We start from the raw sequence: 142,022 nt of genomic DNA on the forward strand, positions 1-142,022 counted from the left end.
CCCCAGATACCCCAGACTTATGTTTTAAGTAAAACATAATCTTTATGTTTCTCTTCCCACTAGAAGAGGAATTTTGTCTGTTTACTTTCTTTACTGCTATATCCACAGTGCTTCATACAATGCCAAGCAAATAATAGAAACTAATATTTATTGAACGGATGAGTAAAGAGGGGATATGGGACATTTAACACTGCTCACTCACTTTTATTGCTCCCTTAATATACGCCCCTAACTTTTGCTTTCGAACAAAATACCCTGCTCTATTTTAAGGGCTCCAAATAGAGATCCACTGAAATCCATCCTGTTAGGAGGTCACCAGCAAACACGGGCAGACACAAATCTGTCTCAATTAATTTCATCCAAGTCAGTGTGAGCACATCAGCCTTCCCCATACCTTGTAGAAGTTTTTGGGATTTAGAACACAGTCCAAATTATGGATAGATTTTAGGATTAGTCACAGCTTAGAAAGCTACTCCTGTAAACGAGAACTACATTTTGTTGTTAGTGTTGTTTCTTTCTCAACCAGGGTCATCAAAACAGTGGACATTCAAAATGCTAAATATTGATGATACTGATTACAGCCTGTCGTCAGCCATCTTACTCTGGATTGAGTCATCATGTATTATGATCAGAGCCTAAGCTTTCCTTGTGGTTTTCCAGAAGCAGGTGACAATGCAGACATGTTTGAGTGGTTAAGACCACAGTATTCAGGGTCAGACTCACCTGGGCTTTGCATTTTGGCTTCGATACTTACTAGCTGTGCAAAGTCGGGTGATTTATTTAAACTCTTTGAACTTATTACCTATTGCCAAATGATTTGAGTTGTTGTGGGTTAAATGAGATGTAAGTATTTGGCAATTATGACTGATGTATAGTTAGTACTCAAAAACTGGTAATCATATTTCATTCTGGAAAGCCAAAACAAAGTCATAAGTATCCAAAACAATCAAGTATTTATGAAGCACAGAAATAACAAAATTGTTTTCTGCAGTGACATCCACCATGACTCAGGTCCCAAAGCTTTCCAAAAATAGCTTTCCAAAATTGTTATGTGCCAGGCATAGTGCTAGGCAGTATTGCTGATATATACATAAGACATACTCCTGTCCTCCAGAGACTCAGTCTTGTGGGGTAAACAGCCAAGTAAATAATAACTCACTGGGACTGTGCAGGGCCTTAGTTCAGCCTTTTCTACTATCGCCTACTCATAGGATCCATGTTTAAGCAACACTCTGGGGCCTCAGAAGGGACAGATTGGACTACTGACATCCCTGGGCATCATTTAAAAAAAATTTAAAAAGACTATTTTAGGGAGGAGGGGTAGAGGAAGTGGGGAGAGAATCCTTAGCCTCCCTGATAAGCGGAGAGCTCCACGTGGGGACCCTGAGATCCCAGAACCCTGGGATCATGACCTGAGCCTAAATCAAGAGTCAGATGCTTGAGGCTCCTGGGTGGCTCAGTCAGGTAAGCACAGCCTTCGGCTGAGGTCTTGATCTTGGGGTCCTGGGATCAAGCCCATTATCAGGTTCCCCACTCAGCAGAAAGCCTGCTTCTCCCTCTCCTTCTCCCTCTCCCTGCCACTCCCCCTGCTTGTGCTCACGCTCACTCGCTCTCTCTCTGACAAATGAAAAAATGAAATCTTAAAAAAAAAAGAAGTCAGATGCTTAACTGACTGAGCCACCCAGGCAGCCCGACTATTTTCTTTTTATAAACTATGACACCAAGTAAATAGCTCATTCTATACACGGAACAGAAATATATTAAATATTTAATATACAAATATTTAAATGATGCCCCGCTGGGCACCTGGAGTCTTGGGGTCTGTGAGACTAAGTCCTGAGTCAAGTCAGGCTCCGCACTGGGCATGGAGCCTGCTCAAGATTCTCTCCCTCTCTCTTTGCCCCTCCCCTGCCTCTCTCTGAAAAACAAAAAAGAAAGAAAGAAAAGAAAAAATAGTCAATCCAAACTCAGACTGTTATAAAGTTGGAATATCAGGCCCTCAACATGGAGGTAACACACTAAGACTCCAAGACCTACGAACTCCTTCATTATTGTTCTTGTTAACAGCGTGTCTCTCTGCCTCTTCAAAAGGATACTAGAAAAGATCACTAGAATTTACTATTAAGGAAAGGAAGCAACATATCTAACTATGTATAGCATGCTATCATTTCTGTTAAAAAAAGTAAATGAGGGGGCACCTGGGTGGCTCAGTTGGTTAAGTGTCTGCCTTTGGCTCAAGTCATGATCCCAGGGTCCTGGGATTGAGACACGTATGAGGGAGGTGGGCTAGTGTCCCTGCTCAGCAGAGTCTGCTTCTCTCTCTTGTTCTCTCTCAAATAAATAAAATCTTTTTAAAAATTTTTAAGAAAGAGTGAATGAGGATAAAGATTTTTTATATTCACCTTTGCATTTGCCACAAAAAGCTCCTAACGTTACTTACCTATGTGTGTGCAGAGGGGGAGACTAGGAGCTGGAGAGGGGTTAATAACAGAAGAAAACTTCAAGGTATATATACACTCATCTGTGAGTAGAAATTGCTCCACAGAACTGAGAAGTTGCTATGCTCCAGTGAGCACTTTAAAAATCCCATCTGAGCCCTTCCCTACCTGTAAACATTCACTGAATCCCCATTAGCCTTAAAAGGAAGCCTCAAGGGGGACCTGGGTGGCTCGGTGGATTAAGCTGCTGTCTTCAGCTCAGGTCATGATCTCGGGGTCCTGGGATCGAGTCCCACATCGGGCTCTCTGCTCGGCAGGGAGCCTGCTTCTCTCTCTCTCTCTCTCTGCCTACTTGTGATCTCTCTCTCTGTCAAATAAAATCTTTAAAGAAAAAAAAAAAAGGAAGCCTCAAGCAGCAGCTCCTTCTGCCCATGGGTCCTGTCCCCGTGCTTTAATAAAATCACCTTTTTGCACCAAAAAGAAAAAAAAAAAAAAAAAAGAAGCCTCAGTTCCTTAGTGCTCTATTACTGCTTTTCCACACTCTGGCCCCAAGGCATCTTCCCCATTTTCTCTCCCTCTTGTTAGCCCTTGGCTCTAGCCAACCTGGGCTAACCACACCCAAAACACCTTACATGGGGTCATGCTGCAGATCCTCCAGTCACCACAGATGGCTGTGCAGTCTATGTGTAGGTCTAAGGCAGCCCATGGAGGGGAGGGGCAAGAGGGGATCAAATCTAGGCCAAGTTCTGCTAAACAAGCCAGCATTGATTGAAGTGCATCATGGGTTGGGCTGGGAGAAAGGGGTGCTCTTCTGTGACTGGTCTGCCCAGAAGGAGGTCTTATTGTACACTTGCAAAAAAGCAGCCCCTGGCATTTGCTTCATACCATTCTCCTCTGCCTATAGTGGCCCCCTAACATTCCAAACTCCCATCTGACTTCGTGCTCCTTCATAAAACCTCCCCAAGCCACTACAACTCCATAGTGATTCCCTCTCCCTTTAAATTCATACAATTCACTTGCCATCTAAAACAACAACATAGCTTTGTGTTGCTGGGGATTGTTTTGGTTGTTATAATTTTTATTTTTATGTGAGTATGTTCTAAGCCCCAACTAGCTTGTAAGCTCATTGAAGACAGGACAAACATTTTTTGGATTCCTCCAAATTTCCCAGCAGAGTGTCATTCACTCAGCATGTGACCAGTAAACATTTGTGGAACAAACCATACATACAAATAACATCTCAAGCAAGAGTCAGTCTCAGGGAAGTTTACTGGTATAGCAAGAGGGAGCAGGAAGGAAAGGTAGCTTCAGGAATTGGACCTACACAAGGCCTCTGATGTAAAAAATCTTGAGTATGAAAGGACCACCAAGACAACATCAGTGTCTTGATTTTTAGTTCTTTTCTTTGCTTCTAGTTACCATGAAAACAGGTTTCCTTTCCGAGGAGGGTCTTGAGATCCTAGCAATCGCTGTCAGGGCTAGGGAGCAGCACTGTTAATTTCCTTATCCAGCTCCTAATAACACACGTTTTTTAAGCTTTTGCATTTATTAGAATGGGTAGATAACTAGCTTGGTTATCAGATTGCCTTTATTTCTCTTTGTCATCCAAAGGACAGATTGCTGCATTGTCAATGGATGCTGTAAGTGTCAGAGTAAGATATTTGCCACGAAGTTATTTTGGGAAATATCTTCTGTGCCTTTTTTTTTTTTTTCTTCAGAGCCCTGCGATGGCTAGTTTTTTTCCTATCTGAGCTTTATCTGATCTTAAAAACTGTCAAGGGCAGATGTCATCCACTTCCTGTTCTAGAAGATTTCCACTGGTCAGATCGCTTTTTCTCTGGGTTGCTGCCTGGCTCACCACCTCCCCCTTCACTGCATCTCTACAGGTCTGCCAATCTTGGATTTGCCCTTCAGGTCATTGATTGATTGCTGCTTTAGCAATAATAAGGCTTACAGCTTTGATTGTGGTCATTTCCAGTTTATGTTCCCCTTTCTAAAAGAATTAGGCATATTCAGATATTTTAACCAGGTGTATAGAGAAGACTTTCTATTTCACACTCCAACCAAAAACAACAACAACAAAAAAAAACAAAAAACAAAAATGAACAAAATTCAGTATAAGCTAGATATCTGGTTCAACTAAATTCCCTGCTAAGGACTCCATCTAGGCCCTAAATAAAATTCAATTATGTGTATTTTGTGCCATATTCTCAAATTTTAATACCTCATTTACCGTCCTCCATAACTGCAGCCAGGATGTGATCTCTTGGCTTTTCTTTTTCTCAGTGGCTCAGCTATTTTTTCCTTCAAAATATATCTTCTTTACCTGATAGCCTATTTGGAGGAAAGGACAACCTTAAGACCCAAGATGGACCCCTCTCTGGGAACAGAAACAACCTAAGAATATGAAGCAGGTTCTGCGGCTGCATTGCAATGTGACTGGAATGAGTAATAGTTTTTCATTCTGTATAGCATCTTGCTTCACCTACCAAATAGGAAACAGTGCCATCTCTGCCTCAGGGTGATATTACGACACACCCAGAAAAATGCATAAGGCACCCTGCAGAGTGGGCCTATCCACATTATGGTTTTCACTTTCCATTGGCGTCACAGGCAGAAACGCAACAGACAATAGACATCTGCTCTGGAATTTATGGGAAAGACATACTCCAGGTAGTGGAAGCAAAAGAAACTAATATCGTTAAAACACATAATCCGCCGACCCTAAAACATTCACAAAAGACGTGTAAAGAGACACTAACCTGCAGGGCCCCCTCCCACTTTGGCCGCAGTGGTGGGCGGAACTTGGCACTTGGCCACGCCCCTTGCGTCTGGTTCCCGGAGGGGCGCGGCCCAGCCCGGCCTCTCGCGCGGACGCAGCGTGAGGCCAGTTTTGCCCCTCCTTCCCCGCAGGAGCGCGGAGGGACAGTTCTTGCGCTTGCGCCCTGCGTCGCTGGGCGCCTAGGCGCGACCGCCGCCCGCCCGAGAGCCCTTTGTGCGCCTGCGCGCTCGCGCTCCCGCCCTCTCGCTGCGCTCGGCTGAGTCAGTCAGTCTGTTGGAGTCTGTCCTCGGAGCAGCAGGAGCGAAGGGACTTCTGAGAGCCAGCTGCTTGGTTATTTTCTTTCCCCTCCCTCTCTCCCGCCCCGCATCTCTCTTCATCCCTTTCCTGCCCTTGCTCGCGCAGCCATGGCGGAGCCGTCGGCGGCCACTCAATCCCCGTCCGTCTCCTCGTCGTCCTCCGGGGCCGAACCCTCGGCGCCCGGTGGCGGGAGCCCTGGATCCTGCCCCGCCCTGGGGGCGAAGAGCTGCGGCTCCTCCTGTGCGGGTGAGGCGCGCCGGGGGAACCCCGCCCTCGAGGGGGTTGTTTTTGGGGTCGGGGAAGGTAAATCACCCTCGCCTGCTGGAGGCTTCAGCCCCCGGGAACGAGCGTCTGGAAAATGGGCTGAGGGGGAGGGGAAGGTAAGGTGGTGCAGGCGGTGAGGAAATAACGGGGTGTGAGGCAAACAGGTTGGGGGCGGGGAGCTATTCTAGGGAGTGGGCGTTAAAACCGAGGCAGGGCAGGTGGGGAAAAACACCAGTCCGGGGGAGCCGTCCGCTGAACCGGGGTGATTTAGTGGAGGATTAGAGAGATTGAGAGGATTGGGGCAGGTTGGTTGTGGGAGAAAGCACTAGCTACGATTTTGAAGGGATGATGGTGAAAGGGTTGCATTGCAGGTTTGCAGACAGATGTTGACATAATCGGAAATTCATGGTAGTCTTACAAAAAAAAATTTTTTTTCGTTTTCCGTGGGGAGGATAGGAAGTTTGATGGAAACATTGTAGCCGTTTTCTATACTTTTTTATCTGCTTATACTGTTTTTTTTTTTTTTTTTTTTTTTTTTTTTTGTGGCTAGACTCTAAATGTCCGCTTTTCTGAGGCTACGAGGTAAGAGGAGGCGTGATGAGAATAGCTCAGGGAAGATTTGGGAGGGAGCAGCTGATGGTCCAAGATGGATCCGTGGCTGCATCTGCAACACAGCCTGCTCTTCACTGGCGCGGCGTGGGGGTGGGGACAAGCAATCAGTTGCTTATATTCCCGAAGATAATAGAGTCATGCCACGCCATCAACACATTTTGATTTCATGCTCTCTCTGGGCTGGTATTGATCGCAGTGTAACAAAAGGGGGTGTTTAGCGCAGAGAGGGGGGAGGGGGAGAAAAATTAGACAAAGCAGGAGCTGGTTGAACCCCATTCTCCTATCCGTGTGAAAGACTAGGAGCGAAGCTGCAGGCCGCTTTTAGTTTCCATTGTAAACGCGTTAGCCTTCTGGTGGGAGCTGGCTGGCAGCTCCAACTCCCCTCGTGCAGAGATCTGCAGTGCAGATGCCTTCTTGAGGGGGGAAAAAATGCACCATGAGCAGGTGGTGGTTCTTAAAGGAACTCAATCTTTGAAGAAAAGAAAAAAACCTTTTTGTCAAAGTGGGCCATGAGCCTGGGAGAGTACAGATAATTCTGCCTTGTATTTAGTTACCTTAAAGGATTTTGAGGGATTTTAAAATACTTCACTGTCTCCTTTGCCAGAATCTTAGGTTGATGTAAGGAATGTAGAATTTCTCATCTTTGCTTTAAATACATTCTCTAAGTGTTTGGGTTTGGTTTGGTTTGGTTTTTGTTTGTTTGTTTTTTTAAGTAATCATATCCGAGGTGGGGCTCAGACTCACAACCCCAAGATCAAGAGTTGGATGCTCCACCAACTGAGAGCCAGTCAGGCACCCATTTTTCTCTAGGTGTTTTTGAACAGTGGATTTCTACAAAGAAGCTTTGGTACCCTGCTGGATTTTCCACTGTGGTTTTGGCCATTTCAGTAGAAACAGTATCAAAGGAAGCTTCTGCAAGGTCAAGATTAGCTGCCCAGATAAAGGAATGAGGCAGCAAATTTAGAACTCTTGTTCCCTTTAAACCACCAGCGTTTCTCCTCCAAATTTTCATGTTCTGGGCAAAGGTCCAGATGAACAGCAGCTTCCCTATAACTTAGCAACTTGGTGTTTTGGATTTAATCACTTGTCGTTGCTTACTGTTTGGTTGTTGGCCCTTTGGTACACAGCTTTTGATTCTTCCTGATTATAAGTTTTTGGTTCACCTGCAAAATGGATACTGTGTCTTAAATTCTTACCTATTGCAGATGTGTATTAATATTATTTACAAAGCATTAACACAGTTTTGGTGGGCCTCACTTGTCAGGTCACTACTTGAAAACTTTAGCTTAAGATCCTGCAATGTGTAGATGCCATTCATTGGAGAAGCTCTTCTTCCCTGCAGAATATTTTCTCCATACCTCAGGAAATGTCCTAGGCTTCTGCACTATGAAGATAAGTTGAAATTTGTCACTCCACAGTTTAACCTATTTAAAATGGATATTTGAGAATCTACTTGATTGTTTAAAAAATCTGCTAGTGTTGATTCGACCTTCACCTTCACATTCTTTCACCAAGCTCCTCTTGGTTTTAGAGACTTTGAAAAAGTAAAAGAAGTGGTTGCTTGATGTCCTGTAGGAAAAGCTTTGTCTTGATTAACCTGTCCAGTAAAGCTTTTAGAAATACTAGTTCCTACTAAAGGTCATAGGTTATGTGGCACACTCTGGTCTAGTGCCTCAGGTACTGGCACAGGAGCATTGTAATATGCTTAAGAAGGAAGTTAAGGTCCAGAATTGGCTTTCCAGATTTCTACCTTAGAAGAATATAAAAAAGATCTCAAAGGCAGAAAAATGGAGATTACGGTAAAAGATTTAAATATTTGGTGTACTTTTCAGGAGGAGAATTGCCTTTATTAGACGTCATGTATAGGTACATGTCTGTTGTGTGGACTTTAAAGTTGAATCTTTTTTTTTTTTTTTAAGATTTTATTTATTTATTTGACAGAGATCACAAGGAGGCAGAGAGTCAGGCAGAGAAAGAGGAGGAAGCAGGCTCCCTGCTGGGCAGAGAGCCCGATGTGATGCGGGGCTTGATCCCAGGACCCTGAGACCATGACCTGAGCTAAAGGCAGAGGCTTAACTCACTGAGCCACCCAGGTGCCCCTAAAGTTGAATCTTTATAGCATTCGAAATTCTGTAACTTGCCAGAGACTGTTCTTTATTATTGCTGTGAAAATCATGATGCCAGAATAAAGCTGCATTTCTTTTTTCTATTCATGGAAATTAACTCAAAGCTAGAACAGCTTGGACAATTTTAAGAAAAAAGGTTTTTGTTTTAAATACTTATTTTCCTTACTCATGAAATTTAGTTGTTCTATGTAGTTTTTATGGCACCATTGCACATTTGTCCTATTATGTCAATCAAATATGAGTATGTAATTTGCATTTTCCGTCTTAACCCTTAGACATCTACGTTCAGCACTGACATTAGCTGCATTTTATTCACGTCAGATTTTCAGTGGCAGTATAACATTGGTGATTTGAGCTTCAGAGGCACAAAATTTCAAGCCTAATTCTGTTCTAATAATTGTGCATATTATGAGTCTTTGCAATATGACTTAGGCAAATTTACTTTGTGCCCTAGAATCTGAACTCTTACTAAGTAAAAATACCTAATATTTGATACATCTGTTTGCAGGTTGCAAACTGTTTGCACATACATACAAAATAGCAATTGAATTATAAGCAAGAAATCATAATCTTCATGATGATGTAAGATCTGAGATGAAGTAAGATTTGATAGGACTTCTTTTTAAAACTGAATCTGTTTCGGGTGCCTGGGTGGCTTAGTTGGTTAGGCTACTGCCTTCGGCTCAGGTCATGATCCTGGAGTCCTGGGACGGAGTCCTGCATCACTCTCTCTGCTCCACAGGGAGTCTGCTTCTCCCTCTGACCCTCCCCTTCTCTTGCTCTCTCTCTCATTCTCTCTCTCAAATAATAAAATCTTTAAAAATAAATAAATAAAAGTGAATCTGTTTCAGCTTTTGACCTTTCATATTAATGTCGTAAAGCTACCACCCCTTTCATTCACCTTGTCTGTTAGAAGGGAAGTGGAAGACAGCCGCAGCGTTTTGTAGATAGCTTGACATGACACCAACATGCTTAAGTATTGAAGCGCCTGGCTGGCTCAGTCGAAAAAGCACGTGACTCTTGATCTCAGGGTGGTGAATTCGAGCACTACGTGGGGTGTAGAGATTATTTAATAGCTTTAAAAAATATATGCTTAAGTATTGTTTGCGGCATTCTGACCATAAGTTTAGTTCTGATGCACTATGAACCTATTGTCACTGGAGGCAAGAGTACAGAAGACAGCAAGAATGGTCATGTCGATATGGTTTACATTTGCCTGTTGAGTTGGGTGAGTTTTTATTTGCCAGGAATAAAAGGTTTCTTTTAAAGCTTTTTTCCTCTTACAGTCACATTCACAAATAATTTAACCACTCTGATGAAACAAACCAGTCTCATACATTTGACAGGTGTACCTTAACCCTAAATTGAAATCTCTAGAGGATTGTTCATTAAATTGCTGGTAAGTGTATCATGTTTTTAATTTTTATGATTTTAGAGATGGTCTGAAAACAAAATAAAATAAATATCATTGCTTTTATTTTGTTCTATGGCAAGGAAATTACGTGTTTGTCCTAACACAGGACTCACTATTGTTTTGGTGGGGGAAGGTCGATTCCTGTTCATGTTTCAAGCGCTTGTCAATGAAGTTTGGTAGTGAAGGAATTGGTGACATGTCACTGAAGTTTAGGGAAAGTTAAAGTTTCCAGTTTTGTTTGAGATTGTTTGTTGTGTAGAAAAGCACTTCTCTTTAGTAGTAATCCTGGAATTTATGGTTTTTGTAATTCCAAGTGGAATTATAAAGGCTCCAAATAAATGAATAACTATGCATATTGTATGTACTTAGCTTATAGTTTGTGTTTGACTTTATTGTTAATGATGAATTTATAAGTACCTCCTAAACTGTATAAACTTGTGAAAAATATATAAATTTTGTAATAAAACTTTGCAGATAAAAATTACCAAGTTGGCTTTATGTTCCTATAATTATCTCATTCAGAAGTTGCCCCGGAAACTGATTTAACCTTTTATTCAGTTCACTCATAACAGCTGTTAACTCTAGAATTATTTTTGGTCATTGGGTATGCTAAAGATGTTTTGAAAAATTGTGTATGCTAGGTAATTTTAGCTATAATCAGTTTGGCTTGTTGAAGTCTTCTGCTGCATTTCCATGATGTATATAAGACATGTTACTCTGTGATGCTGCAATTTCTCAGACAGAATCCCTTTAAATAGGATTTGTGTTTTTATTTTGTTAGGAAGGAGTATGGTATAATTGTCAATAGGTAGCCCTCTCATTTTTTTTAAATTTCAAAGAAATATACTTCCCTATTTTCTCCAACTGTTTTATTTCTCCCTGTAACCACGTTGTCATGACCAGGAGAAGTGTGATCTTTCTGACACGTTCCTCATTGGCTACTTGCCCTTAGAATGTATTTAAGGGTATTTGGGGAACATTTTTTAAGCAAAACCGATACGGATCCCCTTTTGTCTTGTTACCTGAAGGCATTTCAACAGTGAGGAAAAGTGTCTTCATTTTATATAGGAAGTAAAATATTTGGTTTTTATGTCTTACATTTATTTGTGTACTGCTTTATGGTTTAAGTTTTGCCCGTACATTAACTTAATAAATGTTTGAACATACAGTAAAGCTTTTTGGAAGATAGGCAAACAAAACAGATCATCTAGATCTCTAGAGGCTGTATTTAATAGGAGAAAGCCTTATGTTATGTTAATCTGTGACATACGCAGTGATATAAGCCTCATTTTACAGATGAGGAATCAGGCTCAGAGAGATTAAGTTACATGTCTAAAGGTTTGTTGCTCTAACATTGAAGGTAGGATAAAACTAAGAGATTGAGGGCCCAATTCAGTTCTCTTTCAAATGATACTCACTGCCTGTCTTTAACATTTGAAACAACATGTGCTAAAAATCATCCAGTCACCCTCTTTACTTCAGTTTCTGGTTGAAGTTAAAATTTTGATTTCTGGTCCCGTGCTTCCTAAGCCAGCTGCCTTTTTGCTCCACTTGTCTACAGAATCTTCTCTTGTCACCTTCACTAGTTATTTTCCACATTGTTAAATCGGAAGGCTCTCAGACCGCAGCCTAAGTGCCCTATCAGCAGCTTTTGGTAAAATTGATCACTTGCTTCCTCATTGAAATACCTTTCTCATTGGTCTTCCATGACACCACATATGCTCATCGGCTGCTCCTGTATCCTTTGATGGTTTTTCTTCTTTTTTTAAATTTAAGATAGAGTTCACATAACCTAAAAAGCACCAGCCACTTTATAAAGTGGCTTTTTGTATATATACAAGGTTGTGCAACGATTGCCGTTGTCTAGTTCCAGAACATTTTCATCCCTCCCAAAAGAAACTCTATACCTGTGGCAATCACTCTCCATTCCTTGGCAACCACTAATCTTTCTGACACTGTGGATTTTCATAATATTGGTCTTTCATATTGCTAATTCTTTTCTTGTCTTGTCTTGTAACATGTATAGTACTCCAGGACTCAATTCTCAGAACTTTTCTCTTTGCACTGATCTCATTTATGATATCCATCTTGTGGTTTGAAATACCATCTGTAAAGTGGTGACTTCTAAATCTTTATCTTCAGTCTTCATGTCTGATGGACATCTCAAACTGACTGTGTCTAGACCTGAACTCCTGATCTTTCCTTGTATAAATCTGTTCTCACAGTCTTCTGCATCTCAGTAAGTGGTCATTCGTCATCCATCTTTTGCCCAAATCAGAAATCTTGAAGTCACCCTTGACTCCACTCTTCCCTTCACACAGTATCAGCAAATCCTACCGATTCTACCTTCAGAATCTATCTAGTGTCTAACCATTTTTCTCCACCTTCATTGTTATCACCCTGGCCCAGGCTGCTATCCTGGCTCTCCTGGATTATTGTGCTTCTTCCCAACTGTTCTTCAGATTTTATCCCTTGCCTCTTTTCAGTCTGCTTTCCGTACAACAGCTGGTGTAAACCTGCGAAAAAATAAGTCCAATCATGTCACTTATAGGCAAATGCTCCAGTAGCTTTCGATCACATCACAGTCAGTGCCACAGCCCTTAGAGGGCTGTTGAAGCCTTATGATATCTGGCCTCAACCTCCCTCTTACTCACCCAGCTTTATATACTGGCTCCCTTGCTCTTTTTCACATCAGGAATACTCCTCTACCTCAGAGTCTTATTTGCTGTTCTCTCTGCTTAGAATGTTCTTCCCCATATATCCTCCTCACAGCTTTTCTCTCCCTCACCTTTCTTAAGTCTTTGACTACCTTATGTAAATTGCACACAAAAAAATACCTTATAGGCCTCCTCTGCTTTATTTTTCTTACCATCTGTCATATTATTCTTCTGTTTACATATATATGGTATATAATCTGACTTACTTTATTGTCTGTCTTCGACATTAGATACAAGTTCCACCAGAGCAGGGGTTTTTGCTGTTTTATTCACTGCTCTATTTCTAGTGTCTGAGCAGGACCAGGCTCTCAGATATCTTTGAATGAGCAACTAGTCATTTTTGTTCAGCTCCTAAAATTACAGGTATTCAGTAAATATGGAATGAATGGAGAAATTCTATACCCAGAAGAACATGCATATAAGCAAAGTATTGCATAGGCTTTCACAAGGTCCATAGTTCATGGACTGCTATGAAATTGTTCGTGGAGCACACGTTAAGAATGTTTGGTTTTTGAAAATTGGAATACGAGTTTTGCAAAAACTTAATCCCTGTGGAAATTGACATATCCATGAGAGTATTTATGTAAGCCCATAAAACTATATCTGTAATAAATATATCTTGTGTTTAAGATTGGTTTCTTTTATTACTCTCTTTACCTCTGGACTCATGGTATTTTTCACTAATGGCTTTAATCCACAGAAGTTTCTTTTCATAACCACTTGAATGCCAAGTTTTGGAATGTTATGAAGAGACTCCATTTCCAATACTCAGTGGTAGGCTAGTCTGATGTGTCAGAATTAGTAAGTTTAGGGACTCCTGGGTAGTTCAGTGGGTTAAGCCTCTGCCTTCGGCTTAGGTCATGATCTCAGGGTCCTGAGATCGTGCCCCACATTAGGCACTCTGCTCAGCAGGGAACCTGCTTCCCCCATTCCTCTGCCTGCTTTTCTGCCTACTTATGATATCTCTCTCTCTCTCAAATAAATAAATCTTTAAAAAAAAGGATTGAATATGTTTAATTTTTTTAATTTTAATTTTTTAATTTTAATTTTTTTTACTCCTTTTTTTTTAAATTGTTGGGTGTCTGGGTTGAGGCACCTCAACATTTGGTTGAGCATCCTACTCTTTTTTTTTTTTTTTTTTTTAAGATTTATTTATTTATTTGACAGAGATCACAAGTAGGCAAAGAGGCAAGCAGAGAGAGAGAGAGGAGGAAGCAGGTTCCCTGCCGAGCAGAGAGCCCAATGCAGATCTCGATCCCAGGACCCTGAGATCATGAACGGAGCCGAAGGCAGAGGCTTAACCCACTGAGCCACCCAGGTGCCCCTAATTTTTGTTTTACTCCTAACAAAATCTGAAGTTTTGATTCAGTGCATTGATCTTGAACATTATTTGGAAAAGGGTAAGACATTTCCAAAAGTACATGTAGTGTTTTAGAAGTTGGGTCATTGAGGGGCTCCTGGGTGGCTCAGTCAGTTGAGCAGTCGGTGGTTGGCTCAGGTCATGATCCCAGGCGGCCTAGGATTGAGCAGCTTCAAGCTTCCTGCTCAGTAGGAAACCTGCTTATCCCTCTCCTCCCCTCTCGTGCTTTCTGTTGCTATCTCTGTCTCTCTCAAATAAATAAATAAAATCTTTAAAAAAAAAAAAAAAGAAAAGAAAGAAAGCCTAACAGAAATAAATAAAATGGACTGTGTAAGTAAGAAATTGGTCACAAGTATTTGAATGACACAGATTCTTTTTTTTTTTTTTTTTTTTTAATTTTATTTATTTGAGAGAGAGCATGAGAGGTCGGGAGGATCAGAGGGAGAAGCAGACTCCCTGCAGAGCAGGGAGCCCCATGCAGGACTTGATCCTGGGACTCCAGGATCATGACCTGAACCGAAAGCAGTCACTTAACCAACTGAGCCACGCAGGTGCCCCTCTGTTAGACTTTCTAATTGTGTTTCTTTTGCACCAAGAATTCTGCTTGTTCTTCCTCTTGGACTGCATACACATTTACTCCATAAATGTACAAAGAAAGCCTTTCAACTTTGAGATGCACAAGAGTTAAAGTGGAAGGTGCTTAGTGACTTGCATCTAGAGAACACAGTGTGGAAGGACAGTGGAGCAGTACTGCCTGGAGAAACCAGGCAAACCTTCTCAGCCAGGGGATCAAGGTTAACATCTTCAGTGATAAGTCATATTGATAGCATGTACCCTTGATCTGTTATGACAAGGATGCCCTTTACCTAAGTGGTAATCTTCTCTAAAACTCCATTCTGACCATGAGACAAACTCAAATTGAGGGACATTCTGACCAGTATTCTCCGTATATCTGACCAATACTCCTCAAAATTACCAAGATCACTAAAAGCAAGGAAAGTCTAAGAAATTGTCATAGTCCAAAAGAGGCTAAGGAGACATAGTGACAAAAACGAGGTATGGTATCCTGAATGGGATTTGGGGGCAGAAAAAAGGCATTAGGAAAAATCAATGAAATAAAAATAAACTGTGGAGTTTACTTATTAGTGATGTGTCAGTGTTGATTAAATATGACAAATGTACTGCCGTATTAGTGTAATTTGTTAACAGTGGGAGAAACTGAGTGCTTTATATAAAGTAATACTCTACTACATCTGGGCCTTTTCCATAAATCTAAAATTATTCTAAAAGTAAAAGCTTCATTATTTTTTAAAGAAAGCCTTAATCATGAAAAAGAACTGCTTTGGACAGGACACCTGGGTGGCTCAGTTCGTTGAGCTGCTGCCTTCGGCTCAGGTCATAATCCCGGCGTCCTGGGATCGAGTCCTATATTGGGCTCCTTGCTCAGTGGGAGCCTGCTTCTCCGTCTGCCTCTGCCTGCCACTCTGTCTGCCTGTGCTCACTCTGACAAATAAATAAATAAAATCTTTTTAAAAAGAAAAAAAAACCTGCTTTGGCTAAGGCAAGGAGGTCCACTTTCATCACTAATATTCAGTAATACAGTGGAGGTCCTAACAATTTAAAGGAAGAAAATATATATAGATAAAGGAAAAAATGGTATAAAGTTTGGGGGTAAGAGTTGGTCTGCCTATCCCTGCAATTCTGGTAGGACAGTGGGTATGAATTGGCTCAGTGAAGCAGCTTCTACGGAAATGATGAGTTGCCATCAGGAATTGTGGTCTTGAGAGAGTGGAAATACCCTTTTCAGAGAGCCTAGGTCTATAGACAGACAAAAACTGTAACCCAAATCTTAGTTTTTTGGGTTGTTTTTGTTTGTTTGTTTGTTTGTTTGTTTGTTTTCTTTTGAGAGTAAGCAAGGGAGAGCACAAGCGGCAGGGTTAAGCAGAGGGAGAGGAAGAAGCAGGCTGCCTGCTGAGCCAGGAGTTAGATGGGGCTCCATCCCAGGACCATGACTTGAGTCAAGGCAGATACTTAACTAACTAAGCCACCCAGCGGCCCCATGACAAAAATCTTTTAAAGGTAGAAAGAAAAGATGTTTGAAAGAGCTAATGAATTTCTAATTTTCATTGTATTAATCTTAGATAAAATTTCAGACACTACTTTTCCTTATGTATTGGAAGATGCTTTAATAATCTGTGGAAACTAACAAAAAGGCAGACATTTTGAGGTTAAATATGGAAGTCATTCATTGAAGTTGTTCCTAAAAGTCACCTTGCTGCTTTTCTAAAAATACAGTTTGTGTTCTGTTGGTGTTAAAGGGCAGTTTTCACCAAAATGAACAGTTCCTTGGAACAATGTTTTTACTGGGGGTTAGAAAACTCAAACAGATTTATTTATTTATTTATTTATTTTTTAAAGATTTTATTTATTTGACAGACAAAGATCACAAGTAGGCAGAGAGGCAGGCAGAGAGAGAGAAGGAAGCCGGCTCTCTGCAGAGCAGAGAGCCCAATGCGGGGCTCGATCCCAGGACCTTGGAACCATGACCCGAGCTGAAGGCAGAGGCTTTAACCCACTGAGCCACCCAGGCGCCCCCAGATTTATTTGGTTTATTTTCCCCCCATCTCAGTCAAAACTGGAGTCTCATGTCCAGTGCAACACTCCTCTCTTTCTCTCCCCCTAACAATATCTAGCACAGGCTTGACCCAAATTTGAAAACCTACACCAGTGTGCCATTTGGTCTTTTTCCTCCTGTTTTCCACTTCTTACCCACTCCATATGCTGCTGGAGAGAAGGGTTAAGAGGTAAGGGGACAAGGTCTTATCTTACTGGTCTGATGGAGTTTTAAAATATAAACTAGTGAATTTTTAGGTCAGTAGCATACGCATGTCAGATCAGCAATATCAGGACAGGTGATGTGACTGGTGGATAGGATCATAGAGAAAGAAAGCCACAGATTTTCAAGAAAAGTGCAGGTTTAAGTACTGATAAAAGCTTCAGGTTTGTGTGTGTGTGTGTGTTTTAAATCTTAAATGAGTTTTGTAAGGATTTCATTTAATATGTATATAAATACTTAGGTTAGTGTCTATCACAGATATTCAGGACTCAGTAAATGGAAGGACCTGTTTTCAAAGAGGCAGGATTTTGGGGGGTAGTTTTGACGGTTTGTTGCAGATTGAAGTCTTAGTACAATTTGAAAATCTAGTGGTGTGAACACTGAAAAGATAATTTACTCAAGTTTTATTGAAAGACCTGGTAAGATATCCCATTTTAGGTGTCCTTTTTCTTCTCTAAGGTTGCTAATATGTTCCTTGAAGAAGGGAATAGATATGTATTAGGGATTTATCTTTTTTTTTTTTTTTTTTTTAAGATTTTGTTTGTTTATTTGACAGCACGAGCACAAGCAGGGGGAGCAGAAGAAGGAGAAGCAGGTTCCCTGCTGAGCAAGGAGCCTGATGTGGGACTCGATCCCAGGATCCTGGGATCATGACCCAAGCTGAAAGCAGAGGCTAACTGACTGAGCCACCCAGGTGTCCCAGGAATTTATAATTTTTAAAAAAAATATCTATTTATTTATTTATTTCACAGATCACAAGTAGACAGAGGCAGGCAGAGAGAGGTGGGGGGAGCAGGGTCCCTGCTGAGTAGAGAGCTCTATGCAGGGCTTGATCCCAGGACTCTGCAATCATGATCTGAGCTGAAGGCAGAGACTTAACCCACTGAACCACCCAGGCACCCCAGAATTTATAATTCTTGAAAAATGTATGTCCATAGCAAAATTCAGGAAAATTAAAAATACAAAGAAAATTAAAAATCAGTGAGTAGTACCACCCAGTTAACATTTTCGTGTCTATTGATAAACTTTTTTGAAATAAGAATATGTGTTCATTCTTTTCAAAATCTCAAACACAGAAGAAAATACACTTTTTAAAATTTTCATAATCACTCTACTCAGTGAATATCATTTACTTTTTTTTCTTACATGAATTTGTATTTTTTACCAAAATGGGGTCATGTTGTTGAAATTTTTCAGTGTTCTTTATTCAGTGTGCTATCAACATCATTTAGTGTCGGTAAATTCCTGTCTACAGCAGTTTTTAATGAATGGTGTACCATTGTATGGATATATTGAAATTTATTTAACCAGTCTCAGACCTTTTACTAAGTCTACTAAACAAAAAACTGATGCCAAGACTATACAGTAGCTTTTCTAAGTCTTTTTTTTTTTTTTTTAAGATTTTATTTATTTATTTGACAGAGAGAGATCACAAGTAGGCAGAGAGTTAGGCAGAGAGAGAAGGGGAAGCAGGCTCCCCGCTGAGCAGAGAGCCCGATGCTGGGCTCGATCCTAGGACACTGAGATCACGACCTGAGCCAAAGGCAGGGGCTATACAGTAGCTTTTCAATTAAGTCTAGGGCTCTACCTGCTGCCGTAGTTCTTTTTAAAACACATGTGATATTATCAGTCCCTTACCTTAAAATTCTCAGTGATTCCTTATCCCATATAGGATATAATCCAGATTTCATAACATGACATTAGAGTCATTTAGAATTTGGCCAGTTATTCCTTCTTTCCAGAATGCCTTCCTCTGCCATGGTCACTTGACCATGAAGACCAAGTTTACCATCTCTTCTGCAGTGTACCCTAGTGACCTGACTTCACAGCAGTCCCACAACTCAGCAGTTTTCCTGGTTTGTATTTCTCTTTCAGTTACTTGTGGGCTTAGCTGTCATCTTGGTATTCCAGTGCGGATACAATGCTTGGACCCGCAAATGGTTACTGTTGTTACTGAATGATAATGTTTGATTTAAGTAATAGCATATGAGAATTAAGATCACCTTTTTTTTTTTTTTTAAGATTTTATTTGACAGAGTGAGACAGGGAGAGAGAGGGAACACAAGCAGTGGGAGGGGGAGAAGCAGGCCTCCTGCTGAGCAGGAAGCCCTATGCGGGGCATGATCCCGGGACCCCAGGACCATGACCCCAGTCAAAGGCAGTCGCTTAATGACTGAGCCACCCAGGCACCCCTAGATTACCATTCTTGAGATTAGTTTCCTATGGCATAAATACGGAATATGAATACAGTATGGTTTTGTAAGTTAGAAGATCTCATGCAATATTGTCAGAAACTGTCACTGGTTATCTGTGTTTTGTATTAGAATAGATGCTATGTATAAGAATTTTTATGTTGAAATTTTCCGTTATGAGGGGGTGTTAGGTGGAGGTGGATAGTCAAGTTTGTAGGATCCTTTTTGGCTGTGGGCTAAACTTACTAGCATTTTTTTTTTAGGTTTATTCAGACTTAAACTCATCATCTGGGAGAGATTTAATGTTGAAGGTAAATATAGGGATGAACCCATCCGGAAACACTGAAGAAACAGAGGAACACTTGCTTTAGAAAAGGAAAGGAGAAAAAGAAAGAAAGAAAGAAAAGGAAAGGAGAATGGGGCACCTGGCTGGTTCAGAGTATGCGACCCTTGATCCCAGGAGGAGAGATTGAGCCCCACGTTGGGTGTAGAGATTACTAAAAGCAAACAAGACAAAAACAACCAAAAAGAACGATTTTTCATTTGTGGTGGTAAATGAGATGCTTCAGCTTAATATAATTAAAAAGCAATGAATTTTAAAATTCTGGTCCTGAGTTATTGAATTGTGCCTGTGCTCCACTAAGCTCTCCATTGCTGTGCCTGTGCTCCGTTATTTCACGAAATAAATTCGTACTTATTGATGCAAGTTATAGCCCAGTCCTTTAAAGTAATCAACCTCCCTATTTTGAATATTTGTGAAAGCATTTATAATTGCAAGGAAAAAGGAGTAAAGGCCAGTATATTTAGGGACACTTTGTAGGGGGGCTGCTTTTCACATTCTATTTTTATTAATTTTTTTCCATTTTTGATGAAAAGGTAATGTATATGCTTTGTAATGTATACAGCCAAAGGTTGTAGTGAAAAGCAGATCTCCCCCACTTCAGACCTCAAAGTCCCTCTTGTTAGCAGCCGGGGTGGGGGAGGCACATGTTGTACACTTCAATGCTTTGCTTTTTAATTTCTTCAACTATATCAACATACATAGCTGTTCTTTACTCTTTCTCGCAGCAGCTTTTCGTAGCGTACTTTTTCAAACAATATTCCTTTGTTTGGATGTAACTGGTCTCCTATTGGTGGTCACTTAGAGTATTCCTAATACTTGTAACCAGTGCTGTTACGAATATTCCCATATACATGTGTTTGAATTCTATGCTAATATTGTAGGTTAAATTCCTTGAGGTGTAACCGGCCAAATTAAAAGGGTGACTATTTTTGGTGGGGACAGTACATGCATTTATAATTTTGATAAATGTTGCCAAATTGAGAGGAGTATAATTTTAGAAGGTGGAGTATTTCTTATGCAGTCCTGTTTTCCTAGTGGATTATTTGTGATTTTTTTTTTTTTTTTAAGTATTCAGAGTCTACTTTGCATATTTGCCAAGTATATACCTTTAAATGCTTGTATTAGTGACTAACTCTTCAAAATGCAGTTGAGAATGATTAAAAGCAAATATCCATTAGTACTCAGGTACCTCTTTTTTCTTTCCCACAAAGAATCAAAGAGTTGCAGGATAGTATCATCTTTCTTGAGGTTATACTTGTTTAAAAATGCTAGAGGTTCCTCTTTTTTCTTTGAAGGTGAGAATATATGACTAAAACATTTGAATTGATTAACTTATAGAAATGCATCTTGAAAATGAAATAAGGTTTTGCTGCCAGGTGAGTGAAAGCAGTAAATGGAAATAAAGATACGAGTTTTCCCCTCTTGTTTAAACCCAATGAAATTATGATGCTTGCCCCCCCGCAAAAAAGTTGGAGAGTTAAAGTTAAAATTCCTGTGTGAGGTTGTCAAATTCTCACGCTCTATATTTTCTTTCAGATTCCTTTGTTTCTTCCTCTTCCTCTCAGCCTGTATCTCTATTTCCGACCTCACAAGGCAAGTCTGTCATTTTTTTGTGTGCATTAATAAAAGAAAAATGTTGAGAAAGAGGCTGTAACTGGGGACATGAGGCACAAGTTTCCTATTGCTCCCAAATCCCTTGAGATACAAACTACAAGGCAGACCTTCATATTTAGTAGTTTGCATTGGATTTCCTATAAAGGTTAATAAAATAGGGTAAGACTAATTAGGTGAACCCTTTAAAGGACATAAACTTTAGGTATAGTTTTCAGCATTTCTTAAAAATTATAAACTCACCCACAGAATTTAGAGCAGACAGAATTGTAGCTCATAAAACAACCCACTGAAGGATGCATTTAACCTCCTGATTTGCAGTTATGTAACTGGTTTGGAGTGGTAGTGGATTTGGGAAAAAAAACAAAACAATATTAAAGTGTGCTTCCACTGAACTACCAATGCACTAACTGAGCTGGAGTACTTAGTGTGAATTTATCTGAGATTTGTCCCAAGAGCTAGGCTGGTTCCAAATTGCCTGGGAACACTGAACAAGTCAGTTGACTTTTTGGCAAGCAAGGCTTGTTTTCCTAGAGATTAAGCTGTAGCTTTGTGGGGTTGTTTGTTTACTCTGCTGGCCAGTGAAAAAGGGAATCAAGTGTGATAGCTATATGTTTGTTGGGGTAGCACTACCAAGAATCTGCAAGAGAGAGCACTGTGCTCTGTTACACTAATAATAAAGCAGTTTCATTTGTGTGGTTGTAGTCAACCTAAAATGTAGGTCAATGGGAAATGCTTATTTTTAAAAAAGGTAATTAAACTCACTAGATAGGTCTGAAAAGCCCTGTGCAAACAGATTATTGTCCCAGCTGGAATTCTCTAGATGTAAGGTCTGGATGTTGGTTTGATAGGAAGGCTTTGGCCTTCTAAGAATGAAAACGAAATGGGTTAAAGTGAATGTAGTATATTTTTTATGAAACATGGTAGATAATTTGTTGCTTTTTTTTTTTTTTAAGATTTTATTTATTTATTTGACAGAGAGAGATCACAGGTAGGCAGAGAGGCAGTCAGAGAGAGAGAGAGAGAGAGAAGCAGGCTCCCCGCTGAGCAGAGAGCCCGATGTGGGACTCGATCCCAGGACCCTGAGATGATGACCTGAGCCGAAGGCAGCGGCTTAACCCACTGAGCCACCCAGGCGCCCCGATTTGTTGCTTTTAAATCAGGCTGATAGTATTAGGTTCCCCGGCCCCTTTGTAATGTATCTCATTGTATGAATTTGGGTAACTTGTGGGTCAAATCATGACCTTTGAAATTAAGTGTTTACATTAAAAGTAGATATTTTGTGAATATTAGAAAAATAACTCAAACCTCCAGAGTGACTGGACATCTGAAATCCAACCAGATTGATTTTAAGAGTTTTTTTCCTTATGAGTAATTTAATAATTTAGGCAAGTGGGTATTATATTCCAGTTTATCTGGGAGATAAACTGGTAAAAATATCATAACGTAACAAATGATTACATTTTCTCTATTGTAAATATTTCAGATCTTTTAAAATACATTCTTCATGGTTATAACCTTCAGCCACTTTTTTCATACAGAAAGGGGATAATTGATATCCTAAATAGTGTAATAATGCAAGCCAAGTACAACATACCTAATGTATGGAATGTTGACAAGATAAGTGTCATAGCTTAAAAAATTATACACACATTCAAGTAGAATAGAGGTAAATAAAAAGGATTTTGCTAATTAAAAACTAACATTTAAGTAGGCTTCAGTGTCACAGTGAATATGAAAGTTTGTAAAGGAAAATAGATTTGCCATTTTTCCTTTTTGCTTAAAAAGTTATTTTGAGCAGTGTAGATTCAGGATAATGTTATTGTTAAACGAGTATTATAAAAAGACAGTTAAAAAAGCCATATCCCTGAAGGTGTTCCAGTCTAGCCATTATTACCACTAGCTTTTTTCTCCTGCAAAAAAAAAACACGTAATGGAAAAGTGACCCAGGAGGTGCTCTATTTCGCTGGCAGGTCTAGAGATCAGCCTGTTGTTTGAGGAAACACCTTGGCAAGTGATTAGGTGCATTCCAGAGTAGCCAAGAATGGTAGCTTCTAGTGTGCCTTATAAAAATAAGGAAAGAGGATGTTGGTGTCCTTGTTTCACTGGATTAAAACCCTTGGGGAGATAGCTGGGACCAGTCTGGCCCAATGCAGAGCTTTCAGAGTGGCTGCTGCCACCAAGAGGAACCTTGAGTCCATCACTGGCATTAACCCAACTAACTCATCTGTCTCTGGCTTCCTTAACTCTCAGGCACTTACTTTGCCTTGGAGACTGGTGTCTTGCTTTTAGATCTCTAAGCCATAGTAACAATTTAAAAAAAAAAAAAAAAGATTATTTATTTAATTATTTATTTGACAGAGATCACAAGTAGGCAGGGAGGCAGGCAGAGAGAGAGAGGAGGAAGCAGGCTCCCCGCTGAGCAGAGAGCCCAATGTGGGGCTCGATCCCAGGACCCTGGGATCATGACCTGAGCCAAAGGCAGAGCTTTAACCCACTGAGTCACCCAGGCGCCCCCATAGTAACAATTATTAAGTATGACATTTTCATGTTTGAGAATGACCTCTTCGATCCTGAAATAGTTGTTGTTGGCCTCCAGGGAGATGAATGTACAAAAAACTGCCACTCATTTGTGAGCTGGATAAAGGAAGGGCAGTTAAATTTTCAAGAGAGAATTATGTAATATTTATTAAATTGTAGTACTTTGAAGTAGACAGCTATTTAAGGTAGCAAAGCAAACTTTTTGACAGCCATTAAATACATTTGTAATGACGTATTAGAATAATCAGTTTCTTTTTAAATAAGTTGTATTCCTAACTAGGTCCTTTGTAGTCTTTTCTCATTGATTACTTTTTTCTTATCAAGTAGAATTTAATTTCAGCCTAATCCCTAAGTGTTTCAAAATAGGGGTATAAATTTAAGTGATGTTTTCCGATAATGTAAAATAAAGATATTAACAGATGAATACATGTAGGAGGATGTGGCTCGTTTTTATTGAGCTTTTACTGTGTTCCGTACTTTATGTGAATCGTTTCATTTAATCCAGCCAGTTTCATAGAGGAAAGGTTACTAGCTCATTTACCAGTTGACATGGGTTTAAAACGGTGCAGTAACTTACTCAAGATCACAGAGTGAATAAATGACAGATGAAGGACTCCAAAGTCCATGCTCATAAGCACTGCCTTATGGTAAAGATGATAAAGTATATTAGTTGTATTTTAGGGTTTGCAGATATTGTTAGAGATGTCATTTTGAGGTTAATGCTACAGTCATAAGAGCGGGGGAAGAGGCAGAAATTACTATTTTAGCCATATCGTTGCTGTTAGTGATGTAATTTAGTATTATGGGGGGGGCTGTGCTCCCTCCATGAGCACAAAATCAAACTGCAATTTGGTTTCTACTTCTGAAACCTTTGATAAGAGTGGAGGCTGAAACATACACTGATTTTCTTCAGAAAACATGGAGAAAAGTAGATTAAAATAAGATGGGAAAGAGGGGAAGCTGAGGAACTGGAAGCACATTTGCAGTAATGAACATTTGCATTCAGTTTGAGTAATGCAGTAGGCATCTGGAATAGGAAGTTAAACACTGAACTTTGGGGCAAGCATTTGAGGAAAAAAATTTGCCAGTTACAGCCTTTTTTTTAACAAAAGCAAAACATTTTTCTTTGTACAGAAGAGACTTTTTGTTTAGGATCTAGCTTGGCTGCAAAGTGTCTGCTGGCTAACTTCCTATTTTGATGCTGTGGCTGAAAGTTGCTGATACTGTTTTGCACGAGAATTTGTCTTTCCTTCCTGTTTTGTGAACATGAGAAATTTCAAGTGTAGGAAAACCTATACCTGAATATTTCAAGCCTCCCTTGTATGAATATGCATAGTATTTCTTCGCTGATATGTATGGCTTTTCCATGGTGCAACTATCCTTTTAATTAAAAGTAATGAATTTCCTTAGTGAGGAGGGAGGGGAAGTAACCAAATGGTATCTAAAACAGAATTCCTTTTTTTTTTTTTTGTTATGATTTTATTTATTTATTATTTGAGAGAGAATGAGAGAGAGAGCATGAGAGACAGGGTCAGGGAGAAGCAGATTCCTTGCAGAGCAGGGAGCCTGATGTGGGACTTGATCCTGGGAGTCCAAGATCACAGCCTGAGCAGGAGACAGTCGCTTAACCAACTGAGCCACCCAGGCGCTCCCTAAAACAGAATTCTAAGCTATTCCCTTTTTTAGGGAGAACTCTGATAATAGGATATGACATTCATTATTTACTTATTTCTAGATCACATTATTTTTAGTAATTAAGTTACCAACACCTGAATAAAAATATTAAATCTTTTTTGAAAAGTCCGTTTGGGGAGTAAGAAAGTAAAAGGAAACTGTTACGAAGGATAGAGTAAACAGTATATGAAAAGGTTTTTTTTTTTTTTTTTTTTCATTTTGGTGTATTTACTTGAAGTGAACACAGAATTCACTCGGAAGTTGATTTTTCATCGTGTCCTTTTTTTTTTTTTTAAGATTTTATTTATTTATTTGACAGAAATCACAAGTAGGCAGAGAGCCCGATAGAGGGCTCGATCCTATGACCCCCAAGACCCCGGGATCATGACCTGAGCCGAAGGCAGAGGCTTTAACCCACTGAGCCACCCAGACGCCCCTCTTAATGCCCTTTTTAACTCCCCACCTTGTTCTGAGATAAAATACTGCAGGCATAGAAGAGGGAATATTATTCCTGAATTCCCACACCTTAGTCTCCAGTCAAATGGAGCTTTTGCTTTATTCCAGTCAAAATTTCGTGTGAGTCACTATACTTTAAAATGAGTAGATTGAAGTATTTAAAGCAGGCACAAAAGGACTGCCCGTTCCCTACTAACCTGTAAGCTGTGCATCTGGACAAGGACAGGGACAAGAGTGAGAGTCAAAAGCATCAGGCTCATCTCCTGTGGGATTTTTACGGGACTGGAGTTCTGAAGTACAGCTTAATTTTTTTTACCTTTATAAAATTCATAAAGTGTAGTACAGCTCTGGTTTTCAACCAGGTTCATTGCCTAGGAAACTTGTAATGCAGATTGCATCGCTCTCAGGAAATTCTGAGTCACCTAATGCAGAGATCATACATGAAGTACTAGTAGTTCTAAAGTTTGAAAGGGAATGTCAAAGATGGCATCCAAGACTGGTTTTGTGCCATGTTGTCATATTGTTCAGCTAGTTGACATCGAACTAAAATATACTTTGACCTTGGTGGTAAAATGAAACCTTTTGTTCAGGAACAGTTCTTTTTTCTTTTAACATTGCCTTCGAATTTTTTTATGTGTTGGGCTGCCTTAAATGTCTTTACCTACACAGAACCCAGCATAATTCTTGGAATGCCACAGGCATTCGTTTTGTAATAACTGGTTCAGTAGTTGCATCACCCGAACTTTTGAAATAGGTAAAAGCTCTTTAAATTACTTTAAATTACTTTTTATTTGAGAAAGTGTCTGAATCTCTGAATGAGGAGTTATATACTCTCCCCTTATCAAAAAAGCATATGATCTGGAGTTTCTGTGTCAGGAGAAAAAAAAAATTATTTTATTTATTTATTTATTTATTTTTTGAGAATGTGGTGTCTGTGGACATTTACTGAGGATTTACCAAGTGCCAGATAGCACTCAAGCACTTTTCACGTATTAACTCATTTAATCCTCACAGCAGTTCTCAAGTTAGGTTTTTTAGTATCACTGTTTTTTTTAGAGAGATTAAGCAACTTGTCAAGGCCACGTGATTAATAAGTATTGATCAAATGATTTTGCATCTTTTTTTTTTTAAGATTTTATTTATTTATTTGACAGAGACACAACGAGAGAGAACACAAGCAGGGGGAATGGGAGAGGGAGAAGCAGGCTTCCCACTGAGTAGGGAGCCCGATGTGGGGCTCGACCCCAGGACCCCGGGATTATGACCTGAGCCGAAGGCAGACTCTTTTTTTTTTTTTTTTTTTTTAATATTTTATTTATTTGACAGAGATCACAAGTAGGCAGAGAGACAGGCAGAGAGGGAGGAGGAGGTAGGCTCCCCGCCCCAGCAGAGAGCCCCGATGCAGGGCTCTATCCCAGGACCCTGAGATCATGACCTAAGCCGAAGGCAGAGGCCTTAACCCACTGAGCCACCCATATGCCCCCGAAGGCAGACTCTTAAAGACTGAGCCACCCAGGCGCCCCTGTTTTGCATTTTGAATTTTGAATTTTTTTTTTAAAATTTTTTTTTTTTTTAAAGATTTTATTTATTCATTTGACACAGAGAGATCACAAGTAGGCAGAGAGGCAGGCAGAGAGAGAGAGAGGAGGAAGCAGGCTCCCCGCGGAGCAGAGAACCCAATGCGGGACTCGATCCCAGGACCCTGAGATCATGACCTGAGCCGAAGGCAGCGGCTTAATCCACTGAGCCACCCAGGCGCCCAAATTTTGAATTTTTTGATGTGGGAGCAGTCTAGAAATTTAGACTGCCAACTTAGTTTTCTTTTTTTTTCTTTTTTTTTTTTTTTTTAAGATTTTATTTATTTATTTGACAGAGAGAAATCACAAGTAGATGGAGAGGCAGGCAGAGAGAGAGAGGGAAGCAGGCTCTCCGCTGAGCAGAGAGCCCGATGCGGGACTCGATCCCAGGACTCTGAGATCATGACCTGAGCCGAAGGCAGCGGCTTAACCCACTGAGCCACCCAGGCGCCCCCAACTTAGTTTTCTAATCTTATTTTGAATAAGATCACTTAAGTGGAGACTTATAAGTATTTAGAGCTTAGGAAGATACAGGTAAGCAAGAAGCTCAGTACTGAATAAATTTGGGAACATTCTCAGGTTATGACATTTTTCACCTCTTACCGTGTATAATTCCCTTTTTAAACAAACCTATTAGGTGTATAGATCCATACCAGATTTTTAAGTAATTAGAATTCTTGAAAATGAATATGCACATTAAATCCTATTACAGCAAATACCTGAGCTACAAAAAACTAGAATATTTTGACAGACATTGATTTTGAGTGATATTGAAAGTCTCTTGTAGTGCATGTGAAGGGTTGAATCCTTTGAAAAGGGAAAGGGAATGGGCATTTTCTGAGATGTAAGATGATTCAGAGTCATTCTGTCAGGCACTTTTACAGTGTACACGGTGTTGTAAAAACTAACAGCCTTCGAACTCCTGGCGTTTTCTGCTGTTTTGCAATCTTAGACAACACCAATGACTATTAAGTGCCATACTCACTAATTGGAGGAGTCTTTGCTTATGGGAGCCGTTCTAGAAAAGGCTTAGTAGATTCTGGTCTCGTTCTATTTAATGTTTTCATGCCTTTATAAACTCTTTACTTCCAGCCCAGTTTTTTCCATTGTCTGGGTACAAGTCAGCTCTGTCCAAGTTTGTTAGGGCTTCATCTAGCCAAAGAAACTTCTTTTCATTTGCTGAAATTCTAAACATGATGATTAAAGTTGAAGCACAGATGCGAATGCTAACTTAACTTTGTTACACATGGGAAAGCTTGATTGACAATGGTGAGGGCTGGCACCTGTATCTCACAGTCTAAGAGGAGTTAGAGCAGCATTAAGCTCTTTTTGCCCCCAGGCTAACCTCCCCCCCCCCCCCCCCCCGCAAAAGCACTCCATATAAATTCACAAATTATAAATATCACAAAATTATTATTAGGAATATGACTGAAGTTTTTTTGTGTGCATAATAGTGACATCATATTAAAGAATTAATTAGAGAATGTTATAAGTTCTATTTATTGCAGAACTTCTGGAGTATTAAGAGTTCAAGGGGAAAAAAAAAAAGAGTTCAAGGAATAAAGGAGAGAAACAAGGCTTGGAAAACTGACAAGTTTGTGTCCTGACAAAGCATGTTAGAAGGGTTCCACCATGCTTTTTCCCCCTGGTAATAAGCGCATTCTTCTGTTAGCATTCAGGGTAGGTTGCTTCCTTTTTCCTTTCTTCCAGCCCACCACCATCACCACCACATCATCATCATCATTGTACTCACTGATTCTGTTCATTGTCTTTCTCCTGCTCTGGGCGCAGGTGCTCTTACAGCACCACAAACACAAGGGATCTTTTGTTTTGTTCACTGCTTTTAATCTAGTTTCTAAGGCAGTGTCTGGCACATGATAGGCACTAATATTTGTGGAATTATTACTAATTCATTTTGTCCACTTCTGTCTAGAAGATGATTGGTCTGAATCATCTGATACCTTAGTCTCTATAAAACATATAAGCCTTGCATTCCCTATAAAGTGGGAGTCAGTTTTGATCGTGTCAAGAGTTCCATTCATGTTTGAAGGGAGGGGCTCCCAAACAGTTTTAATCTTTAATCCAGATTTACTCTTTAGTCCTTAATCCAGATTTAATCCATTGAACATTTCCCGGTAAAAACAGTAACCAGTAAGTTCAGTAATAATACATAGCTCATATCATGGAATATTTCATATTTAAATGTAGCCTATAAATGAACTACTAAAAATGTAGCTCTTTAAATTTCAGAGTTTGTTTGTTTGTTTGTTTGTTTTAAGATTTTATTTATTTATTTGACAGACAGATATCACAGGCAGGCAGAGAGAGAGGAGGAAGCAGCTCCCTGCTGAGCAGAGAGCCCAATGTGGGGCTCGATCCCAGGACCAAAGGCAGAGAGGCTTGAACCCGCTGAGCCACTCAGGCGCCCCAATAGTTAAACTATTCTAAAGGTCAGATTCTATTACATGAAATTTCAGTGATGTGTTGAAATAGAGGAACTTCATCTGGCATTTGGAAACATTTTTTATAATAGTTAATTCTATTTTTTGGAGTAAGATATTTCATTTTTATTTCTTTTCAGCCTTATAAAATGATTTTTAATAAAGTCACAATTTTGCTTCTGTTATTCAGCTTCTCACATGAAAAAGAGCATAAGCTGAATAAAAGTCATCCCATATGTTTTTCTCTTCCACAAATTCACAGTCCCTCATTCACACTCAGCACTGTGCTGTCCAGAGCCTGTTCAGGTCTCATCTGACCAGACTGAATCTTCGATGCACTCATTTGGAACTATGTATTTAAGACCTACTTGTTCTAACTCCAGAGATAGCAACAGTGTGCAAGAAAGACAGCACTTACTACCCTTGGGACAGTCTTGATCTTTTCTTCAGTAAAAACTTGCTAGATTGGAAAGTTGGAAAACAATGTGATAAATCATTGGCTGCTGTAGTATTAATAATTGATAAGATTTAATTAATCTATTACTTTTAAAGGGATATTTTCTGTTTTAAAAGGATCTCTGGTGTTAACTCTTTAATTTTTAAGATTTTATTTATTTGAGAGAGAGAGAGCACGAGAGGGGGCAGGGTTAGAGGGAGAAGCAGGCTCCCCACTGATCAGGGAGCCCAATATGGGGCTCCATCCCAGGACTTCAGGGTCATGACCTGAGCCAAAGGCAGTCACTTAACCATCTGAGCCACCCAGGTGCCATGGGGTTAACTCTTCTTAACCACAGAATAAACCTTACCAGTTTGCACAGTTTTGTGTTGGTTAGATTGTCACATTGGTGCAAGAAATTTTGGAGCAGGCCAATCATTTCATACTCTTTTTAGTTTAAAATGAGGCCTTCTAGGGGTCCCTGGGTGGCACAGTCATTAAGCGTCTGCCTTCCGCTCAGGTCATTATCCCAGGGTCCTGGGATCGAGTCCCACATTGGGCTCCCTGCTTGGTGGAAAATCTGCTTCTCCCTCTCCCACTCCCCCTGCTTGCGTTCCCTCTCTTGCTGTCTCTCTCTCTCTCTCTCTCTCTGTCAAATAAGTAAATAAAATTTTTTAAAAATAAAAATAAATAAATAAAATGAGGCCGTCTATACCTGAGACCAATCTTCCCTGTGGGTAGAGTAGAGTAATTCTAGTCTGATTCTTAGGCTCAAGAAGGGATCCACTGTATCTCCTGAGAATCAAAAAGAACAGTGGTGGGGCGCCTGGGTGGCTCAGTGGATTAAGCCGCTGCCTTTGGCTCAGGTCATGATCTCAGTGTCCTGGGATCGAGCCCCGCGTCGGGCTCTTTGCTCGGCGGGAGCCTGCTTCTCTCTCTCTCTGCCGACTTGTGATCTCTCTGTCAAATAAATAAATAAAATCTTTAAAAAAAAAAAAAAGAACAGTGGTCACTTTTTTTTTCCTTCTCAAACTGTCAGACTATAACAGTGGGTTTGTGGAAGCTCTGTGTACTGAAATGTGCAGCTTACAGATGAGAACATATCAGTACTTCATAATATTAAGTTGTTTTATATTGATTACACTGAATAGCTCTACCAAAAAAACAGGGGGAAAAAACTTCGCCAGATTTCCCAATCTCATTACATTTCTTTATGCTTTACCTTTACAATGGAAAAAGTAGACGGAAAAATATTTGTCATGAAAATCTTTTGTCATCTGCAATTTGTAGCATGATACAGCTTTTCTGTTTCACTCTTGGCACTTTTTATGCATGTTTTATAGGATAGCTGTTGATCGTTGTTTTGTTATATATTGTGTGTGTGTGTGTGTGTGTGTGTGTACATCCTGTGTGTATGTAACTTGGAAAATGAAAAGCATGCTGCTTGGCCTCACTAGTTAATGTGTGATTGTACCTGGTAAACAAACTTTTTTCTTTCAAATTCTGACCATAGAGGGAGTGAGTTCTCTTTGCTCTGATGAGCCACCTTCAGAAATTATGACTTCCTCCCTTTTTTCGTCTTCTGAAATGCGTAACACTGACCTTACTATACCACACGGAGAAAAAAGCAGTGTGTTAGGCAGCCAGCCTATTTTAGCCAAAGAAGGAAAAGACTGTTTGACCCTCCTAGATGCGAAAAAAATGGAAAAGCCTCAAGGGACCAATAAAGGCATAGCATGCTCCCCAGTTTCTGTTGCAGAAGGCGTTGAGTATAACCGTCCTTCCATTCCAGCCAGTTTCCCAGATCGTCCTGCTTTTCTCTCAAAGGAAGTTGGTCTAATGGAACAGCAAATAAATAAAGATCAAGAGTCCAAGAACCCAAATGAGGTAGCAGGAACCGATGATAAAACCGGCTTGGAGGTTGCTGACAAGTTCACTTTGCCTCCAGCCCAGAAACCACTCACCCAGGAGCCTAAGGCACAAGGCGTTTGTACATATTCCTTATCCCCATCTGAACTTTCAGGAGGTGATATTACTGAAAAGGATTCCCCGGAGTCACCATTTGAAGTAATTATTGACAAAGAAGCATTTGACAAAGAATTTAAAGATGCATATAAGGAGAGCACAAATGATTTTGGTAGTTGGGCAGTGCACGTTGATAAAGAATCGTCTGCAGACATTTTGTTGGAGTCTAATGACAAATTATTTCCGCTGAGAAGTAAAGAGGCAGGGCGCTACCCAACTTCTGCGTTACTCACTAGACAGTTTTCGCACACAACTGCAGCGCTGGAAGAAGTGTCTAGATGTGTGAATGATATACATAACTTTACTAATGAAATACTGACTTGGGATTTGGTTCCCCAAGCAAAAGAAGAGAGCAAGAAATCTGATTACATCACAAAAGCTACAGGACTTGATAGGAGTGGATATAATTCAGAAATCCCAGTTGTAAATCTTAAAACTAACGCTCACCAGAAATTTCCCATTTGTTCTATTAATGGGAGCGCTCCCATCAAATCAGCAAGTGACTGGGCACCGACCTCTCTCCCACAAGAAAATGCTGTCATTGAAAAACCTATGCCAGACTGTCTCCATTCCACAAAGGAAATTAGTATCAAAGGCGTGGGAGGCAGTGTGCAGAAAGAAGATAATACGCTTTCAGAGTTACCTAGATCGCCTCTTGAGAAAGGTGTCTCTTTGGGTTCTGGAGTGGCCACTGTGAAAGTGGTCTTACCTGACGGCCACCTAAAAGGTGACGTGAACTGGCAGAGCTCTATGTTAGCAGAAGCCACAGAGGCTGATAGTTCTGGTGAGTCTGATGACACAGTAATAGAGGACGTCCCAACCAATATTTCATTTGAAAGTAACAAAGTTCAGGCTGAAAAACCTGTTTCCGTTGCAAGCACTGTTGTAAAAAGAGATGAAAGAGAAATCGAAGAGATTGTCGGTGGCAGCAGGGAAAGTAAAACATGTGAAACCTTTGAAGGGCCAGTCAGTGGCTCTGAGGCAGCACAAGTTCAGCCTGATAGTCTTGAAAGGAGTGCAACTGGGGAGGCGGTACGTTCCCAAGTACCTGATCGGAACGGCATGTCGGGAGACGTGGGGCAGTCAGGCAGCATAAGCGAAGTTGCTCCTGAAAAGCCCGTTGCAACTGAGAAGCCCAAACTTCCTTCAGTTCTGTCTCCAAGTATTCTTAAGGAGAGAGAATTCTCATTACATGTGACAACTTCTGCCTGTTTGGAGTCAGTACATGAAAAAAGTGTTAAAAATGCAGATGATTCTTCCCCAGAGGACCTGATGGCAGCCTTTACAGAAACCAGAGTGGAAGGAATTGCAGATAAACGTGCAGGAAATGCCTTCCAGGCAACATCAGAGAAGACTTTGGACTTTAAAGCAACTCTTGCTTTGGAAGCCTTGCATGAAACTGAATCAGGTGATTCTGAAATTAAAGACGTAACAAGCAAACACCCTGAACAAAGCAGAGAGACTAACGACGGAAGTACGGTTCTGGATGTTTTCCCTGCCCAAGGTACTCCAGCAGCATCTCTTGACTTAGAACAGGAACAGCTCACAATCAAAGCTCTTAAGGAGCTGAGTGAAAGGAAGGTTGAGAAGTCAGCTTCTGTACCGGGTAGTGCAGAATCTCCTCCTGAAGAAGTATCCAAGCAGATTTTCACATGTGATCCAGAATCTTCTTGGCTTCAGAGATCGTCTGATGTCCTAGAACACACAGAAGTTAATGCTGGATCTGATCTTGGGATTTCCAAGAAGCCCACAATTAGCAAAGAAACCACTAGGGTAGATACTATTTCGAGCCTTAGTATGACTGAAGTGGTAAACAAGCAAGTCCTAGCAAGACTTCTCACAGACTTCTCAGGTAATCATTTATATTAGAAATACTGCATGTGATTAATTCTGCTGTGGTTGATTACTTATTAGAGTGTCATCTGATTTTATGTCACCAAAATTATGGCTAGAATAAAAACAACACTGCATAATGGGGAAAGGTAGAATTTTTTGTGTGGTTGCCTTGATTGGTCTCTCTTACACAAAAATTTCCCAAAGCAGTAGACCACTTTTTAATACTCTCCTTAAAACATTTTTTATGCTCCAGTTCCCCCCCCCCCCCCATCAAGGTTCTCCTTTCCTTACAGGTTGGCCCTAGAGCAGTTGCTGCGTTAAGAATATCCTTAGACATTTATTTATTTAGAAAGCTTTTTTTAAATCTCCATAATAGTAGAACTGCTTGTTACCACTTGGGTTTTTGGCTGTGGACCTTGTGAAATCTATTTAGCAATCAAAGATCAAGGAATTCCAGCTGGGAACGACAGCAAATGAAACTTTTAATTAATGTGATCTTATACTACAGAGATTTTACACTCTGAAAGTAGGTAACCGGTAATGTATTATAGTACTGTTCCATGAGTATTGCTTAAGAGAAGTCATGCATTCTTCTACTTTGGACCTTACTGAATACCCTTTAGGCCAAATTTATTGTGTGGTACTGGAAGCCCTTCCCGTAGTCTTGTCTGTTTATTTGAATGATTCCTTTTCTCGAAATCAGCCTTTAGTTAAATTACTGCAAATGCTGTCTGTTCTGGGATCTTGGAAGGTGTAAGCAGAAAAGGATATTTAAAGGCTTCCAAAAGGGACCCGCAACCTTTATGTTGTGCAGTCACTCTTAGGTGCTACGTAGGGATCTGTGGTTTTGCAGCTTCTCTGACAGTAGATCCCTCTTTTCGAATGAAATGATATACAGAGTTATACTATTTAAAATAAAAATAAGATTTTTTTGTTGGCATAAACTTATAAAAATTTACTTTTATACCATTCCCCCCCCCCCCAATAAACATTGTATTTTGCATAGAATGGGGAGGAGGTCCAGCCCTTAGCGACCACTGACTGTTCTATCCTGGTGGCAGCCAGAGCACTGCTCAGCTCCCCCTACTGGGGTGTCTGTCAGCTTGTCCTTCGCCAGTGTGATGTGCCTCGTTAGGTGGCCATGCCCGCAGCATTGCCTTGGCTTGCTCATGTTCTCTGTCACCTGTGGCCCTAGTTGAGGTGCATGACTGTGGGGGGTCTCCAGAGCCATGGCCGCTGCCCTTCAGCTGCAGCACCTTTACCTTTTATTTCCTTACTGAAGACCACAGGCAGATTACTTAGCCTTTCTAAATTTTAATCTTTAAAATAGAGGTAATCGTGCTTACCTTATGATATTGTGGGGATCAAATGTGGACATGCAAGTGATGCAGTGCTTAGCACATAATAAATACTCATTTAACACAAAGTACAGGACCTGGCATGTGGTAGGTACTGGGTAATTATTTGTTAATTGTGAGTGAATGGTTCAGTATCAGTGAAAACATTGAGACTGTTTTATAAACTGAAAAATTTGAAGAAGCAGTGAAGGATGACTGTTACACCCATAATTGAAGATCGCTGAGCTTGGATAGAGGAGTGCTGAGTTTTCATTGTTGCTTTACAGCTTCTAGAAGGCTTTGAGCAGTTAAGTGTATTACCTTTTGGGGCCTCAGTTTCCTTCTCCATAAAGTGAGGATGTTTCAGGAGATGATCTTCAATATAATTTTCATAATGTGACTCTGACTCTGGTATATTCTAGGTTTCTTTGTAAATTGTTGTCATAATTCTCACAGGTTGTTCTTTTGAGTGATAAGGCATATGGGAATTAGGCTACAAGAATTTTAGTGTCTAATTTTGGCAAATTCCTGCTTTAGCGTGACCTCAGATATCTCACCTAACTGGTTTGGCATCTTCCTTTGTTAATATGGTAATAATTATTTTGCTCTGCTTTATGATGTTGTAGTAAACAAAGTACTGTGTAAATACTAATTATTAGTAATTCTTAACCGAGTTATTTAATCTATTGTGAGAGGTGAAAAGGGCTATGGAAGCTTAGGATATTTGTCACTGGCCAAATTCTATCATTAGTAGACATTTTTAGATGCTAATTAAACACCAGTATAATTAGACCAAGAAGCTAAAGGGCTTTCCTTTGCAGACTTCAAAATAGAAAACCTTTTTAAGTTGTCTGTCTTTATGACTAAATCTTTTAAAATATAACTACTTCAGCAAAATACATCAGTCTCTAGTTCTGAGTAGTAAATCTGAATAGTCTTCCCTTTAAAGTAAAACCTGTTCTGTAATTATGTTCTGCCTGAAATTATGGGGAAAATAGGCAAAAGAAACAATGAAAAATAATAATGGGGGTTTTTTTTGCTGTCTTATGGGATATTGTGTACAAGTTTGTAATGAAGCATACACTTCATTTCCTTTATGATGCTACTATATATATATATATAATTCAATAATTATTGTATGATCTATGGTATAACGAATCATTTGGGGAAAATTTAGATCCTTGCTCATATACCTAACTTGGTGAAGACAGGTTTTTGGATTTTAGTATCCAGATTGGCAAGAATACAAGGAAATAGGCAGGTAGATATTTTGGTGATAGGTAGATGTAAGTTTTTACAACTTTTCTGGAAGGCATTTTGGCAGTATGTAACAGAGTCCTAGAACTGATCTAGCAGTTTTGTTTCTAGGAATTTATTCTAAGGAAAAAAAAATTATGTACAAAAACAACTACAAAGTTGTGGAAGTTTTTGTTTTTTGGGGAAGTTTTGGGTTTATTTATTTATTTATTTATTTATTTTAGACTTTATTTATTTTGGGGCACCTGGGTGCTTCAGTCATTAAGCCTTTGCCTTTGGCTTGTGTCATGGTTCCAGGGTCTTGGGATCAAGCCCTGCATCAGGCTCTCTGCACAGTGGGAGGCCCACTCCTGCTTGTGTTCCCTGTCTCGCTCTCTTTCCAAATAAATAAATAAATAAATAATTTTTTTTTTTTAAAGATTCTCTTTATTTATTTATTTGACAGAGAGAGATCACAAGTAGACAGAGAGGCAGGCAGAGAGAGAGAGAGAGGGAAGCAGGCTCCCTGCTGAGCAGAGAGCCCGATGTGGGACTCGATCCCAGGACCCTGAGATCATGACCTGAGCCAAAGACAGCGGCTTAACCCACTGAGCCACCCAGGTGCCCCAATAAATAAATTTTTAAAAAAGATTTTATTTACTTAGAGAGCTCTAGCAGAGGAAGAGGGAGAGAGAGAATCTTTTCTTTTTTTTACTTATTAAAATTTTTTAAATTTTTATTAACAATGTATTTTTATTAACATATAATTTTATTAACATATATTATATATGTATTATACATTACATATAATGTAATATAATATCTTATTAAAATATAATGTATTATGCATATATACATATAATGTATAATGTGCTTTTTAAATTTTTATTTTTATTAACATATATTATATAATATTTATTTTTATTAGCATATAATATATAGCCCCAGGGTACAGGTCTGTGAATTGCCAGGTTTACACACTTCACAGCACTCATTATAGCACATACCATCCCCAGTGTCCATAACCCAACCACCCTCTCCCTACCCCTGGCAGCCCTCAGTTTGTTTTGTGAGATTAAGAGTCTCTTATGGTTTGTCTCCCTCCTGATCCCATCCTGTTTCATTTATTCTTTTTCTACCCCCCAAACCTCCCACATTGCCTCTCAACTTCCTCATATCAGGGAGATCATATGATAGTTATCTTTCTCTGATTGACTTACTTCGCTAAGCGTAATACCATCTAGTTCCATCCACATCGTCACAAATGGCAAGATTTCATTTCTTTTGATGGCTGCATAGTATTCCATTGTGTGTGTGTATACATATGTGTGTGTGTGTGTATATATATATACACATACCACTTCTTCTCTATCCATTCACCTGTTGATAGACAACTAGGTTCTTTCCATCGTTTGGCTGTTGTGGACATTGCTGCTATAAACATTCAGGTGCACATGCCCCTTTGGATCACTACATTTGTATCTTTAGGGTAAATACCCAGTAGTGCCATTGCTGGGTTGTAGGGTGGCTCTATTTTCAACTTTTTGAGGGACTTCCATGCTGTTTTCCAGACCAGTTGCCCCAGGTTGCATTCCCACCAACAATGTAGGAGGGTTCCCCTTGGGAGAGAGAGAATCTTAAGCAGGCTCCACACCTGGCATGGAGCCAGTATTGGGGCTAGATCTCATGAGCCTGAGATCACAACCTGAGCCAAAATAGGGTCAGATGCTTGGGATGCCTGGGTGGCTCAGTCAGTTAAACCTCTGCCTTCGGCTCAAGTAATGAATATCAGGTCGTGGGATCAAGCCACACATCGGCTCTGTGCTCAGCAGGGAATCTGCTTCTACCCCTATATTCTCCCCCTCTCTCTCTTTCTCAAATAAATAAATAAAATCTTTAAAAAAAAAAAAAAAAGATGCTTAACCACCTGAACTACTCAGGCACCCTTCAAAGATGTTTTTATAGTGCTCCTTAAAATATTGGCAGGTTTATTGGTCAGTGTCTTACGACCTATCTGTGCAATCAAATATTATGCAGCCATTGGAGTTGTTAAAGGTTGTTTTTTTTTTTAAGAAATGGAAAAAATTTTAAAGGTATGGAAAGATATACACTAATATTTCTATATGTATAGTTAATTTCTGTGAATTAACATTAATGGTCATATTTGCTTCCAAACTAAAGAACACTTTGATTACCACCTGACCCACTTAATTCCCTCTTCCCTTCCCCAGAGGTAACCACCATCATGGATCTGATAAATCCTTCTAGCTTGTTGTGTATGCGAATGGAGTATTGTTTAGTGTTTTCAGACCTTTATTAATATCATCTCTTTTTTTAAAGAAATATTTATTTGACAGATAGAGATCACAAATAGGCAGAGAGGCAGGCGGGGGGGGGGGGGACAGGCAGGCTCCCTGCTGAGCAGAGAGCCCGATGTAGTGTTTGAATCCAGGACCCTGAGATCATGACCTGAGCCGAAGGCAGAGGCTCAAGCCACTGAGCAACCCAGGCACCCCTAATATTACCATCTTTGTTATGCAACTTGTTTCATTCGACATTAGGGTATTTTCTTAACTCTTTCATATTGAAATATATAAAATTTGAATGAAGTGAATAATTTATTCATTTTAACAGCTATGTGTAGTAATCATTTTATCTATGTTATTTCCCTTTTGATTAGGATGTGGGTTATTTTCCATTTTTTACACTTAGACACAGAGCTGAAATTAACATCTTTGTAATTGTCTGATTTTACACATACACAGATATTTCTCTAGGGTCAGAGTGCCACCACTTAACTAATTTAACTTCTAGGTATGTGCATTATTTTTTTTTCTTAAAGATTTTATTTATTTATTTGACAGACAGAGATCACAATTAGGCAGGGAGAGAGGTGGGGGAAACAGGTTCCCCGCTGAGTAGGGAGCCCAGTGTGAGGCTTGATCTCAGAACCCTGAGATCATGACCCGAGCCAAAGGCAGAGGCTTAACCCACTGAGCCACCCAGGCGCCCCTCACAATTTTTTGTTTTTAAGTCCTCTCTACACCCAGTGTGGGTTCAAACTTACAACCCCAGGATCAAGTCACACACTGTACTGACTGAGCCAGCCAGGTATCACCTAATGTTCATAATTTATTAATAAAAATTGTATTATTGAACACCTAGCAGAACTTTTATCATATATATGATGAATGATTACAGTAAGAAGACACATGTTAGAAAGTATTCAGAATAATTATTAAAAGTGAATCTAGGGGCGCCTGGGTTGCTCAGTGGATTAAGCCGCTGCCTTCGGCTCGGGTCATGATCTCAGGGTCCTGGGATCGAGTCCCGCATTGGGCTCTCTGCTCAGCAGGGAGCCTGCTTCCTCCTCTCTCTCTCTGCCTGCCTCTCTGCCTACTTGTGATCTCTCTCTCTCTGTCAAATAAATAAATAAATAAAATCTTTGAAAATAAATAAATAAAAAAAAATAAAAGTGAATCTAGAGGGGCACGTGGGTGGCTCAGTGGGTTAAGCCACTGCCCTCAGCTCAGGTCATGATCTCAGGGTCCTAGGATCGAGTCCCACATCGGGCTCTCTGCTCAGCGGGGAGCCTGCTTCCTCCTCTCTCTCTCTGCCTGCCTCTGAGCCTACTTGTGATCTCTCTCTGTCAAATAAATAAAATCTTTAAAAAAAAAAAAAAAAGAGTGAATCTAGGGGTACCTGTGTGGCTCAGTCGTTAAAGTGTCTGCCTTCCACTCAGGTCATGATCTCAGCATCCTGGGATCCGAGCTCTTCATCAAGCTCCCCTCTCAGCAGGAAGCCTACTTTTCCCTCTCCAGCTCCCCCTTGCTCGTGTTCCCTCTCTCATTGTCTCTCTCTCTGTCAGGGGTGCCTGGGTGGCTCCGTCAGTTAGTTAATTGACTCTTGATTTTAGTTCAGGTCACGATTTCAGGGTCATGAGATTAAACCCTTCATGGGCTCCATGCTGAGCGGGGAGTCTGCTTAAGATCTCTCTCTTCCTCTCTGTCTGCTCCTTTCCCCACTCACACATGCACACATGCTCTCTTTTTACTTATATTTATTTTTATTTTTTTATTTAAGATTTCATTTATTTGACAGAGAACAAGTAAGCACGAGCAAGGGGAGCAGCATGCAGAGGGGGAGGGAGAAGCAGGCTCTCTGCAGAGCAGGGGGCCCGACCGGGGTTCAGTCCCAAGATCCTGGGATCATGACGTGAGCCGAAGGCACATACTTAACCGACTGAGCTACACAGGTGCCCCCTCTCTCTTTTTGAAAAAGAAAAGTGAACCTATACTGGGGTGCTTGGCTGCTTAGTCAGAAGAAGCACATGACTTTTTTGATTTTGGAGACATAAGCTTGAGCCCCATGTTGGGTGTAGAGATTATTGAATAAAACTTTTAAAAACTTTTATTTTAGATTTATTTATATATCCACACACAGTGAAGCTGAAGTAAATTTGAAGAACAGTCACATCACAATGGGTTTTCTTGCAGTATGGTCAAGTAAACTTTGTTGGAACTGACCTTTCTTGCATATAACTATATATTTTGGACAAAATTGGAAGAGAGAAAAAGACCTGAAGGCACTGGAAAATGAACAAAAGCAGGCAGCTTCTGAAAAGGAACTGACCCTTTTAAGAAGAAACAGCATGGAATGTGTTTTCCATTTTAACTGCTTTTAGCCAGACAACAGGCTGAAGTTCGCACCTGGCAGGTTGGTTAAAACTTTCATAGAAAACTTGTAAAAGGACAGAATTTGGGTCAGCCACAACCATTCAGCCACTGGAAAGGGTTGGAGGAGTCCTGGAAAGGAGGGATCTAGAGAGTGAGAACCTAAAATTCTGTATACATATTCTCTATACACCTCTGTTTAACCCTTGAACTATACACGCGCATGGAAGACTACAAGCAGCTCAGCTAAAGAGAAAAGAAGGGAACTAAGTGATGCCCAAGAGGCAAGAGTTTGCAGTTTGAGTCCAGCCAAATTTAACTGCATGCTGAGAGATATATAAGCACTTTCCAGAAGAATATAACAGAGCCCATTATGTACAACATAATACTCACAGTGTCCAAGATAAGTGCAAAACCACACGTTTTAAAAACTAGGAAGATACGACCCAAACTGAAGAAAAAAGACAAGCAACAGAAACCAACTTCATTTGTTAGGATTCGGAAATGGGTTTTAAGGCAGCTATTATGATGAAATAAAGGAAGGTACACTTGTACTGAAGGAAATGAAAGGAAATCTCAGTTGAGAAATAGCGCCAAGAAGGAGCCAAGTGGGAACTGTAGAAGTGTAAAGTACGGCAGCTAAAACTAAAATTCACCAAGTGGTCTAATACAAACAAAATGGAGATCACAAAGGGAAAAGTCAGTGAATTGTTGATAAATGAGCTGAAAATTATCCAATCTGAAGAACAGAAAGAAAAATCCATTACTGAACCTCAGGGACCTTTGGGACATTATTTATAAGATCTAACTCACAACTGGAAGTTTCAGAAGGAGAGGAAAATTTGAGAGACACAGAAACATATTTGTTGATAAAATACTTTAAAAACTCTCAGGTTTATAAAAAACACATTTGCTGTTTAAAGAAGCTTAGTGACACCTATTGGGATAAGGACAAAGGAAAAAACATACCTTGGTACATATGTCAGGGGTCCCCAAGACCACTTCAGGCTCAGTTATTTGCTATAAGGACTTAGAGGATTCAGAAACTGTTAGGCTTAGAGTTACCAGGTTATTGCAACAAAAGGACATATTAGAATTGGCAAAGGGAAAGGCATGGAATACAGTCCAGGAGAAACCAGGTGCAGGCTTCCAGGTGTCCAGTGGATTCACACAGAGATGCCTTTAATTTTCCCATCAGTGATGTGACAGCATGTGTGGCGTTGCCAATATGGGAAGCTCACTCGGTGTTTGGTGTCCAGAGTGCCATGCAGTGCCCACATGACTGACCTCGGCTACTCAGACCCCCCAGAGCAAAAACAGATGTTTGCCATAAATCATATTGTTAGGGCAGACTTACCTGATCACACTGGTGCAGCATGGCTCAAGTCCTCAGGCGTACAAAAACACGTAGCAGCCAGAATATCTCAAGGGCTCAGAGTTCATGTCCCAGCTACCAGCCAGGGGCCAGTCCTAAAGACAGACCTTCCTTTGGCCTGTGCAGGGTTTGAGCATTTCTGGCCTATTGAGTTAACCCTTTCCTACACGGTATTGTTTTTAAATTACTGAAGCCAAAGGTAAGGAGAAAATATTAGAAGTAGCTAGACAACGATGATACGTAAAAGGGAGACAATAATTAGAGTTAGCTTCTTACCAGCAACCACAAGTGCCAGAAGACAAGGAAATAACGTAAAGTGCCAAACAGGGAAAAAAAACCATTGACCCAGATCTCTCTGTTGGACAAAAATACCCTGTGCAAGAATGAAGGCAAAAGAAAGACATTATAAGATGAAAGAAAACTAAGTTGTCACTGCACTGTAAGAAACACTAAAGTTCTTCAGATTAAAGCTAATTGATACCAAATAGAAACTCAGACCATCAGGAAGAAAGAGCATTAGAAATGCAAAGTATCTGAAACAATACTAAATTTTTATTTTCTCAGGGTGCCTGCTGGCTCAGGCCGTAGAGCATGACTCTTGAGCTTGGGGTTGGGAGTTCGAGCCCCACATTGGGTGTAGAACTTACCTTAAAAGAGGCGGGGACCTGTGTGGCTCAGTGGGTTAAGCTCCTGACTCCTGGTTTTTGGGTCAGGTCATGATCTCAGTCCTGAGATTGAGCCCCACCTGTATCGGGCCCCACCCTGAGCATGGAGCCTGCTTAATTAAGATTCTCTCCCTTTCACCCTCCCTCAACCCTGCTGCTCAGGCACACACTCTTTCTCAAAAAAGGGGGCAGGGGAGACCTAAGTCAATTCTGTCATTATGTTAGTAGACTAAAACACTACAATCAGTAGAGTGGCAGACTACCTAAAACTGCTAGACCCAACATATCCTGACTATAAAAGGTGCACGATAAAGACACTGATAGGTAAAAAATAAACAAATGGAAAAATATATGCCAAAAATATATATAAGTGAATACCATGCAAAAGTTAAGCGTAACAACAAAGGGTGTTACCAGAAATTTAAAGTGATATGTTGTCATGATAAAAGGTCTCAAGAAATCTTATAGTCATAAAGGTGTATGTGCCTAGTAACAGCTTCAAAATACGTGAAGCAAAAATTTACGGAATTAAACAGGCAATTCTAAAATCATAATTGGAGATTTTAATACCTCTGTCAGCAGTTGATCGACCCACCCACACATATGCGTACACACACTGAGCACAAAATCAACCACTTTGACCTAGATGGTATTTATAGAGGACTATCCTACAATGGCAGGATACACACTCTTTTGCAATTAGACAAGAAATACATTTACCATATGCTAGACCATTTTAAAAAAAAGTAAATTTAAACGATTAAAAACATTTAAAAGATTAAAAACCCAGGGCGCCTGGGTGGCTCAGTGGGTTAAAGCCTCTGCCTTCGGCTCGGGTTGTGATCCTGGGGTCCTGGGATCGAGCCCCACATCGGGCTCTCTGCTCTGTGGGGAGCGTGCTTCCTCCTCTCTCTCTGCCTACTTGTGATCTCTCTCTGTCAAATAAATAAATAAAATCTTTTAAAAAATTATTAAAAAAAACATACAAAATATGTCCTAAGACCATAATGAAATCAGATTTTTTTTTAATATTTTATTTATTTACTTGACAGAGATCACAAGTAGGCAGAGAGGCAAGCAGAGAGAGAGATAGGAGGAAGCAGGCTCCCTGCGGAGCAGAGAGCCCAATGCGGGACTCAATCCCAGGACCCTGAGATCATGACCTGAGCCAAAGGCAGAGGCTTAACCCACTGAGCCACCCAGGTGCCCTGAAATTAGGTTTTAAAGCAATAAAAATAAGATACTAAGAAAATTCCTAAGCATATGGAAATTTAGCAAGCTGCTTCACATAATGTGTAGCTCGAAGAAGCTGCAGGAAAAAATTTTTGATGTTTTAAACTGAATGACAGTGAAAATGCAGTATATCAAACTTTAGGAATGTAATGCTGAAAGGGAAATTTATATAGATAGCTTTGAATGCTTACATTAGAAAAGAAAAAATGTACATTCAGTGGTCTAGGGTTTCAACTTAAGAACTTAGAAAAAGGGGCCCCTGGCTGGCTCAGTCTGTGGAGCGTGCAGCTCTTGGATCTCAGGGCTGTAAGTTGGAGCTCCCTGTTGGATATAGAGATTCCTTAAAAATAGTGTTTCAAAAGAAAAAGTCTTTTCAAAAACTAGAAAAAGAAGTGCAAAGTAAATCCACAGTAATAGAACGATATTAAAAATAAGCACAGAAATCAAGGGAATAAAGAACAATTAACAAGGCCAAAATTTGATGCCTAGAAAAGATAAGCAAAATTGATTTCTTGATTAATCAAGAAGAGAACCAGAATACCAATATCAAGCATGAAAAAGGGGTTACTACTTCGGATATTAAGAGGATAATAGAATATTATGAACAACTTCATGCCAATAAACTTATCAACTTTGATGAAATGAACAAACTCCTTGAAAATACAACTTACTGAAACTTAACACAATTTCTGTTAAATTAATTTTCAAAAATCTCTCACACAAAAACGTTCAAGTCCAGGGTGTTACTGGCACTCTAAGGAAAAAAGAGGAGAGAACACTTTGTAACTCTTAGACAAGAATGTAGTAATACTGAAACTGGATGAAGACATTGCAAAGAAAATTATAGACTAATACCCCCATGAGCACAAGATGAGAAATCCTTCACAAAATATTAGCAAATCAAATCAGCCATGTATCTAAAGGTTAATGCCCCTTGGCTAAGTACAGTTTGTTCCAGGAATACAAGCTTAAGACCGTAGAATCAATCAGTGTAATTCACCACATTAATATAATAGAAAAACTGATTATTTCAGTCACTACAGAGAAGGCATTTGAAAACGCTCAACATCCCTTTTCTGATTTAAAAAAAATTTTTTTTTCAGCCAGCTAGGAATAGAAGGTAATCTCCTCAGTCTAATACATGATATTTATTTAAAACTCGGCTGACATCTGGGGCGCCTGGGTAGCTCTTGACTCTCATGGTACAGAGGTTGCCAAGAAGATGGCGCTAGAGCTAAGGGAGACGAGAAAATGAAACTTTCAAACAGTAGCATCAAAAGCATAAGATAGGAATAAATTTAACAAAATAATGTGTAAGTCAGTCCTCTGTACTCAAAACTGCAGAGAGAAGCTTAACTGTCTGAAAGGAAAGCTCTGCTATGCTTATGGATTGGAAGCCTCATTATTGTTAAGATGTCAGTCCTACCCAGATTCATCAATGGATTCAATTGAAAATCCCAGAAGAATTTTTTTCTGTAGAAATTGATAGGCTCATTCCAAAATGTCTTTGGAAATACACACAACCTAGAAAATCCAAATCGATTTTGAAAAAGAACAGTTGAGGACTTGGAATACTCACTTCAAGACTTAAAATTCCAGTAATAAAGACATTGTGGTACTTGTAAAGGAGTCAACAAATAGATCTAAGAAACAGAGGATTCAGAAGTAACTTACCACAAATTCAGTAACTTGTTTAAATCAGCACTTCAGTTACCTTGGAATTTTCATGGATCAGAAGGCTGGGCACAGGTTAGCTGAAATTAAGTGTGCTCTGAAAATACCAGGTGTGAACAGGATTGTGATCTAATCGGAGACTTGGGGTTCTCTTCATGGATTATTGGCAGAGTTCAATGCCTGGAGGCTGTAGGACCAATCCCCCATTTTCTTGCTTGCTGGCTGTGGGCTGGGATTGTACTCCGCCTATAGTCTCATAGGCCTTTCCTAACATGGTAGTTTGCTTCTTCAAAGCTATCAGGAGAAGTTCTCTCAAGTCTACTACCAGATCTTATATAACAGATAGAAATACAAGAGTGACTACTGTCCTATCAGATTCACAAGCCCTGCTCACTTTGGAGGCAGGAGGACCTGCACACCAGTCAGCAGGGGTCTCGGGAGCCATCTTTGCATTCTGCCTTCCGCAGTCCCTACTTCACATGATATGCAAAAATAAATTTAAAATGCATCAGAGACCTGATTACAAAAACTAAAACCACAAAACTTTCAGAAGAAAGCATAGAATATCTTCATGAATTGGGGGCTTAGGCAAAAGTTTTTTACACCATAGAACGCACTAGCCATAAAAAAAAAAAACTCATTTAAAAAACTCGATAAATTGGACTTTGTCAAAATTAAAATCTGCTAATTAAACGATGCCACTAATAGGCAAAGCATTGACTAGGAGAAAGTATTTACAGAACGTGTCTGATGAAGGACTAGCATCTAGGAAAAATTAAAAACTACATTTCAACAGTAAAAGGACAAACAACACAAACTGAGCAGAAAAGATTCTGACATCTCACAGAAGAAGAACAAATGACCAGTAATCCAATAAAAATGTGTTCAACAATGGAGTCTTCCCAGAATTAAAATCAAAATAACATATTGCTGTACATCCATCCAAATGGCTGAATAAAAGACTGACAACACCTAATGTTAAGTTGTGGAACAACTTAAATGCTCATGAATTACTGGTAAGAAGGTAAAATACTCCTGAGAAAGGTTGGTCAGTTTCTTAGAGGATTAAACATGCCCTATGACCTTGTAACTCCACTATGGAGAGATGGAAGTGTGTTCGTACAACAACTTGTTATGTTCATAGCAGTTTTAATTGTCATAGCTCAAAACTGGAAATAGTGAGTTGTCCATCAGCATGGGAGTATAGAACCTGTGATATAGCCTGCAGCCGTATTCATGATTCTCAGAAATTATGCCCAGTGAAAGAAGCAATACAAGAAATTCATACTGCAGGATTCCATTTAGGTGAAACTATAGAAAAAGCACACTGGGGCACCTAGGTGGCTCAGTGGGTTAAAGTGTCTGCCTTTGGCTCAGGTCATGATCCCAGGGTCCTGGGATCAAGCCCCATTATCCGGCTCTCTGCTCAGTGGGGAGCCTGCTTCCTGCCTCTCTGCCTACTTGTGATCTCTGTCAAATAAATAAATAAAATCTTCTAAAAAAAAAAGAAAAAACTGCTCTATGTAGGAAAAAAACCAATTACTTCTTGGGATGTTCGCTAGGAAGGAACATGAGGAAACTTTGGGGGGTGATGATGATAATCTGTATTTTGATGGAGTTACATAGGTGTATTGTCTTCAGAGTCAGTGAGTGTATTGTGTATTTCCATGTATACAGATTTTAACGTCAAAAGGAAAAGAGTAAACATTGCACTTCAGTTGGAACTGGAGTAGATTTCCTCTTGGTGATTTACTTTTAAATACATTTCTGAAAAATGAAATGGACTCATGGACAGATACGAGGGATAGTATGTAATTGCATACAGGTTTCCCCTACTATCCAAAAGTAGGGCATTCCTATGAAACCTTTGATGAGCCAAAACGAAAAGGGAATGTTAGGTTATTTTAATAAATGAAAAACTCTTTTTTCTTGACAGTCTAAGAGGAGTGCTAGTTTGAAAGGGATTCCTACAGATTTCTTTGGCCTGCTGTCAGGTGTGTTCATGGCCGAAAGCATGTTATGTCTGTCTTTTACAGGAATAGCTTCATGTTTGGTATGATCCTTCTGTGCCTTTTTTTTTTTTTTTTTTAAGATTTTATTTATTTGACAGACAAAGATTACAAGTAGGCAGAGAGGCAGGCAGAGAAAGAGAGAGGAGGAAGCAGGCTCCCTGCAGAGCAGAGAGCCCGACATGGGGCTCGATCCCAGGACCCTGGGATCATGACCCGAGCCGAAGACAGAGGCTTTAACCCACTGAGCCACCCAGGCGCCCCCTTCTGTGCCTTTTTGAAGGGAATGTCTTGAGTTAAGGATAAATCTGTAGCAGAGCAGTCTATTAACCCATTTCAGCAGTCACAAAATTTGGATCTAAATATGTAAACACATTATCCAATGTCTTTTACAACTCAAAAAGTGGCTTCATTTATTATGAGCTATTAATGTAAAAGTCATCAAAATCAATGTGAAAATACATATTTTTCTTCATGTAAACAATTGTTCATATAAAAAAAACTTAACTGCCCATTTCCCCTTTATTAATGAATAGTTTCTCTTCTGTCATAAAGCCTGGCTTTTTTTTTCTTTTTGTTACTTCACCTTTAAATTTTCTTAGAGATGTATATTACAAATTTTGAAAAACTAATGAATATAGAACGAGTTGAACAGACTCTTGAGTTGTAGATATATATATATATATTTTTAAAGATTTTATTTATTTATTTGAGAGAGCAAGAGAGAGCACAAATGGTGGGGAGGGGCGGGGTGAGAGGGATAAGCAGACTCCCACCCCGCTGAGCTTGAACACCCCCTCCCCCCGTCCCCAGCCCCAGGCCCCATGACCTGAACCAAAGGCAGACACTTAATCAACTGAGCCACCCAGATACCCTGAGGTGGAGATTTAAAGTTGATTAACTGCTAAAACCTAAAATTTCTTAACATATTTCTTTCTTTTCAGAATAAGCATTTCAACGGCCTTTTCTTCCTTTGGAGAGTAAAATCATTTGACTTATGGGAAAGGCTGAATGAAGTTAGAGTTAAACCAGGAGCTTTCTCCAAACTTAGTAATAAAAATCAATAAGTAGGGACTCAACAAGATTTGCTCACCTTCTCACTTGGATGGACAGGTACCATTTTCTTTTTCATTAGCCTTGAGCTCGCCATTGGATGTGTTAGTGCCCTCTTTTGGCATAAAGTGGGTACTGCAGTTGGCATTCTTAATATGGGCAAGAGCTAAACATCCTTTTTTTCTTTTAAAATTTTTTTAAAATTTAAATTCAATTAATTAATATATAATGTATTATTAGTTTCAGAGATAGAGTTCAGTGATTCATAACTCCCAGTGCTGATTATATCACATGCCCTCCTTAATATCCATCACCCAGTTCCCCGTCCCATTACCCCCTTCCCCTGCAGCAGTGCTCAGTTTGTTTCCTATGATTAAGAAGCTCTTACAGTGTGTCTCCCTCTCTGATTTCATCTTGTTTTATTTTTTCCTCTCTTCCCCATAATCCTGTTTTGTTTCTTAAATTTCCATATATGAGTGAGATCATAGATAATTATCTTTCTCTGATTGACTTACTTCGCTTAGCATATTATCCTCCAGTTCCATCCACACTGTTGCAGATGGCAAGATTTCATTTTTTTTTTTTTATTGGCTGAGTAGTATTTCCGTGTGTGTGCGCGCACGCACATGTGATACTAGATACAAGTCAAGTACATTCTTTGCAAATACTTTCTCCAGTCTGACTTGTTTTTTATTCTTTTAAGTGTCTTTCAAAAAAGCCAAATTTTTAATTTTGATAAAGTATAATTTATCAGTTTTTTCTATTACATACCAGATGTTTATTTTCTTCTAGTAGTTATATAATACTAGGTTTTACATTTAAGTCTTTGATCCTTTTGTGTTCATTTTTGCATATCACATGAGGTGTATAGATCAGAGTTCGGGTTTTCTTGCATATGGATGTCCAGTTCAGACACAATTTGTTGAAAGACTTCTTTCTCCACTGAATTGGTTCTGCAATTTTGTACAAAAATAATTTGTTCATATATGCATGGATTTATTTTGGGACTTTGTATACTATTTCATTGCTCTTGTCTCTCTTTAAGCCATTGCTGCACCATCTTGATAATGGTGGCTTTATAGAAGTCTTGAAATTACATAGTGTTAGTCTTCCAACTTCATTCTTTTTCAAAGTCAGTTTGGCTTTTTTCGGTCCTTTGATTTCCTTAGGAATTTTATTTTTTTATTTTTTTATTTTTTTAAAGATTTTTTATTTATTTATCAGAGAGAGAGAGGGGGAGAGAGCAAGCACAGGCAGACAATGGCAGGCAAAGGCAGAGGGAGAAGCAGGCTCCCTGCCGTGCAAGGAGCCCGATGTGGGACTCGATCCCAGGACGCTGGGATCATGACCTGAGCCGAAGGCAGCCGCTTAACCAACTGAGCCACCCATGCGTCCCTCCTTAGGAATTTTAGCATCACTTTGTCCATTCCTACAAAAATACTTCTGGAATTTTTGTTGTAACATCAAATTGTAGATAAACTTGGGGACAATTAGCACTTGTTAAAAACTGATTTTTCAGTTTTGAGCCTTTGAACCCATAAAAACAGTGTAGCTTTCCATTAATGTAGGCCTTCATTAGTTTCTCTCAGCTATGTTACACAGTTCAGTGTATGGATTTTGTCAGAGGGTGTAGCTCAGTGGGTAGAGCATTTTGACTGCATCTTTTTTCGAATTTATGCCTAAGCATCTTATATTTTGATGCTATTTTAAATGGTATTTTCAGCTCAATTTCTGGGTAATACTAATACATGGAAATAGAACTGATTGTATATATTGACCCTATATCTTGCAACTGCTAAACTCACTGGTTCTTTCAGCTGTTCTGTCGATTGCATCACATTTTCTAAATAGGCAGTCAAGTCATCTGTAAATAATAGTTTTACTTCTTTTCCAATTTGGATGTGTTTTATTTCCTCTTCTTGACTTGCTACACTGGCTAGAAGTCTCCATACAGTGTTCAATAGAAGTAGTGAGAGAGAACATCCTTTCCTCTTTTCATTAAATAGGATATTAGCTCTAGGTTTCTTGGAGATTCCCTTTGCCAAGTTGAGGAAATTCTGTAACCTAGCAGCTTGCTACTTTTGAAAGGTTGCTGAAACCTTGCTAAAAGATTTTATCAGAGAGGCTATTAGATTTTCTTAAATGCCTTTTCTGGGGGCGCCTGGGTGGCTCAGTGGGTTAAAGCCTCTGCTTTCGACTAGGGTCATGATCCCAATGTCCTGGAATAGAGCCCCACATCGGGCTCTCTGCTCAGCAGGGAGCCTGCTTCCTCCTCTCTCTCTCTCTCTCTGCCTGCTTCGCTGCCTACTTGTGATCTCTGTCAAATAAATAAATAAAAATCTTTTTAAAAAATGCCTTTTCTGTATCTTTTTTGAGATGATCATATGATATTTTTTAGTTTTAGTTTATCAATGTGGTGAGTTAATAGTGAATGATTATGAATGTTAAACCAATTTTGCATGTTTGTGGAAAAACCCCACTTGGTCACAGTGTATTCTTTTTATATATTGTTGGGTTTGATTTACTGAAATTGTGTTAAGGAATTTTTGCATCTTGGGGGTGCCTGGATGGTTCAGTTGGTTAAGTGTCGCCTTCGGCTCAGGTCATGATCCCAAGGGTCCTGGGATCGAGCCCCACATCAGGCTCCCTACTCAGTCGGGAGTCTGCTTCTACCTCTGCCCCTCCCCTTCCTTCTGCTCATGCTCTCTTGCACACATGCGTGCACGCTCTTTCTCTCAAATAAAATCTTAAAGAAAAAAGAAAATTTTGCATCTGTGTTCATGAACAATATTGCTTGGTATAGTTTTGGAGTCCAGGTAATAATGCTGGCCTTCTAAAATGTGTTGAAAGACATGACCTTTTCATTTTATTGGATGAGTTTTTGTAGAATTGGAATTATTTCTTGTTAATGTTTGGCTGAATTCCCTAGTGATGCCATCTGGACCTGGAATTTTCAGAGTGGAAAGCATTTTATTTGTTTTATTTCTTCAATAGATAGGGGACTAGTCAGTTTATTTTTAGAATGAACTTCGGTAGTTTGTGTCTTTGGAAGAATTTGTACACTTTATCTAAATTATCTAATTTAGGGGTGCCTCGGTGGTTCAGTGGGTTAAAGCCTCTGCCTTTGGCTCAGGTTGTGATTGCAGGTTCCTGGGATCGAGCCCCACATCAGGCTCTCTGCTCAAAGAGGAGCCTGCTTCCCCCTCTCTTTCTCTGCCTGCCTCTCTGCCTACCTGTGATCTGTCTGTCAAATAAAAAAAGTAATAAATAAATAAATAATCTAATTTATTGGCATACTGTTGTTCATAATACTCCTCTTTTTTTTTTTTAAGATTTTATTTATTTATTTGACACACCATAGAGAGAGCACAAGCAGGGGAGCATCAGGTAAAGGGAGAAGGAGAAGCAGGCTCCCTGCCAAGCAGGGAGCCTGATGCAGGACAGGATCCCAGGTTCCTGGGATAATGACCTGAGCCAAAGGCAGACGCTTAACCAACTGAGCCACCAAGGTGCCCCCTTTATTATCCTTTTAATGTCTGTAGAATCTGTAGTGATGTCACCTCTCTTATTCTTGGTACTAGCAGTTTTTTTACTCTTTCACCTTTTCTTGATCAATCTAGTTAGAGTTTTATCTGTTTTACTGATACTCTCAAAGAACTGTGGCTTCATTAATTTTCTGTTATTTTTCTGTTACTTGTTTCACTGATGTCTGCTCTGATTTTTTAAAAAAAGATTTTATTTACTTATTTGAGAGAGAGAGACCATGAGCTGGGGGAAGGGCAGAGAAACAAGCAGACTCCCCGCTGAACAGGAATCCTGACAGGGGGCTCAATCCCAGGACCCTGAGATCCTGACCTGAGCTGAAGTCACTCAGCTGACTGAGCTACCCCAGTTCCCTGATGTCTGCTCTGAGTTTTACTATTTACTTTCTTCTGTTTCTTAGGGTTCAGGCTCTTTTTCTAGTTTTTTTAGGGTTGCAGCTAAGATCGTTCATTTGCTATCTTCTTTGTTAACACAGACACTTTCGTACTCTATATTACTTTAGTTGGATCCCACAAATTTTGTTGGTGGTGGGTTTTTTTTTAAGATCCCACAAGTTTTTATTTTCATTCAGTTAAAAACACTTTCTAATTTCCCTGTTAATTTCCTCTTTGATTTGTTTAGAAGTGTGTTTAGTTTACAAATAATGGTTTCCCCAAGCTTTCTTTCCGAATATCTTTTGTTAGAGTTTCTAATACAAATACCTTGTAGTCAGAAAACATAAAAGTGACTTGAATCCTTTAAAATGTTTTGGGGGTGCCTGGTGGCTCAGTAGGCTATATGCCTGGCTCTTGATTTCGGCTCAGGTCATGATCTCAGGGTCATGCAATCTAGCCCCATGTCAGGTTCCACGCTTGGCATGGAGTCTGCTTGAGGTTCTCTTTCTCCTTCTGCCTCTCTCCCTCCCCCACCTCCTGCGTGTGCATGTGCGCTCTCCCTCTCTCTCAAAATAAATCTTTAAATATATCAGGACTGTTTCATGGCCCAGGATTTGGTTTAACTTGGTTAATGTTTTACATATCCTTGAATGTGTATATTCTACTGCTGTTATGCAGTGTTCTATAAATGTCAAGGTCAGATTGGTTAATAGTGTTTTTCTTCTGTATTTTTATTGATTTTTCTATCTACTTTCTGTCTTAGAGAGAGGGATATTGAAATTCCTTTTTTTTCTTTTTTAAAATATTTTATTTATTTGACAGGCAGAGATCACAAGTAGGCAGAGAAGCAGGCAGAGAGAGAGGAGGAAGCAGGCTCTCCGCCGAGCAGAGAGCCTGATGCGGGGCTCAATCCCAGGACCCTGGGATCATGACTTGAGCCGAAGGCAGAGGCTTTAACCCACTGAGCCACCCAGGCGCCCCGATATTGAAATTCCTAACTATATATATTATGCCTTTATTGAGGTATAATCACATGCACTATATATACAAATGGGTTTATATAATATATATTAAATGTATATAATATATAAATGGATTTATATATAACATCCATTTAAAATGTACAACTGAATGTTTTTTATCATCACTATCCAGTTTTAGAACATTTTAGTCCCCCTACAGAAAAGAAACCCCATACTCATTAGCACTCACTCTGCATTTCCCACCACCACAGCCCTAAACAACAACTAACCGTATTGCCTGTGCCTATAGATTTGCTTATACCAGATATTTTACATAAGTGGAATCATGCAATATATGGTCTTTTATAATTGGCTTCTTTCACTTAGTCTGATGTTTTCAAATTTTAGCCATGTCTAGCAGGTAGTGCTAGAACCTTTTTATTACTGTGTAATAATTACATTGTATTGATATATACTGCATTTTATTCTGTTCATCAGTTGATGGACATTTGAATTGTTTTCCCTTTTTGGCTATTGCGAATAATGTTTCCAATAAATATTAGTGTACACAAATTTCTGTGTTGTATGTTTTTATTTCTTGAGCATTTGCCTTAGAGTGGAAATGCTGGGTCATATAATAACTACGTTTAGCTTTTTGAGGAACCGCCAAACTGTTCTCCCAAGTGGCTGCACCATTCTTCATTCCCACTAAGAATGTAGGAGGGTTCCAGTTTCTCCATGTCTTTGCCAGTCGTTGTTACTGTGTTCTTTATGGTAGCTCTCCTGGTGGGTTCATTGTGGTTTTGATTTGTACCTCCCTAATGACCGATGATGTGGAGCATCTTTTTATGTGCTTATTGGGCATTTGTAGTCTTCGGAGAATTGTCTGTTTACATCCCTTGTTTATTTTGCAGTTTGGCTATTTTTTAATTATTGAGTTTTGTAATTCTTTTTTTTTTTTTTTTTTTTAAAGATTTTATTTATTTATTTGACAGACAGAGATCACAAGTAGGCAGAGAGGCAGGCAGAGAGAGAGGAGGAAGCAGGCTCCCTGCCAAGCAGAGAGCCCGATGCGGGGCTCGATCCCAGGACCAAGGAATCATGACCTGAGCCGAAGGCAGAGGCTTCAACCCACTGAGCCACCCAGGCGCCCCGAGTTTTGTAATTCTTTACGTGTTCTCATTATTATATTTTGGACACAAATACCTTATCAGATACATAATTTGCAAATATATTCTGTCACTTTCTGACTTGTGTCACTTTCTTGGGACCATTTACAGCATAAAGTAATTTTGATGTAGTGCTGCTTATCTGGTGTTTCTTTGTCACTTGTTCTTTTGGTTGATTAATCACTGCCTAACCCAATGTCACAAAGATTTACTCCTGTTTAATTTTTTTTTTTTTAAGATTTTATATATTTATTTAACATAGAGCACACGAGTGGGGGGAGGGGCAGAGGCAGACAGAGAAGCAGGCTCCCCACTGAGCAGGGAGCCCAAGGCGGGGCTCGATTCCAGGACCCCGAGATCATGACCTGAACTGAAGGCAGACACTTAACAACTGAGCCACGCAGGCGCCCCTCCTGTTTTATTTTTTAAGTTTTTATTTTAATTCCGGTTAGTTAACATACAGTACAATACAGTGTGATATATTAGTGTCAGGTGTACGGTACAGTGATTCAGCAGTTCCGTGCATCTCCAGTGCCCATCACGAGTGCATTCCTTCATTTCCATCACCTATTTAACTCCTGTTTTCTTCTAAGAGTTTTAAGATTGCTTCTCACTTTTCTGAAACAACTATTTATCTTTTTCTTTTTCTGTAAATCTTCTTCACCACCTTGCCTCCACCTCAGCTGGTAACCTCAACACTTTTTCGTTGAGAAACTAGAAGCATTCAGAAAGAAATCCCTCTTCCTGCAGTCTTCACATCTGTGAACTGGCCTGTGCCTCTCATCTTCGCTGCTCTAACAAGGGTCAGCCCCTTCATCTGGGCTCTGGATCTCTATCCTGCCTTTCTCCTAACTACTTCTGCTGCCCCCTTCAGCCTCTTTCTGTTTGTGTCCTCATATAAGCATGCTTTAGTGTTTCCCATCTTTGAAAAGCTTTCCCTTGGCCCAGATGTCCCTTCTCCCCTTCACAGCCAGACTTCGTAGGCATTTCTTCTCACATGGCCTCCACATCTCACCACTGATTGCTCTTCCGCTCCCTCCAATTGCTTGTGCTCGTATCACTCCACTGAACAGCTTTTTTTTTTTTTTTTTTTAAGATACTATTTTATTTTGACAGCATGAATGAGGAGGGGCAGAGGGAGAGAGAATCCCAGTCTCAGGACCCTGACTGAGATCATGACCTGAGCCTACGTCAAGAGTTGGGCGCCCAGCTCACTGAGCCACCCAGGTGCCTCTGCACTGAATAGTTTTAATCAGAGCATCAGCTTCTCTCCATGTTGCCAAGTCCATGGCTACCTTTTTCCTTATTCAAGCTCAGCAGAATTCGCCAGTTTCCACACCTTCTCCTCAAAGTACTTCTCTCTCCACTTCTATGATACCATACTCTCCTAGTTCTCTCCTGCCTCCCTGGTGATTGCTTCTGTTTCCTTCCACTAGCTCCTCTAGTTTTACTCCATTATTAAATATCAGAGTGCCGTTGAATTAAGACCTGGGCTGCCTTCCCTATCAATCGTAAGTAACCTCATCCATTTTTTTTTATATTATTTGTGTGCTGGTGAAGTCCAAATGTATATTTCCTGCTCAGACTTGTCCTGTGTGCTGTGCACTGGTGGATCTGCTTTCTTTAATTACGGATATCTCGAACATCCATCCCAAAATTAAAATGCTCTGTCCTCCGCTCTTCCTTACCCCACCTCATTAAATGACACCACAGCCATCTATTGTGTCCCACATTTAGTCCACCACCAGGTTCTGCCTGTTCTACCTCCAAAATAAAGCTCTGATCTGTCCACTCTTTTCCATCCTGACTGCCCCCATCCTAACCTGAATGACCATCATCTTGCACTTGAACCTCCATGTTAGCCTCCTTACGGTCTCTCTGCCTATACTGTTGCCCACCCCAACCCATTTTCTATGCAGTAGAAGTGTTCCCTCTTTTAAAAATACAGTGTACCGTGTTACTCTCCTGCTTGACCTTCAGCGGCTTCCCATTTCACCTGAAGTTAAAATCCAAGCTCCTTACCTTGCTCTTTGAAAGTACTCCATGGGGGCGCCTGGGTGGCTCAGTGGGTTAAGCCGCTGCCTTCAGCTCAGGTCATGATCTCAGGGTCCTGGGATCGAGTCCCACATCGGGCTCTCTGCTCGGCAGGGAGCCTGCGTCCCTCTCTCTCTCTCTCTCTGCCTGCCTCTCCATCTACTTGTGATTTCTCTCTGTCAAATAAATAAATAAAATCTTTAAAAAAAAAAAAAAAAAAAGTACTCCATGATCTAGCTCCTGCCACTCTCCAGCCTTGTCCCATCCTCTGGCTTCTTGCATGACCAGCTCCTTCTCATTTTTCATATCTCACTTTTCATGTCAGTCCTCCAAAGAGCCTTTTTCTGACCGCTAGATTCGGTTGTTCCTGTGGACTCACACATTACTCTCATCGTGGCACAATGGATCCATATCCTTGTGGGCTTCTTGTACAGGTGACACTTAGCTTGTTGCTATTCATGCCTCTCTTTCCGCCTGGGAAGTAAGTAAGGATCTTGTTCACCTTGCTCACTGTTGTATTATATTCCCAGTGCCTAGTACTTGCCTGGCACGTGGTAGGCACTTAAGCTTGCTGAGAGAGGCGGTGGGTGGCTCAGTTACTTGAGCAGCTAACTCTCAATTTCAGTTCAGGTCATGATCTCAGGGTCATGAGATTAAGCCCTGCCTCAGGCTCTGTGCTCAGTATGGAGCCTGCTTAAGATTCTTCCTCTTCCTTTGCCCACAACCCTCCCCCTCCTGCACACACACTCTTTCTCTCAAAAAATAAAAATAAAAAATCAAGTTTGCTGAGAGAAGAGGGGGCTGGGAAAGGAAGGAAAAGAACACATTGAAAATAAGGAATTTACTATTTTTAAAAAATTCTGTACTGAAGTAGGAGGAGCAGATAAATGAAAGTAGAAGAGAGAAAAAAACATTTTAAGGAACCAAACCATTGCAGTGTCTTGGTGCTTTTCTGGTTGTGAAGCAAACACTAAAACCAAGTCTAGAGGCTTCACCATTTTAAACTTTCAGCAGCTGCCTCTTTTATTGCCTTTTTCTTTCTTTCCTTCTTTCCTTCTTTTTTTTTTTTTTTTTTTTTAAGATTTTTGTTTATTTATTTGAGAGAGAGAGAAGGAGAAGCATCAGCTCCTGCTGATCAGGGAGCCTGATGTGGGGCTCCATCCCAGACCCTGGGATTATGACCTGATCCAAAGGAGACACTTAACTGACTGAGCCATCAGGTGCCCCCTTGCCATTTTCTTCATGTGTTTTGTCCTACTAACTTGCCCTTGACAATCAGAGGACAGCACTTCCAGACTGTGCCACGTTCCTTTATTTGGTATCGTATCGTATTGTGTACTCAGATCCTTGGTCCACTGTACTTGATGGGCTCCAGGTGCAGAACCTTGGCCTCTGTGAGAGGAAACAAATGCAGACTGTGGTTAATTAGCCCATGCTTTAAGCACTTAACAGCAGATCTGAAGAAAAATAAAGCAGAATAAGGAGATGGATTGTGATCAAAGGAGGGGTATGTTCAGTGGGATGGGCAGTCTGAGGGCAGTATCCCATGAACCAGGACCCAAATGAGGTGAAGGAACAAGTCATGTGACTTTGTGGAGGAAGAGCATCTCAGCCCGAGGTTTGAGGGATTAATCAGCCTTTTCTTTCCCTCTGTTATAGCCCCTTTAATCAGTGTGCCCCTTTTCTAGAGACCATAATTCTACCATTAAGTTTTGTTTGTTTTCTTTTTTTAAGATTTTATTTATTTATTGGACAGACAGATCACAAGTAGGCAGAGAGGCAGGCAAGGAGAGAGGAAGAAACAGGCTCCCTGCCGAGCAGAGAGCCCGATGCAGGGCTTGATCCCAGAACCCCAGGATCATGACCTGAGCCGAAGGCAGAGGCTTTAACCCACTGAGCCACCCAGGCACCCCTACCACTGAGTTTTTTTTAAAAAGATTTTATTTACTTGACAGAGAGATCACAAGTAGGCAGAGAGGCAGGAAGAGAGAGAGGAGGAAGCAGGCTCCCCGCTGAGCAGGGATTCCCATCCCAGGACCCCAAGATCATGACCTGAACTGAAGGCAGAGGCTTCACCCACTGAGCCACCCAGGTGCCCCTCTGCCATTGATTTTTAAGGCCTAGCCTAGGGACTTCTGTACTGTTGTGCAGGTTGTGTACTGCACACCTCTATGGGACACGATTCACGTATGTTATCCCTGTAGGTTTCACTATTCTTCCGATGGTCTTCCAGCAGATGGCAGTAAGGTTCATGAATATAGGGTGGCTTTTGCTTATCTAGATTCGGGTGTACGCTGGTGTCATTACCTCTCTTTGATACATTGAGGTCTTTTTCTCTCTGGGCCCCAGTCTTACCTGTAAGCTTTTCTTTTTTCTTTTTCTGTGTTTCTTTCAAATATTTTAAACTTAAAGAATTCCAAGTACAGTACAAAAAACTCCCACGTAACCTTCATTCTAGTTCACCAGTTGTTAACATTTGCCTACTTTTGCTTTATTTCTCCCACCTCCACTCCATAGGTACATGTTTTTTTCTTTCTTTTCTTTTTTTTTTTTTTTTTAAGATTTCATTTATTTGAGAGAAAGACAGAAGAGAGCACAAGCAGGGCAGAGGGAGAGGGACAGGCAGACTCCTGGCTGAATAGGGAGCCCAACATGGAGCCTGAAGCCAGGACGCTGAGATCATGACCCAAGCTGAAGGCAGACATTTAACTGACTGAGCCATCCAGGCACCTGATACATGTTTTTTCCGGAACTGTTTAAGAGCTGATTGCAAACATCCTACCCCTTCACACCCCTTTCCACTTTAGAGTGTTTGTGTTTGTCTTCGTTGGCGGGGGGGGGGGGGTTATGATTTTATTTATTTATTTGACAGAGATCACAAGTAGGCAGAGGCAGGCAGAGAGAGAAGGGGGGAAGCAGGCTCTCCACTGAGCAGAGAGCCCAATGCGGGACTCGATCCCAGGACCCTGAGATCAGGACCAGAGCCGAAGGCAGAGGCTTAACCCACTGAGCCACCCAGGCGCCCCTATCTTCATTTTTGAGCAAGAATTTTTTTCAGGAATGTACATAGCCACAGTACACTTACTATATTTAGGAATTTTAATATTGGTACCATATAGTTGACCCTTGAACATCATGGTAACAGGCAGTGAGTGCCATGTAGTCAAAAATTCACCTATAACTTTGATTCTCCAAAAATGTAACTACTAATCGCATACCGTTAACCAGAAGCCTTACTGCTAACGTGAACGGTCAGCTAACACACATTGTGTGTTCTGTGCACTGTATAGTATATGCTCAAGAGTAAGCCAGAGAAAAGAAAACGTCATTATGAAAGTCAAAAGGAAGAAAAAATACATTTACAAGTACTATACTGTATTTATTGGGAAAAAATCCACGAGAATGAGCCCTGCGGTTCAAGCACCTGTTGTTGAAGGATCACGTGTGCTTTTATTGGTTACGTAGTCCGCGTTCAGATTTTGTCTCTGTCCCAGTGGTGTCCTTTACAGCCATTTTTACCCCTTTATCCAATGTTCAGTCTGTAGTCCTCACACATGGCATTTATGTGTTCTCAAATCTTATCTCCTTTATTTTTTGCTGTTTTTTTTATTGAGGAATAATTAAGTACAGTGTTTCGCATACGGGGTGTGCAGAGTAATGGTTCAGCAGTACTGTGCATTACTCGGCGCTGTAAGTGTACCCACTCCAAATCCCCTTCACCTTTTCACCCCCCCCCACCTCCCCTCTGGCAAGCAGCAGTGTATTCCCTGTAGTTAAGAGTCGGGTTTGTCTCTTTCCTTTCTTTGTTCACTTGTTTATTACTTTCCACGTGTGGACAAAATCATAGGGTATTTGTCTCTGTTTGACTTATTTCACCTAGGGTTATACTCTCTACGTCCATCCAAGTTGTGAATTTCTCAGTCTGGGTTTTCTGGTGTTTTATTAGATCTTGGTTGTTACTGGCAACAATACCACAGAAGTGATGTTGTGTTCTTGGTGCAGTACACCAAAGAGGCACATGGTTAATCTGTTCCACTCGGAAGCATTCTGTGTTGAAACTGTGCTTGTGGTCTTAGGAGCAGAGACGTCTATATACTTAGACTCTCTAACTGTAGGAATCCTGCTTAGTATTTGCTCTCCTAAGAAGGCAGCACTCTGTTCAACTTTCTGTCCCATCAGGTGAGCCTGATTTGCCTCCCAGCTCTCTTCCTTTGCATTTCTGTCAGGAATCCTAATGCCTGTTACTTCTCCTAGGGCCACATCCCTTGTCTGGACTCCTCAGCCAGGGATTGTTTCTTCTGTACAGCCAGCATACCTTCAGGGTAAAAGTTTCAAGTTAGGATATGTTGGTTCTAGCAAGGTTAGGCTTCAGAGGTGAATATTGTAGCTGGACCATGGGGAAGATCTAGGTGCCAGGGGGTCCCCTTGAACAGAATCAAGTTCATTTTACCCTCAATCACAGTCTTACAGACCTGTCCTGTTTTGATTATAGTTAAAATGTGAGTGTTTACTGCAGGTCACTAACAATGCTAAGCATTCTACTGCATTGGTGTCCTGTAAAAACAACTCTAGGAAATAGGTGTTACTTTCTTTTACAAAAGAAAAAACAAAGCTTTAGAATAGCCATGTAAGACAATATGGCTAAAAATTAACCAGGATCCGAACTCCTGTCTCTCCAGCTCTGAAGCCCTTGCCCTTCTTCATGAACAGAAGAACACAGCAAAAGGACCATTTGTGTTGAAGTTAATAACCTTCACAGGTTGAAATTCAAATACAGGGTCCTTGCTAGATAGATGGTAATCACTAGCAACTTTTACACACACTTCTTGAGTCTTTAAGTAGAAGAACTTAGATTTTTCCAGTCTGGCTGTCCCTTACCACAAGACGCACTTGTCTGAGACAGTCTTGATTTATACCTGTTTCCTAACAATTATCAATAGTGTCCCCATTCATTTTCATAGGTATTGCGGTTTAGATAATAATGTAGTTCCCCACCCACCGTCCTTCCTGAGTTCTCTTCGGATTAACAGAGAGACTAGGGTTCCCTTGTGGCCAACACGAATAGAGTTGGGTTTCGTTTTATCCACGCTCTCTTCTGCTCCCACCCCATTTATTATCCATACCTTAGCTTTGGTTTTATAGTGACCAGATGAATTTGTCGCCATGGTTTGCTTCATTCAGTCAGCCATTAAAGAGTTTTTCACACTTCTACCCTTTCTGTTGAAACATTTCAAGACATTGGTATTTTATCCCATTGTACTTCAGTAGCCAGCTCTAAAAGAAAGAAGTTTCTAAGTTTCTGTGAACCTGTACAGAAACCGCAGGAACCTTTTGCAGTATGAGTCCTCACTCCTGACCTACAGTTTGATTTTCATTTATCAGATTCTCTTAAGGAGCGGTGCGTCTGAACTGCGTGTTGTGTAATTACATTAGCGTAATGCTTCTTGGACGTGCAGGACACAGCCCAAGAGCAGGCCTGGCCATGTGCTCCCGGGTAACCTGTGTTCCCTTTTCTTTTGGCAGTGCACGATCTGATTTTCTGGCGAGATGTGAAGAAGACGGGTTTTGTCTTTGGCACCACACTGGTCATGCTGCTCTCCCTGGCAGCGTTCAGTGTCATCAGCGTGATTTCTTACCTCATCCTGGCCCTCCTCTCTGTCACCATCAGCTTCAGGGTCTACAAGTCTGTCATCCAAGCTGTACAGAAATCAGAAGAGGGCCATCCGTTCAAGTGAGTGGAAGTATCACAAGTAACACTCGCCAGTTTAGAGAAGGGGTTTGCTGAGGATGGCGGGCAGGTCTGCCGATCAAACCGGACTAAGGGAAGAATTAGCCCAGTGCAGCTGATCCCTCGCAGGAACCGTCAGCTAGAAACCTTGTCTATTCAGAAGGGACCAAGTTAGGAGCCAAATAACTTTTGGACAAACGAGGGATTCACACTTTAATATCAAAGACGACTGCCTGAACTCCTGAGCGGGGCCTCCAGGACAGCACCCAGTTAGATGGGGTCCCAAGGACATGCTTAAGTTTCCTATTATATAGTTAACTATTTTTGGTTTGGTTTGGTTTGGTTTTGGTTTTGATTTTTTAAACATTTTTAATTTAAATTCAGTTAATTAACATACAGTGTATTATTAGTTTCAGAGACAGAGTTCATTGATTCATCAGTCTTCTATAAGACCCAGTGCTCACTACATCACATGCCCTCTTTAATATCCAATACCCAGCTACCCCATCCCCCAGGGCCCCCTCATATAGTTAAACCTTAAAACAACTTTGAAATCTCAGTATTGAGGCTGTGCTCTTGGCAATATCAGAATTTGATATGTTCACTCTTAGTTTTATTGCTGATTTCCTTCTTCTCTCTCCCTTAGTTTTCTAAACCTCCCCTGCCCCGCTCCCCGCCCCCCGCCTCCGGCCCCCTCCCCTTTAGTTTTCTTACTACCAGGAACAAGTCTTGAGGTCAGTAGGTCATGCATTTCTAGAATCCACTTGCTAGCTTTTCTGTGTTGTAACTTTATTTTTTTTTTAAGATTTTATTTATTTATTTGACTGAGAAGGATCACAAGTAGGCAGAGAGGCAGGCAGAAAGAGAGAGAGAGAGAAACAGGCTCCCTAATGAGCAAAGAGCCCAATGCAGGGCTCGATCCCAGGACCCTGAGATCATGACCTGAGCCAAAGGCAGCGGTTTAACCCACTGAGCCACCCAGGCACCCCTGCTGTGTTGTAACTTTTTTTTTTTTTTTAAAGATTTTATTTATTTATTACACAGAGAGAGATCACAAGTAGACAGAGAGGCAGGCAGAGAGAGATGGAAGCAGGCTCACTGCTGAGCAGAGAGCCTGATACGGGACTCGATCTCAGGTCCCTGAGATCATGACCTGAGCCAGAGGCAGCAGCCTAACCTACTGAGCCACCCAGGCACCCCTGTGTTGTAACTCTTTTTTTTTTTTTAATATTTTATTTATATATTTGACAGAGAGAGATCACAAGTAAGTAGAGAGGCAGGCAGAGAGAGAGGAGGAAGCAAGCTCCCTGCTGAGCAGAGAGCCCGATGTGGGGCTCGATCCCAGGACCCTAAGATCATGACCTGAGCTGAAGGCAGGCTCTCTGCTCAGCAGGGAGTCTGCTTCCTCCTCTCTTCTCTGCCTGCCTCTCTGCCTGCTTGTGATCTCTCTCTGCCAGATAAATAAATAAAACCCTAAAAAAAAAAAAAGTTATCGCCAGTTAATTTTAACAAATCAGTAGCTGATCACTGAGTGAATAAATATGACTTTTGCCACAAGCTCAGGGGTCTTAGGATTTTTCCTCTTTTGCAGGACACTATTGTGGATCATGAAATGTATTTTGTCAAGTTGTATAAATTACGGCATCTATTTTTTATAACTTTTGTATTAGGTAGTAAATACTTTCTTAATAAATAGAAAAGGAAAGCTTATCTGTTCCTTTTCTGTTTTTCCCGCAAGACTGTAGGCTCTTTAAGGCAAAAGCAGTCTTTTCTTTCTTGAACGCCAGCACATGGCAGAGGGTCTGATACCCAGTAGGCACTCACTGAGTACTGAGTGAATGAACTGGTTATGAGCGCATGCTTACATCTCAGTTCTCTGGTGCATCTGTGAACAGAACCCAAGTCTTTGTCTTTTTCTATAGTTGTCAACCCTATCAGACTCAGTATCTCCATCGTCTTTTTTCTTTTGCTAACAAATATTTTATAATGCTTCTTTTAATGTTTTGAAATGAAATTCATAGATAGCTATAAGCAAAATTTCAAAAATAGACTATACTTGTAATATAAAGGAATGAGAAGATGGAAGGTCATTTATAGTAAAATAATACATATCCCAGTCAATATTTAACTGCTTCGACATGACTATACACACACAAAAAACAATAGAGACATTATATACTTACACTTAGATGTGTAATCTCCAATACAAATGTGACTTTCCAAAGTGGTGTAAAATATCTTAGTAAAGTTCAGAATACACAAAATACAGTCTTTTTAGAAAATTCAGGGTATGTTAAAACTGGGGAAAATACCTTGTTTTTATATGTCCTAGGCTTTTGATCATTACAAATGAATATCCTATGAGGCCGTAAAAGTTTATGCACGGCATAGGGCACTACTTTATTGTGTATGACTGCCCCACACTTTGCAGACATCTGGCATCTTTGCCTCTGTCTGCTGAAAGACGATGGGGCCCTCTCCCCAGCCCATGACAGAAAAATGCTCCTACAGATTTCTAAAATGTGCCCTTGGGGGAATTTCACACCCTAAATAACTGCTCTACTAGCAAAGATGTTCTTCTTCTGTGTCAAATGTATGACTGTTGTTTCTTCTTCTGGAAGAGCCTACCTGGATGTAGACATTACTCTGTCCTCAGAAGCTTTCCATAATTACGTGAATGCTGCCATGGTGCACATCAACAGAGCCCTGAAACTCATTATTCGTCTCTTTCTGGTGGAAGATTTGGTTGACTCCTTGAAGGTCAGTTGCTTCTACAGCTTTTGGTGGTGAGGCTGAGGACAGCCAGGGACTAAGTTATAAATCAGAGGAAAACCAGTAAATAGGGTTTTATCACACAAAACCAAGTGTATGCTTATCTCAACCAGCCTGTGAAAAATGGGGGTAGGAGTCAGGAGAGGAGGAGACATCTCCTGCCCCCGTGGAACTAAGTGCCCTCCCAACAAGGGCAGCATCACTGACCAAAACACAGTCACAGTCTGTCTCGGAGCTTCAGAGAACTACGGAATTCTCTGATGCACCCTGCAAGTGTGTGGTGCGGACGAGGTAGAACCTTCATTGTGCCATTATAATTGTGTGTGGCATACGTCCCTAAGTTTATGCAGACTTAATTGGCAGGGGGAGAATGACATCAGTTAACCTAAATTTTGCATTATGATGGCTCCTGCGTAATCCTCTGATGTTGGCTTTCACAGCTGGCTGTCTTCATGTGGCTGATGACCTATGTTGGTGCCGTTTTCAATGGAATCACCCTTCTGATTCTCGGTAAGGCGACAAGGAAAATGTCTCCATGCTCTTTGAAGTACAGCTTTGAACTGTGGGATCCCACTTATACGCAGATTTTTTGCAGTACAGTATTGTAAATGTATTTTCTCTCGGGATTTTCTGACTAGCATTTTCTTTTCTCTAGCTTAACTTACTGTAAGAATACAGCATATAATATACATACAAAATAATATGTTGATCGACTGTTTGTGTTTTCGGTAACACTTCTGGCCAAGTTTTAGGGGAGTCAAAAGTTCTGTGCAGATTTTTGACTGTGTAGGGTATCCATGCTCCTAATCCCCATGATGTTCAGCAGTCATTTGTAATTGGTAAAAAGTAGGAGCCAAGAGAATGCCCGGCATGTCTCCACTCCTTCCATGTGGCCCAGCCTTTAACATCTATAAACCTTCAATTAGATGTTGGAAGACCCTGTGTTTGTGGCCATAGGATTTTTGAAAGGTCCTAACTATAAAGAAAGGTCCTAACTATAACTATAAAGGTCCTAACTATGAAGTGAAAATAGAAGTAAAGGAGAGTTGCCTACATTTGTGTTAAATATAGGGATCTTACAGAAATCATTTTCATAATTTAGAAATTATTTGTGATACAAAGAAAGCCTGTGTACCTATAGCTAACCGTCCTTAATTGCGAGCCCTAAGTAGGATTTCTCATATTTAAGATCTGTGTTTCCCCGTATTTCATGAGGAAAATGTATGTTCCTTGAATCTTGGGTCTTTTTGACTGTCTCACATGTACACTTGCTGTGTCCTATGATTCTCTTACAGCCGAACTGCTCGTTTTCAGTGTCCCCATTGTCTATGAGAAGTACAAGGTAAGCACTTGCCTGTTTTGAGTCATATATACCTGTTGATGTATGACTAGCTTTAGTCCATTTTTTAGTTATTGAAAATTTGGAGTGATCATTTTCTTTCTTTTCCTCTCCCTCCCTCCTGCCCGCCTGCCTGCCTTCCTTCCTTTACTTATTTTAGAGAGAAAGTGCACAAGCGGGAGGGGGCAGGGGAAAGAGGAGAGAGCATCTCAAGCAGGCTCCACACCCGGCTTGATCTCACGACCCTGAGATCACAGCCTGAGCTGAAACCAAGTGTAGGACACTCAACTGACTGAGCTACCCAGGCACCCCATGAACGATCATTTTGTAACCATTTCTGCAGTCTGAGTTTTAAGTCAGGAGCCTGTGAGAAGTAGTGGTTTCCTCTACCAAGAGAAACTGAAGTTTAGGAGAGAGAAGGGTAGGAAGGTACCTTTTTATGACTTGTTGTATGTCTTTTAAGTTTTTCATGGGGATGCATTATCCGTTCAAAAAAATAAGTTGAAAAAATGCTTAAATAAATAAAAGCTGATGTCTGAAAAGAAATTTAAACTGTCAAGGCTATTATGGGACTCCATCTGTGTGAAGAGATGATTGCTTTGTAGAATGGTACAGCCTTGCCAGATGCTCCGAGGTTGTTCTTCATAGGTTAAGTCCTCAATCAACAGACTTTTATTTATACCTTTTGATATTAAATGAATTAGTCTTACCTAGGAGCCAAAACAACATTTGTGATTACAGAATATAGGTTAGATAATTTTTAGTATTTTGAAAATGCTTTACTCCAGTTTCTGTAAAGGAAATACCTAGCAAGTAAGACCTTAGCAAAAGAAACAAGAGATTTTTACTTCAACAGACTATTATAAGGCGTTTATGGCATAATTTAAAGTCTGAAACCTGAAAGGTTTTGGGGGTGTTTTGTTTATGGGCTCCGTGCCCAGTGTGGAGCCCACCACAGAGCTTGAACTCACAACCCTGAGATCAAGACCTGAGCTGAGATCAGGACTCGACTGAGCCAACCAGGCACCCCTAATACCTGAAATGGGGGGGAGGCTTTTTGGTTTTCTAAGATTTTATTTATTAGAGAGATAACTAGAGAGAGCACAAACGGTGGTGGGGGGAGAGAGAAGTGGGCTTCCTGCTGAGCAGTGAGCCTGATGTGTGGGGCTCAGTCCCAGGGTCCTGGGATCATGAATCAAGCCGAAGGCAGATGCTTTACCAACTGAACCATCCAGATGCCCCAATACCTGAAGTTTTTAAAATACTCTTAAAAACTGGGCATTATTGGGGCAGTTGGCTGGCTCAGTTGATAGAGCATCTGACTCTTGATATCATCAGGGTTGTGAGTTCAAGCCCTGCACTGGGTGTGGAGCCTACTTAAAATAAAAAATAATAATAAATTTTAAAAACTGATGTTATTCTCATTTCCCAGAATATGCAATAGTGTTTTTAAGGAAATTTTCAGGAAAATTGTTAATATGTGTGTTGCCATAACTGAGTCTCTTCCCTTTCCTTAAAGACCCAGATTGATCACTATGTTGGCATCGCCCGTGATCAGACCAAGTCGATTGTTGAAAAGTAAGTATACTTTAATTCCACGTTTTATCAGAATGTGTGCTTTTCTTCCCCAATTATTTTTGGCCTCTTCTATAAAATACTGGCTCAAAGAAAGAAATCTTGATCCTGAAGAAAAATGTTGGTTAATAGTTTGATTTTTACTACAAATTATTTCATCCTACTTCCTTAGAAAACATTCTTTGTATCTTAGATTAAAAAGGAACCATGGAATTAGAACCTTTTGCCTTTCTGACTTGGCCTTTTAAGTGTCTGAAGCTACCCCCCCACATTAATCAATTTTAAGCCAAACTCATCCCTCCTTTTTCAGAAATAAGAGGTTTGGGGGGGCTTTTTGTTCGGTTGGTTGGTTTTTTAGATTTTATTTATTTATTTGACAGGGACACAGCGAGAGAGGGAGCACAAGCAGGGGGAGTGGGAGAGGGAGAAGCAGGCTTTCCACTGAACAGGGAGCCTGATGTGGGGCTTGATCCCAGGCCCTGGGATCACGACCTGAGCCAAAGGCAGACACTTAAGAACTTAAGACACTTAAGCCACCCAGACATCCCTAGAAATAAGAGCTTTACTAAATAAATGACTCAAAACCAATGCTACTTTTCCTCAACTACCAAATCCCTGTTTTCTCTCCTTTTTTTTGAACCAATTTAGTATTGAAATCAAGTAATAAACTATTGATAGACATTTTTATGACTCCCTCTACCAGGAAGCCATTGGGGTTTCTTTGTTTAGTTTTTTTGTTTTGTGCTTTTTTTTTTTCCTCCCAATCATGTCAAACACTAAGGAACCCACACTTCTAACTAAAATGTTGACATTTAAGAAATAGAACACAAGCAGCTAAACCTCTTTTGTGCACCCTCTTCCCCGCCCCAGTCCCTTTCACACCTCCAATTTTAGTGCTTTTCCCAATTTTGATAAGGGGGAACTACAAGTATATGTACACAGTTCTGGCTGGATGCCAGGGTCTTTACTTGCTATTTTGCTTTTACACATATGCATTAGAGCTAACACCAGGCAAGGACAGTTAGCACAAATATGTATCTGGTTGCTGTTTACTTCTGATTGTGAAATATAGATGTCGCTTAGCTTTAAGTCTCATGTCTTGGTCAGTCCCTGTTGTGGGCTCTAATTGTGAAGAGTGGCTTTGACATTGGCTGAGAGGTATGTGAATGCCCTTAGTGAACCATATTATTGCACAAAATGAAGGGTGGCTTTGGTGTCTGGCGAGGGGCCAGGAACTGTTGCCAGCTCCTGTAGTCTTTTTATCTGTCACCTTGACCCTTGACTCCTGGTTCCTTTTGTAGCGCTAGTGGGTCACCTAGCCTTCCCAGAGAAATGGGTTCTTGCGCTGCCAGAGTGTGGAACACAGCAGGTGTTAGGCCCAGATCCCCTTAATTCTTCTCTGGAACCCCAAGTGAAGGACCCAGGAGGTGCAGGCAGTACAAGAGGACAGGCCGCAGGCTGCAAGTGGCATTGCGAGGGCATGAATCTTTGCAGACCCCTCAGCTCATCCCAGACCGGACTCGGCCCCGCATTTTTCATCCAGAGTAAACCCTGATGGGAGATTGTACCACAATCTCCAGCAAGCCCATGGCCGTCTTTCGGTGTCACAAAAGTAAAAACCTAGGGGTGCCTGGGTGGCTCAGTAGGTTAAACCTCTCTGCCTTTGGCTCAGGTCATGATCTCAGGGTCCTGGGATCGAGCCCCACATCGGGCTCTCTGCTCAGCAGGGAGCCTGCTTCCCCTTCCTCCTCTCTGTCTGCCTACCTCTCTGTCTACTTGTGACCTCTCTGTCAAATAAATAAATAAAAATCTTTTAAGAAAAAAAAAAAGTAAAAACCTACCTCTAATGTCCTTTCTCACCTTTTTCTTTCCTTTTTTTTTTTTCCTTCAATAGGATACAAGCAAAACTCCCTGGAATCGCAAAAAAAAAGGCAGAATAAGTACATGGAAACCAGAAATGCAACAGTTACTAAAACACCACTCAGTAGTCATAACGTTCTTACCTGTGCTATGAAGGAACGTGCTCAGTGTCAGCTCGAGCCTGCATTCCAAGCTGCTTTTTCTTAATTTGTTTTCACCCCTCCTTTCCCGTTACCCTCAGTATCAAGCACAAGAATTGTTGGACTAAAAAAAGAACTGATACCTTAGGATCCAAAAGAATAAAGAAAGAGTCAAATTACTAGGATAAATCGTATCTTAATGGTGGCGGAGCTTTTACTTGTAGCTTGAAAGGGGAGAGGTTGGAGGTCAAGGAAAAAATAAAAGAAAGCACTGCTCTTGGACTCTGCTATCCAGGTCTCAAGGACTAGTCTTCCCCAGCTTCCCATCGGAGTTTTACCCTTATTTTTATGTTAAGAAATAATGATTAACTTATGAGGAAATTATCTGGGGACCGGAGTGGGATTCCTTCCTGTGGGTTTTGGCGAACCTCTGATCCCATCTTCCGGCCCCACAATGTGAGCAGCTACTCCTAATACTCCTCTTCTTTGCGTAATGCTATAGCTTCCAACTCTATGAATAACCTGTAGGTCATAGTGAGAGTTCCTGATTCCCAGAGTGCCGCCTGGGAACCAAGAACGGAAATGGGAGGTGGGGCTGGGACGACCCTCCCCTCCCGCTCCCCCCAGGAAAGGAAAGTCTCTGCCATTTGGGAGGGCGGCGTCTGTGTCTATTCTCGTGGGCATCAGTGCTGGGCTTGCGCTTGAGAACTCATTCCTGAATGTGCTTTCCACCCTCTTCCCTGCCCACCTCACCTCAAGTTTAATAAATATGGTTGTACTTTTCTTATTATGAAATACATGTCTGTAACTGCTGTACACTGCTGTAAACTTGTTAGAGAAAAAGTATAATCCGCATGTGGGCTCCTCAGTTGTTGAGTTCTTGTAATCCTGTCTCAGTCCATGGGGGGGAAACATTCTCAAGAGGCGACTATAGAAACGTAAAAGGTCTTTTTTGCTTTTTGTCCTTTCTCCACAGCTTCCTCCTTCACATGCTACATCTTTAACCTGTGCTCATCACTGTACCCTAAGGACCAAAGCCAAGCTGGCTTGAGAGGAGACTGTGTGTGTCTGTGGTTAAGAGACCACAAATTAGTGTAAGAAAGTGTGTTCTGTGGTTCATACGGAGTTTTCACTTTGAGGCTAGCTTATGGGTGTGTGTCCCGTGTTGAGGGTTCCTTTCATCTTCGGGCACATGAAATGTCTCAGCACCTGTCTTGGCCCAAGGTGCTTCTTTTGAGAGAGTTTTCCAAGAAGTTTTAGGTGAGGGCGACCAGGCAGGAGCAGATTGTGTCGATAGGGCTCTGTGTACGATTGAAAGATACACAGAACAACCCAGACGGACATCAGATGGAGGGCCGTCAGGAATCTGATTCCTGCTGAGGCTTCTTCCAAAGTGAAAATTCAGTCAACTTGAAAGAAGTCATCTGTGAGCGTTCCTTCAGGTTGTAAAACTCCTAGTCCTGATAGTCCAGAGGGAACGTGCGTTGGTGACTTTAAAGTAAGGGCTACAGTCTTTGACGGTCCCAAAGCACTACAACTCTAGAAGGTAGTGGAAGTTTTCTTTCTACTGTTTTGGAAAAGTTACTTCAGCATTTAGATGGGTAAAAGGTACCCTTGCCTTACTCCATTTTCCTATTTACTTAGCCCCCTTTCCTTTTTAAGTTTTAAGCTGATTTCAGTTGGAAACACATTCTGCATCCTGTCTTATGCCCTCCCAGAAAGACAGTGCTCTGATCAGCTTTTTGGGCTTCCCCTCCAGAGGACCCTTTTCTGCACTGGAAGCCTCCACACCTAGCTCTTCTGTTGTTTTACTGCTGTGTTTAGGTAATTGGACAGATCTTTGTGCCACACAGGAGTTTCGTGGGGTTTTTTTTGTTTTTTTAAGGAAAACCTATAGATGAACTATTACTAATGAAAATGTGCGTGTATGTACGTGCAACATGAAAATACAGTAGCACCTAAGGAACTTGAATCTTGGTTCCTGTAAACTGCAAATTGATGTGGTATTAATAAAAAAGAAAAAATAAAAAAAAACACAGTGACTGTGGTGTCGTTCTGCTACCTTTATTCTTTATACATACAGTTTGGGTAAAGTAAGAACCAGGCTTCCGCCGGCCTCCATCCCCACTCCACTTGTGAGGCTTTAAAAATTGGCTCATAGTTGAGGCTGGTAATGATTCCCAAGATTGCCAAATTTCCATAGTAGAGCAAAGCTGTTGTGTTTGGTTTCTGAAAGATCCCAGAGACCCTCTTAAGAGGTGACCTTAGGAGAAAGAGGGTGAGGAGTGGAAGGGGCCGGCGGGACTGCTGTCCCAGTTCAGCCTCACACCAACCTCAGAGGGTCGCCCGCCCGCAGCGTGAAGCAGCCTAGACGTCAGAGTCAGTCACCACGGAAAGTGGAGACCACATACATCAGAACCTTATTCCTTCAGATTTAGTCTTCCCCAAAACTAAGGCTGCCATGACCCTTAAGCTGGATTTTAAAAATTTATTCAACATACCTCTTAGAAAACTTAGGCTGAAATTTTTCTTTAAAAAATAACTGAAGCCAACAACTTCACAAATACACATACAAGTAATGTTCGAGTAATGTCACTAACGTGGCGTATAAATATGGATTCAGAGTAACATTTACATATTGGCCATAATAGCAAGCATACCATTAACAAAAAATTCATGAAGAAACTTCACCTGTTCATGTCAGACTCCCGAGGCAAGGAGGAGGCACAGAGAGAGGACGACCTGACATCCCCACCCCCACCCCAAGAGGCGGTAGGGGCGGTCTAAGCAGGAACCCCTACAGTGGCACTGGACCCACACCTGCTCAGATCTTCAGCTTCGTGACCACTGGAGGGCTTACCCAAAAGGACTGCTGGGTGCCGCCATTTCTGATTCAAGACGGGGCCCAAGGATATGTGTTTCTAGTAGGTTCATAATGTGATGCTACGGGTCCAATGGCCACACTTGGAGAAGCCCCTGGGGTGCCTGGGGCTGCCTCTCGATGAAGACCCTCATTCCTGTCTTAAGGCCTCCGTCCCTGCCTGTCAAGCGGAAAAGCCCTTCCTGACCAGCTCTCTGTCCTGGCTTACCTGAACTTTGGCGGTGGGCTTGGGTAACCAGAAGAGGTCACCCCAATCTGCCTCCTGTTTTGGAACAGGCAGAGTCGCAAAAAGTGGTAAAATACTCATTCTGGATCTGAAAACAACATGCATGAAGAAAAAGAAAAGAATGGCAGTGCCCCGCCCGGTGCCATCCGTAATCCCTGCTCTCAAACTCTTAATACTGACTCACAACCCCTGGAGGTTCAAACACGGAATTCACTTCTCAGCCAACTGACAGCTCGCGCAGTACTTCCTGAGTCCCTGGGGCACCTAGAACAGAACACAACGCCAGAGCCCTTGCCCTCCTGGGGAGGCCGCAGGACCGGGGCGTCAGCCGCGCTCCTGGACTTCTGAGGGAGGAGGCGGCTGCCGGAAACCTGGAGCTTAAGTCGGAGGCGGCCAGAGCTGCCCTAGACGACACCGGTCCCAGGGAGCCATGCACGTCTTCGCCATCCCCGGAGGAGGCCCCATGGGAAAAGAAACCTTAATTGACCAGAGATTGGAAGGCCGAGGGGTGTAGTGCAAACAACACTGAGTTGGGAGTTGAGCTTTTTATTCTATTTCTATACTGTTCCTACCTAGCTGTGTGTGATCGTTTCAGTTTCCGAACTTCACTACCTGTCTGCGGAAGGGGTCGAGGGGGCGGGGACTGGTGGATCTCCAAGGTCATTCGGACTCTGACAATCTTGAATTATATAAAAATGCTATAAAATCCATGATATAAAATCCAATTCCCAATCAGGACGAGTCAAGGGGACTGGGCCTGAGGCACTTGAACCTTGGGCTCTGGCCTGGGGGTGCTGGGATGAGGAAGGGCTTCCTCTTTGCTGTCTTGTGTTCCCACCCACAGAGGGAGACCCTGGCCCCGGGTGCCGGGGCCCCTCTGCCTCCAGGCCTCCCCGGCAAGTCCCACCTCCCCACTTTCAGGCTGTAAGACCAAAAGAACCGGCCTGGCCATGTGAAGAGCAGACACAGGCCCAGAGACTCCAAGAAAGGCCTGGAGAGTCACACATTAGTGCGGGATGTTTGGGGTCCCCCATCCCCACCTCTGTCCTCACTCCTTCCTCCTTTCTCCACCACCTCACAGCTTATCTCTGATACACGTATAATAAATAAGACATTTGCACGTAAGGGTGACTGGGACAGCTCTCTCCCCGCCCCTCTCCCTTTCATATAAAAGCATTAAATACAGTTTCAAAATAAAATACAAAGAGCAAAAAGGGCCTGATCTCGGGGCCACCTGTTCTCCACAGGAGAATGAATCTACACGCCCCACTCGGACCTGCCTGGGAGATCGCGGGGCCCCTTCCCGGCCCCACCGGGCCTGGCGCTGCCGCGGGGAAGAGAAAGGAAGGCCGAGGCCCGGCCCCAGGCCCTTGGGGACTGAGAATGGGTGGCACGTCCACCGTGTACGAAGGGGGACAAGGAGGGACGGGAATAGAACGCCAACTACCGGGACCTCCAGTGCCCCGGGCTCGGACCAACGGGGACCCTAGAGCAGGAGCGCCTGACTGGGTTTAGGGGAAAACGGAGGTCTTCGGAGCAGGAGAGGAGCAAAGGAGAAAAGTGCTAATCCCTTTACAACATCGGGGGCCAGGAGGGCGCGGCAGGAGCGGGGGAGCCGGAAGGGGCCGCGGGGCGCGTTGTCCCCAGAGCCCCCCCGCCCCCCAGGCTGGCGCAGCTGCCGGGGCCCCGGCCCAGCTCCGCCCCCGCCTCTGGCCGCCCGCCCGCGGTCCAAGCGTCCTCCCCGCCCCGAGCGGGCTCCCGAGCCCCGCCGCCCCGCCCTCCGCTGGAGGCCCTCGTCCGCAGTCCCGGCCTACGAGCGGCTGCGAATACCAATGAGGGCCGGGGAGCGGCCGCCCCCGACCCGGGGGCCGTGCCTGCCGGCGTGCAACGCTCCAGGGAGCTGGGCCCCGGCCAGCGGACGCGGCCGGCGCGGCCCTCCTGCCCCCCACCAACCCCCACCCCGCCCTCGGGGCCCTAATACTGACAGTCGGCAGCCTCCCCCCACACGGGCCTGGCGCGGGCTGGGGCTGCAGGCCCTCCGTGCACACGCTTGGCGGCCGCGCTGGCCTCTCGGGAAACGTGGGGCCCCGCGCTTTCCTCGGCGCACCGACCGGCCCAGGGTGGGGGGGCTCCGGGGCTGCGAGCGGAACCCGCGACCCCACCCAAGTCCTATCTCCGCCCGGCCCGGCCAGCGGGGCGGGGGCAGAGGCGCCGGCTGCTAGGGTCGCGGGAAGCAGGGTGTCCGGGCCCGCGGGCCGGCGGAGCACAGGACGGAGCCGCCCCGCCCGCCCCGCCCGCCCCGCCCGGCCGGCCGCCCCGCGAGCCCGCTACGCCCGGCAGACGGCGCCCGCTTTGAGGTCCGCGCCGCCGTCGCGCGGCGCCGGGGCCGGCGGCCCGAAGCCCTCGTGGCCATAGCAGCGCAGCGCCGCCTCCTCGTAGGCTTCCAGGATGGTCTGGCGCTCCTCGGGCGTGAAGTCCATGGAGAAGGGGTGCACCTGCAGGATGTGCCGCTTGATGGTGCTGACCTTGAGCGTGGCCAGCGCGCCCCCGCACACCATGCACACCAGGCCGCGCCGGCTGCCGTCGTAGTCCATCAGGTACTCGCCCCGCCAGCGCGGCTGGTAGTTCCGCCGCTGCTCTCGGCTGCGGGGCGGGGGCGGCGGCGGCGGCGGGGGCGGCGGCGGGGGCAGCGGCGGGAAGGCGAGTCCTCCGGGCTCTTGGCCGTCCTCGTCATCCTCGTCGTCCTCGGTGGGCCGGTCCGACGGCTCCCCTGGGGAAAGCGGGACATCGCCTAGGAAGGGACAAAGGAGCGCATTGGAGCCGGCAGAGGGCCAGCCGCCCACGTCTCGCGCCTCAGCCCCGCCGCCGCCCACCTGGGCCCTCCGGTCCCGTCCTCCCCGATATGCCCTTCAGCCTTCCGCTCTCCCCACCCGCTTCCACCCAAGCACTCCCAGCCCTCGGCCCCCGCCGGGCCCGGGTCCCTGCCCCCACTCTCCCGCGCCACCTGCTCTGGCCCTGCGCCAGCTCACCCCACCACTCCTCCTCCTCTGGCTCCTCCTCCTCTTCCCCACCCCCCTCCTCGGAGGCTGCGGCTGTGCGGGGGGCGGCAGGGTCCCTGGGGGGCTCGGGGCGGGGCAGCCCCAGGGCCAGCAGGTGAGCTGCCTTCTCGCTCCACTCCTGGGCGATGAGGGCCCTGACCGGCCCGCTGAGGCGCGTGGAGCCCGGGTGGCGCTGGCGGATGTGCCGCTTGATGGTGCTCATCTTGAGCGAGGCCAGCGCGCCCCCGCACACCATGCACACCAGGCCGCGGCGGCCGCCGTCCAACTCCATGAGATACTCCAGCCGCCAGCGCTCCTGGTAGCGGCGACGGTGGTCCCGGCCCCGCGGCGACCGGCCCCGGACCCCCACCCTCTCGCCCTCCTCCTCCTCCTCCTCCTCCTCTGCGGGCCCGGGCCTCTCAGGGACCCAGCCAGCCTCTTCCTTTTTTACGTCTGGGGGACTGAGGTCCTGAGAGGAGAGGGCTCCAGCAGTGGGGGCGGGGTCCCGGCTCTTTCTGGTCAGGTCCTGGGGGACGAGGTCATCGTCTGTTGGGGAAGGGGTGAGGGAGACGGGCTCAGCCTGGTGGCAGGGTTGCCCTTACCCACGCAGAGGGGTCCTCACCCCAGCCCCAATCTAGAGGCCCCAACTGGTGTGGGCTGTATGTATGTGTCTGTGCCTGGGGGTGGGTGGGTGTAGACAGGAGTCCCTCCCGGTTTTGGTCACAGACCCCCACTTTGCAGCCCTAATATGGGAGGGGTCTCGGCCCTGGGAGGGGCCTCGCACCTGGTGGGGACCGAGGGAGCTCAGACAGTGTCTTGGGCTGGCCACCCCAGGCTTGCAGCAGGGCGCTGCGCTGCGGGCCGCTGAGCCCCAAGGAGCTGGGGTGCACCTCCAGCACGTGGGCTCGGATGTCGTCCAGGTGCAGGCTGGGCAGTGCCCGGCCACAGGCCATGCACACCAGCCGGTTCCCCCGAGGGTCATAGTCCATGAGACACTCTGCCCGGAACCAGTTCTGCAGGGACTCCTTCAGCCTCCGCTCCAGCCGCCGGGCCCCCAGCCCCCTGCTGCCCCCGGCCCTCCGGGAGCCTGAGAGGCGCCGACGCCGAGCCCGGGGTGCCACTGGGCCCCCTCGCCGCTGGCATCGGCTGCCCTCACCAGCTGGGGCTTTGCCTGAAAGGGTTGGAGGGAGGGAAGGAACTGAGATGCTGGCCCTCCGGGGAGTGCCCCACCCCCCACCGCCACAGCCAGGTCCTCCACTAGCCTGTCCCTCACTCTAGACTCTGAGCCCCCAGCCTGACCTTGGCCCTGCTCTTCCTCTCTCCTGAGGCCTGAACTCCTCCAGCTCCTGCCTTGCACACAGACCGGAAACTCTACCCGCTCTGCCCTGACACCCAGATTCTAGCCCCTTCCCCGGACTTCACTGTCAAGCCGTACCTTTCCAGCACCCTCTACTCCCAGCCTTACCCCCAGCCCCACGAATGCCCCCACCTCCACTCTCCTTGCTCCTTCTAAAACCACAGAAGGCCAAGACCATCAGAGATGCTGCAGACCCCTTGCTCTCACTGCCCCGCCCCCAATACAGTACAAGAAGGACAGACCCCCACCGACACTCACTCCAGAAAGTGAGTTAGCTGCCTAAGAAGCCAGGGCTGGCCCTAGGGGGCCCCGCCCACCACCCAGGCCCCTGCCTCTCCAGGTCCTGTGTTACCTGGGCCCTTGGGTGGGCAAGCTTGCAGGCTAGCCCCCTCCTCCTCCTCTTCCTCTTCCTCTTCCTCCTCCTCCTCGGCCCCCTGGGCCCCCAGGCCCTCGGACTCTCCACAGGCCCCCAGCCCCAAGTGGGCATCCCAGCTGTTGCTGATGACTTCCTTCTCCCGGGGACTCCAATGCAGGGAGTAGGGGTGCTTCTGGCGGATGTGCCGTTTGATGGTGCTGAGCTTGAGCGTGGCCAGGGAGCTGCCGCACACCATGCACACCATGCCGTGCCGGGCAGGGTTGAAGTCCATCAGGTACTCCAGCCGCCAGTGGTCGTGGTAGTAGCGCCGGTGGTCACGGCCGGGGATGCGGCTCTTTCCGGGCCTCGAGGCCCGGGCCTCACAGTGGTCTGAGTATTTCCTGCCTGAAGATGCCGGGCCCCTGGCCCTGGAGGAGGGCAGGGGGGCGCTCCCCCAGGACCCCAAGGCACCCCCATCCAGCTGAAGATCTTGCCCTGAAGGGGAGGGGGAAAAGGGAGACAGTTTTTCAATGCCTGATATCCAGGAAATGAACCCAGGGCGGGGATTCTGCAGAGAAAGGGGGGTGGGGGAGGGGTCGTTTGGTGGGGGGGGGCGCAGGAAAAGGATGGCAGCAGCAATAAAAGGGATACGGGAGAGCCCCGGAGTCAAAACATTGGCCCTTTACAAAGCGTGAGGACCCTTTAAGAGAGGACCAAGAACAAAAGGATGCAGGGCACTGCCAAGGGTCTAGCTCTGACTTTTTAAAAAATAAAGTGAAGGCCAAGGCGGCAGCCAGCTCTGTATGGCCCCCTTCCTGGCGGCAGGCTGTGAGGGAAAAGCCAGGAGAGCAGCAGGCCGGGGCGGTTATGGAGCAGAGCGGGCAGTGGCAGAACAAAGGGGGCATCTGTCTGCATCCAGGGCTGCACACGGGACCCACCCGTCTGAGGCCCCAGCCAGGAGGGCCCCACCCAAACATCTTCTCCCTTTTTCCAATAATGCCTCAAAGGCAGCCTTCTGAGAGTTCCCTTTGGGGGGGCTAAGCATGGCCAGTTTCCCAAATACAGGCACCCCTGAGAGGGGAGGGATCCCCAAGACAAAGCTGTCAACACCTCCAGGGACAGGAGTTTCTAGGACCCTGGCGTCTCTAGACTCTAGGGAGAGCCAATGACCCTGCAAGGGGATGGCTCAAGGGAAGGGAGTGGCCACCACCCACCGAAGCCCATTAAGTCTTTCTGGGGATTTATTTTTTGCTCTCGCAGAGAACCAACCACTGCCCAGCAATCAGGGGGCAGGCACTGGAGAGGCCCAAGCACAGCACACTAAGCCAGTGGTGTGCCCTTTTGCCAAACAGGCAGACACCCCCAAGCAGTCCCGACCTTCCCTGCAGTTTGGACTCTGTTTTATTTAGAAAAGGCTTTCCTGGCCACATAAGCTGAATGGACAAGTATGGTCATGCTCCCACTGGAGAATCTCAGGGTCAGAGAAACAAAAGACAGGACCAGAGAGGGCTCCTGTCACCATTGTGGGTTTTTTGTTTGTTTTGATTTAAGTAGATCCAAAGAAAAAAGCACTGGCTTCAAAGTCAGAGACCTCGGTTCCAGTATGGTTTCACTGGTAACTTGCTCTGTGATCTTTGATAGGTCATGTGGCTCTCTGGGCCTCAGCCTCTTTGTCTGAAAAGGCACCGGAGAGCTAGCTGGTCTCCAAGCATCCTTCCAGCGCCGGATCTAAGCCAGTCTAAGGTGGATTGGCCCTTTAAGAGCCCCAAAAAAGGGGAGGAGCTGAGATTCTTTAAAAACAAAAGGGGATGGGGAGTTTCTGGGAGGGGAGCTCCGAGATTAGGGCAGTCTCCCTAGCCCGGACTGAACCGTCACGGGTCTTCAGGCGGGGACCCGGCAGCAGGGGAATGAAGAACCACAGCGTCCTGAGAGCGAGCGGGGAGGACGGGCTGGTCCTACTATAGCTGACAAATTGTGGCAAAATTTTCTTAAAAAAAGGGAGGCGACAACGCGCGGACAGGAGGGGGTATCTGCCTTTGTGAGCGAGCCCATCCCTTTAAAAACTACCCGCGGTGGGTTAAGGTAGCGGTGGGCCCCCCGAGGCTCCAGCCAGCGCTTTCCTAGAAAGAACGTTGGGGCGGGGTGGGGGGTGTTGGAGAAAAAGGTTTCCTGTCTGTAAGCAAGGCCACGGGAGGGGAGGAGCAGCCCGACTTAAAGCAGCGGAGTTCCCAGCTCAGCTCCTCTGGGGGAAGCCTCCCGAAAGGGACCCCCCAGTCTGGGCAGACTTTTAAGAGACAAGCCGGATAAGGGAGACCACCTGGGAGTCTGAAAGAGAAAGGGGCGGGGGGGCAAGTCCAACATCCCAGAGCGCGCGCCCCATGGCGCCGGGCCGGGCCCTTTGGAGACCCCTAGGCCTGGCCTTGAAGGCGGGGGCCGCGGGGCCCTTTAAAGGGGAGGGAATCCGCCCGAGCCCCGCAGGCGGACCCCGGTAGCTGGGCGGGGGGCTCCCCTGCTGGCCCTGCAGGCGCGATCCGCGCCCGCCAGGTGGCGCCCCCGGCCGCCCTGCCCGCGTCCCCCCCTTTGTTCGGCGGCGGAGAGGGGCCCGGAGCCCGGAGCCGCAGCCCTCCCCTCCCCCCATGCCGGGGCCCCCGCCCGAGCCGCCGGCCCCAGCTCTTACCGCCGTCGTCCTCCTCGGGTTCCCCGCCGCCGCTCGATCCGGCGGGCGGCAGCCGTCGGCCCCGTGCGGAGGCCGCTGTTGGCCCGGGGCCGCCCCTGCCGCCGCCGCTCCGGCTCCGGTGGTCCCCGCCGGGCTCCATGCGCTGCGCTGCGGAGCGGGGCCCCGGGGCGGCGGGGCGCGGGGCCGCGGGGCCGGCGGCGGCCCGCGCGGGGCGCTCGGTGCTCGGGGCCCCGGGGCGCGGGGCGCATGCACGGGGCGGCTGGCCGCACGGACGGCTGGCTGCTCGCTCGGCGGCGCGGGCTGGACCGGGGTGGGGACTCCTGTCTGGGGCCCCTGGGGCTCCTTTAAGGGCTCCTGGGTAAATTTAAAGGGGCCGCGCGCTATTTCCTCCTGCCAGCTCGCGGGGGGCTGGAGGGGAGAGGCGGGAGGCGACGAGCTGGCCCGAGGCTCCGCAGCCGGCGCCCGCCCGGGACGTTGGGAGCACAGACCTCGCCGCCCTCGCGGGCCCGTACCGCCGCCTCCGGGGCTCCGGTCCCGGCTCCTGAGAGGTCACTGAAGTGGCGAGGGGCGCCCGCGTCCGCTGCGACGCGCTTCCACCCGGGCTCGGCTCGCAGCCACTGCCCCCTCGGGGCATCTCAGCGCCTGGCTCCCCGCACCCGTGCCGGCCGGAGACCGCCCGGTGGGAGGCCCAGGGTCCCCGCCGGGGCTGCCTCCTCCCGCGCGAGCTCGGCGCGGGCCCCAGAACGGACGCGACTGGCAGGGGCCCCAGATGGCCGCGGCCCCGCCGAGAGGGTGGAGCCGCGGGGGCGGCCGCGCCCCCTCCCGCGGGAGCCGCCCCGGAGCGCCGGGAGTTCGGGCTCCTCCATGGGAGGGGCGGACGGGCGAAGCTCGCCGAGAGCCGGCCGGGGGCGGGGGCCGCAGCTGCACAGACTCGGGCCGGGAAGAGGGGGCGCGCAGTAGACTCGGGGAAAGCCGGCTGCGCCGGGGCTCGACGCTGCGGAACCGAGGGGGCCCCAGACTGAAAGCCGGGGAGAGAGGGCGTGCGCCGAGGTGACTCAGGCTCCGGCCCCCGGAGGCCTGGGGGTGCCAGACGAAGCCCTTGACGCGCCCCCCAAACCCCCTCCCGGCCCGAGGAGGCGAAGAACGCTGACCCCGGGCGGGGTGTCGAGCACCTCGGGACGCGCGCCACCGCGGCTGCGAAGCGCTGGGGCGCACCCTGGCCGCAAGCCCCGGGATGCCTTGGGGCCCCCAGCTCCCAGGAAGCGGAGAGAAGGGATCCCGAGAAGTAACAGGGGGCGCGGGTCTTTCCTTGAGGACCGGCTGGAGGAGCAGGTGCTCGCTTTGCCTGTGGTTGGTCGCCCACAACAAAGGCGATTCCTAGAGATCCAAATTACAGGGTGCGGAGGCCATGTAGGGTCTTATTATCTCGAGGTGGGTTTTATGCTTTTCCCTGGGGAGGTACCCAGAGATCCGTCAAAGAAGTCACCCTGGACAGACTCGTTCGCTCATCCAGCACCTACTGTGTGCCAACACGCTTATAGGCGCTGGGCGGTGAAGGAGACAGACAAGACTGATACTGTTTATGACTTAACAGGCACCAACGGCTTATAAAAAGGAAACAATTCCAGCCCTTCGGGAGCCATGGGAAATATTAAATTACTTGGAACACAGGAAGCCTATCCCCTAAGCGTTCGTGAAGAGTGGCCCAGAGCTAAAATTTCTTAAGTACTTGAAGGTGTCTGTCACCACTTGGAGATGTTGTCCCCATGATGACCCGCGAGAGATACCTCCTTGGGTAAACTGAGTCCCGGCCCTCCAGCTCTGTTCTCTGCACCGCTGGCCTTGCTTTCAGGTTGCAGCTGCGCTGTTTGCAGCCTCTTGGAACTCTGGGACGCTGATGGTGATGACAGACAGTGCTATGAGATGGGGGATTCCTTGGTTCATTATGTCCTTCACTTGTGCCGATCCCCGGCCATAAAGGGAAAATGAGATACAGACCTGACCTTCAAATGCTCCTAAGTCTGGGTTTAAAAAAAAAAAAAAAAAATCACAAAGGTAACCCATGACCAGGACTGGCCACTGTGCAACACTCTGGCTATGTGTCCTGCCGGTTCTCTATCAGTATAAATAGGATATATTTTTAAAGATTTTATTTTTAAGTAATCTTCACACCCAACATGGGGCTCGAACTCACATCCCCCACATCAAGAGCTGCTCTACCCATGAGCCAGCCAGGCGCCCTTAAGTAGGATCATTTTATTTGTCACCAAAAAAAAGTATCAAAGCCACCCGGAGCCATTTTTTTAATGCGTGGTGCTTCTCTCCTTGTCTACATCCAGCTCGGCTCCAGAAATGGCTCCCAGCTCTGTAGTCCTGAAGCATTCTCGCCAACTGATGCTCACAGCCACCCTGTGAAGATAAAGCTTTGTTCTCATCACCGAAAAAAATTACCTAACACAGCCTGGGAGGGGGTGGGAATGTTTCATCCGCCCTTTGGAGCAGATCTTCCCTTGTGGGGTCTCCTGCAAGATGGGCAAGCAGTAGTAACCACGACCACACTGCGACTTTTCATGGGACCTATGGACTTTGGGCTCCATGTGTATCTTCCTCTAGTTTAAAAAAAAAAAAAAAAAAGATTTAATAGATTTTTGTGAGCCCTTCAAACTTCTTTATTTTCTCTGATGTGAGGAAAGATAATGCCTCTTCTTTAAGCCTCGAATGTCACTTTTTTCCTCTTCTGATTTTAAAGTAAATTCAAATGTTTCCAGGAGTCCCTATAGCTATCGTAGGTTCTAGGCTCTATGTCCTCAGTGCCTGATGGTTAGCCAGGCTCGACTGCAGTACAGTGTGATAAGAGCCGAGAGGGAGGCCACCCAATCGGAGGAGACTTCTAGGGAAGATACTAAGACAAGTCTTGAAGGGCTTCGACCAGGTTGCCGGGAGGAGAAAGGAGCTAGGGCTTTCCTAGCCAAGGCCAGGGAAGTGCCTGGGGTGGAAGGTTTTCAGTGGGAGAGACAGAAGAGGAAATAGGAATGAGCAGGGCCAGGGCCTTGGGTGGGAAGCTGAGAGTCTGCATTTGTCCTGAAGGCATGAGGAATGCCTGGAGCCGGTGTGCAAGGCGTTCTGGAGGCAGCCTGAGAACACGAGGGAGGGAGCGAGGAGGGAAAGATGGGGACACTGGCAAGCAGTCCACAGACCGCAGTGCAAGTAACATGAAGGCAGCGGAGGGGAAGCAAAAGGTTCAAGTGGGGCCACAGGATGTGTGTGCCATCTTCCCAGCACACAAGGGGGCGATCTGGAGGCGAAATGTCACCTGTGCCCGGGGCTGAGTCATGCACCCCGCTGTCTCCCAGGAGTGGATACCTCTTCTCACCAAGGAGCAATGCGTAAAGCAAGCATGCACCTGAAAGCTGCTTCCGCTCAGAGGGGGCATCCTTCCCTAATTCACAAGCCCCAAAGGGACCCTTTTCACTAATTTTTAACAAAGACCCCCTTCGAAGCTAGCCACAGTCCTAGATTGAGCCAACGAGAGGGTAGAATCCACAGGACATGGAGCAGGGTTCAATGTGCTGATCAGAGAAAGACCAGGCTCACTCCCAAGCCTCGGGTTGAGGGGGGGCAGGAATATAAAAGACGACATAGATTTGGAGGGTGGAGACACAATGAAGTCTGGGAAAAGATAAACTGAGGCATATTAAAATTTTAGGAATTTGTTTACACAAAATCGATTCAAGCGGGGCAGCGCCAAACCAGAGTGGTTAGAAGCACTCTGTCAACGGGAGCTGAAGAGAGACTAATAGAGAAGAGTCGGAAGCAAAGTAAGGAAGATATTGATTGGCTATAGCTTGAACTCCTGGTGGCTGTTGGCAATCGGTTGCCTTTAGGTCGCACTTTGGTGACCTTGAGGTAGTTACAGGCTTAGATCTGGGTTTGCTTATATAGGTGCCGAGGGCGAGAGGCACCTCTGTCTAATGGCCTCCTTGTTGAATTAATTTAACAATTACTTCCATTTGGTCATCCTTGCATGGTAATAGATGGACCGCAAATTCAGTACCGGTACCACTCTGGGTCACCATCAGAGTTAAATTGTTCTACCGTAATGTGAGATCCGTGGTTACGATGTCAAATCCATCGGTGAATTGCTTTGGCCATTTGTCTGTTGTGCGTCTTTTCTTATTTTAATTTATTTATTTGGGAGAGAGAGACAGCAACAGAGATAGTAAGAGAGCGCACTAGCATGGAGGAGGGGGAGAAGCAGGTTCCCTGCTGAGCGGGGAACATTACCTGAACCAAAGGAAGACACTTACACTGAGCCACCCAGGTGTCCCTGTTGTGCGTCTTGTTTCTTGTTCCTCCAAGCATAGGGAGACTATCCAAGGTGCTGATGGCTGCAAACATGCACGGACGATCTCGGAGAGAACTCAGTGCCCCCAGAGAGATGATAATGCTTACTGTGAATAGAATAATGCCAAGAGGCTGACATCAACTCTTAGCCAGGGTCCCCATGAGCCAATCCAACCAGAACCATCTAAGTCAAAGCATGTAACTGATGAGGTACCAAACTGTTCTAGCCAGTAGCCTGTTTGCTAGTCTCTCATATTTGAGTTTCTACACAACGGGAAGTTGATCCAGGGGCAGTAGAAGGCTTTTTATTGAGGTACAGACATCTCCTTTTTCAGCCAGCAAGTAACTGAAAGCAATTCCGTTGCCAAAAATCATGTTAACGAGAGACTTTAGGGACATCTGTTGTCCAACCATGGCCTGAGTAGTAGACTCAGCGATCGTTGCCAAGGTCAAGGACAAGTTTTTAACCACATATTTGTTTGTGCTCATTAGAGGGGAAGGAAGAAGGGACCGTCCCAATGACACCTATCCAGAGGGATACATCTGCTGGTAAACTTCTTCTTAGTCATAGTATAAATTCAAAGGAGCAGACCAATGTTGAGTTTCCGAGGTATGATGAAGGGTCAGTGAAATGGTAAATACAGCAACCACACATTCACACAGCCCTTGCACCCTCCAGCTGTCAAGACAACGAGTGGGCCAAGCTTAGAGGCCATTGCCAAAACCTCCACATGTGAGTAGTAGCTAGGAGATATGCCTAGGACTCCTTCATAATTATTAGCATGTATGGTGGGCTCATTGGTGTTAGCATCATTCAACCAAGACTCAAATATTGTATTATCGCATATTGAAAGACCACCTGAACATAGAGGCCCAAATGTAAGCCTAAAGATGGCCTGATAAACACAGACTGCTCTGTAATGTCTTTCATATATATTCCCCCAATCCCTGACAACAGATATCATTTTCCCATCCCAGGGTTAGGTAAAATTGAGGCAAAGAATGAGGGTCTGTGGATTTAGCATTTTAACTTTATAAAAGGGGCCTGTGGGGAATTTAGGCATACAGTGGCATGTGGGATGTCAGTGAAATTACTTGTAGGGTGAACTAAGGGGGTCTCTATCGTAAAATCCTGATGTTGGTATGGCATGACCAACCGAGCAGTTAGCCAAGTTTCCTGTAGTAGTATTATTTGTGAAATTCTAATTATAGTGCTGCCTTCTCATGCTTTAATAGAGAGAAAAGCAAATAGCAAATAGATAAAAGGGATAAAGATTTCATATTGGAGATGAAGATCTTGATCCAGTATCTTGGGAGAGCTGTCCGCCTCAAGATGTTGATGGCTTATGGGGAGGAATCTCCCCAGCCTGTTTTAATTTTAGATCTCTGCCTGGAATGCAGTCCCAAGAGTCTGAAGGAGCCCTTTTCAATTGGGAGATGGGCGCCTAAGGTTCAAGTACCTCAAATTTGGCTGCCACCTGTGTAGTGAGGAGAACCTGGTGTGGCCCCTTCCAATGAGGTTCAAGGGCAATCTTTCTTAAGTATTGTTCCCAGAAGTTTCTAACTCATGAAAGGTTTGACCATCTGTAGAAGGATCACAGAAAGCTTCCTTTGCCTGGTGGAAATACACTTCGGCATAATGAATTAAAACTTTACAATACTGAGTCATTTCAGAATTTATGAGTACGAGGGGCGCCTGGGTGGCTCAGTGGGTTAAGCCTCTGCCTTCGGCTCAGGTCATGATCTCAGGGTCCTGGGATCGAGCCCCCCATCGGGCTCTCTGCTGAGCAGGGAGCCTGTTTCCCCCTCTTTCTCTGCCTGCCTCTCTACCTACTTGTGATCTCTGTCTGTTGAACAAACAAATTAAAAGTCTTTAAAAAAAAAAAAAAGAATTTATGAGTACGGGAGACACATGAGTTTCTTTTTTTAACACTTTTTTTTAAGATTTTATTTATTGATTTGATAAACAGAGATTACAAGTAGGTAGAGAGGCAGGCAGAGAGAGAGAGGAGGAAGCAGGCTCCCTGCTGAGCAGAGAGGCCAATGTGGGGCTCGCTCTCAGGACCCTGGGATCATGACCCGAGCCGAAGGCAGAGGCTTTAACCCACTGAGCCACCCAGGCGCCCCGACACATGAGTTTTTATCAGCCAAAGACATGGGTCTCTCTGTTACCATTTCCTTTATAAAGCATTACTTTATGCCTTCCCAAAGGAATTGATCTAATTGCCATCAAAGCCAATGGTAGAACTTTTAGCCGTGGCAATCTAGTTGACTTTGTTAATTTAGGTACTTTGGGAGAAATGGGTTCCCCTGTCACTGGCGATCTCTCCTAGGATACCCCATAAGGAAATATATTTTCTAAAATTTCTTAGTCATGATTATGGTGTCAGCCATCCTGCATGGGAAGTTTTCAATCCATCCCAAAAACATACAGCCGCAAGAACATACTGATAACCCATTGCAGGGAACAACTGAATGAAATCCATTTGTAAGTCTTCACATGCCCCAATAGGTGGTGGGGATGCTCCATCTAACTTAATGGTCTTTCCAGGGCTATGGGTTGGACAAATCAGTCCCCAAAACTGGCTAACCAATTTGGTAGCCAAAATTGGTAAACCAGTTATGCGACCTCAGAGCAGTTACCCGCGCACCATAGTTTTTTGTAATTTGGATCATTTCATCTGTCCCACAATGAGTTGCAGAATGTAGGGCTTTCAGTGATGGCATTTAGAAAGAACCCAGCAGCCACCTGGGCCCTCAGTGAGTCATCTAGTTTTGCACTTGCACCCTCATTCATTCAAGTTGCCTACTGGAATAATTTTAGTGCTGGTTGATTTAGCATAGAAGTCCGCTAGAGTACTTCTTGATACTCAGCTTCTGTATTCTAGTAGGATCTTCAATGTTAATCGTTGCAAGTTGTTAGGGAATAGAATAGCAGGGAGTGGTTCATTTATTTCTTGGGGCCCATTTTTGACGGGGGTTTCTTTAGAAATGAGGAACCCTCTCTGTTTCCATAACATGCCCAAGTCATGGGCCATCTCATAGGCATGCATGCTATCAGCATAAATGCTTATTGATTTTACTGTGCGTAGCTGACAAGCCTAGGGTCGGGCATGTGGCTTTACTTCATCACACAGACTTGAGTTGGGAAAGATTTCCCCTTCCAATAGTTTTAAGATTTTATGTATTTGACAGAGAGAGAGAGAGTGAGAGAGCTAGCACAGACAAGGGGAACTGCAGAGGAAGAGGGAGAAGCAGACTCCCCTGTTGAAAAGGGAGCCCAATTCGGGGCTCAATCCCAGGACCCAGGGATCATGACCTGAGCTGAAGGTGGATGCTTAACCGTCTGAACCATCCGGGCACCCCCCCACCTTTCCAAAAGTTTATATTGAGTTGTTACAGCATATCATGCTCAATATTTCCCTAATGAACTCTTAGCGTAGGACCCATGAGCCAAGAATATCACCTCTGGGTTTTCCACTGTGTCCCACGAGTCAGTGCAAGCCACCTCACACCCACCCAGGTATGGTGGTCCATCCCGTTGTCAGGCAGGGAAAGTAGAGTAGCAGAGCTGGCTGAGCAAGGTGCCAACCACTTAAGGTGGAGGTTCTCATAAGGCATAAGTCTACCTGCTGAGAAACGTTGAGCCTGATCAGAGAGCATGAGGTACTTGGAAGTGTCAGACATGTACTAATACCAGTTCTGCCAATCTAGCTGCTATAGCCAGAGTTTTCCAACAGTTTGGATGTGGTCTGGCTACTGGGTTTAACTGTAAGCTATAGTAAGCAACCAGTCCATGTTTTCCTCCATGCTGCTATGTTAGAATTCCTAGAGTCTGCTTATCATGCTTGTGGACAAATAAGATAAAAGATTTAGTATAATTTAGGAGCCCTAGGGTGAGATTTTGTTGTAGAGCTAATGTTAGTTGGCTAAAGCCTTGCTCATGATTATCTTCCCAGGGTAAGGGCACTGGAATTGGGACCCTTGTAAGCCCATACAGGGGAGTTGCAATGAGAGAAAACTTTGGAACCCAAGATCCACAATATCCTACAAATCCAAGGAAACCCCTTAACTGTCACTTAGTTGTGAGTCTGGGGAAGTCTGGGATAATCTCTATTCTTTCAGATGAGAGACAAAGACTGCTTTTGCAATCAAACAATGTCCTAGGTTGGGGGCCTTGCCTTTGGAGAAGAGTTTTTTGTTGGAGGCTTATGGGTTTTGCAAGCTAAGTGCTGTAATAGATAAACCAAAATCTATTTCTTAGGCCTCCCTCCTGGTGGGGATGTACCAGTAGATCCTCTCCATATGGAATGACTGTAGAGTTGTTGGGGAACTGTAAGTTTGCCAAGCCTTGATGTTAATAAAACCTGTGAAAAAAAAATAAGGACAGGCCTTCAGCAATCCAGGTATACTGTTGGTTTTTCCAAGCCAAGGTGGATAAATATTGATTCTTCTTGTCAGCTGGGCTCCTACAGAAAGTGGAGCTGAGAGCCACCACTGTGAACCATTTTAAGTTTGTAGGTATATTAGACAGCAAGGTGTTGGGGATTTGGAACTCCAGGGAACCTTGGTATCACAATTTTACTGACTGTACGCAGATCTTGTACAAAACTCCAACCTCATCCATTTGATTTTTTTAAAAGATTTTATTTATTTATTTGAGAGAGAGAGTGAGTGAGAGAGAGAGAGTGGGCAAGATCGAGAGCACATGAGGAGGGGCAGAAGGAGAGGGAGAAGCAGGCTTCCCTGCTGAGTGGAGAGCCGGACCTGGTGCTGGATCCCAGGACCCTGAGATCATGACCTGAGCTGAAGGCTGACGCTTAACTGACTGAGCCACCCAGGTGCCCCTATTTGATTTTTTAATGGATAAAATGGGAGCATTGCAGGAGTCAGCCCTTGCTTCATTTAGTCTTCTCCAACTGTCTCCAACTGTGAGCGCCCTCAGATACCTTCTGGTTTTAGTGGATATTAAGTCAACTTAGGCAGGGATTTGAAATATTTTTATGGGTTCAGCTCTCTTAATTTTGCCTTTGTTGGTTGAAGAAAAAGCCCATAGGCATTCAGGCACTTCTGAGAGATCAGGGCTTTCATGCTTTCTTTTTTATTTTATTTTTTAAATTGTTCTTATTTGTTAAAAATTTAAAATTTTTAAAATTTTAATTTATTTATTTAGAGAGAATGAGAGCAGCAGGAGGGGCAGAGATAGAGAGAGAGAGAGAATCCCAAGCTGACTCCATAATCAGCAGGGAACCCCACACGGGACACTGAGATCAGGATCTCAGCTGAGATCAAGAGCCGAACGCTTAACTGCACCACCTGGGCTCCCCAGAGGTCATTTCTCCTGAGTTAAATTTTACATGTCTCCTCAATTTGGAAAGCAGATCTCATCCTCACAGTTTTACTAGGGCAGGGCCACACAGGATGAGAGTATGGGTCCCCAAAAATGGTCCTAGTGCCATCTGGACTGGTTTAGATACAGGTACCCTTTGAGCTTACTTAGAAACTCTGACTACAGAAATACACCCTTTACTCCAAGGGGTTTTCCCCTTTATGAAAGCAAGGTCTCACGTGGATACAGTGGCTCTGGACTTCACCAACATTAAACAGGCTCCTCTGTGAATGTTTACCTTAGTGCCCCCTTGCTCATTTAGAGGCATCGTAGGGAGTGATTTACCTGACAAGCCCTCATAGCCCATCAATCCTTATGATTATTTTGGTAATCTGATTTTTGCAAGACTTCCCCCAGGGGGTTAACAATCTGGATTCCTAGGTGGAAGTCCATGAAAAGATGGGTTCAGGGGACACCTGGGTGGCTCAGTTGTTAAGCTTCTGCCTTCAGCTCAGCAAACCTTGATTTGTTTCTTGAGATTAAAAGCCTCTTAAGGTTTGTCTCCTTCCCCATCCCATCTTGTTTCATCTTTTCCCTCCCTACCCCCATGACCCCCAACCCTGCCTCTCAAATTCCTCATCAGAGAGATCGTATTATAATTGTCTTTCTCTGATTGACTTATTTCGCTCAGCATAACACCCTCTAGTTCCATCCAGGTCATTGCAAATGGCAAGATTTCATTTCTTTTGATGGCTGCATAATATTCCATTCGTTGTATAGCTGTACCACATCTTCTTTATCCATTCATCTGTTGATAGACATCTAGACTCTTTCCATAGTTTGGCAATGTCCATAGTGGACATTGCTGCTATAAACATTCAGGTGCACGTGCCCCTTCAGATCCCTACATTTGTATCTTTAGGGTAAATACCCAGTAGTGTGATTTCTGGGTTGTAGGGTAGCTCTATTTTCAACTTTTTGAGGAAACTCCATGCTGTTTCCCAGAGTGGCTGCACCAGCTTGCATTCCCACCAACAGTGTAAGAGGGTTCCCCTTTCTCCACATGCTCACCAGCACCTGTTGTGTCCTGACTTGTTAGTTTTAACCATTCTGACTGGTGTGGGGTGGTATCTCATTGTGGTTTTGATTTGTATTTCTCTGTTCCAGAGTGATGTTGAGCACTTTTTTATGTGTCTATTGGCCATCTGGATGTCTTCTTTGCAGAACTGTCTGTTCATGTCTTCTGCCCATTTCTTGATTGGATTATTTGTTCTTTGAGTATTGAGTTTGATAAGTTCTTTATAGATTTTGGATTCTAGCCCTTTATCTGATATGTCATTTGCGAATATCTTCTCCCATTCTGTCAGTTGTCTTTGGGTTTTTTTACTGTTTCCTTTGCTGTGCAAAAGCTTTTGATGTTAATGAAGTCCCAGCAGTTCATTTTTGCCCTTGCTTCCAATGCCTTTGGCAATGTTTCTAGGAAGAATTTGCAGTGTCTGAGGCCAAAGAGGTTGCTGCCTGTGTTCTCCTCAAGGATTTTAATGAATTCCTACCTCACATTGAGGTCTTTCATCCATTTTGAGTCTATTTTTGTATGTGGTGTAAGGAAGTGGTCCAGTTTTATCCTTCTGCATGTGGTTGTCCAATTTTTCCAACACCATTTGTTGAAGAGACTGTCTTTTTTCTATTGGACATTCCTTCCTGCTTTGTCGAACATTAGTTGACCATAGAGTTGAGGGTCCATTTCTGGGTTCTCAATTCTGTTATATTGAGCTATGTGTCTGTTTTAGTGCCAGTACCGTACTATCTTGATGATTACAGTTTTGTAATAGAGCTTGGCAACTGGAATTGTGATGCCACTAACTTGGGCTTTCTTTTTCAACATTCCTCTGGTTATTCGGGGTCTTTTCTGGGTCCATAAAAATTTTAGGATTATTTTTTCCATTTCTTTGAAAAAATTGATGGTATTTTGATAAGTAGTGCATTAAATGGGTAGATTGCTTTAGGTACCATAGACAGTTTCATAATATGTGTTCTTCCAGTCCATGAGCATGGAACATTTTTCCATTTCTTTGTGTCTTTCTCAATTTCTTTCATAAGTACTTTATAGTTTTCTGAGTACAGATTCTTTGACTCTTTGGTTAGGTTTATTCCTAGGTATCTTATGGTTTTGGGTGCCGTTGTAAATGGGATCAACTCCTTAATTTCTCTTTCTTCTGCCTTGTTGTTGGTGTATAGAAATGCAGCTGATTTTTGTGCATTGATTTTATATCCTGACACTTTACTGAATTCCTGTATGAGTTCTAGCAGTTTTGGGGTGGAGTCTTTTGGGTTTTCCACATAAAGTACCATATCATCTGTAAAGAGTGAGAGTTTGACTTCTTCTTTGCCGATTCAGATGCCATATATTTCTTTTTGTTGTCTGATTGCTGAGGCTGGACTTCTAATACTGTGTTGAATAGCAGTGGTGATAGTGGACATCCTACTATGTTCCTGACATTAGGGGAAAAGCTCCCATTTTTTTCTCCATTGAGAATGATATTTGCTGTGGGTTTTTCATAGGTGGCTTTGATGATATTGAAGTATGTTCCCTCTATGTCTACACTGTGAAGGGTTTGCTTAAGAAAGGATGCTGTACTTTGTCAAGTGCTTTTTAAACATCTATTGAGAGTATCATATGGTTCTTGTTCTTTCTTTTATTAATGTATTGTATCACATTGATTGATTTGCGGATGTTGAACCAACCTTGCAGCCCAGGAATAAATCCCACTTGATCGTGGTGAATAATCCTTTTAATGTACTGTTAGATCATGTTGGCTAATATTTTGGCGTAAATTTTTGCATCCATGTTCATCAAGGATATTGGTCTGTAATTCTCCATTTTTTTTCATCTTTTTTAAAAGGGTTTGTTTATTTATTTGAGAGAGAGAGAGAGAGACATAGTGAGAGGGAGGGAACACAAGCAAGGGGATCTGCAGAGGGAGAGGGAGAAGCAGGCTCCCTGGGGAGCCCAACATGGGGCTCGATCCCAGGACCCCGGAATTATGACTCAAGCCGAAGGCAGGTGCTTAATGACTGAGCCACCCAGGCGCCCCTAGGGTTAGGTTTTATACTTGAGACCTTTCTTGTTTCTTTCTTTCTTTTTTTTTTTTTAATTTATTTTTCCTCTTTTCAGTGTTCCAGAATTCATTGTTTATGCACCACACCCACTGCTCCATGCAATACATGCCCTCCGTAATACGCAACACCAAGCTCACCCAACTTCCCACTGCCCTCCCCTCCAAAACCCTCAGTTTGTTTCTCAGAGTCCACAGTCTCTCACAGTTTGTCTCCCCCTTTCTTGTTTCTTGAGAAAGGCTTATATCGCTATATACTTTCCTCTCAGGACCGCCTTTACTGTCCCAAAGATTTTGAACAGTTGTGTTTTCATTTTCATTTGTTTCCACGAATTTTTTCAATTCTTCTTTAATTTCCTGGTTGACCCATTCATTCTTTAGAAGGATGCTCTTTAGTCTCCATGTATTTGAGTTCTTTCCAACTTTCCTCTTGTGGTTGAGTTCTAGCTTCAGAGCATTGTGGTCTGAAAATATGCAGGGAATGACCAATCTTTTGGTAGCAGTTGAGACCTGATTTGTGACCAGGATGTGATCTATTCTGGAGAATGTTCTATGTACACTAAAGAAGAATGTGTATGCTGTTGCTTTGGGATGGAATGTTCTAAATATATCTGTGATATCCATCTGGTCCAGTGTGTCATTTAAAGCCTTTATTTCCTTGTTGATCTTTTGCTCGGATGATCTGTCCAATTCAGTGAGGGGGGTGTTAAAGTCCCCTACTATTATTGTATTATTGTCTATGTGTTTCTTTGATTTTGTTATTAATTGGCTTATATAACTGGTTGCTCCCATATTAGGGGCATAGATATTTAAAATTATTAGATCTTCTTGTTGGACAGACCCTTTAAGTACGATACAGTGTCCTTCCTCATGTCTTAGTATGGTCTTTGGCTTAAAATCTAATTTATCTGATATAAGCATTACCACTCCAGCTTTCTTTTGATGTCTGTTAGCATGGTAAACTGTTTTCCACCCCCTCACTCTAAATCTGGAAGTGTCTTTGGGTCTAAAATGAGTTTCTTGTAGGCAGCATATTAATGGGTTTTGGTTTTTTATCCATTCTGATACCTGCATCTTTTGATTAGGGTATTTAGCCCATTTACATTCAGGATAACTATTGAGAGATATGAATTTAGTGCCATTGTATTGCCTGTAAGGTGACTGTTACTGTATATTGTCTTCATTCCTTTCTGGTCTGTGACTTTTAGGCTCTCTCTTTGCTTAGAGGACCCCATTCAATATTCTCTGTAGGCTGGTTTGGTGTTTGCAAATTCTTTTACTTTTTATTTGTCCTGGAAGCTTTTTATCTCTCCTTCTATTTTCAAAGACAGCCTAGCTGGATATGGTATTCTTGGCTGCATATTTTTCTCATTTATTGCTCTGAATATATCATGCCAGTCCTTTCTGGCCTCCTAGGTCTCTGTGGATAAGTCTGCTGCCAATCTAATATTTCTACCATTGTATGTTACAGACCTCTTGTCCTGAGCTGCTTTCAGGATTTTCTCTTGTGTATTTTGGTCTGTTAGAAGAAACTATCTTCCAAAATTTTAAAGAAAGAGAAACTCATATATATATATGAGTTTATGTAAACATGATTGAAGGGATGGAATATGACTATAAAGATGAAAATTAAAAAGATTCTAAAAAAGAAATTGATAAGAAGTTGGTTGGAAAAAGAAAAAGGAAAAGGAAAGACTGTTCTCAGGCTGGAGACTAGAACAAAGCCATGTGCTAGGTTTAGGGTATATTTTGATCTACTAGAAGAAATTGTATCCCAAATTTTTAAAGAAAAAAAACACCTATATATATATACAAATAATACGGTTAAATACAATGAAGGGATAAAATATGACTATAGCATGAAATTTTAATATATTTTTAAAGGGTATTGATAAGATAAAATAGTTAAAAGTTAAAATAGCCTTACCTCCAAGGAGACCAAGTACCTTCAAGTGACAGAAGTGCTCCACAAACTAAAGCTACAGAGTAGAGGGATATTGAGAGAAGAGAAACAGCCAGCCTCGGCCCAGTCCACCCCAAGCAACAGCCCCCACTCTTCCCTTAAGCACAAGTCTAGAGGCTGGTTCACTTCTGGTCCTTCCACAGCCTTACCTGGCGCATATCCTGGCACCATGGATTCTGCAAGTGGGGGCAAGAACAAAAACTTGGTGGATAAATGGAGACTTTTGGGACCAAGATCCCTCCAGAAGTCTGATTCAGGAGGTTTTGCCATCCCGACTTACAGAGGAGCCCAGAAGCCTCCAATGGAACTGATTCATGTCCAGGCCACCCAAATGGCCGAAGATCCAGCAACCTTCAAGCCACCCAAGATGGACATCCTATTGATGGAAGGGAAGAAACCACTGCCGCAGACCCATAATCTCAAACCCCGTGACTTAAATGTGCTCACACCCACTGGCTTCTAGAGCTCTTTGTATGCCAGGGACTCTGGATAGAGGGTATCTTGTACCCAACTCCCCTTTTACCTTGGCTTTGACATAGGAGAGGTTTTCTTATTTGTTTGCTTTTTAAAGATTTTGTTTATTTATTTGACAGAGAGAGATCACAAGTAGGCAGAGGCAGGCAGAGAGAGAGGGGAAAACAGGCTCCCTACTGAGCAGAGCGCTGGATGTGGGGCTCGATTCCAGGACCCTGGGATCATGACCTGAGCCAAAGTCAGAGGCTTTAACCCACTGAGCCACCCAGGCACCCCCAACCCTTTTTTTTTTTTTTTTTTTTTTTTGCTTTTAAAACCTCTTAAAATGAAGCTAGAGCTGGAGATATACTTGGTTTTTGAGAAATGTTAGTGGAAAAAAAAAAGAAATGTTAGTGCAAAGCTTGTCCTTGTGTGTGTGAAAGAAACCATTTTGTATGGTTTAAAGTTAAATAATCCTGGTGGTGACGTATGGGGAACCTCATTAGTCATTTTTGTATCATTTACCTTAGACGAGAACTTTGATCATTGCTTACTAGGTAAATAATATTTCTGTTGTTCCGGAACTGAGGCTTCTTGACTTCTTTACCACTGTAAACATGTGCGTGACCTAGCCACGGAGTAGAGGTGTGCCCGAACTAGTTGAGACTTTGATCCTCTTGACTGTACACTTCCATGTGCTCCAGGCTTGTCAGTTGGGGGGCCTGAGATCTGTTTGGCAGCCAGGGCAGCAGGGTCCCCCACTTCCTGGGCTGAAACCGGAGCATTCCTCTGTTTGGTAGCCTTCCAGGTCACTTTGTCCTGCAGCCACTTCTTACCAGAGCACTTCTGGCCAGTGCTGTTGGAGGGATGCTTCGCTTTTTTGTGTCTCAGAACAAACACTAGTCTTGCATATCCTATTTTGCACTTTTAAAGATTTTATTTATTTATTTATTTGACAGACAGAGATCACAAGTAGGCAGAGAGGCAGGCAGAGAGAGAGGAAGGGAAGCAGGCTCTCTGCTGAACAGAGAGCCCGATGCAGGGCTGGATCTCAGGACCCTGGGATCATGACATGAGCCAAAGGCAAAGGCTTTAGCCCACTGAACAACCCAGGCGCCCCTCCTATTTTGCACTTTTATTTTTTTATTTTTATTTTTTTATTTTTTTTAAAGATTTTATTTATTTATTTAATTGACAGAGAGAGATCACAAATAGGCAGAGAGGCAGGCAGAGACAGAGGAAGGGAAGCAGGCTCCCTGCTGAGCAGAGAGCCCGATGTGGGGCTCGATCCCAGGACCCTGAGATCATGACCTGAGCCGAAGGCAGAGGCTTTAACCCACTGAGCCACCCAGGTGCCCCTATTTTGCACTTTTAAAATGAAATTAATTTACCTCCAATCTGATTGAAAACTTCCTAAGGGAGAAAATTCAGGCTACTGGCTTGGTATAGATAAACGGATGTTAAACTTTTTTCAGGTATGCGCAAAGTGTACCTATGTTTAGATGGTAGTCTTGAGGTTCACGTGAAACTAGTGTCATCCTATTTTGATTTTTGTTTCTATTTTAATTTTCTTGTTCAGGCCAGGCATAAAAAAAATTTTTTTTCTGAGAAGTGCAAGAATTTAAAATTTTTCTGTATGAAATCATTGCCCCCAAGAAAGAGCTACATACTTTTATAAATAAGTTGCAAAGGAAAAGAACTAAGGAAGCCACTTTATTTGTCCTCACCATGTATGTGTTCATTGTCTTAAATGCAGTCTCAAATTCCCACTGTTTTTTTTTTTTTTTCCTAAGATTTTATTTATTTATTTGACAGACAAAGATCCCAGGTAGGCAGAGAGACAGGCGGGGGCAGGGAGCAGACTCTCTGCTGAGCAGAGAGTCCTATGCGGGCCTGGATCCCAGGACCCTGAGATCATGACATGAGCCGAAGGCAGAGGCTTAATCCACTGAGCCACCCAGGCGCCGCCCCCCATTTTTTGTTTTGGATTCTGTCATGTCTACATAAGGAGCTGAGCCAACCTTCCCATAGAGAAGCCCTGGAGTCTAAAATGATCAGAATAATTAATTTATTTGTGTCTTCTGTTATGCTTGTATCTCTTATTTGTTTTGACAATAAACAAACTTCTTTTTTTTTAAGGTTTTCTTTATTTGTTTGACAGAGATCACAAGTAGGTGGAGAGGCAGGCAGAGAGAGAGAGAGGAGGAAGCAGACTCCCCACTGAGCAGAGAGACTGATGCAGGACTCCATCCCAGGACCCTGGGATCAGGACCCAAGCCGAAGGCAGAGGCTTTAACACACTGAGCCACCCAGGCACCCCCAATAAACAAACTTCTTAAACTGCTTTCTAAAAAAAAAAAAAAAAAAAAAAAAGTTAAAATCGAAAGAGAAAATATTTTAAAACAGAATAAGAAAAAAGTAAAAATTTTAAAAAATCTAACTTTGGAAGACTAAAGAAAGGATCATGGGGGAAAATCCATGAATGCTATGTGTTGCTTTCCCCTGCCTCGGAAGTTCCTTAATTCTCATTGATCAGTCAACTCGGTTTTGGCTGGATGTTCTTGCTGATCTTCTGGGGAAGGGCCTGTTGCCGTGATTGTGATTCTCAGACGTCTTTGCTTGAGGCCGAATTGCACCGCCCTTGCCAGGGGCCAGGCTGAGAAATCTGCTGGGGTTTGCTCTTGGAGCTTTTGTTCCCTGAGCGCATTCCGTACCGCTTTGGAGGATGGGAATGAAAATGGCGGCCGCCCAGTCTCCGGCCCAGAGGAGCCGAGAGCTCGGGCCCCACTCCTCGGTGGGCCCTTGGAGAAAAGCGCTCAATCCCTCCCATGTCCCTGGTCTCCGGCCACACTCCAAGCTCGCCCGCCTATGACCAAGCGTTTCTGTCTCTGGCACTCGGCCCCGTTTGGAGTCTCCAAACCCAGCAGATTCCTGCCATGCACTCCCGCACCACTCTCCCTGAAGGTGAGTCTCCCCAGATCTGCCGCTTCTGGGGTCCCTGCTTGAAGAATAGTGGCCTGACTGTGCCAGGGATCATGGCCTAAAGTAACCCTGAGCTGAGAGCGCACTCCTCAGCCTCGTTTCTGCAGCAGCTTCCCTGCTCCAATACCTGTGAGCTCTGCCACACTCAGACACCCCCAATCCTTCTGTGACCCTGCGTCCCTGAGACCACACTGTCCCTGCGAGGGCTCCACCTCCCGCTTAGCTTCTGGAGTGATGTCTCTGAGTGGAGAAGACTTCTAAAAGTCTGGATTCTGTGCTCCGCTGCCCCACTGCTTGCCCGGAGCCGGCCCCTCCCCCCGACCACGGTCTATCTTCCTGTCGCTTTGGATTCACTTCTCTGCTCATCATACCTTCTGGAAAGTGGTCGATTTTCTGTTCCTAGAATTGCAACTCTTCTTCTCTTCTATCTTTTGTTGAGTTTGTAGGTGTTCGAAATAGTTTGATAACTATCTAGCTAAACTCCTGAGACCTAATGAGAGATATCACAGTCTCCTACTCCTCCACCCTAAAGGTCTTTAAAAAGAAAAAGAAAGAAAGGAAAGGAAAGATGGGTTTAGCAGGGGGCGTTCCTTTGGTTCCCATGCCCCTGGTCGTTTACAACACAGGCCAGCATTCCGGGGTGCAGTATTCCTGTGAGTTCTAGGTTTCTGTCTTGCCATGTGTGCGTGGAGGTCCTCTCTGACCCTGGAGCTGTTGTATGTCCTCTGTGTCATAAGTGTATTGGCTTTTGCATTGTACCTGGCTTTGTGTTTTTTTCAAAATGCTCAGCAAGGGGGATGGCTTTCCAGCCTAGCTTCTGTTCCTTTGTCAGGCTACCTAGTTTGGACCTGGGCCTTCTAACGAATAAGGAAGTCAGGACACTTTTCTGTGCCTGGGTGTCATAAAGCCAAGAGCATTTCGCCAAAAGTGTTTCCAATCTTGTCTTATAGTGTGAGACTGGCTCAGATTTCCTTTGTTTGCAAGATGGGATGATAGACCAGTCAGTGTTTTGAGGAAGTCCTCTCAGATAGGTCTTGGGCTATTTTTCTAGTACATTTTGGCCCATCCCTGGCAGAGCAAGTAGTACGTGGGTCTTTAATATTGCTCTCAGTATCTTCCCATTTGGCTTCAGCCATCCATTTTTGGGTGATACTGGGTCCTAATGTCGTATTAATAAATTGGAAGAGATCTGGGAGCACCAGACATAAGTTCCAATTAAATTCTAAATTCCTGGGGCACCTGGCTAACTCAGCTGGTAGTCATATAGGGTCATGATCTTGGGGTCATGAGTTTGAACCCCATATTGAGGGTAGAGTTTACTTCCAAAATAAGTAGATGGGGGCACTGGGGTGGTTCAGTCAGTTAAGCATCTGCCTTTGGCTCAGGTCATGGTCTCAGGGTCCAGCCACATTGGGCTCCCTGCTCAGTGGGGAGTCTGCTTTTCCCTCTCCCTCTACACTTCCCCCTGGCTTGTGCTTTCTCTTGCACAAGCTTTCTGTCTATCTCAATCAAATAAATAAATAAAATCTTTAAAAAGATGTATAAAAAGTACTCTAGGTCATCTTCTGAGTGAAAAGGCAATTGAGTAAAGGGATTCATAGGTTCAGAATATTTAGAGAGGGGGTAAAGAGAAAGGGCAATCAAACAAGTTAGTGTGCCTTATAGATTGACTATCAACTTGTTGCTTAAGGTTTTCATTTGCCTTTTGTAAAGAATCTTTTAAAGAGGCAATTTTTTATTCACTTAGCTTTTTAAAAAAGATTTTATTTATTTATTTGAGAGAGAGAGAGGGTGTGAGCATAGGGAGGGAAGAGATAGAGGGGGATGGACAAGAAAACTCCCTGCTGAGCAGAGAGCCCGATGCGAGGCTCGATCCCAGGACCCTGAGATCATGATCTGAGCTGAAAGCAGCCACTTAACCGACTGAGCCACCCAGGAGCCCTTATTCACCTAATTTCTTAGAAGCTTCTTCATATCAATAAAAAATGCATTCTGTTGTTTTGGAAAAATTTGGGATACTTTCTTTCTAGAGGAATTTTCAGATTATCTTTAGTAAGGTTAGCCCGCTGGTTCAAAAAATGCAGGTTCTGTGGCCATAATTTTTATACTTCTAGGTAGCTGGGGTCCTAGATGGAGGAGGCCCCAGATTGTTTGGATTCAGAGGCATGTTTTTTTTTTTCTTTCTTTTTTTTCCCCCCTGTTACCCGAGGCTTTGTCCTGGACCTGGTCCAACTTAAGTCAGACCCTGTCTGACCTTGGGCTCAGTCCAGTTTCTAAGTTGGACCTCGTCTGATCCTGGACTCAGTCCAGGTGTTTTTACATTAGCTGATCCTGGACCCAGTCTGGAGAAAGAAACATGAGGAAATTCAGAGAGGTCTTTTAAATGCAAAAACCGAAGGAGGTGGAATCAGAGAGGGACCCACCAACTTCAGGGGCAGTGAGAAAGCAAAGAGCAAAGAGCTCTCTCCCTGTGAGAGCTGGCGGCTGGCTGCTTGCTGCTCCCGGGCCTTTGGGGGTCTTCTTCCTCTCCCCCTGCTGACCAGAACTATGAACCCATAAACTGAGGCATATTACAATTTTAGGTGTTCATTTGAGCAAAAATCAGTTTGAATTGGGTAGTGCCGAAGTGAAGGTGGTAATGATGTGAAACACTGGAGTCGGGGAGAAAATGGTTGAGCAAGAATTCTTGAGATGTCTTCAATGCCAGAAAAAAAGTGGGGGGTGATTTTATTAAACCATAGGGACAGGACCTGTGGGAGGAAGAACTGCTCCGGGGTTGTGAGGAGTGACTTGCAAGTTGGGAGGGGTTTAGGGAGAGTGTAAATCTCTAAGGTGTGTAGGACCTTGAGGGGTCATTTACTACTGTGTAATAAAACCTTAGTCATGAGACACTTCAGATGGAGATCAGTGGCCCACATGCTTGGAGGATGATTGCTAACATGTATCTTGGTGGGGGGGGGGGGGGCGTGGCGTGTAGAGATGAAGGACTTTTCCAAAGGGATTTTCATATGTTAAAGGAGGCTTTGAGGATCCTGGAGGTCGGGCTAAGGTTGCCTTTCGTCTTCAGCCAAGTGTTAACGTGGAAGCAGTTGAGTTCCTGGAGGAAAGTCACTAGGTCACTTTGCCTGCCCCAGGTACTTGCCAACTGGCTGTCAGTTTTAAAGAAGTTTAATTTTTTTCTGTATTTCTCTTAGCTTTGTTCTCCACATGAGTTAGAAGCACTCCATCAGGGGGAGCTTGGAGAAACTTTATTTATGGGGAAAAGGTGGAAGCAAAGTGAAGAAATTATTGATCAGCTATTGCTTCCATTCTTTTGGCTATTATGAGTGGTGGTTCTTAGGTTTTGCTTTCATAACCTTGAGGGACTTACAGTCTCAGGTTTAGGTTTGCTCAGACAGGCGTCACGCCCATAGAGCCACTTCCATCTAATGGCCGCCATGTTTAATTCACTGAAGGTTCTCAGAACCGGCCTCAGATGCAGGCCTGCTGCTGAGTCCCCTGCTCCTGATTGCAGGGATGTCTCCAAAATGGCCCCAGTGTCCTACTCTTCCTGATCTGGCATAAACATTTGAGGATTTTAGTCTTCCCACTGCTTCTCCAGACTACTTAGGACAAATTCCACAACAGTCCAACTCCTTGATTTGGCCATAAGCAGAAATGTAGAAGAGCAAGGAGAGATTAACTAGCAAGTCTTTCATTCCTGTCCATCTTTAAATGTGTCAAAACTGGCCGTGTGGGATTCCTCTGCCCCTTTTCTATAACCTGTCACCCAACACAGAGCATTCCAGTGGTTGCTTAATGCCTCATTAATCCTAACTGTTAGTTTGAGTCAGAACACTTTTGTGGTAAATGACAGAAAACCCAACTCAAACTGGTTTTAAAAACATTTTTTCAGAGGGAGAGGGTGTATTGTTTTTTGTTCTTGCTGCTGTGGGAGAACTAGCAGGCCACTGGGTTTGAAGGCTTGGGTTAATAGAAGCAGAGTAGCAAGATTGTTCCAGAAAGGAAAGATCTCAGGAGTTGAGGGCAGTTCTGACAGGATTCCAGGGGAGGCATAGAAGAGATGCCTGTGGACACTTCCAAGGTCTTGGGAGCAGTAGGGAAGGTCTCTGTGGATTGTACTCAAGGAGAAATTTGCTGAGCTCTGAAAAACTGGGTCTAGTAATGAGTTTAGGTGATCAGAAAAAGAGTCACCTGAGAAAGTCAGAGTAATGCGGAGATCTAAAGCAGGGCAGGAGGGGCTCAGGTAAGTGCAAGTGGGGACAATTATTCCAGGCATTCTAACATGTGCAAAGGGAACAGACTCCTATTAAGAAGGAAGTACTGGGGTGCCTGGGTGGCTAGGTGGGTTAAGCTTCTGCCTTCAGCTCATGTCATGATCTCAGGGTCATGAGGTCGAGCCCTGCATCGGGATCTCTGCTCAGCGGGGAGCCTGCTTCCTCCTCTCTCTGCCTGCCTCTCCACCTACTTGTGACCTCTCTCTCTGTCAAATAAATAAATAAAATCTTTAAAAAAAAAAAAAAAAGGAAGGAAGTACTGAGGGTGCCTGGGTGGTTCAGTCAGTAGATCATGAAACTCTTGATGTCGAAGTTGTGTTTGAGTCCCACATTAGGTGGAGAGATTACTTCAAAATAAAATCTTTAAAAACAAAACAAAAGTAAAGTAGCATGGATGAGGTATGGTGTGAGGTAGGGCCAAGCATGCAGGATTTTAAAGGCTCTGTTAAGGAGTTTGCTCTTTTTTCTAAGTGTAAGGGGAGGAAACTGAAGGGTTTGTAAACACTGTGTGTGTGTGTGTGTGTGTATGTGTGTATGTGTGTGTGATTATCAGATTTATAATTTGCAAAGATAACTGTGGAAATATATTACAGGAGAAAAAGAGTAGAGGCAGGAAGACTGGATAGAAGTCTATGGACTTGGGCCAGAACAGAAATGAGGAGCCACTAGGAATATAGCCACGGTGGTGGGAAATGCAGAAAGGAGGCAGATTCCAGAGTTCCTGCAGGAGGGAGTTCGACAAAACAGGGGGACAAACAGGAGATTGAGAGGGAGGTTCCAGGGGTAAAGGACCTAAGGAAGGGCTAACAGGTTGCTATGAGCTAGATGTGCACGAAGAGCAAGGACAAATATCATTTATGCAACCTACATCCATGCTTCTTTCTGGAAACAGCACTGCCATTTTCCCTTTTGAAATTCTTCCTCTTCTCACACTCCAACCAAGTGGTTTGGGTGTGACTGGTCTCATCCCCCTCATCGAAGAGTTGGTGTAAGTCCGATATGGTTGCCAAATAAAGTAGAGGAAGCTTAGGACATATGATCTTCAGACTTTGTTCATTGTTTATCTGAAATTAAAATGTAACTGAATGTCTTGTATTTCTATTTACTACATCTGGCAGCTCTAGACCCAGGCCTACTAAGAGGACACAGGTTGGTTTGGGAAAGGTCATGAGTCCTAAGCCAGGCTGATGATGGCTCCCCCCATTGACAACTGATGGAGCTCTCAGCAAAGAGGTTCTTATTTTGGGGCGCCTGGGTGGCTCAATGGGTTAAGCCTCTGCCTTCAGCTCAGGACATGATCCCAGGGTCCTGGGATCGAGCCCCACATCGGACTCTCTGCTCAGCAAGGAGCCAGCTTCCTCCTCTCTCTCTCTGCCTGCTTCTCTGCCTACTTGTGATCTCTGTCAAATAAATAAATAAAATCTTTAAAAAAAAAAAAAAAAAAAAGAGGCTCTTATTTTCCACCAGGTTGGAAAGCGAGCAGAACATAACATCAGCTGCATGAGAGTGCCCAAGACCCAGATCTGGCCCATCTGAATATTCCTTCATATTACAATGCTGGGTTCACAGCTGGACACAAAACCCAAGCAAAGTCAGCAAGCGTCAATCATGGGGCTAGTGATGGAATTATCGGGAAGAGAGATCTCTGTGTTGCTGAGCTGGAAGAATGTAAGCCTAGGGCTCCTGCTAACCATGTGAGGCATATAGGCCTAAAAGGGAAGCCAGCAGAAGTAAGAGCATGGATACTGAGTCTTGTCAGTATCATGTGAGCCCCTAAAATCAGCCAGGGCCTGAAGTCACCCTGAACTTTTCATTTAACTGAGCCAATAACTTTCCTTTATGGCTTGAACCAGTTTGACTTGGAATTCTGCCACTTGCCTCCAAGAGACTCCTGATTAGATGAAGACCCCTGGTTCAGTTTTGTACATTGTTGAGTTTGAGATACCTACTGATGTCAAATAGGCTGTTGTCTGTACAGGTCTGAGCTGGAGGTTTAAACTAGCAATTCTTCTTTTCTAGATGGTAATTAAATTCCTCATGCCTAGAACCCAGCCTGGCATGAGGTAAGGATTCAATAAACATATGAATGAATGAGTATAGCAGTCTGATTATTCTTTAGTAGCCCTTTAAAACCCAAAGTTCTTTTTCTTTAAGATTTTATTTATTTATTTTTATTTGAGAAAGAGTGTGTGAGTGTGGGAAGAGGCAAAGGGAGATGGAGAGAGAGAATCCCAAGCAGACTCCCTGGCGATCATGGAGCATAACAGGGGGCTCAATCCCAAGATTGTGTGTGTGTGTGTGTTGTGTATTTATTTTTTTTATTTTTATGTTTATATATGGCAATGTATAATGGAATATTACTCAGCCATCAAAAGGAATGAACTCTTGCCACTTGCAACAACATGGATGGAGCTAGAGTGTACTATGCTAAGTGAAATAAGTCAGTCAGAGAAAGACAAATATCATATGATTTCACTCATATGTGGGATTTAAGAAACAAAACAGATGAACATATGGGAAAAAAGAGAGGGGGAAATAAACCATGAGAGTCTCTTAATGATAGAGAACAAACTGAGAGTTGATGGAGAGAGGTGAGTGGGAGATAGGCTAGATGGGTGATGGACATTAAGGAGGGCACCTGCTGGGAGGAGCACTGGGTATTGTTTGAAATTGATGAATCACTGAATTCTACTCCTACAATCAATATTGTACTCCATGTTAACCAACTAGAACTTAAATTAAAAACTGTTTTTCAAAAAAAAAAAAAAAAGCTCTGTTTCCAACGAAGATATAGAGTTTTCAGCAGGCCAGTGCTCCCACTGCAAGAATTAAAAGGAAAAAAAAAAAAAAACCAGAAAGATTGCAAAAATCGTCTTTTTAAAGATAGCAGAGAGCTATAAATGCAGTGCTCTGAATGATTGAGATGAACTAAAATTTCAGAGAGTGAAGAGGTTTTCCTCCCTGGATGAACTGAGGATCACTGCCCAAGTCTTCTTTTCCGGGGCAATTGTCAATTCTGGGCACAAAAGTTTAGCTCAGGCAAAGGGACTCTACAGGGAGAAAGAGCAACCAGTGGAGCTTTGGATGGCTCTGAGAAGCTGCAGGCTTCTACACGCTCCTAAACAAAAGAGCGAAATCCTCCGCAGTCTCATAGCGGTGAGAAGACCAGATCCAATTCAAGAAAGAGAGTCTACTGGAAAGAAAGGATATTTGCCAGATTTTGAGGATGTGCGGGGCAAGAGGCAGGAGAGTTAAGCTCAAAACTTCCAATACTCAGAATAAAATCTCCCGCAGCCCATAGGCTGAGATGGAGAGCTTCCAGACCTGAGGAAGGACCATGCCTGGAGAATGAGGATGAAACAACAGTAGACAGAGTCTTTGTAAAACTGGGTCTCATCCCCATTCCAGCTCCACCAGTTACTGAATGGATGTGATCAGTGTTTTGGTGCATGCGCCTTAAAGAGTACAGGTAGGACATTCTCTGGTGGGAGATAAAATCATCTGTATAAAAGACAATGGTTCTTGGGGTCCAGTATGTACAAAGCTTGGAAGTTACCTCTCTGTCATAACAAGTAAAAAGGTAAACCACCTGAAAAATCAACAATTCTTAGATTTGTAAGAGAAGTGAGGTCACAGCAAGAGATAGAAGGTCTCAGAGTGATAGGGACATGGGCAGGGAGTCCCAGAAGTGAGGGCAGCAGTTTGCTGGAGAAACTGGAGAAAAAGATACAAACAGAGAATTACAACCTCCCAGAGCAGAAACCCAAAGCTGAAAGCTCCATGGGAAGCAGTGCTGGGGTAGAGAAAACTGGACTATAAGGGACAAAATGCTGGAGGCTCAGCGTGGACAGCTCTGAGAGATAAAATTGCTGGGTGGACTCAGTCATAAAGGGACCCCACACTTTTGTAAGTTTTATCTCTAGGAACGTGACCTGGTTTTCACAGTGAGTATCAGAGAAAAATCCCCTCATGCTTCTGGCAGGGAGAGGGGAAAAGTAACCATTTTGAAGTATGCCAAGTAGGGGCTCCTGGGTGGCTCAGTTGTTAAGCATCTGCCTTCAGCTCGGGTCATGATTCCAGGGTCCTGAGATCGGGCCCCACATCAGGCTCCCTGCTCAGCAGGAAGCCTGCTTCACCCTTTCCCATTCCCCCTGCTTGTGTTCCTGCTCTTGCTGTGTCTCTCTATGTGAAATAAATAAATAAAATTGTTTTAAAAAGAAAAAGAGAAGGAAATATGCCAAGTATTCTGTCCTTCTTAACAAGATCTGCCTTCAAGTAAAACTGTTCAGAGGCACCTCTGGCTCATGTGGTAGAGCATGTGACTCTTGATCTTGGGATCATGAGTTCAAGCCCCATGTGGGGCCTGAAGTCTACTTAAAAAAGCAAACAAAATGAAAAACAACAACAACAAAGCTATTTAACTAGAGCCTAACTTTCTGGGGGGTTTTCAGAGCCTAGCTGACCTGGGGGAAGGAAAATACCCAACTTCAGAGAGCTCTAGCCATGCTATCCTGCCTAAGGGAGGAGGAAACAACAGCAGTGGCTCAAGAAGCATATGTGAAGTTTACAGTCTAGAGGTAAAGGGTAACTAAAAGACTGTGACCTAATCATGAGACTATAGCATGCCTCCTCCTCCCTGCCCTACCTCCACATTACTACAGGCTAATCTACAGCAGTTCCTTATACCCAGTACCTCATGTCTCATTGTTAGGAAAAAATTATAAGACAGGGTGACTCAGTCTGTTAGGTGTCTGCCTTTGGCTCAGTACATGATCCTGGGGTCCTGAGATCCAGCCCTGTGACGGGCTCCCTGCTCAGCAGGGAGTCTGCTTCTCCCTGTTGCTCTGCCTCTTTCCTCCACCTGTGCTCTGTCTCTCCCTTTCTCTCTCTTTCAAATAAATAAAATCTAAAAAAAAAATTTACAAGACACACTAAAAGCCAAAAAAACAAAAACATGGTTTGAAGAGACAGAGCAAGCACCAGAAGCAGACTTAGCAAGGATGTTGGAATTATCAAACCAGAAACTTATTTATATATTTTTAAAGAGTGTAGTTTTTTATTTAAGAGAGAGAGGGAATGAGTGGGTGGGGGGGAGATGGGCAGAGGGAGAGGGAGAAGCAGACTCCTTGCTGAGCTGGGAACCTGGCATGGAGTTCAATCCCACAACCCTGAGATCATGACCTGAGCTGAAATCAAGAGTCAGATGCTTAACTGAGTCATCCAGGCACCCTCAGACCAGAAATTTAAAACAACTATGATTAATATGCTAAAATTATATCCACTAAGGGCTCTAATGGATAGAGAAGACAGAATGAAAGAACAGATGGGCGATCTGAACAGAGATGGAAATCCTATGAAAGAACTGAAAGAAATGCTAGAGCTCAAAAACCCTGTAGCAGAAATGAAGAACACCTTTGGTAGGTTTATCTGTGGACTTGAAACAACTGAGGAAAAAAATCTCTGGGCTTCAGGACACATCAAGAGAAACCTCCAAAATAGAAAAGCAAATAGAACCAAGATGGAAAATGACAAAACAAAACGTCTAAAGTCCTTTGGACAGCTATAAAATGTGAAGCATACTCATAATGGGAAAATGGAAGGAGAAGAGAGACAGGAACAGAAGAAATATGAGAATTTCACCAAATTAATATCAGATGCCAAATCACAGATCCATGAAGTTCAGAGAACACCTAGCAGGATAAATGCAAAAACAAAAACCTATAACCTGGCATATCACATTTATGCTACAGAAAATCAAAATAAGTTAAAAATTCTGAAATACCTGGAGGAGGGGGAAAAAACTCCTTACTTATAAAGGAACAAAGGTAAGAATCACATCCAACTGCTCAGAAACCATACAAGCAAGAGAAGAGAGTAGAATGAGATATTTAAAGCATTGACAGAAAAAAACCAACCAACCTAGAATTCTGTACCCTGTGAAATTATCCTTCAAAAGTGAAGGAGAGGGGCACCTGGGTGGCTCAGTGGGTTAAAGCCTCTGTCTTCAGCTCAGGTCATAGTCCCAGGGTCCTGGGATTGAGCCCCACATTGGGCTCTCTGCTTGGCAGGGAGCCCGCTTCTTTCTATCTCTCTCTGCCTGCCTCTCTGCCTACTCGTAATCTTTGTCTGTCAAATAAATAAATAAAATCTTAAAAAAAAAAGTGAAGGAGAAATAAAGACTTCCTCAAACAAAAATCTGTAAGAGACAAAGTAGAATGGTGGTTTCCAAGGACTAGGGGGATGGGGAAATAAAGAGTTATTGTTTAATAGGTATGGAGTTTCAGTTTTATAAGGTGAAAAGGGCTATAGCAATGCATGGTGTTGATAGTTACATGACATTATGAAGAATGTATTTAATATCACTGAACTTTACATGTAGAATATTTAAGATGAAAAAAATAAGATGGGGTGCCTGGGTAGCTCAGTTAGTTAAGCAAATGCCTTTGGCTCAGGTCATGATCCTGTTGTCCTGGAATTGAGTCCTGCATTGGGCTCCCTGCTTAGCAGGGAGTTCTGCTTCTCCCACTGACCTTCCTCCTCTCACACGCTCTCTCTCTCTCTCTCTCTCATAGTCTCTCTCTCTAAAATAAATAAATAAATAAATAAAGTCTTTTAAAAAAGAAAAAAGAGGGATGCCTGATGGCTTAGTTGTTAAGCATCTGCCTTCAGCTCAGGTCATGATCCCAGGGTCCTGGGATCGAGCCCCACATGGGGCTCCCTGCTCAGTGGGAAGCTTGCTTCTCCCTCTCCAACTCCCCCTGCTTGTGCTCCCTCTCTCGGTGTCTCTCTCTCTCTGTGTCAAATAAACAAAGTCTTTTTTAAAAAATAAGATGATAGGGGCACTTGGGTGGCTCAGTGGGTTAAGGCCTCTGCCTTCAGCTCGGGTCATGATCCCAGAGTCCTGGCATCGAGCCCTGCATCGGGCTCTCTGCTCGGCAGGGAGCGTGCTTCCTCCTCTCTCTCCGCCTGCCTCTCTGCCTCCTTGTGATCTCCATCTTTCAAATAAATAAATAAAATCTTAAAAAAAAAAGATGATAAAGATGATAGGTAAATTTTAAGTTATATGTGTTTTACCACAATAAAATAATTGAAAAATCTGTAGGAGGAGAACTATAAACTGATGGAAGATATCAAAGAAATAAATGGAAAGGTAGTCCATGTTCATGGATAGGAAGAATTAATATTTTCAAGATGTTAGTTTTTTGGGGCGCCTGGGTGGCTCAGTGGGTTAAAGCCTCTGCCTTCAGCTCGGGTCATGATCCCAGGGTCCTGGGATCGAGCCCCACGTCAGGCTCTCTGCTCAGCAGGAAGCCTGCTTCCTCCTCTCTCTCTCTCTGCCTGCCTCTCTGCTTACTTGTGATCTCTGTCTGTCAAATAAATAAATAAAATTAAAAAAAAAAAAGATGTTAGTTTTTACCCAACTTGATGTATAGATTCAACGCTATCGTAATCAAAATCTCAGCAAGTTACTTTATGCATACCAGCAAACTAATTCTAAAGTTTATATGGGGAGGCAGTATACCCAGAATAGCCAATATAATATTGAAGGAGAACGAAGTTAGAGGACTGAAACTCCCCAACTTCAAGACTTACTACACACTAGGATGCCTGGGTGGCTCAGTTGGTTAAGTGTCTGCCTTTGGCTCAGTTCATGTTCAAATCCCACATCAGGCTCCTTGCTGAGCAGGAGCCTGCCTCTCCCTCTGCCTGCTGTTCCCTCTGCTTGTGCTCTCTCTCTCTGAAAAATAAATAAATAAAATCTTTTAAAAAAGTAAAAAATAAAAAAAAGACTTACTACACACTAATCAAGACAGTGTAGTTTTGGTGGAAAAGTAGACAATTAGATCAATATATTCTATTGATATAGAATATATATCAATATATCAATATATTCTATTGATATATATTCTATATATTCTATTCTCTATTTCAATATATTCTATATATATTGAATATATAGAATATATATTTCAATATATAGAATATATTGAAATATATATGAATATTCATATATATGAATATATACAATATATTCTATATATTGAAATAGAGAGTCCAGAAAAAGACCCACATAAATGTAATCAATTCATCTTTGACAAAGATGCAAAGACAATACAATGGATAGAAGATAGTCTTATCAATAAATGGTGCTGGAACAATAGGACATCCACATAACAAAAAATAAATCTAGACACAGACCTTCCGCTCTTCACAAAAATTAACTCAGAATGGATCACAGACCTTAAAATGCAAAACTATACAACTCCTAGAAGATAACGTAGGAGAAAATCTAGATGGCCTTTGGTTTGGCAATGACTTTTTAGATATATCATCAAAGGCACAAATCATGAAAGAAAGAATTGAAAAGCTGGACATCATTAAAATTAAAATGTTCTCACGGGTGTAGAGATTACTTTAAAAAATAAAAGAAAATCTTTTTTAAAAGCTAAAAATGTCTTCTCTGTGAAAGAACTCTCAAGAGAATGAAAAGACAAGCCACAAACTGTGAAAAAATATTTGCAAAATATTTTGGACTGTTACCCAACATAGACAAAGAACTCTTAAAATTCAACAATAAGAGAACAACCTGATTAAAATATGGGTCTTAGTCCATTTGGTCTGCTATAACGGAATACAATAGATTAGGTGGTTTATAAACAACAGAAATTTATCTCTCAACAGTTCTGGAGACTGGATGTCTAAGGTCAAGGTGCAAGCATGGTCAGGTTCTGGTAAGGGTTTGATTCCCAGCATTATGAGACATCTCACTGTAACCTCATGTGGTGGAAGGGGTTAGGAGGCTCTCAGGTCTCTTTTATGAAGGTACTAATCCCATTCAGGAGGACTCTGTTCTTATGATTTAAGCATATCCCAAAGGCCCCACCTTCTGATGCCATCACATTAGGGATTAGGATTTCAACATATGAATTTTGAGGGGACACAAACATCCAGTCCATAGTAGGGCCAAATACTTAGACACCAAAGAAGATGTATATATGGCAAATAAACACATGAAAATATGCTTCACATCATATGTAATCAATTTTTAAAGTTAAATTAAATGAAAATCTCATCCTAAAAGGAAAAATATTAGAATTATTGCCCCAGAAATCATGGGTATCTTAGTCAGCTAGAGCTGCCATACAAAAATGCCACAGACTGGGAGGCTTAAACAACAGAAATTTATCTTCTCACTGTTCTGGAGGCTGGAAATCCAAGATCAAGGTATCAGCTGATATAGTTCCTGGGTGAAGACCCTTTTCCTGGTTTGCAGACAGCTGCCTTCTCACTGTGTTTTTGCAAATAGGTGGGGGGAAGAGAATTCTTGTTTTTCTTATTCTTCTTAAAGGACAAGATCCCATCATGGGGGTCCCATCCTCACCTCATCTTTTTTTTTTAAAGGTTTTATTTATTTATTTGACACAGAGAGAGTGATCACAAGTAGCCAGAGAGGCAGGCAGAGAGAGTGGGGAAGCAGTCTCCCTGCTGAGCAAGAGCCTGATGCGGGGGCTCGATCGCAGGACCCTGAGATCATGACCTGAGGCGAAAGCAGCGGATTAACCCACTGAGCCACACAGGCGCCCCCCATCCTCACCTCATCTAATCCTAATTTCCTCTCAAAGGCATCAAGCCCAAGTCCCTTACATTGGGAGTTAGGGCTTCAACATGGATTTCTGGAGGGGGACACATTCAGTTCATAACAGAACCCAACTAATGTAGAATCCACATTACATTACATTGCATTTCCCTAAATAAAATCTTTCTGTGCTTTTATATAGCTCCCTTAAAATAAGCCTAAGTGACCACAAAACAGAGTGAAATCAATAAACTGAATTCCACACCAGCTGGCTAAGCAAGATTTCTCCACAGTAAATGGTTGCTCCCAGGACAATTCCTTGGACTTACTGCTTTGCCTGCTTCCTTCTGGTTCCTGGTGAGGGCTACGGCAGCTGGGCCACTCCCAGGACACCTGCTGACATACCTACTGTGACTGCAGCAAAACAGAAGGGAAGTGGGTCACACTCAACATCAGGAGTCTAACCACAGACACATGTACCCTAAAATTCATGTGGCATCTCAAGGGGCTCCAAATAACCAAATCAATATGGAAAAAGAACAAAGTTGTAGAACTCGTACTTTCTGATTTCAAAACTTAATATAAAATGATCATTACCAAAACAGTATGGTGCTGGGCTTTAAAATATAAATAAAATAAAAAATTAAAACAGTAAAATAAAATCTTTTTAAAAAAAATAGACATAGGGGGGCACCTGGGTGGCTCAGTGGGTTAAAGCCTCTGCCTTCGGCTCAGGTCATGATCTCAGAGTGCTGGGATCGAGCCCCACATTGGGCTCTCTGCTCAGTGGGGAGCCTGCTTCCTCCTCTCTCTCTGCCTACTTGTAATCTCTGTCTGTCAAATAAATAAATTAAATCTTAATTTAAAAAATTTTTTTAAAATAGACAAATGTGTTGAATAGACATTTCTCCAAAGAATACATACAAATGGCCAAACAACACATGAAATGAGACTCAATGTCATTAGGTAAGTAAAAACCAAAACCATAATGAACTACTTCATACCCATGAGAATGGCTATAATCACAAAAGCAGAAAAGAGCCAAGTGTTGGTGGGCATGTAGAGAAATTAGAACCCTCCTATAATGCTGGTGGGAATACAGAATGAAGCGGCCACTTTGGAAAACGGTTTGGCAATTGCTCAATAATTAAATATGGTAGTAGCACATCATGTGACGATTCCACTCCTAGGCATATCCTCAGAAGTGAAAGCGTTCAAACAAAAATTTGTATATGAATGTTCACAGAAGCACTATTCATGATAGCCAAAAGGTGGAAAGAACCTAAAAGTCCGTCACTGATGAATAGATAAATAAAGTGGGGTAAGTCCACACAATGTAAAATTGTTCAGCCTTAAAAAAAGAATGAAGTACTGGGGTGCCTGGGTGGCTCAGTCAGTTAAGATCCCGGCTCTTGAGCTAGGCTCAGGTCTTGATCTCAGGATTGTGAGTTCATGCCCTGCATTGGGCTCCACTTTGGGCTCCTCCCTGGGTGTGGATCCTACTTAAAAAAAAAAATAAAGAAAAGAAAAGAAAGAAAGAAACAAAGGAAGAAGTAATGGTAGCTATGCTACAACATGGATGAATCTTGAAAACATCATGCCGAATGAGAGAAGCCAGCCAGAAAAGGCCATGTATGGTATGATTCCATTCATATGAAATATTCAGAATAGGCAGATGCAGAGAGACCGAAAATAGAGCAGTGGTTGCCAAAGGCTGGGGCAAGGAGAATTGGGAGTGATTGCTTGATGGGTACAAGGGTTTCCTTTCGGGGTGATGAAAATATTCTGGAAATAGATTGTGCTGATGAATTCATACATTGTGAATGTTCCAAATACCACCAAATTATAGGCTTTAAAGTGGTTAAGATGGTGAATTTAATGTTCTGTATATTTTAGAACAGTTTTTTTTTAAATTTATTTAAAAGAAAGTCTTAAAGGGAGCACTAAGGTTGGATAATTCAGTTTCTCACCAAAAAGCAGATTGGCGGGTTAGCTTTTCTGGGGATCTCTATTTCTTCTTAATGGTTCCAAGATGGCTGCCACAGCTTTCAAGTTTCCCATGCCCACGTGACAATATCCTCTTCTTAGAGAGGAAAACCCTTCCAAGAGCACTCCAGCAGACTGTTCCTTAGAATCTCATGGGCTAGAGCCCCATCACATGCAGACCCAGAAACCAGAAACCAAAGGAAATGGGATTCTGTGCTTGGGTTAGACCAATTACACTCCGCCTGAGGCTGAGCGTAAGGCTTTCCTTCCTTCAGCACGTTGCTGCTGAAAAGAATTTGGACTCTATTAGCAAGGAAAAAGAAGGACGTAACTATTTCATAAGCAGGTGGTGGTGTATGCCACATCGCTCTTCTATGGTAATGCCATCCCATACACACTTTGGAAACTCCCATACATCACTCTCAAAAAAGTAGTTCAGACGGGATGACCCCACCCTCAAGCATCAGGAGGGGAACAACAAAAGTCACAGTGTTGTTTCAAGGATGGGCATATGACCTAGTCTCATTCTTAGGAGGTATCCTCTGAACTTTTCTGGAATTTCCTGGACAAGATGCATTTACTCTCTGTTGAGCTTAATAAAATGCCAGATTGTAAACTTGAGATGGCTATTGATGTGAAATGTTAGGGTCTGAAACAAACTGTCAAGAAAGAATTCTTGAGACACCTTCGGTGCCAAAAGGGTGGTTTTCATTAAAGCACAGGGACAGCAGCGGGAGGCAGGAAGAGCAGCCCTGGCGTTGTGAGGAGTTACTGATTATATACTTTCAAGTTGGGAGGGAGTTAGGGATAGCGTAAGCCTTGAAGAATTTGGAAGCAAGCTTTCCAGGTTTCCAGGACTTTGAGGGGCTAGCTGTCGTTAGGAAAAGGTCATGTACTACTGCCTAGTAAAACCTCAGTCATGAGACCCTAAAGATGTGTATCAGTGGGACATATGTTTAGAGGGTGGTGATGATCGCTAATGTGTATATTGGGGAGTTGGGGTAGTATAAAGGTAAAGGAAGTTTCCAAAGGGGTTTTTTATGGGATCCTGGAAGTTGACTTAATGTCAAGCTAAGGTTGCCTTTTGCCTCTAGCAAAGTGTTAACACTGAGGCAGCTGAACTCCTTTTGTCCTTAAGTAGGTTCCACACCTGGTATAGAGCCCCATGTGGGGACTGAACTCAGGCCCCTGATATCAAGGATCAAGAGCTTAGGACACCTGGGTGGCTCAGTCAGTTAAGCATCTAACCTCAGCTGAGGTCATGATCCCAGGGTCCTGGATTCTAGTCCCACACTGGGGTGCTTGCCTGCTTCTCCCACTGCCCCTCCCCCTGCTTGTGCTCATGCATGCTCTCTCTCTCTCTCTGACAAATAAATAAATAAAATCTTAAAAAAAAAAAAAAAAGAGTGGAAAGCTTAATTGGCTGAGCCACCCAGGCACCCCTAGGCAGCTAAGTTCCTTGAGGAAGGTCACTCTGCCTGTCTCAAGTACTTATCAATGGCTATAAGATTTTTTTTTTAGATTTTTATTTATTTATTTGACGTAGAGAGAGAGATCACAAGTAGACAGAGAGGGGGGGGGGGAAGTAGGCTCACCGCTGAGTGGAGAACCCAATGCGGGGCTCGATCCCAGGATTCTCAGATCATGACCCGAGCCGAAGGCAGAGACCCAGCCCAGTGAACCACCCAGGCGCCCCTCAATGGCTATAAGTTTTAAGGAAGTTTGTTTAATTTTTCTTTTGCCTTCATTCTCCACTTCAGCTACAGTGTTCATTTTTGCCACCATATACTAGATTTTGCCTGAAAACAAACTCAATGCAAAAGACTGAGCCTGGAGTTGGAGAGAAAGGACATTCCTGAAACTATTCTGCGTGCTCCTGAATCCAGCCATGTCTGAAGTCAGGCTTTGTGATCCATGGGCCAGTACATTTTGGTTGGCCTTTGGTTTCTGTCATCTGCAGTGGGAGAGTCCTAAGTGATACAGGAAACAAGCAGGGGGCAGATCATGTAGGACTGGAATGTGAGGCTAATAGGTCTGGACTTTATCTTGGAGTAGCTGGGAACCAGGGAGGGGTTTTAAGCAGGAGAAAAACATGGTCCCTGTTAACAGAAATTGCAGAGTCCATCCCTCTGGCCCACACCAAAACCAGATCTGCTCCATTACACTGGTCCTCAAATCCCAAATCCCACCACTATCAACTTTATCTGAGGTAGACCCTAAATCAAAAAATCTTTAATGAGTGTTGGCATCGCCCCCTGGGTAGTAAACCAGTCGGCCATTAAAAAGTATTATGGATTTATAACACCAAGACCCAGGCAGTGCAGGAAGGAACAGTATCTGAAAAGGTAAGTTGAGAGCTGTGCAAATGGGCAAGAAGATGGCTTTTCAGATATATTTTTACATTTATTGCTTCCAGAAACTTTGGGGGTGGGGCGTAAAAGATGTGCTTACTTAAGAAGAAACCTAATTAGGGAATCAGCAGGCTTTGCAGGTTTGACGCTTTCCACTGAGTTAAAATTGGTGGGTTCACCTCGTTCATCTTTACTCTTGGTGCTAGAGGCCATTCATCACCCAGAGCTTGCTGGGCCGGCAGGAAGTGAACATCAGTGACCTTCCAGCTCAAGCCCAGGACCCACTCTAGACAACAGGATGCAGGAAGGAACACAGAAGCAAAATCTCCTCCTGTGGAAAGGGGTGGAGTCTTCCTTAGGAAGAGAAGAGTTGTCTTATTTAGAGGCTAAGAAGGAAGTTCACGTTCACATGCAGGGTGAACCTGAGGACCAGAAAGCAGTCGGAGGAAGAGAAGCATCCATGAGGATGAAGATGGAAAGAAGCCTCAAGTCCTCTGGTGCTTTTCTACGTGACACCAGGGACTGTGCAGGGGAGTCAGAATTATAATCATTGCTCCTTTTATAATGTAAATTCCTTCTGAAAACAGCCTAATTCAGTGTTTTGCAAATTTTTTAGCATGCGTAGGAATCACCTGTAGGGCTTGTTACAAATATAGATTCCTGGAATCCTTCTATAGATTCTGATTTTGTAGAGAGAGTAGAAGCTGTTATTTATACCTGTTCAGCATCCTTCAAACTGCCTTTTGGTACCCTTTGGGGAAACACGTTCATTCATTGGTAAACTCTGGTCCCTATTGGTTCACGACAGCTCCACAGGCCACTCACTTTTACGATGCACGTGTGTGAGTGCTGAGTAGGTTCCACAGGCTCCCTGTGCTGAGCTGTCAGAGAAACCCTAGAACAAAAAGTGAAAGGTACAAAGTGTGAAAGCTACAAGGTGTGGAAGAGGGACCATGGGGTTGTACCTACACAAAGTTGGCAAAGCCCACAGAGAACTGGAAAAAGAAAAAATAGTAATGATAATAATAATAAATTATTTAAATAAAAATTTTTAAAAAAACGGAAAAAGAGACATGGTTGAGAGGACTTGAAGTAGCGCACAGAGAGAGCTCCTGGAAAGTCAGCTTCCGGAAGTCTCAGGAAAATTCCATTAAGTCCAATCCATTACAAGAGGATTCGTGGAATCAGCTGTGTGACTGATAGACCCCTGAGCCTCTAGCAGGGCGGCTGTAACAGAAACAATGGGCAATGACCAGGGTGGGCAAGGTTATGGAGAAGCTGGGTCCTTCTTGCATTGCTGCTGGCAATGCAGGATACAGCCGCTGTGGAAGACCATGTTGGCAGTTTCTCAAAAAGCTGAACGTAGAACTAGCCTGTGACCCAGCAGTTCCACTCCTAGGTATACACCCTGAAGAACCAAAGACAGGTGTCCAAAGACTTGTACATATATGTTCACAGCAGCACTATTCACAATAACTAAAAGATGGAAACGACCCAAATGTCCATCGCTGATGAATGGATAAATAAAATGTGGTGTGTGTGTGTACAATTGAATACCATCCAGCAATAAAAAGAAATGAAGTACCAATACATGTTGCGAGAGTGAACTATGGTCATTAAAAGCCAATTACAAAAGGCCATACTGTATGACTCCATTTATATGAAATGCCCAGAATATGCAAATGTATAGAGACAGAAAGTAGACGGGCAAGTGGTTGCTATAAGATGGGAGTGGTGCTGGGGAAAATGAGTTGGGTCCGCTAATGGGTACGGGGTTTCCTTTAGGAGGAAAAAAATTATTCCAAAATCACATTGTAGTGATGTGGATTGCACAAGGAACTGGACGCTTTAGATGAGTGAATTGTATGGAATATAAATTCGATCTCAATGAAGCTGTTGTTATTTATTTATTGCTTTTTGAAAGAGAGGTTGGGAGAGGCAGAAGGAGACTCTTAAGCAGAATTCATGCCCAGCATGGACCCCGATGTGGGGGGGCGGTGTTGCTTGACATCCCTACCCCCAGATCATGGCCCCAGCCCAAATCAGCAGTCCGTTACTCAACAGGCTGAGCCACTTAGGCGCCCTTGCCTTTCATGTTATTAAAAAATAGCTTTATAGAGGGGTGCCTGGTGGCTCAGTTGGGTAGAGTATGTGATTCTTGATCTCAGGGGTGTGAGTTCAAGCCTCACTTTGAGCATGGAGTCTACTTAAAAAAAATTGGGGGCACTTGGGTGGCTCAGTCGTTACGTGTCTGCCTTCCGCTCAGGTTAGGATCCCCGGGTTCTGGGATCGAGCCCCGCATCGGGCTCCCTGCTTGGTGGGGAGCCTGCTTCTCCCTCTCCTACTCCCCCTGCTTGTGTTCCCTCTCACTGTCTCTCTCTGTCAAATAAATGAATAGAATCTTTTTAAAAAAATTAGTTTTATTGCGGGGCACCTGGGTGGCTCAGTCAGTTGAGCGAGGGACTCTTGATTTCGACTCAGGTCATGATCCTGGGATCCTGGGATCAGGCCCAGGAGTGGCTCCCCTAGTAAATAAATCTTTGGGGCGCCTGGGTGGCTCAGTGGGTTAAGCCGCTGCCTTCGGCTCAGGTCATGATCTCAGGGTCCTGGGATCGAGTCCCGCATCGGGCTCTCTGCTCAGCAGGGAGCCTGCTTCCTCCTCTCTCTCTCTCTGCCTGCCTCTCTGCCTACTTGTGATCTCTCTCTGTCAAATAAATAAATAAATCTTTAATAAATAAATAAATAACCTGAAAACCCCATGTCCCAGGAAACCCCTCTGTCACTCGGGACAACCAGGAGGGTTTGTCCCCCTCGCACCACTGGCAGCCATATAACATTAAAAAAATAGGGGCGCCTGGGTGGCTCAGTGGGTTAAAGCCTCTGCCTTCAGCTCAGGTCATGATCCCGGAGTCCTGGGATCAAGCCCCCATCAGTCTCTCTGCTCAGCGGGGAGCTTGCTTTCCGCTCTCTCTCTGCCTGCCTCTCTGCCTACTTGTGATCTCTGTATGTCAAATAAATAAATAAAATCTTTGGGAAAAAAATAATAAGAAGAAGAAGAACAAGGAGGTTGGGGAGAGAACACAGGGCCTGGACTATAGGCTTGTTGTGACCATGCTGTGTAGGGAGGCCAACGTTTCTTTCTTGCTCACCCATCTGGGGGTGGACTGTGCCTCTTGTAGGCCAGCTGGGCTCAGGTAGACTTGGGTGTCTCCCATGGACGGACCCAGGCTGAAGGACCTGCGTCACCCTGGGGCAAGCTCTTGTCATGGTGGACAACACAATGAGAGGCCAAGCCACACCATGTAAATATCCGTAAAGCCTCATCCAGGATACAACATACTTCACCCCTGCTCATGCTCTGTCGGCCAACACAAGTCACACTGCCTAGCCCAAAGTCAGTGGGATGGGAAAATATTCAATGCCTAGTAAGAGGCACTGAAAATTCTCAAGGTAATGGGGCTGGATGTGTAATCTTATTACAGGGGGAGTGGAATAGTTGAAAACAAGCCAATCTATCACAACTACTGGGCCACATACTTGCCATTCCTGCCTTATGAGACATTTGTCTAATGTTGTGGCATGGGGATCATTTTTTCTTTAATAGAAATTACTATATTTAAAATTATGATTATAAAAGTAAAAATGTCAGACAATACAGAAAACTTAAATGAAAAATGTAAAAATTAGCCAGAATCCCACCATTCAGGGTTAGACAATGTTAATAGCTTCATGTTCATTCTTTTTTTTTTTTTAAGATTTTATTTATTTATTTGACAGAGATCACAAGTAGGCAGAGAGGCAGGCAGAGAGAGAGGAAGGGAAGCAGGCTCCCTGCTGAGCAGAGAGCCCAATGCAGGGCTCGATCCCAGGACCCTGAGATCTTGACCTGAACCAAAGGCAGAGGCTTAACCCACTGAGCCACCCAGGTGCCCCTTCATGTTCATTCTTATATAATTTCTTACATATAAATTAATCACACTGATGCTGTATTTAACATAATCAGGATCATGACATACATACTGTTTTGTAATCTCTATTGTCAGTTAAAATTTCAAGAATACCATTCTATACAAAAACAAAGAACGAGATCACCAGGCTCCTGGGTGGCTCAGTGATTAAGCACCTGCCTTCAGCTCAGGTCATGATCCCGGGGTTCTGGGATCGGGCCCCATATCTGGCTCCCTGCTCAGCAGGAAGTCTGCTTCTCCCTCTCCCACTCCCCCTACTTGTGTTCCTTCTCTCTCTCTGTTAAATAAATGAAATGGGTTTTTTAAAAATAGATCATTTTTAAAAAATTTTTTGAGAGCGAGAGAGAGCAAGCGACCAGGGGTGGAGAGAGGCAGAGAGAGAGACTCTTAAGCAGACTCTGTGCCCAGAACAGAGCCCAACCTGGGGCTCGATCCCACAACCCTGTGTGAAATCATGACCTGAGCTGAGATCAAGAGCTAGACACTTAACTGACTGAGCCACTCAGGCGCCCTAGATCATTATTTCTAATGTTCCTATGATTCTTATGGTACTTACACATTTTGTAATGTGTAATGTGTAAATGTTTATGTTCATGAACATTTTTTACCCATAATTCTGTTATCATGACACGTTGATTTCCATTTCTCATGTTTACTTTCGATCTGTATCAACGTTATTCAATTTTTTTGCTTCGGCATAAGCATCACATACTTGTTTGTGGGTTTGCACAATTAGCAGTATTTCATAAATGCTTTCCCATGTTGTTACAATCTGGATATTCTTTATGGTGATAACACACCATCATTTGTCAGCCAGGTCCTGTTAGACGCTAGGGTTAGTGCTAGTATCTTACTGTTACATTTATTCATCCCAGAAATTCTTATGGCATTGATTGGCTGGGGCTTTTGATTGTTTTTTTGGTTTTGCCTTCTTTTTCACCATTCTTCCCTTCCTATGGAGCGGAGGTGGGCCAGGTGCTGGCATTTTCCAGCTGCTGAGTTCAGTAGTAATTAAGTGGTTTAGTAAGAGCAGTTTACGTGGTTTTATGTAGATTACGTAGTTTTATGTGGAGCAGTTTATGTAAATTTACATCGTTTGGAGCCACTTCTCAGATACAGGGATTGATAGTTGTCCTCAGTAGGAATGGTTTCCAGATTCTCCTGCTGCCCACTAAGCTGTTTCGGCTCATTTTCTGGCACCAAAGCGCAGGGCCAGATGTCACTTGGTGATACGAGTGTGTCATACAGAGCCCAGCCCCAGAAGCTGGGCTTCATACTCGCAGGCAGTGGAGGAGAAACAATGTTCAAAGTATACAGAGCTAGAAGCTAGCAGCCACATCGCCTGCTATGTGGGAAAAGCCCATTGACATGGAGAAAATAAGGCTTCTATGCAGAAAGAGGCAGAGACCACAGATGAAAAGAATGTCCTCGTGGCATTCGTGCCTTGGGTCCCGTTATTCCCAGAGTCTGCCTGGGTCCCTGAGCGTTCAGTGCTTCCTTGAAATCCACAAGTCAACAAATCCCCCATTTTGCCTGAGCTACGTTGAGCTGACATTTTTTGGAACGAGAGCCCTGAAGTGCAGGGACCAAGCCCGTGCTAACAGCCCAGCCACTGAGCCAATGCTGGAACTAGAAAGATAGACAGAAAAAATGGACCTGCCCTCTAGGAGCCCGGAGACCACAGGGGACTGGGACACCCGCAAACAAATCATCAGAGTGTGCTATGCCCAGGGTCCTAGGATAGCTGTCCCAACTGAGTCAAGAGCCAAGAGAAGGGGACATCTGACTACATGCAAGAAATGAGTAACATTTCACCCAGCACCTAGGAGTGAAAGTATACTAAGTTTCAGGGAATGAGTAGTTCAAGCGGCAAACACTGCTCTGATATCCATGTTGGGTCATTATTTTTCTCCTTTTGGATGACTTCAGATGACTTCAGGGTAACTCTTTTTTTTTTTTTTTTCTTTTTATCAGGTTCTACACTGGGAGCCCAATCCAGGGCTTGAACTCATGACCCTGAGATCAAAACTTAAGCTGAGATCAAGAATCAGACACTTAACTGACTGAGCCCTCCAGGTGCCCTGTTGGCAATCAGATTACTGAGCCAAAGAGCATGGACAGATATTTATTATGGCTTTTGCCGAAGATCACTACAAAATGACAAGCAAGTTAGAAGCAAAGCCACACATCCACCCTCTTTTTTTTTTTTTTTTAAGATTTTATTTATTTATTTGACAGAGCGAGAGAGATCACAAGTAGGCAGAGAGGCAGGCTGGGGGCGGGGAGCAGGCTCCCCGCCAAGCAGAGAGCCCGATGCGGGGCTCGATCCCAGGACCCTGAGACCATGACCTGAGCTGAAGACAGAGGCTTCACCCACTGAGCCATCCAGGCGCCCCCCCCATCCATCCTCTTACGTAGCCTTCAACAACCCTCTCCACGTGTAGAGCTTCATACGGCTTTATTTCCTGCAGCACTTCACTGACTGCCGGAGTCATCACTGAGTCCCTAAAACGCCACCCAAAGTAAAAGCTGTACCAAGAGGAAATGCTTCATCCCAGCCTGAGCCTCCAGCCCAGGGGACACTACGGAGAGTGGCCTGGAGCAGCCCATTGCTGGAGCAGGCCATCTGTTCCCCCCTCTCTCGTCTCCAGGCTGTCCATCCTGTTTCAGGAATCTCATACTCCAAAGCCAGATTTACAGAGGGAAAAGATGAGTTAGGACATACTTGTTTAGGAAACCTACCCTCTCTCCTCCACAGGGGGCTGTCTCAACAATTAAGATTCCACTTCCATCGAGGGGCTTGGGTGACTCAGTCGGTTAAGCGTCTGCTTTCGACTCAGGTTATGATCCCCGAGTCCTGGGATCGAGCCCCGCGTCAGGTTCCGTGCTCGACCCGGAGTCTGTTTCTCCTTCTGCACCCTGCTCCTTCTTCTTTCTCAAATAAATAAATCTTTTTTTTTTTTTTAATATTTTATTTATTTATTTGACAGACGGAGATCACAGAGAAGCAGGCAGAGAGAGAGGAGGAAGCAGGCTCCCTGCTGAGCAGAGAGCTCGATGCGGGGCTCGATCCCAGTACCCTGGGATCATGACCTGAGCCGAAGGCAGAGGCTTTAACCCACTGAGCCACCCAGGCGCCCCTCAAATAAATAAATCTTTAAAAAAGGAAAATATTCCACTTCCTTCAGCAAGGTACTGACTATGTAGTCAGTGGGTGGGAACTCCCCGTAAGATGGTCTGGAGCTCTCCCTCGGGTCCTCCGTGTAGAGAAGGCTAGCTCAGCAGTTGGGGTGATGGAATAGAGCCCAGCTTTTGCAGCGGGACAGAATTATACTGTCATTTGCAAGTCGTCCCATTCAAAGGATTGATTTCTCTCAGACTGGATTGCTTCATGTATATACTGGAGCTAATAGTAACTACCCTTTCGTTCATTTAACGAGGACTTCAAGTTCACAGAGAAGCAGAACAGAACAGTAATGGAACGAGCCAGGACAGGGCACAGGCAGAGCCAGACCAGAGTACTGCTTTTGCAACTAACCATATTCCATTAAACCTGAGACATCACAGATTGCAAGAGAAGCCATGATCTTATGTACCCTTAAGAAAAACCCTGCCAGGGGCTCCTGGGTGGCTCAGTGGTGTGAAGGCTCTGCCTTCGGCTCAGGTCACGATCTCAGGGTCCTGGGATCGAGTCCCACATCGGACTCTCTGCGCAGCAGGGAGCCTGCTTCCTCCTCTCTCTCTGTCTGCCTCTCTGCCTACTTGTGATCTATCTGTCAAATAAATAAGTAAATAAAAAGACAACTGCCAAATTCTGATACAATTTCTTATCCTTTTCACCTGGTTTTACTCTCTCCATCAGGTGGCCAAGCTGGGGAGCTCCCTTTGCATTGCATTTTTAGTTAAAGATCTCTTCCAAACTTACTGATATTTTGACAGGCTTTTATTTTTTTTTTTTTAAGATTTTATTTCTTTATCTGACACACAAGCAGAGGGAGCAGCAGAGGGAGCGGGAGAAGCAGACCCCCCACTGGGCAGGGATCCTGACTCAGGGCTCCATCCCAGGACCCCGGGATCACAACCTGAGCTGAAGGCAGGTTCTTAACTGACTGAGCCCCCCAGGTGCCCCTTGACATAGACTTTTATTATTCAGTCTTTTTTTTTCCACTTCAAAGATTGAATTTTAATTCTTTTTTTACCTTTTCAAATTTTTATTAAATTCTAGTTAGTTAGCATATAGTTGGATATTGGTTTCAGGAGTAGAATTTAGTGATTCATCACTTACATATAACACCCAGTGCTCATCACAACTGCCCTCCCTAATGCCCTTCACCCATTTAGCCCATCCCCCACTTCCTTCCATCAACCTTCAGTTTGGCTCCATATAGTTAAGAGTCTCTTATGGTTTGCTTACCTCTTTTTTTTCCCCATCCTCCATGTTCATCTGTTTTGTTCCTTAAATTCCACACATGAGTAAAATCATACGGTATTTGTCTTTCTTTGACTGACTTATTTCCCTTAGCATAATACATTCTAGCTCCATCCACATTGCTGCAAATGGCAAGGTTTCATTCTTTTTGATGGCTGAGTAATATTCCACTACGTATATTTGTACACACGCGCGTGCACACACACACACCCCAGATCATTTTTTTTTTTAAGACTTTATTTATTTATTTGACAGAGAACACAAGTAGGCAGAGAGGCAGGCAGAGAGAGAGGAGGCAGCAGGCTCCCTGCTGAGCAGAGAGCCCGATGCGGGACTCGATCACAGGACCCTGAGATCATGACCTGAGCCGAAGGCAGCGGCTTAACCCACTGAGCCACCCAGGCGCCCACCCCAGATCTTTTTTAAAAAGATTTTATTTATTTATTTGACAGAGATCACAAGTAGGCGGAGAGGTTCGCAGAGAGAGAGGAGAAGGCAGGCTTCCTGCTGAGCAGAGAGCCCGGTGCAGGGCTCAATCATGACCAGAGCCAAAGGCAGAGGCTTTATTTTTTTTTTTTAAGATTTTATTTATTTATTTGACAGACAGAGATCACAAGTAGGCAGAAAGGCAGGCAGAGAGAGAGGAGGAAGTGGGGTTTGATCCCAGGACTCTGGGATCGTGACCTGAGCCGAAGGCAGAGGCTTTAACCCACTGAGCCACCCAGGTGCCCTGCAGATTTTCTTTATCCATTCACCGGTCAATGGACATTTGGACTCTACGTAATTTGACTATTGTTGACAATGTCGTTATAAACATTGGACTGCATGTGCCCCATTGAATCTGAATTTTTATACCCTTTGGCAAATACCTAGAATTGCAATTGCTGGGTCCCACGGTAGTTCTATTTTTAACTTTTTGAGGAACCTCCTGTTTTCCAGAGTGGCTGCACCATTTTGCATTCCCACCAACAGTGCAAGAGGTTTCCCCTTTCTCTGCATCCTCGCCAACATCTGTTGTTTCCTGTGTTGTTAATTTTAGCCATTCTGACAGGTATGAAGTGCTATCTCATCATGGTTTTGATTTGTATTTCCCTGAAGATGAGGGATGTTGAGCGCCTTCACGTGTCTTTTGGCCATCTGGATGTCTTCTTTGGAAAAATGTCTATTCCTATATATCACTCTTCATATACATAAAAATGAATGCAAAATAAATTGGCTAAGGTTGTCAAAGCCCTCTGACCAAAGACCACCAGGGATACAGCTGTTGTCAAAAAAAGTTAGGTTTATTTAATTTGCTTCTGTAAAGGAGAATGTACCCTAGGGAAACCCTCATATGAGTCTTTAAATATGGGTTTGCATTCCGCGGTTCTGTAGAGGGATTAGGGAAGTGTGGGACCATTTCTGGATTGAAAGCTGTCAAAAAGCAGGGGCAACTTAAAGACTGGGTTATATATAGTCCTAACTAGTTCATCTAGGAGGCAGGGGGACGCAAACAGGGCTGGAGTTACCTACAGTAAGGAAGCAACAACCACTCAGAGTCAACTTTGTGGTCGTCAAGGGGTCTCACCGATGTCTCATTCTTTTTTTTTTTTTTTTAAAGATTTTATTCATTTATTTGACAGAGATCACAAGTAGATGGAGAGGCAGGCAGAGAGAAAGAGAGAGAGAGGGAAGCAGGCTCCCTGCGGAGCAGAGAGCCCGATGCGGGACTCCATCCCAGGACCCTGAGATCATGACCTGAGCTGAAGGCAGCGGGTTAACCCACTGAGCCACCCAGGCGCCCCGATGTCTCATTCTGAACGTGATTTATTTTATTTCTGCTGTAACATTACAGTCTGAATATCAGAGGGGTAATCTTAAATGTTCTTGGTATTCCTAAAACTTCATCGTAATGTCCATTATAGAAAGCATCCCCATTCCAAAGATGTTAAAATGTAGAAAAAACGCTCATCTTAGATTTGATGAAATAGGATTCTTGGTGTATTACCTTGGGCAAGTAATTTACCCCTTTAAGCCTCAACTTCATGTTCTGGAAAATGGGAACAATACAGTCTACCACATAAGACTTGTGAGGACAAACTGCCTGGTATAATATTGGGTGTATCACTCAGAGTCCAAGAGGGTAAGAGGAACCACTCTAGGTATGTAAAACAAAGAATTTAAAGCAGGGTGTTCCTGACGCTGGTGACAACAGTGATGGAAGGGCTGAGTAGTCCCAACAGGGGACAGAGAGGCAACACAGAGATTAGCAAACACAGGGCACTCCCCACCACTCCTAAGCTGGAGGGACAAATGGAGGAGAGGGAATTAACAGTGAGTGAGTTGGGACTCACTCATACCCCAGACGTTGGGACCACAGAGGAGTTTTATCTATGACTAGAGACCTGCCCAAGCCTGAGCAAACAAGAGAAAGAGAAGAAACACACTGGCTTTATCTCTCCTGCTATCTTCCAGTCTACTGCCACTGGCTCCCATGGGCCAAACCCACACCTGATGGCCCCAGTCCTGGGAGCCTGAGGATCTGGACCCATGCAAGGCAGTAGAGAGGAGAGGTAAGTTCAAGGAAGGGATCTCTGCACAGCTTACCAGGTGATGGAGCGATAGAAATGACTGAAAACGGCTTGGTAATACCTTTATTTGTAAAACCTTTAAAGTACGGGGTACACTTGAAAGTAACAAAATTATTCACTTAAAGACCCACGGTAATGCAGATACCCTAGCTCCTATTTGCTCTCCAGCCCCCAACCCACTACATACATTATTCTGAATTATTCCTGTGTCTGGTCTGATATGGTGGCATTTTAAGATGGATTTCCAGTGTCAGACATTTTCTCAACCGACATCTCAGGAGAGCTTCTGGAGCAGAGGGGGTATGCCCATTCTGTGTCACGGAGGTAAAAGCTCAGCCTGAGTAGGATGGCGGCGAAGCAGTGTCATGGCAACTGGACTCCGGTCTTGGGGCTCTCAAGAATTTGTGTGCCCCTGGGGAGGTGCACAGTCTCTAGACTCACGTTTTAATAAATGGAAATCAAAGCCATCGGGGTGGTTTGCGTGTGCTCACACTCCACTTGGCTCTTCCATCTTCCGCATCCCCTTGTCCAGAAGCCTCCACAATGTCTTCCGAGAAAGGATGAGGTCGTCTAAGAAAACAGATAACGTGCCCAAGGTCACAGAGCTGGCAAAAATCAGAAGGAATTCCCTATCCCCCCTTCCCACGCCAAGGCCCTTCTCGCCGCTCCGCCGGATCCTTTCCCGCCCGGGGCATCTTCTGGCGGCTGAAGGCTCGTTCGGGAAACGCAAAGGCGACCCCCAACAAAACCCCACGGCACCTGGCAGCGCTCTCGACGCCCGCCAACGGGCCCGATCCGCAGCCCGAGGGACGACGCGCCCCAGCCCGCGGGGTCCGGGGGCTTCTCCGCCGGCCGGCAATGCCCGCCTCCGCGCCGCAGGCCGCCCGGGAGCGCGCGGCCCTCCCCGCCGCCCTGCGGGTCCCCGGGCGGCTAACGGAGCCTCGTGCCCGGGGCGGGGCCACGCGCGATTGGCCGCGCGGGGTCGGGGGCGGGCCCGCGGCGGGCCGTCCGGGAGGGCGCCGACAATGAGCCTCCATAAAAGGGAGCGGCGGGGGCCTGGGGCCCCGGATTGAGCCCTCCCCGCCCGGGGTCCCGACGCGCTCGGTCTCGGGGAGGCCCGGACGCGCCCGTCGCAGGCCGGGCAGTGAGCGGCGGGCGGCGGGGAGGGGGCGGGGAGGGGGCGGCGCGGGGCGGGAGGCGGCCCCTGGCTGCGCGCCCGGCCTCCGGCGTCCGGTCACCGCGATCTCCCCCGCGCACACACACACCGGCCGCACCATGGCCCTGAAGGCCGAGGGGGCCGCGCTCGACTGCTTCGAGGTGACGCTCAAATGCGAGGAAGGGGAGGACGAGGAGGAGGCCATGGTGGTGGCCGTAATTCCGCGGCCTGAGCCGATGCTCAGAGGTGAGGATGGAAGGGGACCCCACTTCCGCGTCACGGCCCGGGCCCGGGCGCCCCCTCCCACTCCGCAGTCTGGGGGCTCCAGCGCCCCCTCCCCCCTCCGGTCTGGGACCCGGGCGCCCCCTCCCCCTCCGGCCTGGGGCCCGGGCGCGCTCTCGCTCCGCCCCCTCCAGGGTTTGGAATCTGGGGCCTCCCCGAATTCCCTCTCTCCCGCCCCCGTCCGGGGTCTGGAGCCTTCGATCCACACCCCGCGCGCTCCGGATCTTCCGGTGCCCGAGCGCCCCCACTCCCGGGCCCCGCACCGGCGGCCGCGGTCTCCCGCCCCGCGGAGCCAGAGGCCGGCGCAGGGGCCAGGCTGTGTTTTAGGCCGAGGGGCAGCAAGGCCTTCAGGGCCGAGGCCGGGCGCGCAGCCTGGTGTCCGGAGAGATCCGAGGATGCCGCCCGCCAAGGGGAGGATTTTCAGGGCCCTCTACGCAGAAAGCTTTCCTGTCCCCCAACTCCCCTTGCATCCCGGGCCTTCCACTTGCGTAAGCCACAGGTGTCAGATTCAAGCGCTTCAGGGGTGAATGGGATGGCACAGAGCACACTCAGATTCGGAAGAGAAGCGCTTGCTAGGGGTACCCTCTGCCACGCAGGAAGGAGATTGGCCTTGGCAAGGGATTCGAGGAACAACCTGGGAGCCCTTGATTTCCCCTCCCCCTTTACCAATTTCTGTAGTCCGCAGGATCTTGCAGACCATTAGAAAACAAAGGGCCATCTTAGTTGGAAACTTAATACTCATGAAAATGCCCAAAAAATGTTCATGGAAATGCAAATATCGTTTTTATTCTCCAATACCTCTTCCCCTAGGGGGGATTGTTCACCAAAGAGGTTGAGAGCAAGGCCATTTATTTAACCTCAGCATCACACGCTGTTTCCCCCCACCACCTCTCTCGTCCTTTTTTGGATTCTGGAGGGTTATAAAACAAGTCAGGGAAATAAAGGCAGCTACCCTTTATCTCAGAGCTTGCCATCCACCAGAGGTTTTTTCCCTGCCTGTGCTAGTATTTACTGAGGGCTGGAGGCCAAGCTGTCTCAGTTCATCCTCTCAATAACCCTGCAAGAGAGGCCCTGTTCCCCACTGTCAGGGATGAGGAAATAGAAGTCCAGAGAAGTTAATTCATTCAGTAGGTCTTTATTAGGCACCTACTGTAAGCCAGGCAGTTTAAGACTGGGCACGCTAATGACTATGAGCAAGATGACAGAAAGAAACACCCCTTCTGGAATATATAAATGAATGACCTAAGACCAACATAATTAAATGCATAGGGTGTCAGGGGCTCATAAGTGGTTCAGAGAACACCAGAGCAAAGGGAGGAGAAAAGAGAATGGGGGTGTTTTATTTGGAGTATCACGCAGTCGGGAAAGGCTTCTCTAATGTGAATCTTGAGCACAGTCCCAAAGGACATGAGGGAATGAACCTTGTGGACAGTGGGAGGGAGGGAAAGCACTTTAGGCAGAGAGGATAGCCAGTGCACATGTCTTAAAGCAGAAGCTTTTTGAAAGATTTGGGTTAAGAGGAGAAAGGACGAATTCAAAGTCTTTGGCCTGAGCACGGAGAAGGACGGGCCTCCCATGTGCAAAGACAGGAAGGCTAAGATGTAGGCCTGTGACACATTCAAGTGGTATGGCCAGACAGGCACCAGACACGTGCATTTAGATGCCTTGAGTCTGGCCGGAGGTACAAATAAGGAAGTCATCAGCAGGCAGGCAGTGGGAAGAGACTGTCAGAGCAGGGAGGTAAACAGAAGGGGTCCGAGACGGGAGATACAGAGCTCTCTCTGGCGACTATAGGTTGGAGATGAAGTCAGTCAGTCCCTCGTCAGAGATTGTCCGCATGCCACCACCTGCTAGGCACTGTTCTGGAGTCTGGGGGTCCAAGTGTTGACAATCAAAAGTCATGCAGCGGGGAGACACTGTGCGCAAGTAACACCATGTTAGACCCGGTGGCGGTGTGGGCTAGGGAGGACATGGTGGGGGGTAGGGTAATGGGGTGCCCAGCTTTCTGCATGGGGGCCGAGAAGGCCATCTCGAGAGGATGGTTCTTCAGCTATGCCCTGAAAGAAGTGAGAGAGCCGTGAGAAGGAGGAGAGGAGCCAGCACGTGCGACCCCAAGAGAGCCCCAGGGAAGTAAGAGATGAACCAACAAGAGGTGGTGCCCGGAAGCTGAGCAACAAAAATCAAGCTGGAAGAAGTGATGAGTCAAATGATGAACTAACGGCCGGGTTTAGCATTGGTGACTCTGGCAAGAGCTGTTTTGGAGGAATGGTGGGAAAGAGAGCCCAATGGCAACCAAGAGGTCAAGGTTCCCAGTCACGTGGGAGATAGGTACAGTCCAGCCTTGGACTTGGATCTTCTGAATCCTGGCCAGTTCGCAGACCCACTTCAAAAGCCACCTCCCTGTACAGTCCCTTGGCATTAGGACGGCCCATATTTTATTTCATCCCGTCTCCTCAGGTGAGAAAGAGGTGTGGCCATGAGAAATCGCAGAGACAGGCTGACGTGGGTCTCAGCCTGCCTTCTTTGTCGGGCTTGTGGTCCATGCGCACGAAGCAGGTGCCAGGCAGACCCTTGGGCGCAAGATTACACCTGCGCATGCTCTGGGAGATGGGAAAGGGATTCTGACGGGGTGTGGTGGCCTGTTGAAGGGGCCTCGCCGAGTGGAGGAGCTGGCATGCCCTGTCATTCGAGGACAGAAGGCCCACCGAGCATCTCCTGCGTGCCAGGCCCTGTAGGGACAATAGATCAGGTGGACCATTCTTGTTCTCAAGAAGGGACACAGTGTGGCCTGGATGTCAGATGTAGATCTAATCCCCCACCAGGGGTGCGAGGTCAGGAAGGCTTCCCAGGAGTAAAGGAAATTGTCGGACTCATCAGGGTGGTCTGGACAGACGTGTCAAGGCTGAAGACCTGCAAGAACAGCCTGTTGGAAAAGCCCGGGGAACTGTGGTTGGAGCCCAGGTGGAGACCAGAGAGGCAGGGAGCTAGCGGATGCCGAGGCACCCAGGGAAGGTTTAATAAGGTTATGGTCTTTAATAAGGTTAAGGTCAGTCTCATGGGCGGCAGGGGAAGGGAGAGAAAGACTTTGGGTGGGAATGTTCCTCCCCCCGCTCCCCAGACTCCACTAAGTTTGGGGAACCATGTTGTAAGTCTTCTAGGCCACGGGCACCTTTCCTGCTGACGCCTCCTGCACGTCTCCCTCTGCAGTGGCCCCGCAGGAGAAGACCCCCCCGCCCAGGCCCAGTCTGCTGGAGGCAGGTGGCGAAGGCTGTGAGGAGCCCAAGCAGCAGGTGTCTTGGGAGCAGGAGTTCCTGGTGGGAAACAGCCCAGGAGGCAGCGGGCGGGCACTGTGCATGGTGTGTGGGGCGGAGATCCGGGCCCCCTCGGCGGACACGGCGCGCACACACATCCTGGAACAGCACCCTCACACCCTGGACTTGAGCCCTTCAGAGAAAAGCAACATCTTGGAGGCCTGGAGTGAGGGAGTGGCCCTTTTGCAGGACGTCAGAGCCGAGCAGCCTTCTTCACCAACCTCGGGTATTTGGAACGGTGGGGGGGGGCGGGGGGCGGGGGGGGGCCCCACAGAACATTTGGAGCTTACTGGGCGTGCACCCTCTCCAGACTCAGGCCAGGATGTCGAAGCTGACCCGGACTCCGAGCCAGACCCTGCCAGGATGCCAGCAGAGATTGTCGTTCTCCTGGACTCCGAGGAAAACCCGTGTCTCCCGAAAAGGAGCCGGCCCAGGGGCCTCCGCCCCCTCGAGCTTCCTGGTCAGTCTCGGGGAAGCCCTAGAGGCTGAGCCGGGGAGAGGGGAACACGCGCCCTGCACCCTGCGTTCTCTGCGGAGAGGGGCTGCGGGGCTCAGGTGTGGACCCTTTAGAAGGTCTGGGGTCTTCTCGTTCTGCAGCTGCCCCTGTCTCGGAGCCAGGAAATAGGAAGCCCCGTGGTCAGAGATGGAAGGAGCCCGCTGGGGAAGAGCCGGTCAGGAAGAAAAGAGGCCGACCCATGACCAAAAACTTGGACCTGGACCCAGACCCCGACCCAGGTGAGAGGAAGGCCCCGTGCAGGTGTGGACATGGGCTCTGGCCGCAGTGCTCCAAGAGGAAAAGCCAAGCAGGGGAGGGAGATGGTCTAGGCCTTTGGATTCTGGCTTCAGTGAGGATAGACCGCTCCACGTCCCGGACTCACATTTCCTTCCTATCTCTCCTTCCAGACCCCCCGTCCCCCGACTCGCCCACAGAGACTTTCGCGGCCCCCGCTGAGGTCCGACACTTCACCGACGGCAGCTTCCCCCCGGGCTTCGTCCTCCAGCTCTTCTCCCACACCCAGCTCAGGGCCTCAGACAGCAAGGACTCCCCCAAAGAGGGGAGAGCTGCAGAAGGAGGCCTTCCCCAGCCGGAAAGCCCCTCTCCAGGTGAGCTCCCGAGAGGGGATGACAAGGGAGGGTCGGGCAGGCTGCGTCCTGGGGCTCGGGCCTCCTCGAGGCCCCTCTGTACCAGGGCCTTGGGTGTAGAGGTGGTCAGCACTCGGGTCTCCTGAGGGACTGGGCCGAGGACAGGCAGACTGGAATGACAGGGACTGGCCAGAAAGCTGAACTAGCTCCTTGGGAGTGTCCTGGAAGTGATCGTCAGGTTGGGCAAGGCCAGTGCTCCCCCAGGCCAGACACCCAGCTCCACACTTAAGGCTGCTCCCCCCCGGGGCCTGTGGTGCTCCGCTCACCCTGTTGGAGCAAGGGCCTGAATGGACCCATGGGGAACTCAACACGCGCCTCTGCGCACAGAGCAGTCCAGTGACTTGTCTAATGATAGCAGTAAGCGCTTGTGTTTGTATCGTGTGTATCCAATTTCCAGAAACTTCTATACGTGGTTCATCAGGCCCTTAGGAAAGTCTGTTTTCTGCAGGGGAGATGGAAGTGGGAAGGCTGAGTCTCAGAGCTGGTTCCTCCTTCCCTTGGTCCTCGTATTCGTTTCCTGTGGTTGCTATAACAACCTGTTCGTGGTTTATGAGAACGTGCCTCACTAAGTTAAGATCCGGGTGTCAGCAGGGTTGTGTTCCTTTCTGGAGGCTCCAGGGGCAAAGACTTTACTTATTTGTTTGACAGAGACAGAGAGAGCAGAAGCAGGGGGAAGCATCAAGCAGAGGGAAAGGGAGAAGCAGGCTTCCCGCTGAGCAGGGAGCCCAATGTGGGAGTCGATCCCAGGACCCTGGGATCATGACCTGAGCCGGAGGCAGATGGTTAACTAACTGAGCCATCCAGGTGCCCGTCCTGCCAGCTTTTTAGAAGCTGTGTGCAATCCTTGGCTCTCGGTCTCCTTCCGTCTTCAAAGCCCGTGGCCACCAGGAGAGTTCTTCTGAGCTTCGGCCTGACTCTTCTGCCTCCCTCTTCCCCACTGGGACTGGGAGTACATGGAGCCCACCCAGATCATCCAGAACCATCTATTCAGTTTAAAGTCGGCTGACTAATCCTCAACATTAATTCCACGTGTAGCCTTAATTCTTCCTTGCCGTGTGACATGCCACAGTCACAGATCCTGGGGCTGAGGCTGTGGACATTTTTAGGCAAAAGTCCCAGAGTGAAGCCGTGGCAGAATTCAGTTTAGACCAGAATGCTTTCTGGGAGGGCAGAGGCTGAGCCTGGTTTCTTCAGCTGTCCAGGACAGGCATCTCGGGCTCGGGAAATGGCCCTTGAAGGAGTGACCGAGTGACCCACAGCACCTTGTCCCGGCCTGTCTGAAATGTGCATCCGGAGTTAGAGCCCAGGGAAGGTAGCGCGGGAGAAGACGGGGGCTCCCCGGAGCGGCGCTCTCAGAGAGGAGGTGGGCTTTTTGCACAAAGAGAAAAGCAGATGTGCCTCTCGCCCTGCCCTCCCCTCCCCACTCCCCAGCAGGGAGCTGTTAACAGTCCGGTTTGTATCCTCGAGACCTTCTGCAAAGCTCAGGGTGGGCGTGTTATGCACACGCACTTGTGCTTAATGTATTTCTTTTTAAGATTTATTTGACAGAGAGAGAGAGACAGCGAGGCAGGGAACATCAGCGGGGGGAGTGGGAGAAGGAGAAGCAGACTTCCCCACTGAGCAGGGAGCCCAACTCAGGGCTCCATCCCAGGACCCCGGCCGGGATCACGACCCAAGCCGAAGGCAGACGCTCAATGACCGAGCCACCAGGCACCCCTCGCTCAATTATATTTTACCAAACCAGGCTCCGCTTTTCCTCGTCTTGAGGCAGGCATCAGGCGTTCACATAGGTCACGGTTTTAACTGTCTCAAGTTTCAGCTTGAGCCACATTCCAGTCCTGCCTCCCCGAGACTGCGCTCTGCTGGGACTTGAGCGCTCCCCGAGCCTCCTCGTCCTCTGCGGCGGATCCCTGCTCTAAATGGCTGGCCGCTCCCACTGTTTAATGGGTCTTCTGATTTCAGTCTCGAAAGGGAGCCTTCATTTTGAGTCCCGGGCTACCCTGTGCCCAAATTCCACCTCCCTGGAGTGGTGAGTAGCTGAGAAGGGAGTCCCCAAGGTCACAGGTTCCTTTGGGGTGTGTGGGCAGAGTCTGAAGTCGTCAGGTTCTCCCATCTGATTGACGTGAGAGGGTCTTTCTCGGCGGGTGGCAGCATGTAGGGAACCCACAGCAGCTCATTCCTGAGGCAAGCACTCTGGAAGATGACACGAGTGAGGACAGAGTGTCTTTGTCCCCAAGAAACTGACTGTCTCTTTGGGGGTACAGGTCAGAGGCAGGGACGCAGCCACCATAGTTCTGTGCAGAGCAAAGGCCCCGGAGCGGTGGTCGCAGACTGTTTCAGGATTGCAGAGCTTGGACAGATTTCCCGAAACCATGTGAGGCTTCAACCAGAATGTCTTCACGTTGAGTTGCTTTATGGATTGAAGTTCTTGGAAGATTTTGAGTAAAGATTTTGTCCCTTTAAAAAAGCTTGAAAGTCAAGGATTTAGAAGTTGGGAAAGGTCACTGTGGTGTGGTCAGCTGAGCTGATGGAAAGGAATGTGAAGCAGAGAAGACTTTCTGGAACTTTCCATGGGCCTTGCAGGGTGAGGGTGGGGAGGCGTCCAAGCCAGGAGAGAAGGACGAGGCTTGAGGACCCCACCCACAAATGGTGAGAAAAAGAGCCTCTTGGTCTTGCTAGTGTCTGTGTAAGACCTAGAGAGCTGGCTCTTAGGATGCCTCGACCAGGCTCAGTATGCTTCCAGGCTGGACCAAGGGAAAAGGTGTGCGTGTGCGTGCATGCCTGTGCTCATGAGGGTGAGCGTGGGTGAGCTTCACAAGGGACAGGGTCTTTGTCTTGTTGACTGTTGGATCCTCAGCACCCGGTATGGGGCCTGGCACAAAGAAAGCCCTCCGTAAAGATTTACTGAAAGAAGGGTGGATAGTGGCTACCCTCGCTTGTCATATGGCAGTGACATTTTCAGAGTTGCTGATCAGAAACAAGACTTAACAAGAGAAAAGCACCCGGGCCCATCCTCTGGAGAAGGTTTGTGCTTGTACGCATTCACGCACAAGTGTGGGGGGAGGGGGACAGGAGCCAGAGAAGCAGAGGGGCTTGGGCCCCCAGGATGGAGGGGGCCAGCCCTGGGTTTGGAGTGCTGAGGGGGCTCAGCTTGTCCCCGGACTGATAAGTCCTCCTGGTCTGCTCTTTCACGGCCGTGGGGCTCGGATCGTGCCTGCTTTCTGGAAGGGCACCCCACATCACGGTCGCCTCACTGTCCTGATGCTCCCCTCCCCACCACTCTCAGCTCTGCCCTCCATGCTGCCAGAAAGAACTGGTACGTAATTCCGTTGCTTTGAGCAGTCCCCAAGTCTGTGAACTCTTAGCACATGCTGAACTCTATTAACATCTTAGCATGTCACCCGTCTCCTTAAATCCCCACAATCATGTTACGCCGTGTTAGGAGTTCCATTTTGGAGAAGAGGACATAGCCTCGAAGAGATACGGCACCTGTCTCGGGGCCCCTCACCTAGTAAGTGGCAGCCTGTGTTTCCACCTGTACCCAGCCCCCTGCAGCCTCCAAGCCTTCTCTGTGCTGCTGGGGAAGCCCGGGGCCCCCAACGCCTGGCTAGAGCCCGTCCCCTCCCTGCTGGCCGCTCTGTCCCTCCCTCTCTCCTCTTTGTCCACGGTCCGTGTTTCCCTCTCCAGATCTCACCCGGCAGCCTATGCAAAGCTGTGATTTCTCCCTTCTTGACCCCTCATCCCTCCCCAGCCACTGTCTCATTTGTTCCCAAACCTTTTCAGCGAGGCTGGGGAGCATTTTCCACACTAACTGGCCCTCCTCTCTCTGGGAGCCGCTTCCGTCCTCTTCCCATCTTCCCATCTCCTGCTAAAATTGCTTTTTTGGGCAAAGTCACCACTGACTTGGCTAAAATGAAAATCCAGCGGTCAGTTCTCAGTGCTGGCCTTTCCCCAGTGTGACCGTAATCATGATACCGTCCCTCCCTCCTTCCCAGATCTGCTCTGGTCTTGGGGCTCCCCGGACCACTGGCCGGGTCTCCCTCCAGCTTCACCGGATGTTCTGTTTCCCCAGCCTGTCCTTTCACACGCGGCTCCCCGAGTCCGATCTGACGGTTCTCTCTCCTCCTCTTTCTTGAGTGTAAGTAGCTTCAGGTCAGGACATGTATCTGTTTCATTTCCTGTGATCTCTCCAGAGCCTGGCACGGGGTCCAGGTGCTGCTTACGTGTTCTGTGAGTGACTGGTTAAGTGACGGACTGGATGCCTCAACCTTGGGGCAGGGCCTTCCTCACTCCTGGAGGGACCCAGTCCAAGTTCATGTGTTTCCAGCTCCCACCCAGATTCCCCTGGTGACATGCCTGTGGTTGTCCAGAAGATCTATGGAACTGCCTTATCCAAACTGAATCTCCCCCTGCACCCCCTGCCCCCAGCCTCCCCTCCCCTTTTGCATTCCGCACTTTGCTCAGGCTAAACCCTCAGGATCATCCTCTTCCTGTTTCCATCAAGCCCTTGGCAAATCGTGTTAGCCCCACCTCCAAAATGGGTTCAGAATTCTGAATTCTGTCACCCTGTCACCCCCTCCGCTGCGGCCACCCTGGTCCAAGCCATCTCTTGCCTGGTTCCTTAACGGCCTCCCCCCTGGCCTGCCAGCTTCTGGTCTTTGCCCACTCTGGTCTCCTCTCCTACGGAAGCCAGGGTCCCCGGTGCAAACCGAGTTAGATGCTGTCCCTGCTGTTCGCGTCACACTCCCGATAAAAAGCCAGAGTCCATGGCGACCAGGGATGCTCACCGCAGGATCCCGACTCTCCTAAGCCAGCCGGCCTGCTGTTCCTACAACGTCAGGCAGGCGGCCCCCGGGGCATTCGCGGTCACCCTTCCTTCTGGCTGGAATGCTGTTTCCTGGCCACCCACATAGCGGACTCTCTCTGTACATCTTTGTTCACGTACCCGCCCCACGAGGCCCTCCACGCTCTCCTGTCCCCTTCCCCGGTGTCTCTTCTTGCTTCCCTTTCTTTCCGGTGTGTCCAAACAGAACACATTGCGTTCATTGATTGTATCGGCTCCCGCCACGGGATCAGAAGTTCCAGGAGGGCCTCGTGGTCTGCTCCCTACGCTGCTGGGCCCCCGGTGGTCAGAGCCGTGCTGGGCACAGGCTGGGCGCCCACTGACTTGCTGTTGAACTTGGGATCCGGCCTGTCCTCACAGAGCTTGGAGTTTGTCAGACACAGACCGACTTACCCAGAGCAGAATTTGGCGATGGCCACTGGTATGGACTTTGGAATGTCAGCAAACTGTACAGCAAAGCTGTGCCCAGTTTCCCAGCCACCTGTTAGAGCGCGTCTCTAAAGACAGTGTAGGCCAAATGCCACAAGTGGATCCTTCTCGAAACAGACATCCCGACAGTTGCAGTCACCATGTTCGGTTTTGCTTTTCAATGTGAAGTACTTCAGCACGTGCCTGTGTGGCGGGGGACATTTTTTGTGGCTGCTTGAAAGCCATGGAGAGTCTGCTCTCTCCTCTAAGGCCTGGTTTTGCCTTTTCAGAACAGCTGCTCCCCACTGCTGAGGTGGACGTCTGATCCCCGTGGCGTGGGTCCTGATGGGAGGGAAGAGCCCAGGGAAGCTCTCAGAGCAGAACTGGGATGCTAGCCCAGGGCAGGCCATGCAGGGCTCTCGCCTTAGCTTCCGGATCTGTCCGTGAGCCCCATGACAGGCACAGCTGCATCTTACTTGGGTATGGGGTTCCCCACACCCACCCCCTCTGCCCACACAGGGCAGAAGCCTTCAGGCTAGGGCGCCCAGGAAGTTTTAGATGAAGCAGAGTGAGCTGAAGGGAGGAGCCGAGGCGAGTAGACACACTGAGCATCCGTGCACCAAAGTACGTGGGGAAGGAAGCCCACGGGCTGCGTCTGACTTAACACCTGAGAGCCCGTGACCTCATCTTCTGGTTGGTCATGGTCCTCAGATGAACCAGGAATGCGGCTTCCTGCCTTAGGCCCCCCTCGTACCGGGCCCCGGACTGTGGAAGTGAAGGCCTGGGAGTGGAGGTGCGGTTTGCAGAGGCCTTTGGGGGGCATCCTTGCAGTGGGGGTCCGGAGGGCCCTGACTTCTGCTCTCTGCTCCCATCCCTGCCCAGCTCCCCCTCCGGGGCTCCGCGGGACACTGGATCTGCAGGTTATCCGCGTACGGATGGAGGAGCCCCCGGCAGTCAGCCTCCTGCAAGACTGGTCCAAGCACCCCCAAGGCGCCAAGAGTGTGGGAGCAGGTGACCCCCCAAACTGGCCGGCGGTTCTGTCAGACTCCAGCACCACTGTGGGGGGCCAGCCAGAGGCAGGGGGTGGTGTGTAGGCTCTCACTTTCCCGGGGAGGGAGGGAGGGAGGAGGCAGGGTCCCCCTTTGGCTTATCACTCAGAGCTGCCCGGCTCGGCCACCTGATGGAGAGAGTTAAACCAGGTGCCAAGGCAGGATGGAGGAGAGGACGGGGGTGGGGGGGGCGGCATTTACTGCTACTTGGGGGCACTGGAAGGTGTCTACCCCTGGCAAGGCGCAAGGCCAGGCCCTGAGATCTGGGCAAGGCCGGCCTCAGGGCTGTCGTGTGGTGCGGCATTGGGCCTGTGGAGAACACCTACCCCCACCCTTTCGCTGACCCTGACCTCTCTGTCCCCCCTCCTTTCCCCCTCTAAACCCCCCACCATTCTCCCTTGGCACAGTGCCTTACACAAGAGGTGGTCACGATGGGGTTTGAACTGAGTCCCACTACCTCGGGGGACGCCTCTCCTCCCCCACCTGTTCAGGCTTCTAAACCAGGAGGCCTCCATTACCTCTTCCCGCTCCATCCCTGCAGGAGGCCCGAGCGGCCCACCTGGGGGTTTTGTTCACTCACTCCCTCCTTTTCACCTATTTTCCTGTTGTATATATCTCCTTTGTTGACAATAAATTATTTTTTTTTATTAAGAGCGTTCCGTCTGGGCCATCATTGGGGGAAGGGACTTGCTAGCAGGATATCTGGTCTCCCGGAGCGACCTTGAGGGGAGGGAGAGCACACCAGGGCCAGGCGACAGGGCACCATTGGCTGGAGGACCGGCGCCCAGTCGGTGCCGGTCACAGGGCGACGCCTCGCCCCTTCCCCGAGGCCTTGAAATGGGGTCACAAACAGCTCTTCTTTAACATTTTGGACCTTCTGACTCCCTTGGTAAGTCTCTGTGCAAGAGAGACTGTGGTGGGGGGGAACACCATGCCCAAGCTAGTCGCTGACCCTTCTAAGCTGAAATGTTCGTGGCCAGCCTGTAGGGGGTGGCCTGGCCCCCGGATGAGGTGGCACCCGGCACCCTGCCCCAAGCCGCCCTCTCCGTGGCTTCATTAGATGCCTCCTTTGCCCCGTTCCCTGGACTGAGAGGTGGCCCACTTTGGGTTTCTTCACCAGACCCCTTACCCTCTAAACCAGTGTCCCAGCCCAGATCTCTGTGGGATTTTGTTTCTCTCTCATTGGCGAGAGGGGCATGGGGAGCTCCCTGTCAGACCCCAG

The 142,022-nt window shown here is 45.0% G+C and overlaps 4 protein-coding genes across 5 annotated transcripts; 3 read left to right on the plus strand and 1 right to left on the minus strand.

The window, feature by feature from the left end:
• The first annotated feature begins 5,454 nt into the window (after nucleotides 1-5,454).
• RTN3 (reticulon 3) lies at nucleotides 5,455-71,524 on the plus strand. 2 transcript variants are annotated; one of them, XM_032357113.1, is made up of 9 exons: nucleotides 5,455-5,763; nucleotides 20,918-20,974; nucleotides 31,631-33,994; nucleotides 62,839-63,046; nucleotides 65,665-65,803; nucleotides 66,256-66,325; nucleotides 67,111-67,157; nucleotides 68,674-68,732; nucleotides 70,624-71,524. In XM_032357113.1, the coding sequence occupies exons 1-9, from the start codon at nucleotides 5,625-5,627 to the stop codon at nucleotides 70,667-70,669; spliced, it is 3,129 nt and encodes a 1,042-aa protein (XP_032213004.1). In that variant the 5' UTR covers nucleotides 5,455-5,624; the 3' UTR covers nucleotides 70,670-71,524. The 2 variants fall into 2 exon arrangements, with proteins under 2 accessions (XP_032213004.1, XP_032213005.1); XM_032357114.1 differs by lacking the exons at nucleotides 20,918-20,974; nucleotides 31,631-33,994 and having other exon boundaries at nucleotides 5,477-5,763.
• Nucleotides 71,525-72,604: 1,080 nt separating this feature from the next.
• On the minus strand, nucleotides 72,605-82,039 carry C9H11orf95 (chromosome 9 C11orf95 homolog). The gene is made up of 6 exons (XM_032357115.1): nucleotides 81,508-82,039; nucleotides 81,264-81,424; nucleotides 78,584-79,081; nucleotides 77,659-78,045; nucleotides 76,866-77,420; nucleotides 72,605-76,627 (listed from the first exon to the last, which is right to left on the minus strand). Exons 2-6 carry the CDS (start codon nucleotides 81,400-81,402, stop codon nucleotides 76,164-76,166), a joined length of 2,043 nt encoding a protein of 680 aa, XP_032213006.1. The 5' UTR covers nucleotides 81,403-81,424; nucleotides 81,508-82,039; the 3' UTR covers nucleotides 72,605-76,163.
• LOC116599981 (putative monooxygenase p33MONOX) lies at nucleotides 81,401-96,579 on the plus strand. Its single transcript, XM_032359915.1, has 2 exons — nucleotides 81,401-81,573; nucleotides 95,974-96,579. Exons 1-2 carry the CDS (start codon nucleotides 81,401-81,403, stop codon nucleotides 96,476-96,478), a joined length of 678 nt encoding a protein of 225 aa, XP_032215806.1. The 3' UTR covers nucleotides 96,479-96,579.
• A 33,061-nt stretch (nucleotides 96,580-129,640) lies between these two features.
• On the plus strand, nucleotides 129,641-141,304 carry SPINDOC (spindlin interactor and repressor of chromatin binding). Its single transcript, XM_032357153.1, has 6 exons — nucleotides 129,641-130,010; nucleotides 133,254-133,583; nucleotides 133,668-133,817; nucleotides 133,955-134,092; nucleotides 134,261-134,461; nucleotides 140,634-141,304. The coding sequence occupies exons 1-6, from the start codon at nucleotides 129,884-129,886 to the stop codon at nucleotides 140,843-140,845; spliced, it is 1,158 nt and encodes a 385-aa protein (XP_032213044.1). The 5' UTR covers nucleotides 129,641-129,883; the 3' UTR covers nucleotides 140,846-141,304.
• The last annotated feature ends 718 nt before the right edge of the window (nucleotides 141,305-142,022 follow it).

The sequence above is a fragment of the Mustela erminea genome, chromosome 9 (assembly GCF_009829155.1).
Source record: "Mustela erminea isolate mMusErm1 chromosome 9, mMusErm1.Pri, whole genome shotgun sequence".
NCBI classification, from domain to species: Eukaryota; Metazoa; Chordata; class Mammalia; order Carnivora; family Mustelidae; genus Mustela; species Mustela erminea.

What these genes read in the sequence shown, in the direction of transcription:
- RTN3 (XM_032357113.1), top strand. Translation starts at nt 5,625, where the DNA reads ATGGCGGAGCCGTCGGCGGCCACTCAATCCCCGTCCGTCTCCTCGTCG. An exon ending in ACTTCTCACAGACTTCTCAG is followed by an intron (nt 33,995 to 62,838) that starts GTAATCATTTAT and finishes TTCTTTTGGCAG; the next exon opens with TGCACGATCTGATTTTCTGG. An exon ending in GAAGAGGGCCATCCGTTCAA is followed by an intron (nt 63,047 to 65,664) that starts GTGAGTGGAAGT and finishes TTCTTCTGGAAG; the next exon opens with AGCCTACCTGGATGTAGACA.
- LOC116599981 (XM_032359915.1), top strand. Translation starts at nt 81,401, where the DNA reads ATGCGCTGCGCTGCGGAGCGGGGCCCCGGGGCGGCGGGGCGCGGGGCC. An exon ending in GCGGCGCGGGCTGGACCGGG is followed by an intron (nt 81,574 to 95,973) that starts GTGGGGACTCCT and finishes AAGTTAAAATAG; the next exon opens with CCTTACCTCCAAGGAGACCA.
- C9H11orf95 (XM_032357115.1), bottom strand. Translation starts at nt 81,402, where the DNA reads ATGGAGCCCGGCGGGGACCACCGGAGCCGGAGCGGCGGCGGCAGGGGC. An exon ending in GCTCCCTCGGTCCCCACCAG is followed by an intron (nt 77,421 to 77,658) that starts GTGCGAGGCCCC and finishes CTTCCCCAACAG; the next exon opens with ACGATGACCTCGTCCCCCAG. An exon ending in AGAGGAGGAGGAGTGGTGGG is followed by an intron (nt 76,628 to 76,865) that starts GTGAGCTGGCGC and finishes GTCCCTTCCTAG; the next exon opens with GCGATGTCCCGCTTTCCCCA.
- SPINDOC (XM_032357153.1), top strand. Translation starts at nt 129,884, where the DNA reads ATGGCCCTGAAGGCCGAGGGGGCCGCGCTCGACTGCTTCGAGGTGACG. An exon ending in GCCTGAGCCGATGCTCAGAG is followed by an intron (nt 130,011 to 133,253) that starts GTGAGGATGGAA and finishes CTCCCTCTGCAG; the next exon opens with TGGCCCCGCAGGAGAAGACC. An exon ending in GCCGGAAAGCCCCTCTCCAG is followed by an intron (nt 134,462 to 140,633) that starts GTGAGCTCCCGA and finishes ATCCCTGCCCAG; the next exon opens with CTCCCCCTCCGGGGCTCCGC.